This window comes from Muscardinus avellanarius (assembly GCF_963383645.1).
Source record: "Muscardinus avellanarius genome assembly, chromosome: 2".
Classification (NCBI taxonomy): domain Eukaryota; kingdom Metazoa; phylum Chordata; class Mammalia; order Rodentia; family Gliridae; genus Muscardinus; species Muscardinus avellanarius.
In genome coordinates, this window is record NC_137787.1 from 2,913,362 (window position 1) to 3,037,087 (window position 123,726).

The 123,726-nt window shown below is 56.0% G+C and overlaps 5 protein-coding genes across 6 annotated transcripts; 1 reads left to right on the forward strand and 4 right to left on the reverse strand.

The window, feature by feature from the left end:
- Positions 1 to 1,037: 1,037 nt before the first annotated feature.
- Positions 1,038 to 38,673, forward strand: ILKAP (ILK associated serine/threonine phosphatase; the record flags this gene model as incomplete). 2 transcript variants are annotated; one of them, XM_080688993.1, is made up of 12 exons in its annotated part: positions 1,038 to 1,089; positions 11,856 to 11,921; positions 12,385 to 12,441; positions 16,425 to 16,541; positions 17,456 to 17,582; positions 19,556 to 19,662; positions 20,402 to 20,495; positions 21,057 to 21,144; positions 23,011 to 23,132; positions 33,749 to 33,868; positions 38,272 to 38,353; positions 38,533 to 38,673. In XM_080688993.1, the coding sequence occupies 12 exons, from the start codon at positions 1,038 to 1,040 to the stop codon at positions 38,671 to 38,673; spliced, it is 1,173 nt and encodes a 390-aa protein (XP_080545119.1). The 2 variants fall into 2 exon arrangements, with proteins under 2 accessions (XP_080545119.1, XP_080545120.1); XM_080688994.1 differs by lacking the exon at positions 11,856 to 11,921.
- A 3,615-nt stretch (positions 38,674 to 42,288) lies between these two features.
- On the reverse strand, positions 42,289 to 48,392 carry ERFE (erythroferrone; the record flags this gene model as incomplete). Its single annotated transcript, XM_080688947.1, has 8 exons — positions 42,289 to 42,387; positions 43,011 to 43,089; positions 43,541 to 43,631; positions 43,713 to 43,821; positions 43,906 to 44,165; positions 45,864 to 45,966; positions 46,317 to 46,439; positions 48,273 to 48,392. 8 exons carry the CDS (start codon positions 48,390 to 48,392, stop codon positions 42,289 to 42,291), a joined length of 984 nt encoding a protein of 327 aa, XP_080545073.1.
- An 8,100-nt stretch (positions 48,393 to 56,492) lies between these two features.
- Positions 56,493 to 64,431, reverse strand: KLHL30 (kelch like family member 30; the record flags this gene model as incomplete). The annotated part of the gene is made up of 7 exons (XM_080690268.1): positions 56,493 to 56,744; positions 57,752 to 57,897; positions 58,511 to 58,699; positions 59,797 to 59,952; positions 60,445 to 60,531; positions 62,631 to 62,766; positions 63,658 to 64,431. The coding sequence occupies 7 exons, from the start codon at positions 64,429 to 64,431 to the stop codon at positions 56,493 to 56,495; spliced, it is 1,740 nt and encodes a 579-aa protein (XP_080546394.1).
- Positions 64,432 to 71,519: 7,088 nt separating this feature from the next.
- Positions 71,520 to 96,034, reverse strand: ESPNL (espin like; the record flags this gene model as incomplete). The annotated part of the gene is made up of 9 exons (XM_080689131.1): positions 71,520 to 73,124; positions 74,816 to 75,045; positions 75,204 to 75,296; positions 76,812 to 76,926; positions 82,505 to 82,636; positions 90,450 to 90,632; positions 91,625 to 91,811; positions 94,510 to 94,700; positions 95,741 to 96,034. The coding sequence occupies 9 exons, from the start codon at positions 96,032 to 96,034 to the stop codon at positions 71,520 to 71,522; spliced, it is 3,030 nt and encodes a 1,009-aa protein (XP_080545257.1).
- Positions 96,035 to 97,620: 1,586 nt separating this feature from the next.
- Positions 97,621 to 115,475, reverse strand: SCLY (selenocysteine lyase; the record flags this gene model as incomplete). Its single annotated transcript, XM_080688757.1, has 13 exons — positions 97,621 to 97,774; positions 98,775 to 98,850; positions 99,779 to 99,878; positions 100,718 to 100,801; positions 101,047 to 101,083; positions 103,011 to 103,117; positions 103,949 to 104,113; positions 105,545 to 105,672; positions 108,550 to 108,727; positions 109,726 to 109,826; positions 114,597 to 114,709; positions 114,859 to 114,939; positions 115,453 to 115,475. 13 exons carry the CDS (start codon positions 115,473 to 115,475, stop codon positions 97,621 to 97,623), a joined length of 1,347 nt encoding a protein of 448 aa, XP_080544883.1.
- Between the last annotated feature and the right edge of the window lie 8,251 nt (positions 115,476 to 123,726).

The following is a 123,726-nucleotide window of genomic DNA, read 5'->3' on the forward strand; positions in this document are numbered from 1 at the left end:
AGGCCCGGGCTAAACTTGTCACTGCTAAAGAGGTTGCAGTCACTATTAGCCAAGGTGGGGGATGTCTGATCCTTGATGTGACTTGGAAAATGTTTTGCCTGTGTTCACACTTACTGAGGTCGTGGTCTTGCTTTTTTTTTGCTGTGTGTGTGTGTGTGTGTGTGTGTGTGTGTGTGTGTGTGTGTAGGAATGCTAGGCATTGAACCCAGGGGCATTATCTACCTCTGAGCTACACCTCCAGCCCTGTTATTTTACAGGAGTGCACCACCACAATAGGCCTCGCTTTTTTTTTTTTTTCTTGCGATACTGTGGTGGAACCCAGGGGCATTCTACCCCCGAGTTACACCCCCAGCCCTATTTTTTATTCTTTTTGAAACAGGGTCTCACTGAGTTGCGGAGGGCCTCACTAAGTAGCCGAGGCCGGCCGCGAACTGTGACCCTCCTGTCTCAGCCTCCCGAGTGCTGGGATGACAAGCGTGCGCCCCCACGCCCGGCCTTCGCTTTTGTTTTGATCTGCACCATCGTTTGGTGTGCACTTGTATAAGCAGTTTACTTGCAACAGGTGAGCGAGGCCCAGCTGTTCGCCTTCTAGAACAGGGCCGCGTGGGCAAGCCCGGGCCTAGTGCTCTAGAATGCGGGCGGGGCGCAGTGCTGCGACGCCAGAGCTCCAAAAGGCCCGCCGGGGGTCAGCGCTCACTCGCTCCTCTCCCGACCCGCCTTCCGGCCAGAAGCAGCCGGACCGGGGCCGCCGGAACGCGTCGGGCCAGGGTCTCGCCACCTAGTCGGGCGGCAGGAAGCGAGCACCGCGCGCCGCCCGGGCCAGCCCGCCCGAGGGCTGTGCGCTTGCGCGGCGGCGCCCCGCCCCCTCCCCGCGCGGCACTCTGGGACGGCGGGCTGCGTCGCGCGCTGATTGGTGGCGCCCGGGGCCGCTGCCGGTGACTGACGGCGCCGCCGCGCCCGCCCTGCCGCCGCCGCCGCCGCCCGGGTGTGGAGCCGGCCGCCGCTCCGGCTGCGCGTCCGCCGCCGCCTGCGCCGCCATGGACCTGTTCGGGGACCTGCCCGAGCCCGAGCGCTCGCGCCCGGATGCAGGTGAGCGGCCGGGGAGGAAGGAGGGCGGCGGCGGGCTGCAGGGCCTCCCCGCCGGCCCCGCGGAGCGTCCACGGCCTCCGCCATCTTCGCCGCGCAGGAAGGACGGCGCCGCGGCCCGGGCGGGAGGTGGCGGTGGCGGCGCAGGCCGCGCCTCGGGCCGCCGGAGCGCCGCCGCTCCCGGGCCCCGTCGCTCGGCCTTCGCCCGCGCCAGCGCCGCGCGAGCCGCGCCTTTGTTAGGGCGCCGAGGACCCGGCCCCGAAGGTGCGGAGCCGCACGGCCTGCGGGCGCCGTGCTGTCGGCCTCGCTTCCAGCCTGACTCGGTGGCGGAAAGCCCGGGAACTTCAAACGCGTGTCCGCACCCCGGCCCGCCGCCGCGCCGCCGTCGAGGCCCCGGGCCATCGTGTCCGGCCAGCCCTGCGGGGCCGCCGGTCACTTAGGAACTGCAGTGGGCACGGGAGGAGGAGAGGAAGGAGACCCAGCCTTCGCCTCCCGAGCTCAGGGCCGAGGCCAGTGTGTAACTGAACTGGCCGGAGGCAATGACCGCGGGAGGTGCCGAGCGCCCCGGGGTGATGCTTCAGGCCCCGCGCGGGAGCTGGGGAGGAGGCGGGCGTCCTGCGGCTCCTGAACGCCAGGAACAGCGCTGGACACGCGGAGGCCCCGCTCTGCATTGGCGTCGCGGAGCAGGCCAGTGGGGAGTGGCGGGGTCCGGGCTTCCCCGCGCACCCGCACGCCCGGCTGAGAAGTGTCCTTGCCCTTGCTCTCAGGAACGGCGCCGTTAGTTTCCCCCAGCGACCATTCTGATGGTACCGGAGCAGCTAAATAACTGCTGCTTCAGTCCGTGAGCTTGGCTCAGCCACCAGCGCGTGGATAATTGCAGTAGTAGCTGTGGGTAAAAACCGGCTTTATATAGGCAGCCTTTTATTTGTTGGAGTATAATTTCTATCTGAATGGGTTTGGGGCAGAGTTTGGATTCACAGGTGTGCCCGTTTTAGCTGTGGGTTTCTTTTTTTGTTTCTATTCCTCTTAAATTTGAAATTAACTTGAGTCTGCTTTCAGGGGAAGACCCCCTTGACGGGACAGAAAACCTGACAGCTGGAAGTTGTAGAACTCGGCACTTAGCAGCCTCTCACCAGATGTAGTGGGAAGGCCACATTCTGCCACTGTTCTTTTTCTCCAATCCTGACTGACAGGGTGGCAGAGGGGCCGCCTGGTGTTTAGCCCCATCCCCTGACAGTCCATTAGTAAGTGCTCCCTGTCTGTTAGTCTCAGTCTCTGCTTGGCTGAGTGTATTTTTAAAAATAGCTTTGAAATGAAGAAGACATGCTTTTAGAATTTGTAGATGACGAGGGGCAGGGGAGTAAGTACTGGAGTAGCAGAATTGCGATCCAAAGTTATCTTGACAGGCAGGTAAAACCAACAGGGTAAGAGTCGACAAATTAGAAAATCTTTGGAGAAGCTGGGCGTGGTGGTGCATGCTTGTAATTCAGCATTTAGGAGGGGGGTACAGGAGGATCCGTGTTCCCAGACAACCTCAGCTACTGAGGCCATTTGGAACTCAGTGAGACCCTGCTTCAAAATAAAGAATAAAAAATAGGGCTGAGGGTGTAGCTCAGAGATAGAATGCCCCCGGGTTCCATCCCCAGTGTCACCAAAAAAGAAAAAGAAAATCTTTTGAATAATAGAACCAGATTTTACATTCTTGTGAAAATACTGTGATTTTAAAAAACATTACCATACTTTTTTGGTAAATCACATTAATTACTAAAGTGGATGGAAGGATGAGGAAATACTGCGTCATGACTTTCGTACATGATACACGAGTACCACTCCTTCCTTTTTCTTTTGTGTACTGGGGTGGCACCCAGAGGCCTTCTACCTCAGGGCTATACTCCCAGGCCTGTTTTATATTTTATTTGGAAACAGGGTCTCACTAAGTTGCTGAGAGCCTCACTAAGTAGCTGAGGCTGGCTTCGAACCCGTGCGATCCTCCTGTCTCAGCCTCCCAAGTGCGGGGATGACAAGTGTGCGCCCACCATGCCCGGCTGAGGACCCTGTTTTCTACTAAAGAATACAAAAATAGGGCTAAGGGTGTAGCTCTGAAGTAGAATGCCCCTAGGTTCCATCCCCAGTACCACACAAAAATAAAAGCTGATGTTCAGCTGGATATAGTGGTGCCTGCCTATATCCCAGTACTTGGGAGGCTGAGACAGGAGGATAGCAGGTTCGAGACCAGCTTCAGTAACTAGCCAGATCCTGTTTTGTTTTATGTGTGTACTGGAGGTTGAACATAGGCGCATTCTACCTGCAAAGTATATTCCCAGCCCTTTTTATTGTTTGGAAACAGGGCTTCTAGTTTTCTGAGAGTCTCACGATGTTGCTGAGGCTGGCTTTGAATCTGAGATCCTCCTGTCTCAGCCTCCCAAGTACTGAGATTCAGGTGTGTGCTGCCATACCTGGCTTGAGACCCTGTTTCAGAACAAAATGCTGCCAGATATGGCGTATACTTGTAATCCTAGTTAGTACTTGGGAGGCTGAGACAGAAGAATTGCAGGTTCACGGACAACCTCAGCTGCTTAGTGAGGCCCCCTGTAACTGGGGGAGTAGCTCGATGTAGAATTCCCAGTACCGAAACACAACAACAAAAAAACTTTACAAACCTCTACAAAATAGAAGAGGGGAAAAAAAAAAAAGGCTAGGGGTATAGCTCAAAGGTAGAAATGCCCCTTGGTTCTATCTTCAGTACCAAAAAGGATAAGTAATAAAACTAGTGGTTAGCTATGTGCAGTGGCACAGTCTTCCTGGAGACTCTGGAAGCTGAGGCAGGAGGATCCTGAGTTCAAGGCTATCCTGTGCAACTCACCAAGACCCTGTCTCTAAGTAAACTAAAAGGGCTACTCAGACCCTGAGTTCAGTCCCAGTACTACCCAGACAGAAAAACTGATGGGCGGGCTAGTTTCTAGCTCAGTGGTAGAGCAGGTTCTTAATGCCTGAAGTCCTGGATTTCTATCCCCAGCACCCAAAACAAACAGAACCCATGCTTAGGTGTCAGGAACTAAATAGTTCCTGAACATCTGGTGTGTTTGTGTATTGAACCCAGGGGCATTCTACCTCTTGGCTACACTCCTATCCCTTTTCGTTTGTTTGGAAACAGGGTCTTGCTAGGTTGCTATTTGCCAAGGCTGTCCTCAAATCTATGATCCTCCTGTCTTAGCCTCCCAACTACTGGAATTACACAGACATAAAATAAAGGTAAGATAGTAGAATGAAACTAATTTTAAAACATTGGGGAGAAGCAAGAAGTCAAGTTATAAAAAATTAAAATGAACATGAATGTAAAAAGTAAAATTTTTGTAGGACAAAAGAAACCATAAAGGCAAAAGACACTGAAAAAACAATTACAATATATACTTCTGAGGGTTAATATACCTAATAAGTGAAAGGCAGGATGTCCAAATTAGTAAGAAAAGGACATTAGAACACTGGTCAAGCCGGGCATGGTGGTGCACGCTTTTAAACAGGAGGATAGTGCAGGTTGGAAGCCAGCCTACCTGGCTTAAGAGACCCTGTTTCCAAATAAAATATGAAAAATAGGTCTGGGAGTATAGCCCGGAGGTAGAAGTGTTTCATCCCCGGTACCACTAAAAAAAAAAAAAAAAAAAAAAAAAAAAAAGAGCACTGGTCAAAAGCTATATCCTGTTTGTAGAAGGAGCGTGGCTTCTCTGGTGATTGAGGGAAGGAACATCAAGTCACTGGCACACATACCTTTCCTCCCATAGCTTAGTAAGAGTTGCTGACATTGGTGAAAGCCCAAAGAAGTGGACTTTTTCATGAAGTATAGTAGGGGAGAAGTTATTACAGCTTTGAGGGGGAAGACATTTTGATTTCTCTTAAATTTAAACTAATACCCTTTGACTCTCAGCTTATTAAATAAGATTATATTTGTAAGATTATTTGTTGTGGCTTCTCTTTTTTTTCTTTTGAAGTACTTGGAATTGAACCGAGGGCCTCATGCATGCTAGGCAAGCATTCTACCACTAAACCGTACCCTACTCTTTATTTTTTGCGGGTCTTGGGTTGGAACCCAGGGACATTTGATCTCTGAGCTACACCCCCTGCCCTATATTTTATTCTTTATTTTGAAACAGGGTCTCACTAAGTTGCGAAGGGCCTCACCAAGTAGCTGAGGCTGTCCGCAAACTGCGATCCTCTGGTCTCAGCCTCCCCAATGCTGGGATTACAAGCGTGCGCCACCACGCCAGGCTACTGTTTGTTTGTTTTGCGATACTGGGGGTGGAACCCAGGGACACTCTGCCTCTGAGATACACCCCCAGCCCTATTGTCCATTCTTTTTTGTGAAACAAGGTCTCATTGAGTTGTGAAGGGCCTTACTAAGGCTGAGGTCTGCAATCTTCACTAAGTTGTGAAGGGCCTCACTGAGGCGGAAGTCTGCAATCCTCCTGTCTCAGCCTCCCAAATTTTGTAATTACACATGTGGAATTACACGTCTGGCATATCCACCCTTTAAAAAATTTTTTTTTCTTGGGATTGAAAAAATTTTTGAAATTGAATTTGGGATTTGAAAAAAATTTTTTTCTTGGGATTGAACCCAGGGGTATTCTATCTCTTAAGCTCCATCTCCAGCCCTATTTATTTATTTATTATTTATGTATTTATTGCAGTGCTGAGGATGGAACCCAGAGACTTTCTGCCTCTGAGCTACACCCCCAGTCCTATTTTTTACTTGGAAACAGGGTTTTACTGAGTTGCAAAGGGCCTCACTCAGTAGCTGAGGCTGTCCATGAACCATGATCCTCCTGTCTCAGCCTCCCAAATGCTAGGATTATAAGCGTGCGCCATCACGCCCGGCTTTATTTATTTATTTATTTATTATTTATTTATTTATTTATTTATTTTTGCAGTACTGGGAATGGAAACCAGGGGCATTCTACCTACATCCCCAGTCCTTTTTTTATTCTTTATTTTGAGACAGGGTCTCACTGAGTTGCAAAGGGCCTCACTAAGTAGGTAAGGCTGTTTGCGAACTGTGATCCTCCTGTCCCAGCCTCCCAAATGCTGAGATTGCAAGTGTGCGCTACCACGCTTGGTTTATTATTTTGGAACAGGGTCTTGCTAAGTTGCTCTGAGGGTCTTATGTTGCTGAGGCTGGCCTTGAACTTGCAAATGCCCAGTTTCCTTTTTTGTGTGTGTGTGTGGTACTGGGGGTGGAACCCAGGGGCTTTTCTACCTCCAGGCTATTCTCCCAGACCTATTTTTTATACTTTATTTGGAGACAGGGTCTCACTAAGTTGCTGAGGCTGGCTTCTTACCTGTGCAATTCTCCTGTCTCAGCCTCCAAGCGTGGGGATTATAAGCGTGTGCCACCACACCTGGCCCAGTTTCCTCTTTTAAATATTTGGATATGGGGTCTTACTAAGTTATCCAGACGGGCCTCGAATTGCAGTCCTCCTGCCTCACCCTCCCAGGAGCTGGGGTGATAAGGGCGCTCCACGTGCCTTGCACTTGATGCATTGTGTCATGAGAAGCACTGGAGGCACCCTGAATGCCCATCTGGGAGAGAGCGGGTGAGCGAGTCAGGTGCTCCCCATAGAGCAGTGTGGCCGGCGGACGACTCCATCTAGGTGTGTGGACCCGGTGCCGCCCGCCCCATAGGCCGTGGGAGCCAGTGTGGAGTGCGCGTCTCCCCTGATAGTTCAAGATGTGCCTCTTACAGGCACGTGAGCATAGGAGAGTGGAAGGGAGCGCCAAGCCCTTGTTGCCATTGGGCAGGGGTGGAGGCGGAGCCAGCCCCTCGCCTACTTTTTTTTCTCCTGGTAGTGCCCCTGTGATTTTTAGGGAAAATCTGATTTGCTTTTGTAGATGGAAAGAAAATTCAGGTAAAAAAAATAATTTAAGCCTGGTGTGGTGGCACATGCCTGTAATCCCCGTACTTTTGAGGCTGAGACAGGAGGATTGCAGGTTCAAAGCCAGCCTTAGCAACCTAGTGAGGCTCTCAGCTACCTAGCAAGACCTTGTTTCCAAATAGGAAGTAAAATCGGTTGGAGGTAGAAGGCCTTTGGGTTCAATTCCCAGCACCTGCCCACACTCAAATAAATAAAAGAATTTAAGCAGAATCTTTTAGTATCTGCTGTTCTTGTACATAGCAACCTTTGTGTGTAGCATAGTATGTAATTTGCAGTAGGCTTATCTTGAGAATATAGATGACGTAGGGTGGGAACTGGGTGAGATTGAGTATACTGAAAATCATTTCCGTCTGTTTCATTCCTCATCAGGGTTATATTTAGAGTTGGTGGGCGTGCTCTTCTAAAGTTTTGGGTCAAGGTTGTACTCTGTCCAATGGTAGCAGTCTCCAATTCTGTTTCTCCAAAATAGAATATATAGTTTGGGTTAATCAGAAACTCTCTCATATATAGTATCTATGACCTACAGATTGTTTCCAAATAAAAATAAAAGCCAGGCATGATGGCACACGCTTGTAATCTCAGCATTTGGGAGGCTGAGACAAGAGGATGGCGGTTTGAGGCCAGCCTCAGGTACATAGTGAGGCCCTGTTAGTGAGACCCTCTTTCAAAATAAAGTATAGAAGCCGGGCGTGGTGGTACACGCTTGTAATCCCCACACTTGGGAGGTGGAGACAGGAGAATCTCGTAGGTTCGAAGCCAGCCTCACTGGCTTAAAAGACCCTGTTTCCAAATAAAAAATGTATATATATAAAAAAAATAGGTCTGGGAGTGTAGCCCGGAGGTAGAAAGGCTTCCAGGAACCCCAGTACCTCCAAAAAAAGTATAGAAAATAGGGCTGGACATGTAGCTTGGAAGTGGAATGCCCCTGGGTTTCATCCCCAGTACTGCAAAACAAAATAAATAAATAAATAATAAAATAAATAAATGGGGGTATGGCTCAGGTAGGATGCCCCTGGGTTCAGTCTCTAGTACCCTCCCCCAAAAGAAGAGGTACATCCATGTCGTCCTTTGCCTCCATGTAGAAATGAGCTGCTTATCAATTCAGATTTTCTCTCTTCTCCCTCTGCCTGTCTTCTCTGTCTCATTCTCTCTCGTACTTTGGATTCTACCTCCAAGCTATACCCCCGGCCCTATTTGTAAATTTTTTTTGAAACAGGGTCTCGCTAGGTAGGTGAGAGTCTCACTATTTGCCAAGGCTGTCCTTGAACCTCCAATCCTCCTTTCTCAGCCTCTTAAGTACTGGGATTATAGGCGTGTTCCACACACTCTGCTAATTATTTGTTTAATTTTATTTATTTATTTTGATTCTGTGGTAGTGGGTGTTGAACCCATAGACATTCTACCTTCAAGCTAACACCCCCAGCCCTATTATTTCTTATTTGGAAACAGTGTCTCTCTAGGCTGATGACAGTCTCACTATTTGCTGAAGCTATCCTTGAACCTGCGATCCCCCTTTCTCAGCCTCCAAAGTGCTGAGGTGACAGGCATGCACCTCTTGAAGGATATAAATTCATTAAGAGTGATTTTTCTGGGGGGATTGGATCTAGGGGCGTGTTCTGCCTCTGAACTATGCCCCAACCCTGTCTATTTTTTATTTTGAAGCAGTGTCTTGCTGGATCACTGACGGTTTCATTCATCTGCTAAGCCTGGCCGCTACCCTGCGATCCTGCTGTGCCTACCTCCTAACTGCTGGGATCACAGGCGAATGCCACTGCACCCAGCTGTGAAGTGATGGGTTTTTTTTTTTTGCACTGGGGATTGAACCCAGGGGCATTCCACCTCTGAGCTACACCCCCAGCCCTATGTTTTATTTATTTTGAAACAGGGCCTCACTAAGTAGCCGAGGCTGGCTGCAAACCCAGATTCTCCTGTCTCAGCCTCCCTAGTACTAGGATTACAAGCTTGTGCCACCATGCATGGCTGTGAATTGATTTTCAAATGGGTATATTTTACACTTTATCTCTGAAGAACATGAAGCGGGATAAAGCCTGTGTAGTGTATTGAACTTTGTAGGGAATTAATGTGCTCTGCAAGCTGGGTATGGTGGCACATGCCTGTAATACCAGTACTTGGGAGGCTGAGACAGAATCAGAGGTTTGAGGTCATCCTTAGTAATTTAGTAAGGCCCTGTTTCAAAATAATAAAATATAAAATAAAACAGGGTGAGAGTACAGCTGGAAGGTAGAATGGCCTTGAGTTCAGCGCCCAGCAATCCCAGTGTGTTACACAGTAGTTCTATATCCAGGGGATTTTTTTCCACCCCCGGTACTGGAGATGAGACCCGGGGGCATTCTACAACTACGCCTCAGCCCTGTGTTTTATTTATTTTGAAACGGGGTCTCACTGAGTTGCAGAAAAGGCCTCACTAAGTAGCCGAGGCTGTCTACAAACCTGGATCCTCCTGTCTCAGCCTCCCGAATGTTGGGGCTTGAGCCACCACGGTCAGCTTGGGAATATGTTTTAGGCACCTCTGTAGGTGCTTAAAGTCTCAGCTAGTTCTGAACCCTATGTACACCGTGTTTCCTTTACATATGTGTACCTGGGATAAATTGAATTTATAAATGAGATGTAGAGATGAACAACTAATATAGAACAATTATGACGATACACTGTCATCAAAGAGTGCTTTGGGGGCGGTTTTAAGCAATGTCCTCTGTGTGTCAAGAAGGGTTTCTTGAACCAAGCGGTGCTCTGGTGACCAAGATTACTAAGATCAAGGGGCAGGCAGCATACACGCGGCCCCGCGCTGGGGAGAGGCATGGGTGCCGGCCAGGCTGGAAGAGACAGCGTGGTAGACGATCTCCTCTGCTGCTCAGACGTGTGCAGTTGGAAGTGGGAATTGTTTAGTTCTGTAATTTTCCATTTCATCTCTTGGACAGCAGTTGACCTTCAGTAGCTGAAAGTGGAAAGTGAGACTGCGGGTGGAGTGGGCCACTCTACTTCCATCCCAAGCCCTCTGTTTCCCCCTGATTTGTATATTTAAGAGCTGAATTAGAACTCTGGGTAAGCCGAGTACTTGGGAGGTTGAGACAGCATTGTAGGTTTGAGGACAGCCTTAGCAACTTAGACTCCTCAGCAACCTAGTGAGACCCTGATTCACAACAAAACATGAGGGCTGGGGTCGAAGAGGTAGAGTGCTCCTGGGTCAATTCCCAGTATTGAAAATAAAAAATAAATAGAATTTTGGAGAAAAGCTGTAGATAGAGTAAGGAATAGTGGTTAACTTTTTTGTGGAAAGGGATAACGGGACCTAAAGGTTTAAGACTTGTGCTTCTGTTACGTAAATCTCCAGTTTAGATAGCTGGCTTCCTTCTTAGCCTGTCTTTGACTGTCTGAAACCCTCGTTTTCTCATAGATTTTGTTGAATCGGGCACTGTGCTGGCGCTGGTGATGCCAAGTTGCAGCGGGTTTTTTCCATTGCAGAATGTTACTGCAATAGGACCTATAGGTCTTTTTTTTTTTTTTTTTTTTTTTTTGGTGGTACTGGGGGTGGAACCCAGAGCCTTTCTACCTCCGGGATATACTCCCAGGCCTTTTTTGTTGTTGTTGTTTTTGGAAACAAGGTCTCACTAAGTTGCTGAGAGCCTCAGCTGAGGCTGGCTTTGACCTCGTGCGATCCTCCTGTCTCAGCCTCTGGAGCGCAGGGATTACACGCGTGCGCCACCACGCCCGGCCTGGACCTGTAGGTGTTTGAAGGCTCTGTTTCTGATGTTCTCTGTTGAAGTACAAAAATATTGTTTCTTTGGTCTAAAATCAGTTTTTTTTTTCTTTCCAAGATTCTCTTCTAGAAAAAGATTTTAAAGTATCTGATTATCTTTTTTTTTTTTTGGTGGTACTGGGGTTCCTGGAAGCCCTTCTACCTCTGGGCTACACTCCCAGACCTATTTTTACATTTTTATTTGGAAACAGGGTCTCCTAAGCCAGCGTGCGCGGTTGGCTTCGAACCTGCGCGATCCTCCTGTCTCTGCCTCCCAAGCGGGGGGATTACAAGCGTGCGCCACCACGCCCGGCTCTGATTATCTTAATACTGAAATTATCAGAAAAAAAATGTTTGTTTTCTTCAAATACTCAGTGGGCCTTAAAATGCCTGTTGGGGCATGATTCGTTGTTTTTAAGTTGACACTGACTGTTAGAAACAAAAGTCCATATTGGATACCTCTCCAGGAACTTTTTTGTGTGTTGTGGTACTTGGGATGGAACCCGGGGGCTTTTTTCTCTTGAGCTACAACCCCAGCCCATTTTATGGTTTTTATTTTGAAACAGTTTCAGTTAGTTGCTGAAGCTGGCCTCAAAGATGCAAAGATGCAGTCTTCCTGTTTCAGCCTCCCAAGTATTGTGATTTACTGGCATGTGCCACCATGCCTGGCTACTATCCAGGATTTTTTTTTTTTTTTTTTTTTCTTGTGGTGGTGTTGGAGATTGAACCTAGACGAATTCTAACCTCCAAGCTACATGCCCAGCCCTGTTTTTTTTTGTGTGTGTGTGTTGTTTTTTTTAAACAGGGTCTCACTAAATTGCGGAGGGCCTCACCAAGTAGCTGAAGCTGGCCAAGAACCTGCGATCCTCCTGTCTCAGCCTCCCAAATGCTAGGATTACAAGCGTGCACCGCCACACCCAGTTTATCCAGGAAATAGTTTTTAAAATAAGTGTTATCCAGCAGGGAGGAGGCCATTGGAATCTAATAATAAACTGATACTAAAGCCAGGGAAAGCAGTTGGCTTCCTCTTTGGAAGTCCATCCTGGAAGACCACCCTCTGCTCTCTAAGCAGGTGTTCTGTGTTTTAGGGGAAGACGCACAGAAGGGGTCCCTGCTCTTTGACGACCTCCCTCCGGCCAGCAGTACTGACTCAGGTACAGTCTCCAGGCTCTCCCAGGTGTGTGTCAACGTCTCTACTCATCCTGGGATTGTAGTTGTCTCAATCTTTTTCCCTTTCCCCCATTTTCAACACACAGATGTTTTAGGTGTTGGACTGTCTTAAGTTTTGAATCCATGGCCTCAGGTAAGGCAGAAAATCTGCTAGTTGCAGCCCTGAGAAGCACTGCGTAAATAGGTTGAGCGGTGTTCTCTGGTTCATCTGAGTGTTTATTTTACTAGTTGAAGAGAAATTTACCCTTTTAAGGCAGAAGTTTTGTTTCCTTTGAAATGATAGGACTTTAAAATAGGTTCACAATGTTACCCACTGCAGTGTGGTTGCCACTGGATTGACACAGCTCTGAGCTTATTTCAGTACCTCATAGGTGCCTGGTGGGATGGATTCTGAAGCTTAAGCCGTCGCCGTCCCGTGGGCTCACTAACTGTTCTGCTGTGTTTCAGGATCGGGGGGACCTTTGCTCTTTGATGACCTCCCACCTGCTGCCAGTGGCGACTCAGGTAAGGGAAAGGGAAGCACACTGAGGTGCCGATGGAAAAATACATGATTTTTGGTAAATTTTGTATATAGGTTTAACAGGATGCGTGTGTGTATGTTAGTTCCTGGGGGTTGAACTCGGGGGCATTCTACTCCAGTGTATAAGCTCATCCCTTTGAATTTTCCGTTTTGAAACGGAGTCTTGCTAGGTTGCTGTGCATCTCACTTAAGTTGCTGATCTTGAACCTGGGATCTGATTATCGGTGTGCACCACCATGCCTGGTACTACGTCGCTTTTTGTGTGGGTGGGTATTACTTGGGATTGAACACAGAGACATTCTCCTGAGCTACGCCCCCAGCTCTTTTTAATTTTGAAGCCAGGTCTCCGTAGGTTGCTTAGGGTCTTGTTACATTACTGAGGCTGTCCTTGAACCTGCGATCCTCCTGTCAGCCTCCCAAGTACTGGGATTATAGGCATGCGCCATTATGTCTGGCTTTTTTTCCTCTGTTTTTTGTTTTTGTGATACTGGGGGTTGCTGAGACCACCTTATTTTTAATTTTTAATTCACTTTTTTTTTTCTTTTTTCATTATTCCTGAGGTTGAGGATTGAACCCAGGGACATTCTACCTTCAAACCACACCCCTAGTCCTATTTTTTCATTCTTTATTTTGACACAGGGGTCTCATTAAGTTGCAGGGGGCCTTCCTAAGTAGCCGAGGCTGGCTGTGAACCTGTTGCCCTCTTGTCTTAGTCTCCCAAGTGCTGGGATTAGAAGCATGTGCCACCACATCAGCTTATTTTTTATTTTTAAACAGGGTCTCAGTAAGTTGCAGAGGGCTTCGCTAATTGCTGAGGCTAGCTACGAACCTGTGATCCCCTAAGTCATCCTCCCAAATTACTAGGATTACAAGCGTGCCACCATACCTGGCCTACATCACTTTTTTTGTTTTTGTTTTTGGTTTTTTTGGTGGTGCTGGGGATTGAACCCAGTGGCATTCCCTCCAATCGACATCCCCAGCCATATTTTTTTTTTTTTTGTACCGGTGGTGGAACCCAGGGGCTTTTGAACTCCGGGCTATATTCCAAGACCTATTTTTTATATTTGATTTGGAAACAGGGTCTCACTAAGTTGCTGAGAGCCTCACTCAGTAGCTGAGGCTGGCTTCTTACCGTGCGATCCTCCTGTCTCCGCCTCCCAAGTGCGGGGATTACAAGCGTGCTCACCACGCCCGGCCTTTATTTTGTATTTTGAAATGGTTTCATTAAGTTGCGAAGAGCCTCACTAAGTAGCTGAGGCTGTCCACAAACTGATCCTCCTGTCTCAGCCTCCGCCTCCGAATTCTGGGATTACAAGTGTGCGCCACCACACCCAGCTCCTACATCACTTTTTTTTTTTTTTTTTTTTTTTTTTTTTGCGGGTCTGAAGATGGAACCCAGGGGCATTTGACCTCCGAGCTACACCCCCTGCCCTATTTTTTTATTCTTTATTGTGAAACAGGGTCACACTGAGTTGCAAAGGGCCTCGCTATTTAGCTGAGGTTGTCCGCGAACCGTGTTCCTTGGGTTTTAGCCTCCCAAATGCTGGGATTACAAGCGTGCACCACCACGCCCGGCTTCCATCACTTTTTGATGATTATTTATCTTTAACTTCTTGAGATTCAACACTTGGAACTTTAAGAATTAAAACACTTCACTGGGTGTTGTGGCACATGCCTGAAATCCCAGAACCTAGGAGCCTGAGACAGGGAGAGACGTAGGTTCAAGGACAGCCTCAGCAAGTAGTGAAACTATCATCAACCTACCAAGACCCTATCAAAATAAAAATAAAATAGGATTAAGAGTGTAGCTTGGAGACAGATTGCCCCTGGGTTCAATCCCTAGTACCAAAAATAGAAAAAAAAATCAGTAATTTATTTTGAACAGTGTTATTAATATTTAAAAAAAAGTTTTATAGTCCATTATTCTGTTTTGTGACAAACCCAAATGTATCAATCCTATTAGCTTTGTCTATACTTACTCCCAACAGTGTTTATCTTTCTTTTTATGACCCTATTAAGTAGAAGGGAAGCATGGGACGGATTCCATTATGGCATCATAAGCACAGACACTGCTGCACTTCGTTGGACACTCCATCTTTGCAGCTCCTCTGGCCAGAGCTGTGAGCAGTGAGGAGCCAGTGGGCCTGCTCCATGTGTGGCCACCTCCTGGTGCAAAGCTTCTTCTAACCAGGCTCAGGCTGGGATGTAGAATGTCTCAGGTCAATCTCCAGTGCCCCCCAAATTCCCAAGTTCTCAAGAGCATAGGCTCATAAAAAATCATAGCATGCTCATGCCATTCTGCCTGAAACTTTCTCAATGAAAGCTTAGATTTACAAAAAACTCCATGGGTTTAATAAAATGAAGGAAGACTCAACTTTGCTATCTTAATTCTTTATCTGTGGTACTGGTGACTGGACCCAGGGCATTCCAAACAGGGTCTCACTGAGTTCTGCAGGTTTGCCTCAGACCTAGGATCCTCCTGTCTCAGCCTCCTAAGTTCTTGAATTACAGGCGTGTGCCACCACGCCCAGCTGTCTTAGCTCCCAGGCCAAACGACATTAGAGTAGTCGCAATTTAGACAATTTACACCCCACTATTAAGCCTGATTTTTTTTTTTTTTTGCGTGTGTGTGTGTGTGTGTGTGTGTGTGTGTGTGTGTGTTACTAGGGATGGAACCCAGTGACCTTCTACTTCAGGGCTATACTCCCAGACCTATTTTACATTTTATTTTAAAACAGGGTCTCACTAAATTGCTTGAGAGCCTAAGTAGTTGAGGCTGGCTTTGAACGTGTGTGATCCTTCTGTCTCAGTCTCCCATGTACTGGGATATTACAAGCATGTGCCACCATGCCCTGCTCAAGCCAAGCCTGATGTTTTAAAAATATATGTATAATCTTGCATCCAATATTTTAGATTCTTCAGATCATACATTTCTTCTCATGTAGACAAGAACCATTTATGAAATTGACACTTTGAGGCTGAGTCAGGAAGATAACAGGTTCAAGGCCAGCCTCAGCAACTTAGCAAGACTCTATTTTAAAATAAAAAATTATAAAATATAGGGTTGGGGATATATTTCAGAGGCAGAGTGCCCCAGGTTCAATCTCCAGTAACATGCACACATGTGTGCACACACACGCACACGGAGGAAGGGGGGAAAAAAAAGAAATTGACCAGGCCCAGCTGGGAGTGGTGGCACACACTGTAATCCCAGTGTTTGGGAGGCCAGGACAGAAGGATCACAGGTTCAAGATCAGCCTTACCAACTTAGTGAGACTCAACAATCTTACAAGACCCTGTATCGAAAAGGTGCACGTGCGCGCGCATGCGCGCGCGCGCGCACACACACACACACACACACACACACGGCTGATAAGCGGCTGCTTCCTTGCATACCTTTGTTGAGTAGTTGGAATAGCACGCACCCTGACAAACGGTTTATACACCTTGTCTCCATCAATTTTTTTACCGCCCATGGTGCCGATGGAGAAGCTGACTAGAGGTCGAGGCCTTAAGGTGCACATCGTTGACCCTAGCCTGTGCCCACCCAGCAGCGCTGAAGATGCAGCCGAGTGCTTTGGGTCCGGCCCTCTGCCTCTCAGTAAGCTCGCCTTTTACCCCACTGAGCTTTTGTTGGCGTGTTTTTTAAACTTACTTAGGGCAGTTTTTGTTTACATATCTCGGCAACATCCATATTCATCAGGAAGGGTTATAAGACGTAAAACATGTATAAGCTGCACACCAAAAGTATGCATGTATGCTTACTACTGAGAAGCCTTGCCCACACCTCCAGGTCAGCGGGAGTCAGGGCCTGGCGTTGCTCTGGGCTCTCCTGTCCCTCCAGCCCCTGCCGCGTGGCCCTGCCTCCTTGGCACCGCGCTGTCTCTAGGGAGGGAGGAGTCTGGCGAGCCGGTGACTGCCTGCAGTCTACAGTGGCGTTTCTGTCTGGCTTTGACTTTATTTCTAGGTTCTCTTGCCATGTCGGTTTCCCAGCCCGCAAAGAATGAGGGGAAAGGAGCAAAGAGGAAGACCTCCGAGGAGGAGAATGGCAGTGAAGAGCTTGTGGAAAAGAAAGTTTGTAAAGGTTTTCAGACAGTTTGGAAACAAATGTATTAGACTTCATAATTTAAAACAACCCAGAGCAAAAACAACCTCAGCTTTCTAACTAGAATACTTCCTTTTATGTCTGAATTTGAGAAGTGGGCTCTCTTTTTGTGAATTTTTTTTTCTTTGATTTTTCACGTATGTGTCAGATGGGAAACTACTTTTGTTGCCCAAGTGTTGAGAAGCGCAGGCAGTTTTGCCTTCTTTTGTAGCAGGTGATTAGTCTATTTGCCACCCAGTCTCTCTGACTTCCAGTGGGCTCACCACGTGTGACTGCATCAGGTGATGGGAAGTAGCCGGGCTTTCCATTCCCTCGCTCCTTTGTCCTTGCCGTGCTGGCCTCCGTGAGGGCCGGGGAGCACGTGGAGGTGTGTGGAACGCATCTCGGGCCTGGCCTGTCACTGCGCAAAGGACGGCTCTCCCAAAAGTGCTTCTGACTTCCCAGCTGCAGGTGTCAGAAATGACCTCAACCTAGCCTTGCCTCCCCGCAGCCAGATTCAGTGCCTACGGAAGACTGGCATTGTTGGCAAGCTCCACCAGCCCTTAGCTTTTTCAGGATCTTGGCGCTGGGTTTCTGTCCTCTCACGGACTAGCTTGCATGCCTTCCTGTGCCTTGGTGGGGTCCCAGCGGAGGCGCCCTTGACCTCCTTGGCCTGGTGTTTGCTGGGGTCTCTGAGCAGCGCTCTGTGCTCGCTGCTGCCCTCGTGTGTCGGCCCCAGACCCAGCTCTCAGAGCCCGGTCGTGACTGCAGACGTGCCGCTGGGAGATGCGCTGAGGGCTACTGTCCAGTTGCTTGTACCGTTAGGACGTAAAGCACCGCACTCTTCGTTTGCTCTGGGCGGGCCTCCGGAGGCCAGGGCACAGTTTTGTATTGGCTCTGTTCTCTTCCTTTAGCCTCGTCGGTGATCTTTGACCTGAAAGGCTACGTGGCCGAGCGGAAGGGTGAGCGGGAGGAGATGCAGGACGCCCACGTCATCCTGAACGACATCACCGAGGAGTGCAGGCCCCCGTCGTCCCTCATGTGAGTCCCAGGCTCCGTCCGCTCTTGTTCGGCTTCCTTTTGGACACTGTCCAGTTGGTCGTTACCAGAAGCTGATAGGACTCGAGCTGCTTGCTCAGGCCTCAGTGTTTCTTGGCTGTGGTGGTTTTTGTCCCCAGAGGCGCTTATCAGCATCTGAGGATGGTCTTCCTGTCGCGACTGGGGGAGGAGGTTGCTACTGGCATGGTGGGGAGAGGCCAGGCTGCCGCTGAACGTCTTATGGGCATGGCCAGCCCCGGCCTGCAGTTTCGGCAGGGCTGCCCCAGGGCTGCCCACGGGGCAGTGGCTCCCGCGGCGTGGGACCCACAGTATGCACCATAACTGAGCTGCCTCTGGCAGAGTTTTTATTCCATGTCCTGGTGTAGCGTCAGGAGCTTCTAATTAGAGTGAAGAACAGGATCAGCAGGAAGGCAGTGGATAGTCAGGGCTTGGGAAAAACAAAGACGCGTGTGGTACTTAGGAGAACGATGGCCAGCCGCGTCCCACAGGTGTGCTGGCTCAAGTGCCGCCTGCCGTCTGCTGGGCTCTGAGGACAGCAGCCCCCAGGCAGGGCCGGGCAGTGGGTGGCCACGAACACACGTTGTATCACATGCATAGTAGAGCACGTTGGATGACCACGTGACCCGTAGTTACACACTACAGTGCAGCGGTGGCCTGATGCCACAGCAGAGGCCTGGTCCTGAGGATGAGGTGGCGGCGGCTGCAAAGGGGGAGGAGCACCTCCCTCCTGCTGCAGCTGCCATCATTTGCCAGGACTGCGCTGCGCCTGCCTCGGAGCGTGCCTGGACTTGTGCAGAGCTGGCCGGGAGGTAGATCCTTGGGGAGCAGTGTGCCTGGCGACCTGTCACCCCAGAGAGTGCCCGGCTGTGCAGTGACAGTTCTGAGTTGTGTTCTCATGGCTTCTGACATCCTAGACTGAAAAGGGATTCCAAAAACTTGGGAGAACAGCTTTATAGAGTAGATGTCATTTCTCATAGGCATTTTTGTTCTTTTGAAAAAGTTTTTATTTTATTTTATTTGTTTATTTATTTTTGGTGGTACTGGGGGTGGAACCCAGAGGCTTTCTACCTCCGGGCTATACTCCCAGACCTATTTTATATTTTATTTGGAAACAAGGTCTCCCTAAGTTGCTGAGAGCCTAAGTAGCTGAGGCTGGCTTTGAACCCGTGCGATCCTCCTGTCTCAGCCTCCCAAGCGCGGGGATTACAAGCATGCGCCACCACGCCCGGCTCTTGAAAAAGTTTTTTAAATTTCTTTAATTTCATAAATGTGGGTGTTCTGGAAGAACTTGAAAAGGGAGTAGGAATAAAACTGGTTAGATAGGCTTTAAAAAAATTGGTATTAGCTGGATGTGATGGCACCTGCCTGTAATCCCTGTACTTGCAAGGCTGAGACAGGATGGCAGGTTCAGGGACAGCTGCACCAAGTAGTGAAACGCACCAACTCAGTGAGCCCTATTTCTAAAAATGAAATAGAGCTAGGGGTGTAGCTTGGAGGTAGATTGCCTCTGGATTTGATCCCTAGTATCAGTAAACAAACATAAACTTAACAATTGGTACTGAAAATTTCTGTTTGTAACAGTTGTGGAGCTTCTGCTTTTGAAGACGATTAGGCTGTCTTGGATTGTTATCTGTGTGTGTGTGTTCATGTTTAAATCTAAGTATGATTTAAGTAGTAAAATGTTCTGAATTTTAATTTCATCAATGAAAAAAATCAACATACCTTGATTTTTGAAACAAATAGAGCTTTTAATATTTAATTAAAACGCCATGAAAGTTACTTAAATGTTTGTCGCAGTGAACGTTACAAATCCTTTACCCATTTTCGGCAGCAGGACTGGGACATTGCGAGTGGGACTTCCTGCCTTGTTGTTCACTGTGAAATGAGATGTAAGTTTTAGTGAGGAGGCGTGAGCTTAGCTAAGAGAACTTCACTGATCTCAATTTATTCTTTAGTGCTCGCGTTTCCTATTTTGCCGTTTTTGATGGACATGGAGGAATTCGAGCCTCAAAATTTGCTGCACAAAATTTGCATCAGAACTTAATCAGGAAGTTTCCTAAAGGTGAGATTGAGGATTAAGGCAGTCAGTGGTCGCTTTGGTTTCGTTGTTGGGGGGCCGTGTGGGTTGTTTGTGCTGCTTTGCTCTGGCAGACAGTTATCCCTGACTCTTCCCCCTTCCCTTTTTTTGGGTCCTGCAGATTGAACCCAGGGACACTCCATCTCCAGCAAACACACCTAGACCTTTTTCCTTTATGAACAAGGTCTCACTAAGTTGTTGAGCCCAGCCTCAGACCTGTGATCCTCCTGTCTCAGCTCCCAAGTCCTGGGATTGCAGACATACGCTCTGCCATTGATGAACTCTTCAAAAGTGCACGGACTCTCAGGCTCTGGGTGGTGGGGCGCCGTCATTCCGATGGCCCTTCTCATGTAATGCCTTCCCTGACTTTACACTGGGGAGCTGGTAAAACCAAATTCATAGGCAGTGTGTTGCAGGTGAGGGAATGGAGACGTGTTTGGTTGGATTAGGAACGGGTTGATGTGTAGCTGGGCATGGCAGCACAGGTTGTGATCTCAGTACTGGGAGGCGGGAAGGAGGATCGCAGCCTCAGCAGGTAATGAGTCTCATCAACCTAGCGAGACCCTGTTGTTTTCAAATAAAAAGAAAACAGTTCTGTGGCTGCAGCCAGATGTAGAATGCTCCAGGGTTCAACCTCTAGTGCCACACACACACAAAAACCAGTTGATATTGGGAGGACATCTTCCCTCCTTGAGAGATTGTTTTCTTTGCTCTTCTGTAATAGGAGATGTGGTCAGCGTGGAGAAAACCGTGAAGAGGTGCCTTTTGGACACTTTCAAGCATACTGATGAAGAGTTCCTTAAACAGGCTTCCAGCCAGTATGTATGGTTCCGTGTCCAAGGTCTGGCCTGCCTCAGGTCTTGGGATGCAGCTTAACACTAACACTTTCTGCCTATCAAGTGCCAGTGCCAGCTAGCCATTAGCTCCCTAAAGCAGAAAAGCAGCACATGGCAGTCAGCTTTGTGGCAGTCCAGTGAGATGCTTGACAGAGGCTACGTTTGAAGTGGAGACAGCTTCATTTTGGTGCGAGGTCTTCAGGTCCAAGAAAGAGCGGGTCCGGTGGTTTGGGCCTTGGCTGGAGAGGACATTATGGTGGGAGCATATGACAGAGGTGCTCACATCTAGAGCCAGGAAGAAGAAGGGGAAGAGGCAGCTTGCCAGGGCACACGCAGTGAGCCCACAGTCCTCCCCAAAGGCCCCCACACTCCTGCGGGGCCGCCCTGGGCATCAAGCCTTAACACGTGCCCTTCAGGGATCCTTAATCAGACCATGCAGTGAGCCTGGAGAAAGGGTCCCTCAGCGAATCCTAGAGGCTGCTTCTGGAGGAAGCGTCCATCTCGCCTGTGCTGGTGACTGTGCTTCTGATTCTGTCTCCGCAGGAAGCCGGCCTGGAAAGATGGGTCCACTGCCACGTGTGTCCTGGCCGTAGACAACATCCTGTACATCGCCAATCTTGGGGATAGTCGGGTATGTGGCTCACAGCAGGCACGGGCTGTGAGGTTAAGGTGATGGTGGCAGTGACGGGAGTGGCCGCTGGGAAGGGGGGTCACAGCTGACCTAGAGGCGTTTTGTTCTCTGGGAAGATTTATGCCTGCAGCCATACTGCTTTAACACCAGATCCTTTCTTCTTTCTCTACCCCTTCCCAGCAGGGGGGGTGCGTGTGTGCGTGTGTGTGTGTGTGTGTGTGTGCGTGTGTGTGTGCACGCGCGTGTGTGTGTGCGTGTGTGCGCGCGTGTGTGTGCGTGTGCGTGTGTGTGTGCGCGCGTGCACGTGTGTGTGTGTGTGTGTGCACGCGTGTGTGTGTGTTACTCTGTGTGATGCTGTGGTGTAGAATTTAATCAGTAAGCAAATAGACCTGGATGGTTTTGAGAGAAAGGCGTCAATCAGCCAGGCATGGTGGCATATGCTTACAGTTCTAGTACTTGGGATTGAGACAGGAGGACCGCAGGAAGTAGTGAGATTCTCATCAACCTAGTGAGACCCTGTTTTAAAAAAATTCCTAGGACTGGGAGTGTAGCTTGGAGGCAGAATGCCCAGGACTTAATCCCCAGTACCACAAAAAGAAAAAAAGTATTAACCACTGCCTCTCCAAATTCTGATTTCCGAGTAACTGGGAAATTACAGCTCGAGAAGTACCTGTGAGGCTCTGTTCGGATAGCCTGCCTGGCTGAGGAGAAAGCCCAGCGCTGGTCCTCACAGTGGCCGAGTTCTGAGGGTGGCACTTAAGCTGGCTCAGGTCCTTGCCCACCTCAGGATCATGTGTTCAGGTTTCTTTCTGGGGAGATGGGGAGGGGCTGTGCCTGCTAGTCAAGGGCTCCATCCCCAGCCCTTCTTGTTTGGAGACAGGGCCTTGCCTCGTTGCTGAGCCTGGCCTTCAACTTGGGCTCCTCAGGTGCTAAGCACCAGGATTATAGGCGTGCGTAACCATGCTCCCAGCAGCCTTTGTGCTCTCGAGCGAGTTGTCCTAGGTGCTCCTCCCCCAGCCAGCGGCCTCTTGGGGACCACTGCCCATGCTTTCTGGCTGGCTTTTCTTTTCTAGGGGCAGTACTGAGCTCCACACACAGCAGCCCTGCCTAGTGATGCTCCAGCAGACTGGCTTTGTCCATAAGAGCCTGGGTCAAGTAGCTCCGAGCAGAAAGGCCAGGACATTTTTTTGTTTAGTTTTCTCGTGTCAGACTCAGTTTGAGACCTGGCTGTGTGACTTTGGACACATTATTTACTTTCTGAGCTTTGTGTCCTTTGTAAACCTGAAACAACAGGCTGGTGAGGTCACAGGAGGCCCACAGGCTCGCCCTCGTCCTTGCCTTGTCGCCTCCCGCTCCTGTCTGTGGCCTTGGCATTGGCTGGTGCCTCCCTTTCATGTCAGAGATGTGGCTGCATGGTGACATGCTGTGGTTGTACAGCAAGGCTTGCACAGGAATTGAGACCAGAACTGGGGGCCACGCAACCTGACTGGTGTTCGTGACTTTTTTTGTGTGTATAGTACTGGAGATGGAACCCAGGGGCTGTCTACCTCTGGGCTACACTCAGACCTACTTTATACTTTATTTGGAAACAGGGTGTCACTAAGTTGCCGAGAGCCTCACTAAGTAGCTGAGGCTGGCTTCGAACCTGCGCGATCCTCCTGTCTCAACCTCCCAAGCGCGAGATCACAAGCGTGCCCACCACGCACGGCTATATAGGACTTTCCTGCTTGACATTTCTTTGATACTTGATTGTCTGAACTTCAGCAGATGGAGGAATGTGAAGCTCCAGGGTTAGCCTTGCTCTGCAGCTGGCCATCTTAGCTTCTGGCCCGCGCATTTCCTCACTTGTAATCTCCACCTTCGCAGGCCATCCTGTGTCGCTATAATGAGGAGAGTCAGAAGCATGCGGCCCTGAGCCTCAGCAAGGAACACAACCCCACCCAGTATGAGGAGCGGATGCGAATACAGAAGGCCGGGGGCAACGTCAGGTGAGCGGCGGGGGCTGCCCGCGGGAGCCACCGCAGCTCTGACGCCATAAGCGCACGGGCAGCCTGCAAGAGGGTTTCATTGACGCGGAAGCCAAGTGTGCAAAGAAATGTCTTCCCAGATTGGCAAAAAGGACAAGCCTGTTCCAAATTGATGCTCACCACTTGCAACATTTTCTCTGCGCCTAAGGTTTTAAAATATTGTCATTTGAGCTGGGTGTGGTGGCGCATGCTTGTCATCCTAGTATTCGGGAGGCTGAGACAGGAGGATCACAGTTCGCGAACAGCTACTTAATAAGGCCCTTTGCAACTCAGTGAGACCCTGTTTCAAAATAAAGAATAAAAAAATAAGGCTGGGGGTGTAGCTCCGAGGTGGAATGCCCCTGGGTTCCATCCCCAGTACTGCAAAAATAAACAAACAAATAAATAAATAAATAAATAAATAAATAAATAAATAAATAAAATAGTAATTTGTTACATTGAATAAATCACAGTTTTAGGTGTTCTCCAGAGAGAAAAATCCCAAGTTGTCAAGATAGGCTGAATTCAGAGTCCAGCATGGTGGCATGTGCCTGGAGTCCCAGCTGCTTGGGAAGCTGGCGTGGTAGGGTGCCTTGAGCCCAGGAGTTTGAAACCATCACAGGCAACACGGAGACAAAACGGACAGCTGTCTTTGTAGTGCGTGTACTCTCTGAGCTCCCAAGAGACACTTCCCTGGTTCTGTCTTTGGCGTTGTTTCACCTCTCTGAGTCATTGAAGACCATATATCTGCTCTGGTTAATCATTTGCCGTCTGTCCAGGAGTCTAAAAGAGACTCTTTACTATACCTTTAAAGTATATTCGGGAGGCTGAGACAGGAGGATCACAGTTCGCGAACAGCTACTTAATAAGGCCCTTTGCAACTCAGTGAGACCCTGTTTCAAAATAAAGAATAAAAAAATAAGGCTGGGGGTGTAGCTCCGAGGTGGAATGCTCTTAAAGTACTGTATAGTACTTAAAGGATGTTGTGTCATAAATGTGACCATAGGCATTTTTCTTATTTGTGGTTTGACCACTACATTTTACTTCCTGCCGAAGAGACAGGTGTTCTGTCATTGTAGGGCTGCAGCAGTTTGTCCCTCGGGTTTCCCTATGTCATGCACGTAGGGGAGTCTTACTGCCCAGCCCCAGTTAGCAGGTGGACCAGAGGGTTCCGGAGAGGAGTCAGCTCCTGGCGTCTGTTGCAGGGCTCCAGGGCTCGGGGTTTGGTCCCTGGTTGCAGCGGGACGTAGACCCGTGTTTAGACCTTGAGCAGTGCTGTCTGCGTGGTTTGAGCTGCCGTGACTACCGTCCTGGGGATTGCCGTGGAAGTTAATGCCTGAGGATGTGACCTGACGTTAGTGTCACTGTCACATCCTCTGCCCTTTCAACTGGCTCCTTGCAGAGACTTCGACATGACAGGCCTATCACTGAAAGTGAGGTCAGCTGTGTTGCGTGGCTTCCTGCCCCAGCCCAGTTAGGACAGATGAGATGACTTGGAGGTGTCACGCAGCTGGGCTTGAGTGAGCCCTTCCTCTCAGAGGCGGGCTGAGAGGCTGGGGCGGCATGGCCTCCACCCTGAGCAGTGGCCCCGGCTGTGGGCTGCTCTCTGGCTCCCTCCCACCCCCCACCCCTCACCCCCCAGCTCTTGTACTAAACTTTCAGGCATCAGAAAAAGCTTTAAAATAGCAAAGCAAGTTTGATTATCCACCACCTGGATTCTGCAGGTAAAACTGTTAGGCTTGCTTTGTCTCTGTATGTACCAGGCCAACTATTTGAAAGTTAGCTGTAGACTGTAGACACGGTAATTTAACATTTAAATGTTTTAAGTGTGCCTCCCCTGAGAATAAGGATATTCGTACATGATCAGTGGCCATTTTTACACCTGAGATAGTAATACTTCTTTAGGTTATCCGAATCCTGTTTACATTCAGATTTCCCCATTTGTCCCCAAACTGTCTTGGTTTCAAACCAGGGTCTAATCATCAAGCATGTTTGCCTTGGACTCTCTTACTAGAGTTTGGACTGTGTTAGTCTTGGATAGCAGTTGTACACAGTCACCAGCATTCTGAAATTGCCTGTTACTTCATTTTATTTCAAAATATTTCCTGTAAATAGAAAGTTAGATATAAAGCCTTCTTAGGATTCAAATTGTTTTGAGCAGCCAGGCATGGCGGTACGTGTGTGTAATCCCAGTACTTAGGAGACTGAGACAGGAGCATCACAGGTTCAAGGCCAGCATCAGCTGCAACTTAGCAAGACCCTGTTTCAAAACAAAAATAAAAATAACTGGCAGTGCCGAATGTGGTGGCGCACACTTGTAATCCCAGTATTGGAAGGCTGAGACAGGAGGATTGCAGGTTCTCTGCCACCCTCAGCTACTTAGTGAAGCCCTCTGTAACTTACTGAGACTCTGTTTCAAAATAAAGAATGGCTGGGCTTGATGGCACACACTTGTGATCCCAGCATTTGGGAAGCTGAGATGAGGATTGTGGTTCGAGGACAGCTTTGTAGGCCCTTTTCAGTTTAGTGAGACCCTGTTTATAAATAAATAAATATAGCCGGGCGTGGTGGCGCACGCTTGTAATCCCTGCGCTTGGGAGGCTGAGACAGGAGGATCGCATAGGTTTGAAGCCAGCCTCAGCTACTTAGTGAGGCTCTCAGCAACTTAGTGAGACCCTGTTTCCAAATAAAATATAAAATAGGTCTGGGAGTGTAGCCCGGAGGTAGAAAGCCTCTGGGTTCCACCCCTAGTACCACCAAAAAAAAAAAAAATTTATTTATAAACATTATGGTATGGCTCAGAGGTAGAATGTCTCTGTTTTTCATTCCCAGTATTGAAAAAACTAAAAATAAAAAATAGGGGTGGGGGTATAGCTTGGAGGTAGAAATGCCCTTGTATTCAATCCCCAGTACGGGGGGGGGGGGTGTGTGACAAAATAGGGCTGGTGGTGTAGCTAGGGGGCAGAATGCTTCTGAGTGTAATCCACAGTACCTGCGGGGCGGGGGGGGGGGGATAGCTGGAGGTGTAACTTGAAGGTAGAACATCCCTGAGTTCCTTCCCCAGTGCTGCAAAAAACAAGTATCTTCTGGGGGATGCTGTAGACTTGAGCCCTTTGCCCAGTGGGGTGTCCTGTCCCTCATGAAGCTGAGACCAGCACTTACCCAGGTGCTTACCAGCTGAAGCTCTGTATACCATGGATCAGCAGCAGATAATCTGCAGGAGGTACCTTGTGGTTCCTAGTGAATATTTTGTATCTGTCAGCCTTCCACCTGATGATTTCAGCATCTCTTAATGACTCCTCTGAGTCTTTTTTTTTTTTTTTTTTGCGGGTCTGGGGATGGAACCCAGGGGCATTTGACCTCCGAGCTCCACCCCAGCTCTATTTTTCTTTATTTTGAAACCAGGTCTCACTGAGTTGCAGAGGGCCTCACTAAGTAGCTGAGGCTGTCCGCAAACTGTGATCCTCCAGTCTCAGCCTCCCAAATGCTGGGATTACAAGCCTGCGCCACCACGCCCGGCTGAGTCTTTATTTTATAAGGGATGACAAAGATGATGTTTCTGTCCTGTGCTTCTTCCCACTGTATTAACAGGGGCCCTCATCAGTAGAGGATGACATAGTTTCTTCTAAAAAGTAGGCTAAACGTTTAATTCTTTCCTTTCATTGCCAGTTTTCTTTTCCCTTTTTTGGGGGGTGAGGGAGGGTGGTATAGGGATGCTCTGAGCTACTCTTTTTACATTTTATTTTGAGGCAGTCTCCCTGAGTTTCCCGGGCTGTCTTGATATTGAAATCCTCGTCTTGCCTCCCGGGTACAGGGATTGCAGGCGTGTGCGTGCTTACCAGTGATGCCTGAGTGCTGGAGATGCGTGTGCTGTCTCCTTGCCCCTCCTCTCCCACCCCTGTGCCTTGTAGATTCGTCACTGTGCTACTGTGCTTCCGTCATTCATGGTGCTGGTAGGCTCTGGACACAGCTGTCAGACTCTCCGTTGCTCCTTTTAGCTAGCTCCGGTGTCTGTCTTGTGGGTATGTGGGTGTGTGTGTGTGGGTGTGTGGTACTGGGGGTGGAACCCACGGGCATTCGACTGCCAAGCTACACCCCCTGCCCTGTTTTTTATTCTTTATTTTGAAACAGGGTCTCACTATATTGTGGAGGGCCTCACTAAGTAGCTGAGGCTGTTTATGAACCACGATCCTCCTGTCTGCCTCCAAAATGCTGGGATTACAAGCATGCGCCACCACGCCCAGCTTATTCTTTATTTTGAAAGAGGGTCTCACTGAGTTCCTAAGGGCCTCACTAAACAGCTGAGACTGTCCTCAAACCGTGGTTCTCCTCTCTTGGCCTCCCAAATGCTGGGGTTACAAGTGTGTGTCAGTCACCATGCCTGGCCTCTCTCTTACTTTTTCATTTTATCATTTTTCTTGAGCCCAGGGGCATTCTACCCCTGAGCTATACCCTAGTCCTTTTTATTTTTTATCTTGAAACACAGTCTCACTAGGTTGCTGAGGTGGTCTTGAACCTGCAATTCTCTTGTCTCAGACTCCTAACTACTGGGATTACAGGCATGTGCCACCATGCTCAGCTTTTAATTTTTAAGAACCCAAGTGCATGTACTGCTAGTACCCACATCAGTGGGATATCATTAATTCTGAGTTTGTTCTAGGGTAGACAGCTAGGAAACACATGTTTGTAATTATGAGCTTAGATTGCTGTTTCTTACTCATACTTAATTCCTTTGAGTTAATGTTTGTATCTCTTTTTTTTGGTGGCACTAGGGGTGGGACCCAAGGGGCCTTCTACCTCTGGGCTATACTCCCAGACCTATTTTTATATTTTATTTAGAAACAGGGTCTCTTAAGCCAGCTGAGGCTGGCTTCAAAACTGCGCGATCCTCCTGTCTCAGCCACCCAAGTGCGGGGATTACAAGCGTGAGCCACCACACCCGGCTGTTTGTATCTCTTTTATGATAAAAATCTTGGTTTCTAATAATATCAGTATATTTTTAAGAATAGCTTTAGAATTGTAGTATATAAGTCAACATTGTTAATGAAGATGAAATGTTCCTGCTGTTCTCTTGTCCTTAGAATAAGCTTCACTAAGGAGGTACTGTTAAGAGTACTGTGTACAAAAGTAAAGTATTTTCGCTGTGGTTATGTTATCACCTTGGATCACAGGTTCATTAGTTTTAGATTGTTTTCAATTTTAGGCTTTTTTTCCCTTATAAATTACTTGAAACAATTCTAACTCCTGGGTACTGCTGGTGGGAATGTATATTTTCCTTTTTTAATTTAAAAAAAAATTTTGTGGTATTGGAGATGGAACCCAGGGACCTTATTCCTCTGAAGTATGCCCCCAGGCCTATTTTATTTCTTATTTCGAAATAGGGTCTTGCTAAATTACTGAGAGCCTCACTAAGTTGCTGAGGCTGGCTTTGAACCTGTAGTCCTCCTGAGTTAGACCTGGGTTACATTCCTTAGCACCATAAGCAAACAAATATATTCCAAGCCAAGTGTAGTGGTACAGGCTTGTAATCCTAGTACTTGAGAGGCTGAGACCGGAGGACCACAGGTTCAAGGACAGCCTCAGGGAGCAGAGAGACTTTTGTCAACTTAGTGATACCCTGTTGCCAAATAAAATGGGCCGGGTGTGGTGGTGCACACTTGTAATCCCAGTATGTGAGAGGCTGAGACAAGGAGGATCGCTGGTTTGCAGCCGGCCTCAGCTACTTAATGAGGCCCTCTGCAATTTAGACCCTGTTTCAAAAATAAAGAATAGGCCGGGAGTGGTGGCACATGCTTGTAATCCCCGCGCTTGGGAGGCAGAGGCAAGAGGATCGAGGCCAGCCGCGCTGGCTTAAGAGACCCTGTTTCAAAAATATAGAAAATAGGTCTGGGAGTGTAGCCCAGAGGAAGGGCTTCCAGGAACCCCATTACCACCAAAAAAATAAAAATAAAAAATAAAGAATAGTCAGGCATGGTGGTGCACACTTGCAATCCCAGCGCTTGGGAGGCTGAGACAGGAGGATCGCACAGGTCAAAGCCAGCCTCAGCTACTTAGGTTGTAAGCAACTTAGTGAGACCCTGTTTCCAAATAAAGTATAAAATAGGTCTGGGAGCGTAGCCCGGAGGTAGAAAAGCCCCTGGGTTCCACCCCCAGTACAAAGAAAGAAAGAAGGAAGGAAGGAAGGAAGGAAGGAAGGGATGAATTAGGACTGGGAATGTAGTTCAGAGGTAGAATGCCTCTGGGTGCAATTCCCAATACCACACACACACACACACACACACACACACACACACACACACACACACAAAATAGGCTGGAGTGTAGCTCGTCGAAAATAATAATAATACCATCATATGATCCAGCAAATCCACATCTGGATATATTCCCAAAGAATTAAAAATAGGAACCAAGCTGGGCGTGTAATTTTAGCAGTTGGGAAGCTGAGGTGGGAGTATCACACATTTGCGGACAGCCTTGGCAACTTATTAGTATTTCAAAATAATAAAATAGGCTCAGGGAGTAGCTCAGAGGTAGAATGGCTCTGGGTTCAATCTCTAGTACCATATACACAAAAATAAACCCCAGGATGCAAAACATGTTCACTGCATTCTTCACAGTGGCCAAAAGGGGAAAATAATCCATATGCACTCTACAGATGAATGGATAAGCAGCAGGTGTGTACATACATCAGTTAAGAAGGAAGTACTAACATGTACTATGACACAGGTGTACCTCGAGGACATTATACTCACAAAATAAGCCAGCCGCAGAAGACCATTGAGTCCCGTCAGTGCAGGAGAGTCGGCTCTAGGGATGGAGAAGAGTGGAGGAGCCAGTGTCGGCGCTTGGCGTCAGAGGCTCTGTGGGGAGGTGAGAGGGTTCAGGCGATGCATGGTGTGGTGGCGACAACAGCATGAATGTCGTCGCCAGAGCACCCGGGCGCTGCACGCTTGGGAGGCCACGCAGGCGGATACTAGGCTCATGTGAGGCCAGCCGGCAGGCAGCGAGATTCGCCAGCCAAGCAAGACCCTACTTCAAAGTAAAAGGTGAAGTAGGGCTGCTGTATAACCCGGTTCAATCCCCAGTTTAAAAAAAAAAAAAAAACCTCTCTCTCTCTCTCTCTCTCTCTCTCTCTCTCTCTCTCTCTCTCCCCCCCCCACCTCTTCCCCCTACCCCCCTCTGATTCCGCAGGACTGGTGGTACATGCCCATAATCATAATCACACTACTTGAGAGGCTGAGACGGGGCCCACAGGTTCAGGGCCAGCCTGAGCAGAGTAGTATAGTGAGCCTCTCAATAACCTAGTGAGACCCTATTTCAAAAAAGGGCTGGAGCCGGGCGTGGTGGGCACACTTGTAATTCCAGCATTTGGGAGGCTGAGACCAGAGGATCGCGGTTCACAGACAGCCTCAGCTACTTATGCCCTCCGCAACTCAGTGAGACCCTGTTTCAAAATAAAGAATGAAAAATTGGGCAGGGGGTGGAGATTGGAAGTCAAATGCCCCTAGGTTCCATCCCCAGACCCGCAAAAAAAGGGGGGGGGGCTGGAACCAGGCATGGTGGCAGACAGTTGTAACCCCAGCATTTGGGAGGATGAGACGGGAGGATCACAGGTTCGCGGACAGCCTCAGCAACTTAGACCTTTTTTCTAAATAAATAATAAAAAAAATTGGGGCTAGGGGTGTAGCTCAGAGGTAGAATGCCCCTGGGTTCCATACCCAGTACCCACAAAACAGGCTGGAGGTATAGCTCAGGTACCTCTGGGTTCAGTTCCCCAGTACCAAAAAAGTAAAAATCAACGTGGTTAATTTTGTTTTACCACAATAAAGTGAGAATTTGTTTATTAGATAGTTCACTCTAAATTGAGTTAAATGACCTGTTCTTGTCCCCCTATTACCTGATTTTTCCTCCCCTTGGTTTCTAGCAAAAATAAGTAGATCTGTACTTTTTTTTTCCCCCAGTACTGAAAATGTAACCCAGGGGCATTTTACCTTTTTTTTATTCTTTATTTTGGGTTGGCTTTTTTTTTTTTTTTTTTTGGTGGTGGAACCGAGACGCTTTCTACCTCCGGGCTTTACTCCCAGATCTATTTTATATTTTATTTGGAAACAGGGTCTCACTAAGTAGCTGAGGCTGGCTTCGAACCTGTGTGGTCCTCTTGTCTCAGCCTCCCAAGCGCGGGGATTACAAGCGTGAGCCACCACGCCCGGCTCTTACTCTTTATTTTGAAACAGGGTTTCTCACTGAGTTGCAAAGGGCCCCATTAAGTAGCTGAGGCTGTCCTAGAACTGTGATCCTCTTGCCTCAGCCTCCCTAATACTGGGATTACTGCACATATATTCTTATTTTTCCTTTCTTACACTGAAGGTAGGTATGCAGCAAGGAATTCCTCTGAGAAAGTGAAGACAGTTTCATTTTTATTCTGCAAGGAAGGCATTTGAAGAGGTGAGGAGAGGTTTTAGACAGCATTTACATTGCAGCATATCAGAACTGTTTGCCCAGGGCTGAGCTGTCCTGGTCTCTCTCCTTAACTAAAAGACAGTCCTGGGATGGAACTTGAGTTGTCTCTGTAGTGCACGTCATGTTAACACTCTGGCGTTGGGCATCTGCCATTCTTCAGGCCGTCCAGAGATGGAGCTGCCTCTGCTGGTGCAGCCTTGCACACACCCGCACAGCAGGCCTTGGCAAGACTGCCCGTCCAGGCATTTGCCATGCTAAAAGAGCTGAAGCCATTGCTCCTGCACCAGAGTAACCCAAGCCCCGTGAGGAGCAAGGAGTCTTAGCCTCTGTCTCTGATGACAAAGAGCTGGGGCAAAAGGTGCCAGCAAAGCAGCCAGGACCTGAGGGCCGCGCCGAGCCACCTGCCCCCAGCAGGAAGACGGGAAAGCAGCCAGAAGCAGTGGATGTGTGTGCGGGCAGGAGGCCTCCCTGCGGCAGGCAGGTGGGCCCGCTGGCTGGAGACCTGGGCCGCCCACCGAGCGTGTTCAGGGAGTGGGTCGCCAGCAGTTAGCGGGGGAGACTGCTGCGCAACCTGGACTCCTGTGTGTCCCGAGTGGCACAGTGAAAAGACGGCCCTGTCGCACAGCAGAGGCATAGAAGGGCTGTCTTTAGCTCAGCATTGGGAGAATGCACGCTGTGCGCGCAGAGAGAACAGGATGCAGCGGCGGGGAAGCAGGAGCCTGTGGGCCCTTGGGCTCCATCTCCATAAGGCTGACCAGTCGTGGGCCTTGAACTCGTAGCCAGAAATTGGCGAAGCGTAAGCCGTGTGGACTCCCTCTGCACAGCGTTCAGTCCTGGGGGTTCTGATCTGCTCTGGTCACTTGGTTCACGTCCCCTGTGGGACGTTGCAGCGGCGTCTCCAGGCCCACGGTGACCTGTTGCTTTCCCTTCACTGCAGCAGTTGAGTGAAGACGCCCAGGACTTGGCTCGGCACCAGGAGAGATGGAGAAGCATCACCTGGAGCATAGCAGGTCGCAGCCTGGGGCTGCGCCGTGGCAGCAGTTGCTGGTGGTGGTCCGTGCCTGGGACCTGCGGTGCAGGGGTGGTCATTTCACACTTGCTCCAGTTGACCCAGGATTGATGGCTGCACTTGTTGGTTCTCGTGGTTTTAAGCTTGGGCGGCTTCCTAGATGAGTGCTTGTGAGGCTGAACAGCCCGCCCCATCATTCAGTGTCCAGCTTTTGCTCACGTGTGCTGCGTTTCTCTTGCTCTGGTCCTTCGTATCCAGAGGATTGCTTAGCACTCACAGATGGCCACAGAAATCCGAGGCTTGTTGATGAATGGCTGCGCTATGGCCAGCAAGGGCTGGCCAGGCTGCGGCCCAAGCCCAGGTGGAGCTCCTGCCCTGTTCTTGCAAGCGCAACCTCTCCAGAGCCCGTCCTGCCCCACGAGCCCTGTCTGAGCTGCACACAGGCAGGCACACAGTTGCGTGGGGATCACCTGCACTGTTACGGATGAGGCCAGAATGCTGGGAAGGCCAAGCCTGCCAAGCCCCGTGGGCCAGATAGTGCCTCCTGGTGTCCGTCCCTCTGCGGGTCACCTTGCCTGTGCTCTGCCCCATCACCTAAAAGCAGGATGGGTATGAGTGTAATGCTGGGCGGGACATGCTGCTAGTGTTGACATTAAGTAGGCCTAAATTGTCCCTGACATAAAGAAAAATGGGCATCTAGATATTTCCCAAATCTGGTTGAATTGAAATGTAAACACCCAGCTTGGCTGCATGCTCTGATCACCTCAGGAGCTTAAGATGTTCTGAACAACCCCAGGCTCTTCCCCGGGCCAGTCAAGTCCAGGGTTGGGGGTTGGGAGGGAGGTTTGGAATGTGGTGTTGAGAACCTTCTGGACCCCTCAGAGGTTAGGCTGGGCAGTGCCACACAGCCACCACTGGGGGGCACTGCTCCACATGTGCTGCTGGGGAGCAGTGGGAATGTTAATGGCCTCCTTCATGGTGTCTGAGACCTGGAACCATCATCACTGGTTGATAATGTGGGTTTCATGGTCTAGATCTTTCTCGTTTTCTTCTTTTTTAGGATCCAGTTCTAAGTACTGTCAGCCATGGTCTGTCAGATAAATCTGAACATGTTCTCCCCTCGTTTTAGGGATGGGCGTGTCCTGGGTGTGCTAGAGGTCTCCCGGTCCATCGGGGATGGGCAGTACAAGCGCTGTGGGGTCACCTCTGTGCCTGATATCAGACGCTGCCAGCTGACCCCCAACGACAGGTAAGCACTTCCCAAAGATGGCAGCACCCGCACGGCTTGCTTCCCCTGTGCCTTTTCCAGTTTGCATTCAGCCCTCGCTGGGGAGGGAGCAGGGTGGCAGAAGTCCTAGGCACAGTGCTCGGCCCCGGTTGCCTAGGAGAGCTGTAGAGTGTGACTTCTGCTCTCAGGGGCCCGCAGGGGCTGGAATAGGCAGTTGCGCCAGGGTATTAGAAGACCATGGGGTTTACTGGCAGGCTTGGAAAGTGGGGGCGAGGAGCATGGCTTTCCCGACACCAAGGCACTGAGTGACAGCTGAGGGCAGAGCCAGCCTGATGCCAGGAGTGGCTGCGAGGGACCTGGAGGACGGGGAGGCTCTGCGGGACAGCCTGCGGGGTGTGGATTTTAGTTCATAGTTGGTGGAGGATCATGGGAGGTTTTTAGAGCAGAGCCAGGATGGACAGGAACCTTCTGTTTAGGAGTCTCCTACTGCCTGTGCCCCAGCTCAAGGTAGTCCTTCACCAGTGGTGGTTAGGAGCCGAAGCCACAGCCCTGAGTTAAGGCGCAGCAGGAAGGGGTGGAGGGAGGCACCGGAAAGCCAGGCCGGGGCGGAGCTGACGAGTGAGCCAAGGGAGGCCGGTGGCCACACCACACAGCTCTGTGGGGGAGAGCCCACCCCTAGCCCTGTGCTGGTCTGCTTGGCCTGTTTTCTCCCCTACCTCTCCACACTGCCTGTCTGCTGGACGAGGGAGGCCCTGTCTGCTGGACGAGGGAGGCCTTGTCTGCTGGACGAGGGAGGCCCTGTCTGCTGGGACAAGGGAGGCCCTGTCTGCTGGGACGAGGGAGGCCCTTTCTGCTGGGATGAGGGAGGCCCTATCCTCTGAACTAGGGAGGCCCTGTCTGCTGGGATGAGGGAGGCCCTGTCTGCTGGACGAGGGAGGCCCTGTCCTCTGGACTAGGGAGGCCCTGTCTGCTGGGATGAGGGAGGCCCTGTCTCCTGGACGAGGGAGGCCCTGTCCTCTGGACTAGGGAGGCCCTGTCTGCTGGACGAGGGAGGCCCTGTCCGCTGGGATGAGGGAGGTCCTGTCTGCTGGACGAGGGAGGCCCTTTCTGCTGGGATGAGGGAGGCCCTGTCTGCTGGGATGAGGGAGGCCCTGTCTGCTGGGATGAGGGAGGCCCTGTCTGCTGGACGAGGGAGGCCCTGTCTCCTGGACGAGGGAGGCCCTGTCCTCTGGACTAGGGAGGCCCTGTCTGCTGGGATGAGGGAGGCCCTGTCTGCTAGACGAGGGAGGCCCTGTCTGCTGGGATGAGGGAGGCCCTTTCTGCTGGGATGAGGGAGGCCCTGTCTGCTGGGATGAGGGAGGCCCTGTCTGCTGGACGAGGGAGGCCCTGTCTCCTGGACGAGGGAGGCCCTGTCCTCTGGACTAGGGAGGCCCTGTCTGCTGGGATGAGGGAGGCCCTGTCTGCTGGGATGAGGGAGGCCCTGTCTGCTGGGATGAGGGAGGCCCTGTCTGCTGGGATGAGGGAGGCCCTGTCTGCTGGACGAGGGAGGCCCTGTCTCCTGGACGAGGGAGGCCCTGTCCTCTGGACTAGGGAGGCCCTGTCTGCTGGGATGAGGGAGGCCCTGTCTGCTGGGATGAGGGAGGCCCTGTCTGCTGGACGAGGGAGGCCCTGTCTGCTGGGATGAGGGAGGCCCTTTCTGCTGGGATGAGGGAGGCCCTGTCCTCTGGACTAGGGAGGCCCTGTCTGCTGGGATGAGGGAGGCCCTGTCCTCTGGACTAGGGAGGCCCTGTCTGCTGGGATGAGGGAGGCCCTGTCTGCTGGACGAGGGAGGCCCTGTCTCCTGGACGAGGGAGGCCCTGTCTGTTGGACGAGGGAGGCCCTGTCTGCTGGGATGAGGGAGGCCCTGTCTGCTGGACGAGGGAGGCCCTGTCCGCTGGGACGAGGGAGGCCCTGTCTGCTGGGACGAGGGAGGCCCTGTCCTCTGGACGAGGGAGGCCCTGTCCGCTGGACGAGGGAGGCCCTGTCCTCTGGACTAGGGAGGCCCTGTCTGCTGGACGAGGGAGGCCCTGTCTGCTGGGACGAGGGAGGCCCTTTCTGCTGGGATGAGGGAGGCCCTGTCTGCTGGGATGAGGGAGGCCCTGTCTGCTGGGATGAGGGAGGCCCTGTCTGCTGGGATGAGGGAGGCCCTGTCTGCTGGGATGAGGGAGGCCCTGTCCGCTGGACGAGGGAGGCCCTGTCCTCTGGACTAGGGAGGCCCTGTCTGCTGGACGAGGGAGGCCCTGTCTGCTGGGACGAGGGAGGCCCTTTCTGCTGGGATGAGGGAGGCCCTGTCTGCTGGGATGAGGGAGGCCCTTTCTGCTGGGATGAGGGAGGCCCTGTCTGCTGGGATGAGGGAGGCCCTGTCTGCTGGGATGAGGGAGGCCCTGTCTGCTGGACGAGGGAGGCCCTGTCTCCTGGACGAGGGAGGCCCTGTCCTCTGGACTAGGGAGGCCCTGTCTGCTGGGATGAGGGAGGCCCTGTCTGCTGGGATGAGGGAGGCCCTGTCTGCTGGGATGAGGGAGGCCCTGTCTGCTGGACGAGGGAGGCCCTGTCTCCTGGACGAGGGAGGCCCTGTCCTCTGGACTAGGGAGGCCCTGTCTGCTGGGATGAGGGAGGCCCTGTCTGCTGGGATGAGGGAGGCCCTGTCTGCTAGACGAGGGAGGCCCTGTCTGCTGGGATGAGGGAGGCCCTTTCTGCTGGGATGAGGGAGGCCCTGTCTGCTGGGATGAGGGAGGCCCTGTCTGCTGGGATGAGGGAGGCCCTGTCTGCTGGACGAGGGAGGCCCTGTCTGCTGGGATGAGGGAGGCCCTTTCTGCTGGGATGAGGGAGGCCCTGTCCTCTGGACTAGGGAGGCCCTGTCTGCTGGGATGAGGGAGGCCCTGTCCTCTGGACTAGGGAGGCCCTGTCTGCTGGGATGAGGGAGGCCCTGTCTGCTGGACGAGGGAGGCCCTGTCTCCTGGACGAGGGAGGCCCTGTCTGTTGGACGAGGGAGGCCCTGTCTGCTGGGATGAGGGAGGCCCTGTCTGCTGGATGAGGGAGGCCCTGTCCGCTGGGACGAGGGAGGCCCTGTCTGCTGGGACGAGGGAGGCCCTGTCCTCTGGACGAGGGAGGCCCTGTCCTCTGGACTAGGGAGGCCCTGTCTGCTGGACGAGGGAGGCCCTGTCTGCTGGGATGAGGGAGGCCCTGTCTGCTGGACGAGGGAGGGCCTGTCTGCCTGCGAGCTCCCTCTGCTCTCAAAGCTCCCTTACCACATTGTAGCCATTGATTGATTCCTCTGGGTCTGACTCTTGGACTTGTCCCCACTGTGTCCCACGCACAGACCCACGTGCTCAGAGAATCCTGGCTTTGTGTGAATGCCCAGGCACAAGAGAAAAGTAGACATTGCATTGCAGTGAGGAGAGAAAGGCTCTGGCTGCCTTAACTGCCAGGAGGGAGCTGCCACGCTGCACCTCAGAGGCACCTGAGGCTCAGGGGACTCCTGAAAGGGAGAGCATGCTGTTTCCTTTCTTAAACAGTCTCGCTAGGCTGCTGGGGCTGTCCTCGCATCTGCAGGCTTCAGTCGCAGCCTCCCAGGAACCAGTATTAAGGTGTGCCTTAGCCCCTCTGGGTCCTGCACCCTGGGGTGAAGCGCATGCTCCGGGCTGCTCCATTCAGGCCCTAGCTCTCCCACAACCAAGTCCTCGAAAACGGCCTCGGGCCCGTGGAGGCGGGAACCGGACGCGCCCCATGCCGCCTGGTTCCCTTAGTGTTTTGTTTTTGTTTTCTGTACTGGGGATGGAACCCTGGGGCATTCTACCTTTGAGTAGTGACACCCCAGCCCTAATTTTTTATTCTTTATTTGTTGAAACAGAGTCTCACTGAGTTGCAAGGGGCCTCACTAAGTAGCTGAAGCTGTCCGCAAACCGCAATCCTCCAGTCTCCACCTCCTGAATGCTGGGATTACAAGTATACGCCACCACGCCCGGCCCCTTAGTGGAATTGGGGATTTAATCCAGGGACATTCTACCTCTGAGCTATACCTCCAGCTGTATTTTTTTGTTTTTATTCTTTATTTTGAAACAGGGTCTCACTAAGTTGTGGAGGGCCTAAGTAGCTTTGGCTGGCCTCGAACCTGCGATCCTCTTGTCTCAGCCTCCCGAGTACTGGGATTACAAGCGTGTTCCACTGAGCCTGGCTCTTTTTTAATGATTTTTCTTGAGTTTGTCTTGGTCTTATACATGTTGTTTTAAACACTGCTGCTGATGGAGCTCTGTAGCTCGGGATTAGAGCACTGGTTTCATAAAAACCGCCACAGTTAGCTGGATGAGTATTATTTCGCTCCACCCCAGGCCGTCGTGTGTGGAGTTTGCTGCTGAGCCCATTTCTGTTTCTTCCTGGTGCTGTAGGTTCATACTGCTGGCGTGCGACGGGCTTTTCAAGGTCTTTACCCCAGAAGAAGCTGTGAACTTCATCCTGTCCTGCCTGGAGGTGAGGGCCTTCGGGGCATGCTTGTCTCACCTGTACCTTCACTTCTAGAGACGCGGGCCATGCCAGGGGCAGCTCTGTGCCGCTTTCACCGGGCACTCGGTCACGTCCTGCTAGCAGGAGGGGCATCGTCCTGCTGGGCTGGACTCTCAGGAGTGACCTGCCTCCATCTTGTTTGGTAGGATGAGAAGATCCAGAGCCGGGAAGGCAAGCCTGCCATGGACGCCCGCTACGAAGCCGCGTGCAACAGGCTGGCCAACAAGGCGGTGCAGCGGGGCTCAGCGGACAACGTCACGGTGATGGTGGTGCGGATAGGGCACTGAGGGCGCGCTTCGCCATGTGCGCACATCGGGGTGTTTTGTGTGCTCCCGTGGGTTCCCACGGTTGTAAATAAAGGGTTCTTTCTTTTTTTCCAAGTCTTTTGAGTTCCCTTATTACACTTTGAGCTGCTGGCCCCGAGGTTGAGTGTCTGCTTGGGGATGAGCTCTGGGCCTTCCCTTGTGGAATTTCTTTTTTTTTTTCTTTTTTTTTTTTTTCGCCGGTCTGGGGGTGGAACCCAGGGGTATTCGACCTCCAAGCGCGCCCCCCCCCCCTATTTTTTTATATTTTATTTTGAAACAGGGCCTCACTAAGTAGCTGAGGCCACAAACCGCGATCCTCCCATCTCAGCCTCCCGAATGCTGGGATTACAAGCGTGTGCCACCACGCTGGGCTCCTTGTGGAATTCTGTCGCCTGTGGCTGCCCTGCTGTGCTTTCACCGTGGGAGGGCAGGTGCCCTGGCTAGGGCAGGGCTGGGGCTAGAGCAGGCTTCTGGAGCCTCGGGCTTCCTTTCAGCTTTCCATACAGAGTAGTGGTTTTTGCTTGTGTTGTTTTGGTACTAGGACTTGAAGTCAGGTGTTCTATTTCTAAGCTATACCCCCAGCCCTATTTTATTTTCCATTTTGAAATAGGGTCTCATCAAGTTGCTGAGGCAGGCCTTGAACCTGTGATCTTATCTCAGCTTCCCAAGTACTGGGAGTAGGGATTGAATTTAGGTGTTCTATCTCTAAGCAACACTCCCAGCCCTATTTTATTTTTCATTTTGAAACAGTCTCATTAAGTTGCTAAGGCTAGATCCCACCTGTAATCCTCCTCTTCCAGCCTCACAAGTACTGGGAAGGGAGGCATGTGTGACCATGCCTGGCAGGAACAGTGTTCCACTTCAGCAGCAGAAGACTTGGTCATGAGCTATACTTGTACACAAAGCTGTGCTGTGGAGCGTGGCCCCCCAGGCCCCGTGAACGGCACAGTGCAGCTCCTGTGGTCCCTTGGTAAAGATGTGATGTGGTTAAGGACCTGGAACACGGTCTAGCGATCCGGATCCCCTGGTGAAGTGAGCCCCATGGAGCGCAGCCTCTGGCGTCCGCCGCCACCACTCAGGATAGTGCAGGAATTGGCTGTGCTGCTGCGCAGGAACCCAAGGGACCTCCTGTGTAGGACGTATAAGGGTAAAAATGCAAGACTGGCCTACGCTAACACTTGAGTGCGTGTGTGGTACTGAGGACAGAACCCAGGAGCATTCTGCCTCCAAGCTACACCCCCAGCCTATTTTTTCTTTATTTTGAAACAGGGTCTCACGGAGCTGCAAAGGGCCTCACTAAGTAGTAGCTGAGGCTCCACACCCAGCTCTTAAGTACTTGTTAAGCACTTGTTTGTATATAAAATGTATTATTATTACTTTTTTTTTAAAGTAAATGGTTCTTGAGTCCTTTTTCTTAAATATTTGGCTCAGAATGATGTAAGGTTGTAAGTTTGCCGCTTCAGAACCTGTTTTGTCCTATCCACTGACCCCACCCAACCAACAGGCCTTATCAGCCTGTCACTGAATTGGCCCTCGAGGCCGCACGCACCTCAGCGTGAGCGTGTGTTTTCCTGGGGATGGAATCCAGGGGCATTATACCTCTGAGTTGCAAAGGGCCTCTCTTTAAGTAACCGAGGCTGTCTGCTAACCCTGATCCTCCAGTCTCAGCCTCCCAAATGCTGAGATGACAAGTGTCTGCCACCTCGCCCGACTAGTGTGAGCATCTTGTGTGAATCTCAGGTGGCTTCTGGAGGTGTGTGCAAATAAGAACCAAAGGTGTGCGTGTGCCCCCTTCCCTAGTGCCAAGAGCCAGGAGCTGACGTCTGCTGGTCCTGGGATGTTGGAGAGTGGGGCATCAGCCTTGGTGTCAGGGCAGTTTATTTAGTACAGTCCTCCACAGCCAGCAGGCGGCAGCACTAGGGGCTCCCGTTCCTTGGGAGAGGCTTGGTCACACTGGCTTCCCCGGCCTCCGCCTTGCGGTCTGGGGTGCGCCCGGGGAGCCAGCAGGACTCAGAATCCCAGGTCGGCCCCATTTCTATAGCTTTGTGTGGTCGCGAGCACGTTACATAAATATATTCTAGCTGGCAATATCCTGCAATAAATACTTGAGTACGCTGCTAACACGCTTATGTGAGATGAGATAGGTGCCTGGCTTTCTCAAGGGTAAAGATAACTTCTCTAAAGTATGTGTCCCCTGGGTGCAAAGTGAGACCCAGAGACGGGCGTGGCCACCCCACCCTTATCAAAGTGCGCGGGACCAGGGCCCAGGCCAGCCTGGGGCTTCCTGGTAGGGTGGGCACAGGCCTACCGAGAATTGGCCAGGCCTGCCCCTTGGCACAGAGCGGTCGGTTTACTGGCTCTGCACATGGGAGGAGAGGGCTGCCTTGGGGAGACGTTGGATTCTCGAGCCATGGCATGAAAACTGGGATCGTCTGGCCTAGCTGTGGGCACCTCGTCCCAAGGCCAGCTCAGGCTATACAGCTGGCCACCCTGCCCCTCCCCTCCCAGGTTCTGCAGCCAGTGCCCCTGTGTGCACATGCGTGTGCGAGTTAGCTGGGTTGACACCTCTCAGCGGGCAGCAGGGCCCACGGAGGACCTTGTCCTCTTTACACCTACTCAGGCGCAGGCCTGCGTAGAGAAGCGCTGGGAGGCTTCTCACTGCATGCCCCACCCTCGGCACCAGCGAGACTAGGACTGCCACCCGGTGAGGACCACTGCACGGCACGCAGGCAGCGGGCAGTCACCTGGGAGCCTCGCTTCCCCTGCCCAGGGGACTGCTGGCGGCCCCGCTACCTCCGTTCCACGAGGATGTCTCCATCTTGCACCCGGTACATGGGTCCAATCAGAGAGCCAGAGCCCCTGGGGATGGAGAGGGACCCTGCGGGCCAGCTGGCCTCGAGCAGGCAGAGGAGCCCGACTGGAGGGTGTGCAGGGAGGGCGCAGCTCCTGTTGCTAAGGTGCTGTGAGGGGAACTTGCCAGCCAATCTCGATACAGTAGAAGCGGGAGCCCAGGTCTTCTGCCCTACAGGTCCCCGTCCCGCATTCCTCTGGTCCCCAAGCCGCTGTGCCAAGGGCCCCAGCCAGCCTTGGGCTCAGCGGTCACCGTAGGCCGTGCAGGGTGCTGAGGGTCGCAGCAGGCACAGACATGGCTGGGGGCAGGGGTTGTGCGGGACCAGGGCCCCAGGTGGACATGCATGGCGGGCAAGGTTGCCCTGGCGGCCTGGGAGGACGCCCAGCTCACTTCCCCTCGATGCCCCTCGGCCCTGTGCAGTTTGACCCTCTTCCAGGCAGCGGTGCTGGTCAGGGCTCTGTAGTCCATGCAAATACTTAAAATGCTGGGAAGGGCAGTCTTGAGCCACAGGAAAGAGCCTGTGTGGGGCTGTGAGGGAGCCGGTCTGCAGCTGGCCACACTGACCGTTCCCAGGGCAGTGGCCCAGCAGGCTTTTCCCCTTGTCAAATACAGCACCCTGCAGTCACTGCCCTAGTGGCGGTGTTCCAGATGGGCTTTTCCTACATCCGGTCGCTGTCCCTCCGACGCCTTGGGGCCTGGACCTCTGCTCCATTCGCCTGGTGAGAGGAAGGGCCTGCGGTGGCCGCTCACACCCCCAGGAGGACCGCACTGAACTGGGAGCCGCTGCGCACCGTGAGGGAGGAGCCGCTGGCGTTGTCCAGGAAGACCGAGGCGTACTGCCCCATCTGCAGGGAAGGGCGCCTGTCAGGCCCAAGCCGGCACCCACGCTCCTGCCCACCCTGCCTTGGGCAGGAGGGCCCTGAGCAAGTGCTGGGGAGGCCTTGGACTCAGGCCAGCACCTCTGGCTCCTATTCCAGTGCTTACTCCCAGGCGGAAGGAGCCTGAGTGGACTGGGTTTGTCTGCTGAGGGGGTTGTCTCACAGGCCCAGGCCCAGCTGTCTGGCACGGCCACCAAGCACTGAGGATTCACAGGGCCATCACCCCCCACGCCTGCACATAAATCCCACCTTCACAGCAAGCTCCCCACAGTGCTAGGGCTCGGGGAGTCGTGTAGGAAATGACCATCCTGGTCTTCCCTAGCCCCAGTGTCTTGAAGCTCCAGGCCGCCTCCAACAGGCCCCAGAGGGTGGCGGGTGCTGAGCTCTCAGGCTGGAGACCGCAGGGCGCTTGGCTGCTCAACAGGCATGTCCCCAGGGACAGCGGGCATGGAGGGAGATCAGGACCTCCGCCTGGACGTGCACAGGCACGTCCCGAAGCCACCTGCAGCCCGCAGGTGCTGCACCCGGTGTGCCTCGCACCATCACCCTCCACCCGGCCCGGTGTCCCCATGCTCACCCTGGCCACGCACCTGCAGATACAGAATGCCATTCACCGCGATGGTGAAGAGCTCGCCGCTGCTCTCCAGACCCACGACAGCCTCCAGGGAGCTGTGCCGGGCAGAAGGGGGGTCAGCGCCCAGGTCCCCTCACCCACAGCCGTCCACAATCGGCCAGCAAAGTGCCGGCTCTGCCCACTCCCAGGACGGAGACGGCAAGGCCGGGCCTCAGGGCGCCGGCGGTGGGAGTGGCAGCAGGTGACAGTCTGGGCTAAGGGTTTTCAAGGTCGTTAGTTTTAGGTGTCACACCTCCAGCGAGACAGTGCTGGCCATGGCTGCCCTGCCATGCAATACAGACGGGGCCACCAGAAAGTTCACAGGAGGATGAGGAGGACCTCCAGAGCGGCCAGGAAAGGCCTCTAGGGTGAGCCACAAAGGGGGCTGGGCTGGGAAGGGCCAGGCTGCCTGGCTGCAGCGAATGCCCACGGGGGGCGGAGCAGACCTAGTCCCTCAGCACTGGCCAGGGAGGCCCGGGCTGCTGGGAGGGGCAGGGGAGGACTCACGCGTGGCCTTGGCAGCGGGACTGGATGCAGATGAGTAGGCGCAGGCGGTCCCGGGGCCGCGGGGGCAGCCGCCGCGGGGGCTCGGCGAGCGCTGTGGGGAGTGTGGGTTGAGGTCAGGGGGTGGGCGGGCAGTGCCCCAGGGCGGTGGGCGGCCCCCAGGCCCGGGCCTCACCCACGTGCAGCGTGGCGGCCAGGGTGTAGAAGCCGGCTACGGGCGCTGTGTACTGGCCGCTGGTCAGGTTCAGGCCCAGGCCCCGGCGGAAGGCACCCTCGGTGTCGGGCTGCAGGACACAAGCTGGTCACTTCTCTCGCCAGCCCGCCCACCCATGCCCACTCACCCGCCCGCCCATGCCCGCTCCACGCACCAGGTAGTAGACGCCAAGCTCCCGCAGCACGCGCCGCTCCACAGACACATCCTCGCGCAGGCGGCAGTGGAAAGCGGCCTCCACGTGTGGTGCCCTCGGGCCAGAGGCCAGGGGTGCGGCCAGCAGGGCCAGCATGCTCCCAGCCTCCGCGTCCTCCTCCCCCGCAGCATCCGGGGCGGCCGCAGGGTCTACGGCTGCCGGTTCCGCGGGACCTCGTGTGCAGGACTCGGCCTCCGCGTGCTCACGCCGCTGCATTGCGCCTGGCACAGAGGGCGCGGTTGGCACCGCAGGGGTTGAGCGCACCATACCCCAGAATCTCCCAGATACTGGGGCCTCGGGGGACTCTACTTCCTGCCCCATTTCCCCTGTCGCTTTGGCTACTGGAAAATGGAGACATGTGCACCTGGCACCAGTGCCCTGGCCCTCCTGCCCCACCTGTCATACCCATACAGGGAAAGAAGCCAGGTGTGGGTCACTACTGTGGCTGTATCGAAAGGAACACAGAGGCTGGGCGTGGTGGCGCACGCTTGTAATCCCCGCGCTTGGGAGGCAGAGACAGGAGGATCGCACAGGTTCGAAGCCAGCTGCGCGTGCTGGCTTAGGAGACCCTGTTTCCAAATAAAAATGTAAAAATAGGTGTGGGAGTGTAGCCCGGAGGTAGAAGGGCTTCCAGGAACCCCAGTAACACCAAAAAAAAAAAGAAAGAAAGAAAGAAAGAAAGAAAGAAAGAAAGAAAGAAAGAAAGGAACACAGAGGTAGTCTCATTTTTATTATTGGGGATGGAACCCAGGGGCATTCTATCTCCGAGCTACACCCCCAGCCCTATTTTTTAGTCTTTTTAATTAATTAATTAATTATTTTTGATGGTGCTGGGGATGGAACCCTTCTGCTTCCGGGCTACACTCCCAGACCTATTTTATATTCTTTATTTGGAAACAGGGTCTCTTAAACCAGGGAGGTTGGCTTCAAACCTGCATGATCCTCCTGTCTCAGCCTCCCAAGTGTGGGGATTATAAGCATGCACCACCACACCCAGCTAGTCTTTTTTATTTTTGAAACAGGGTCTCACTGAGTTGTGAAGGGCCTTGCTAAGTAGCTAACGTTGGTTGGGAACTTGCAATCTTCCTGTCTCAGACTCCCAAGTCCTGGGATAAGCCAGGCATGGTAGCACACGCTTGTAATCCCAGCATTTGGGAGGCTGACACAGGATGATCGCAGTTCACGAACAGCCTCAGCTACTACTTAGTGAGGACCTATGCAACTCAGTGAGTCCCTGTTTCAAAATAAAGAATAAAAAATGGGGCTGGGGTGTAGCTCCGAGGTAGAATGACCCTGGGTTCCATCCCCAGTACCGCAAAAAACAAAAAAAACAACAAAAAACAAGTACTGGGATTACAAGCGTGTGCCACCACGCCTGTCTTTAACACAGAGGTTCTTTAGCAGCTGAAGGCAGTGTTTAAAAATGAACCGAAGGGTTAGGCATGGTGGCCCACGCTTGTAATCCCCGTGCTTGGGAGGCTGAGACAGGAGGATGGCTCAGGTTCAAAGCCAGCCTCAGCCACTTAATGAGGCTCTCAGCAACTTAGACCCTGTTTCCAAATAAAGTATAAAATAGGTCTGGGAGCATAGCCCAGAGATAGAAAAGCCTCTGGGTTCCACCCCCAGGACCGCAAAAGAAAAAAAAAAAACAAACAAAAAACAAAACCGGAAGGGGAGGTAAACGGCTCTCAGTAGTTCTTCATAATTAATGGATGCTCCCTGGGCAGACCCCACCTCCGTGTGGGCACAGGCTGCTTCTGAGTACCTGTCCCAGGGCACTAAGTGGCCTTCCTCCCAGCCCCAACCCTCCGCAGCCTTGCTGGTGCTGCGTGGCCGAGTTGCCGAGGTCTGCCCCACCTCGGGACGCCCTGCTCAACCCTGCCCCAACCGGCGTGTGAGCCATGGTGAGGGCGCCCTACCTTTAAGCAGCAGCTGGAACTCCTTCAGCAGTGCCTCGGGCAGGATGAGGGGGCCGGGGGGACCCTGGGGGCCAGGTGGGCCCGGGGGCCCCGGGAGGCCAAGCTGCAAGGGAACCCGGGCTGTGAGGACATCTGAGGAGGCAGCCAGGAGCCACGGGCATCCCCGCTGCCAGCTCCTGCCACTGAGAGGCAGGCAGAAGAGCTTTCCCAGCAGCTTGGGTTGTGGCCACGTGGGAACAAAAGCCCAGCAGCTGCCCCTAGTGCCCTGTGTCACTCCTGCCCACCTGGAGGCCTCTCAGCATGCCCACCCGAGCTGGGCAAGGCCCCCTCTCCAGGACAGTGGGGAGAGAAGAGAAGGGGCCTGGCATTCTGGGGTGCTGGGCAGATGTCTGGAGCCAGGTCCCCACTTCCGGCTCCCTTGCTGGGCGCAGGGGCGCGGGGCCGTGCCCTCACCTTCGGCCTCCTGGCCTTGCCTCTGGCCCTCTTCTTGCCATTGGCGCCCTTGTCGCTCTGTCTGACGAAGAGCATCCAGGTGTCGCGGGGGTCCACGCCGTGCGCTCGCTCGGTGGTGGGCTCCTGGAACACAGCCAGCCCAGCGGTCGGTCCTCCCGGCCTGGGACCTGCTCAGGCGCGCCTCACAGGAGGTGACCGGTCCTGGGGAACGCGTCACACCGTGGCCTAGACTGTACTGCTGGGAGACGCTGGCTCAGGACGCCGGCGGAAGAAGATGGGGCTCAGGGTTCTGCTCCAGGTGCGAATCCCAGCACTGCTAGGCCTCTGCCTGGCCTTCCTCGAGGTGCACTGGGCCCGTCATGCTGGGCACAGTAGGATCCAAGCGCCAGCACCCACAGGCACTCAGGAAGAGGCCACTCATCACCAGCGCCTCAACTGCCAGCCAGCCCTGCAGTGCCTCCCCACAGTCAGAAGCTCCGGGGCTGCGAGCCAAGCCTCCGTGCTGACCCAAGTAGAGACAGTGAGGCTTCCAGAGAAACCGTCCCCTGCGGGCTGCGCCTGACAGGTCTCAATATGGGGCAGAGCTCTGGGAGGGACTTGTTTCCTGGGAGAGGCCTTTGGCCTGCTGGGCAGCGGGCCTCAGGCACTCCAGGCTCCAGGCAGGGCTGCCAGCTGGGGAGGAAGCAGCCCAAGAGGGCTTGGATGAGATCATGGGCCTGGACTCCCGTGGCCAATGGAAGGACCCACGATTGGAGAGCTGGCCAGGCCAGGGGCAGACCCAGCCGCCAAGTTTCAGCCTGCAGGGCACGGGCCAGGCTGCTGTGGTGGGGAGGCAGAAGCTCCGGTGCAGGAAGCTCCAGCAGGCAGGCAGGCAGGCAGGCAGAGCCAGGCCTGAGCGCCTGCGCCCCATCCTTGTCGGGGCGCCCGCTCCTTGCTGCCTGCGCTCCACGGGCCCCAGGGCCAGAGGGCGATTCTCCTCCTCAGCCTCATGGTGCCCCGGTGAGACACAAGGATTCCGCACACGGGCCGCGATGGACAGGCTGGGGTGACCTCCCAGCTGAACTAGGAGCCTGTGGACGGACTTGGACCCCATGGTGGGGAGCTGAGTTGCAGGCTCAGTTGAGGGCTGGGCAGCCACGCTCTCAGCCATGAGGGCTCAGAAAGGGAGCTTGAAGCCTGGGGGTCTCTGGCAATACTGTGATCCCCAAAGACAATGCAAGGACAAAAGTCCACGCCCTGAGCACCTCTGCTTCCTGCTGACCAAGCCTGGCGTCGCTGCGGTATCCTCCTGAGCACTTTGCCGAGTGCTAAGGCACATGCCTTCCATCCAGGGAGCTGCTGGCTTCACGGGAGGCTCTGGGAGGCCCCGGCAGAGGGACTGCCAGGGCTGGCCGCTGTCCCCAGCCCTCTTAGGGAATGTGGAGGATCTGCCGCCTGGCCTGGGGCTTCCCTGGTGGGGCCCACAAGCACCCTCAGCACGGTGGGACCCTCAGACCTCCCCTGCAGGCCCTCACTGTCCTGCTTGAAGGCCCACCACCCACAGCGGCCACTGCCCCCAGTGCCCTCCAGGCCACGCTCCCCCAACCCAGCCAAGACCCTGGGAACCAGGGGCTGGACGGACCTCCCATCACCTCACCCCCGACACAAGCCAAAGTGAAAGGCGGTCACTCTGGGCTGGGGACCCATCCTGGCCCCAGACCCGCGGCGACACCCTTCCTCCCAACAAACAATTGTCTAGGTAGATGGACTGGTGGCTGTTTGCTTCCCGTTTTGCAAACACGGTGTTTGCGATGTCCTGAGAAGCAGGACTTTCCAGCTCCCTCCCTGGCCTCGAGGTCGAGGCTGCAGGCCGGGGGACGCGGGGACGCGGGGACGCAGGGACGCCGGGACACAGGGACTCGGGGACGCAGGGATGCAGGGATGCAGGGATGCAGGCGTGGGTGCGGGCCGTCTTACCGGCGGGCGGGCGGCCGGGGGCGCGCGGGGCTCGGGGGCGCCGAGGCCGGCCAGGGCGGCCAGCAGGCCGGCGCACACGAGCAGCAGGCGCGCCCCGGCGGGGCGGCGGGCCGGGGCCATGCGGGCGGCTCGGGCGCGGGTCGGCCGCCCGCCCTTATAACGCGCTCGAATCCCGCCCCCTCCCGGCGCCCGCGCGCACTGCAGGCGAGGACCCGCCGCGCCTTCCTGAGCAAGGGCGCCCCTCTCTCCTGCGCGGACCCGGGCGCCCTGCACCCCCGCGCCCGCCAGGCCCCGGCCTCAGGACGCGGGCCCCCTCCCCGGCGGGAAGCCCCCCCTCCCGGACGCGCCCCCGCGCTCCAGGCACAGGAAGCACCTGCCGGCGGGGCTCCCTGGGCGAGTCCACAGCCTGGACGAAGGCCCAGCGCCGAGGGGGCCTGGGGGCTGGCCTCCGCTGTGCCCTGGCCAGCTGTGAAGGGCAGACTGGACCCGGGCCAGGCTGCCTGCTGCCCCCGACCAGTCACACAGCCCCCCACACAGGCGGAACGCCCCTGCAGGACTCTGGGGCTTCTCCCTGAAGACCCCAACCCCGACACTGCCAGGGGTGTTATGTTACAGGCTCACCTGGCCAGGAGATAAAGGGGTGAGGGCCACACACCTGCTCTCCTGCCCCTAGGTGTTAGCACGTGCTGGGCACCGGGTGCATTGTGTTAAGGAGCGGGAGATGGCACCGCTGGCTCCTGCCGGGAGGGATGGTGGTCGCCTCTCCCAAGGACAGCAGTCTGTGCCCAGAGAGAAGGCTCCCCTGTCCTGTGTTAGACAGCACAGCGTTAGGACAGCTTCAGAGCTAGGTGGCGCCTGCCCAGCCTCGGGGAGGGCCGCTGCTGACCCCCAGACTTGGACCCCTTTTCTGGAGATGCATGCAGTATTGCGCCTTGCTGACTGCCCTCCACAGTTTAGGGAAAGCGTGCGCCAGCCCCCCCCCCTTCCCGGCTCCCGCTTCTTCCTGTAGGCCACAGGCTGTTGGGGCTGGGGGTACTTGAAGGAAACGTGCCTGTGCTGAGGATTTGTCCCGGGACAAACAGGTTTCCTGGGTTCACTGCATGACCGTGTCGTTCCCTGGCAGGGTAGAACTGAAACCGGGAGGTTCTGTCTTTAAAAACTGACACGTGATTTCTTTAAAGATCACCAACGGAATAAAAAAGTGTTGATTCCTGTAGAAACCGCAATATCTCTAAGCACCCATCTGAGGAACGCTGGCTCTCGAGCAGAGTTCACGTGGAGACGGTCAGCGACTGGCCGCAGTGGAGGACTCTCTCGACTCCGAGCTCCCAAGGGAGGGTGCTGTAGTAAGACTCTCCAGCCCCGGAGGGCAATGCACGAGGAGCCGCCATGCCACCCTTGGGTGCCTGGGGCCTGTGTGCTGGGGTGCAGTGCTGAGTCTGTTCTGTCCCTTACTCAGGGCCAGTGCGGGGTGTCTCTCACCTCTGGAGAAGTACACCCACACCCCGCACCAGCCCCCACGGACCAGCCCTGAGAGGTGTCCGGCTCACTCAGGGTGCACAGCCCGCGGGCAGCGGCCCTGGGCAGGCGCAGCCTCACTTTCGGGTCACGGCCGGGTCTTCACAGCCATGGGATGTGAGCAATGGTCCAGGGACGGTGTAAAGGGTGTGGAGGAAGCAGGCCCTGTGTCTTCCCTGCGAGGAGTGGGCCTGTCATGGCGCAGGGTTTCCTACAGCAACCTGGAAATGGTAGCGACATGAGATTGTCATCACTTTGCCTGACCTGGGTCTAGGAAGGTAAGGTTCAGGCTGGCCCTTTGCAACACAGGGGACGTGAGGATGAGGGGACTCCGTTAGGTTGGATGATTCTTTTTTTGAGGGGGGTTATTGAAGATGGAACCCAGTCAGTGGCATCATACCTCCGAGCTACGCCTCCAGCCCTATTTTTTATTCTTTATTTTGAAAAAGGCCTCGCTAAGTAGCTGAGGCTGTCTGTGAACCGTGATCCCCCAGTCTCACCCTCCCGAATGCTGGGATTACAAGCGTGCACCACCACGCCTGGATGGTTGCATGATTCTTAAGCTGCTTTGGTGACACTACCCCCACCCACACACACACACAGCAGGCCCCGGGCCGCAGGAGGCCAGCACTGCGGATGGAGCCGTTGCCAGGAGAAAATAGCTATGTTCCCAAACAGGGATCAGTTTGGACGTCCTGGTGACATCATGGGCTCCGCCAGAGGGTCCAAATGCAATTGGTTCTGGTGCTGGTACAGGCTCCTGGAACACACTCCCAGGTGACGGGACAGCCTGGCCCGGGCAGGACGGCTAGGCAGGCTGGGCCTCCCGGGGGGGCTGCCTGGGCATTTCAGGAGTCCCATTTTAAAGCAGCTTCCACTCAGGGCAGGCAGCGCTTCCGAAGACTCCCTCAGAGATCCGCAGCCCCGTGTATTGTGGTGAGTTCTGGGGCAGGGCCCGGGAGCCCGAGGGGCTGAGTGGCGAAGGAGTGCTCAGGTTGGGGGTGGCGGGGGCCTCCCCAGGCCTGGCTGAAACCCAACCCTCATTCTTGGGCCCTGGTGTCATGGCCTCCCATGTGGCCAAGCGCTTCCCACTACCCTCTCTTCCTCCAGAGGAGGGCCCTGTGCCCATGACGTCATGGGAATTAAGAGCTCTCCCGCCCCCAAACAGTGGGAGTCTGGTCAGCTTCTTGTGTGGCCTCCACGGTCTTCCTGGGATGCCGGGCACCTCACCATCGTCTGAGTGGGGAAACTCAGGCTCACATCCCGGCAGTGGCCCAAGGTCATGGAGTCACCAACGTGACCATGACCAGGTCTGTCCCCCACAACTTGTGGCCAGCAGCTCTAAAGGACTCGTAGTTTGGGTTCAGTTCTGGAAACTCTTGCTGTCTTCCTGCCCTGGTTCTAGACACAGGGCGGGGATTCGCTGTGTGCACCTGGACAGACGAGTGGGCTGGGGCAGGCCCACCAAGGCAGAGTTCTCTCTCTACCCAACATGCCATGGGTTATTTTCTGCTAATGTCCTCTAGGTTCCTCGTAGATTAAAGAACTAGTCTAGCTGGATGTGGAGGTGCAACCCTGTAATCCAGTACCGTGGAGGCTGAGACAGGAGGGTCTCCAGTTTAAGCCCAGCCTCAGCAAATAAAAAATAAAATATGAACAGCGCATGGTAGCGCACGTTTGTAACCCAGCATTCGGGGGACTGAGACCAGAGGATCGCGGTTCGCGGCCAGCTTCAGCTACTTAGTGAGGCCCTCCGGAACTTAGTGAGACCCTGTTTTAAAATAAAGAGTAAAAATTTGGTCAGGGGGTGTAGCTCGGAGGTCAAATGCCCCTGGGTTTCATCCCCAGACCCACAAAAATAAAACAAAATAGGGACAGCACGTGGTGGTACATGCTTATAATCCCAGTACCTTGGAGGCTGAGACAGAAGGATCACAGGTTTGCAGGTTCCCTGCCAGCCTCAGATACTCAGAGAAGCTCTTGCAACTTAGGGAAACCTTGCTTTAAATTAAGAATAAAAAATATGGCTGGGAGTGTAGCTCAGAGGTTGAATGCTCCTGGGCTCAATCCCCAGTACCGAAGAAAAAAATAAAAAGAATAAAACAGTAGGGCTGGGGGTATAGCTCAGGGGTAGTACTGCAAAATAAACCCCCGGTGCTGCAAAAATAAAATAAACTAGGGATAGGAATAGAGAGAGGGGTGTAGCTCAGAGGTAGAATGCCCTTGGGTTCAATCCCTAGCATGAAAGAAAGAAAGAGGAAAAAAGAAAGAAGGAAAAAGGAAGGAAGGAAGGAAGGAAATTAAAAGTCTTTGGCTCACCTCTCAGTTCAAAGCAGGAGGCAAGAGGGTAAAGTACTGTAGATGTTGGTAGCTCTATTTGTCATTTTGGTGAGAATCCTTTTTTCCCCAGTACTGAGATTAAACACTGGGGCACTGCACTATTGAGCCATACCCCCAGTGTTTTATTTTTTAATTTTATTTTGAGACATGGTCTTACACAGGCTGGCCTCAAACTCAGAATACTCTCTTGCCTCAGTCTCCAGAGTTCTAGAAAAAAGTATATCCTTCCGCCCTTCTCTCTCTCTCTCTGTTCTGAACCCAGGGGCATTCTACCTCCAAGTTACACCCCTACTACCGTTTTATTTTTTATTTTAAAATAAGTTCTGGCTAAGTTGCTGAGGCTGGGCTCAAATCTGCGATTCTCCTCTCCATCTCCCAAGTACCGGGAAAGAATATTACTCTTGAATGGGACTGTGTTCCCAATGACTCCAGCCCCTGACGCCGCGGCTCCCTGGGCAGTCTGTTGTCGTGAGGAGGTCATGCTGACTCCACACAGGAGCCCCTCCCTCCTTCACCCCATACTGGTCGGCTTCATGCCCACCTGCCCCCCGTGCCTGGTGTGGGGATCCGTAGAAGCAGCCACACTGGGAGGTGGGTGAGCAGGCCTCGCCGTGCAGGCCTCGCCGTGCAGGCCCCACACGTTCCAGGTCGATATCCCCCTTCCACTGGGTTGGATGGTTGGTGGCAACAGGACTAAAGTCCAAGCTGCCGAGGCTGCCCAGGTGACCGGCCCACTCGACAGTCACATGAGGTGTCAACAGCCTGATGCTAGAATCCGCTGTGCCCGACCGGTAAAGGGAAGGTGCTCCGAGACCCCAGAAGGGTCTTGTCTGGGAGGTGTTGGGAAACCCAGGCCCGTGGGAATGTCTGGAGGCACCCCGAGCTGGGCTCACCTGTCCACCTGGGGCCTATGCTGGAGCCTGAGCCAGAGGTGCTGTCCTGGAGACACCACGTGCCATTGGAGGGCTGGGCCCCCTGCGACCTCCATGCCCAGCCCCATTGTGGGGAAGCAGCCTGCGTCCACCTGGCAGACCTGAGCACAGGGCGGCAGAGAGCATCCACCCCCCAAAGACCCGTGGGCTTGAGAGCCAGGGCTTTTACACAGATTCCTGGCTGTCCATTTTCCTTCCTAGAAGCCCATGTTTTATATCATATATATATATATATATATATATATATATATATATATATATTTTTTTTTTTTTTTTTTTTTTTTTTTTGCAGTACTGGGGATGAACCCCAGGGGAATTCTACCTTCAAGCTACACCCCCAGCCCTGGTCTCATTGAGCCCGGTGTGGTGGCGCACGCTTGTAATCCCAGCATCTGGGAGGCTGAGACAGGAGGATCGCTGTTCAAGGACAGCCTCAGGTACTTAGTGAGGCCCTCTGCAAGTTGGTGAGAACCTTGGTTTCAAAATAAAAAATGAAAAACCGGGCTTGGTTTTGGGGTATACCTCGGATGCAGAATGCCCCTGAGTTCCATCCCTAGTACCAAAAAAAACCAAACCAAAACCCCAAAAATCAAACGACAACAAAAAAAAACAGGGTCTCACTGAGTTGCAAAGAACCTCACCAAGTAGCTGAGGCCGTCCACGTACCGTGATCCTTCTGTCCCAGCCTCCCACATGCTGGGGTTACACGTGTGCGCCATCATGCCCAGCCCTAGAAGCCCACATTATCCTATCTGCGCGAGTCTCTGTTTTCCTGTGGACTCTGGCCACGGAAGAGGCCGCCCTGCAGCCGTTCCCTGGCTGGAGGAGGATGTGAGGGTCTCGTCTATACAAGGTTCTCCAGGGTTTGACTTGGGGGCCGAGAGCCGCCATGTGCCATCCTGAGGCCCGCCCCTGTCACCTGCTCTGTGCTGCCCCATGTCCCCACCCCACACAGCCCTGTTCCCACCCACACAGTGCGCAGAGCAGAGAGCAGGCCTCGCCCTTGCACAGCTGGTTGGCTGGAGTTATTATTTTTTTTTTTTCTGGGGATTGGACCTGCATTCTACTTCTGAGCTATACCCCAACCCTATTTTTTATTCTTTATTTTGAAATGGCCTCACTCCGAGGGCCTCATTACGTAGCTGGCCGTGAACCTGCGATCCTCCTGTCTCAGCCTCCCAGGTACTGGGATGACAAGCGTGCGCCGCCACGCCCGGCTCCCAGCCCTCTTTACTTCTTTTGAAGCAGGGTTTTGCTAAGTTGCCAAGTACTGAGATCACAGACTCATGCCTCCACGTCGGGCTAGGAGTCGTTTTAGAAAGCTCCTTGGTTGACTTCCACACTGCCTAGGAAGCGTTTCTGGCAGCTCTAATGCATCCCAGAAACCCTTGACCCGCTGTCCATCTGTCCACCTGTCCACCAGTCACGCGGGCCTCAGGTGCCAGCCCTCCTCCCTGGGAGCAGGCCTCAGAGGCCTTGTTCTCCCCGGTGCAGGGTCAGCCCAATTCTCCCACCAGGAACTGGAGGAAGAAGTCAGGACCGGGAGCGAAGCAGCTCCTGACTGTCCTGGGAGCCAGGGGTGGAGAGCCGCTGGCCCGGGCTGGCCCTGGAGAGCAAGCCCTGGGGCCTGGGAGAGGCAGTGCCAGGGAGGGCCGGCGCCGCAGCACCTGACTCCAACTGCAGCGCCCGTCCTCTGACAGAGCCTGCGACAGACGGGAAGCGCCACCCGGCCTGGCGAGAGCCCTTCATGGTGTCTTTGGTTTCAAACACAGTGCCTCCTTCATGACCAGAGGGCGAGGGAGGAAGCCGAGAGCCCCAGGAGGCTGAGCCAGCCCTGCACTGCCCGAGGAGCCTGCAGTGCCCTGGGGCAGGCTGCTGCCCCATGAGCCCACCTCCTGTCAGAGAGGCTGCCAGGAGTAAGGCCCCTGTATGCCCAGTCACCCCAAGGCCCCCAGGGGCCTCACCCTGTGGGGGCTCCATTCTGGTGAAGAGTTTATTTGTTTGCACTGGGGATTGAACCCAGAGGCATTCTACCACTGAGCGGCTACACCCCCAATCCTTTCCATTTTTATTTTATATTTATTTATTTATTTATTTATTTATTCTGGTACTGGGGATTGAACCCAGAGGCATTCAGGTTGCCGAAAGCCTCCCTAAGTTGCCGAGCTGACTTTGAGCCTGTGATCCTCCTGCCTCAGCCTCCCAAGTACTAGGGTTACAAGTGGGCACTACTTGAAATAATATACTTTTATTGCAATAATATACTTTTATTAATTTTATTTTATTAATCTCCCACCATAATGTAAATCATGTTGATAGTGACATACATGTACACAGTACTGGGTGGGCCCTGGCTTCAATTTTTTATTATTTATTTATTATTTTTCTTTATTTTTTGCAGCACTGGAGCTGGAACTTGGGCATTCTATCTCTGAGCTGCACCCCCAGCTGTATTTTTTATTCTTTATTTTGAAACAGGGTCTCGCTGAGTTGCAGAGGGCCTCACTAAGTAGCTGAGGCTGTCCACAAACCGCAATCCTCCTGTCTCACCCTCCCAAAGGCTGGTACTACAAGTGTGTGCCACCATGCCCGTCCAATTTTTTATTTTAAATAGGGTCTTGCTAAATGTCTGAGGCTGGCCTTGAACTTGCGACCCTCCTGTCTCAGCCTTCCAAGTACTGGAATGACAGGTGCTTGCCACTGCGCTCTGTTAAGAGCCTGTGTTTTGATGCAAATCGCCCAAGCCGCAGGAGGAATGCTGTCCCTCCCCTCCTGCTGGCTGCCTGGGACCCATTCCTTCCCTCGTCCCTCCCCTTCCTTCCTGGTGCCTCCTGGGGGCTGCTTTCTCAGCGCAGGGGCCGCAGCAGGGGTTGGCAGGGCCTCCTCTGTCCCCAGAAGCAGGTTGGGGGGCCTGGTGCCGACATACAGGAGCAAGGGAAGGGCCTGAGGCCCACTGAGTCAGCCTGGGCAGTGTGGACTTACAGCCTGCGGCCCGGGAAGGGGAGCTGCCAGGCCTGTTACGAGGCAGGGGTCAGGAAGAAGGAGTTGGCCCCATCCCGGGGCCTGCCTCTGCCTCCTGCACACCCTGCTCACACGCCCCATCCATGCTGCTCCCTAGGAGCCAGGGATTGGGCCTGAGCTATGAGGGCCCCCTGGAGCCCTGGCTTCTTTCTCTGAGGTCCCTGTGCCCCTCCTCCTACACTATAGTGTCTGGGGTCCAGGCTCTTGCCACTGGGCAGCGCAGTGTGGTGTGGTGGCTCCGGAGACCAAGGCTGCACCCTCTGAGCTTAGCCTTCCGACATCTCTGGGCACCTGAACCCAGCTCAAGTCCTGGCGAGGACAGCGGCTCCAGGCCAACACCAGCAACGGCCAAAGGGGTCGTTCCCCAGGAAAGGAGAGAAGCCCCAGGACCTGGCCCGGGGCCTCCCACCTAGTGCTCCTGGGCAGGGCCGAAGGGCTGCGTCCACCTGGCCACGTCCAGGAAGATGGTGGAGGCCCCGTGATAGAGCCAGAGGCGGGGCAGGGCACCGTGGCGCGTCCAGGCGTCCCGCATGGTGTCGTAGGCCTCCATCTCCACGCGGTAGTCGCCGTCCAGGCCCTGCCAGCGGCCGCCGGTCACGTACAGTGCGTCCCCCAGAGGCACCAGCGCGCCATTCTCGTGTAGGCTGTGCTGGGACTGGACCTGTGGGTGGCCTGTCGTTAGCATCCGCAGCCAGACGTGGGAAGCGAGCAGGGCCAGGTTCCGAGGATGGCTGGGTGCTGGTGCACAGCCCCCTGAAGCCGCCTCCAGCGATCTGGGTTGAGCGACTTTCTTGGAGGGGACCTGGGGACAGATACCCGGATGGCCCAGCCCACCAGGGATGGCTTTGCCACCCCTCCTCCTGCCGGGCCTAAGCCTCAGGGGTCCTTGGGGGGCAGGCAAGGCAGTGGCTTTCTGAAGGCCAAGGGGAGTACGGGCATCAGGTCAGTGGGATGGGGCCTGCCTGTGGCCTCCTCATAATGATGGTCAAGGGCACAACCCTGTCCCCAAGCCCAAAGAGGCCAGAGGAGCACCGTGCTGCTAGCCCCAGCCCAGAGTGGCGGTGCGGGTGGGTGGGGAGAGGCCAGGCTACAGCCCAGCAGGAGGCCGGGAGAGGCGCATCCTGGCAGGGCCTGTCCTGCACCTGTTTGAGCACTGTAATGGGGGCTTCAGGTCAGCGGAACGCTGACGCCAGGGGACAGCTGTGGGCAGCGGGGCGGGCTGGCACAGCCTCCCAGGGCTGCAGGAAGGAGAGCCACCGCCTCGGCCTCCTGGACTGAGACTCTGGAGGCAGCTGGGTGGGCCCTGGGCATTGGGCTCAGTGCTGAGAGCCATCATGGCCTCCCAGGGGAGACAGGCCAGCAGCAGGAAAGGCCGCTCGCTCCCCTGTAGCCAGCGGTTGACCTGCGGCACCACCGTGGAGCCTGGGCTTCTCCCCAGAAGGAGGGCAGGTCAGCCTACCACAGGAAGAGGCAGGAGGGGACAGAGCACCGGGGCACCGCTCCCCGAGGCCTCCGTCACACTCCACCAGCTCTCACCTCCAGGGGCTATGGCCTGGGTCTGGTGACTCCAGGACCAGCTTGTCAGGCACCCCCCCGCTGCCTAAGCCCACTGCCTGCCCACCTAGAGTCCCGTGGGCCCACCAGGAGGGGTGGGCAAGGGTGACCCACCTTCTGCCACAGGTTGGCCCCCGGGTCATACACGTACACCTTCTTGGTGTTGTCGCCAATGAGGTAGAGCGCGCCGTGCAGCGCGGCACAGCGCGGCGAGGACAGGTACTTGGGCAGGAAGGGCGAGGCGATGACGCTCCACACGTCTGCGGGCACAGGACGCCATCAGGGTGGTCCTGAGGACCCGCAGGTGCCGCCCGGGGCCACGGAGTGAGTCGAGTCCTCCAAGAAACCCGGGGAAGCAGCGCAGGACCCGTCCTCAGGAGGGACTTCAGCCTGGCCACCACCCACACCCCATCCTCGACCTTGGCGCCAGCCTGCTCCACAGTCCCGTACCGCCCGGACGGCCAGGCTGGAAGCCACATGGTCTCACGGGTCCCTCCTGAGTCCTGACACTCAGCTATGAAATGGGCCCTGTTGTCATTTGCACCGTCCGCAGGACAAGACTACAGACCAGAGCTAGGAAGGCCGCTGAGCCTGGAGGGCAAGCTACAACTCAGCCGCCAGGGAGTCCTGAGCCCCGGCCTGGGCCCCTGGGCCTTAGGGGTCAGAAGCCACTGCCCATGGGGCCACTCCAGGTGGATGAAGCAGCCAGGCAGCCTTTGGGGCCTGGTGTGGGCTGCACCACGGCTGGGCACGGCACAGGAGCCCTGAGGCTGGGAAGGGCCCCTCCCTGCTGGCCTCCCATCAGCCCTCACGGGGACATCTGCCTGTGCCCCCTCCAGCCCCACTGCCTTGGGGCCCGCGGCCCCTGCCCACCTGTGATGGGGTTGTAGCACTGCAGGGCCAGCGCGTTGTACTTGCAAGCACTGGACCCCACCAGGTAGAGCCGGCCTCGGCAGCCGGCCACCGAGAAGTTGCTGACATACTTGAGGGCCGGGCTGACGGGCGCCCAGCTGTCCGTGTAGGGGTCGTAGCTCTCCACCTCCACCACGTCCTGGGTGGTGCCTGTGGGGAGGAGGGCTCAGCTGGGCGGGGGTCCCAGCTGCAGGGATCAGGGAGGAAGAGGGGCTCAGGCAAACTCAGGGCCTTGGGCCTTCAAAGGTAATGTGGAAAGCTGGGCGAGGTGACGCACGCTTGTAATCCAGCCTTTGGGAGGCTGAGACAGGAGGATCGTGGTTCACCGACAGCCGCAGCTACTTAGTGAGGCCCTCTGCAACTCAGTGAGACCCTGTTTCAAAATAAAGAATAAAAAATAGGGCTGGGGGTGTAGCTCGGAGGTAGAATGCCCCTGGGTTCCATCCCTAGTGCCGCAAAAAAAAAAAAAAAAAAGGTAATGGTGCCCACCCTGGGCGTCCTCAGGAGGGGCCAGGGAAGGAGGGTGTGCCCTCCAGGGGCAGCGAACCACGCCCATCTCATGGCTCGGCGTGCCAACCCAGTAGTGGGTGTGTGTGTGTGCTGGGCCTGGCAGAGTGGGCTCTAAGGTCTAACCTGCAGCCATGGGCAGCTCCCAGGCAGGCTGGTGTGCCAGTGTGGTGAACCATGGACAGGGAGGGCACCTTGCCCGACCCTCAGCTCCCTGAACCTGGGCTGGGGACACAGCCACTGAGAAGGAAGAGACGGCTGGGACGGGAGCGGCGTTAGGAGCGGCCGAGGGCCAGGCCGACACCTCCAGGGCTTTGGGGTCACAGGCGGCTTGCTTTTCAGTTGTCATCTCCTGGGTAAGTTCCCTGAGAAACTCCTAACTATAGTGCCAGGTCTCGGGGTGGTGAGGCGACCCCTGTGTCAGGCTGGGCCTGATGCCGGCAACAGCAGAGGCCACGTGGGTCCCTGGCCCGGAGGACTCCCAGTGACACCGAGCTGAGCCCCAGGTCCTGGGATGTCATGGTCGCCCCGTGGCAGCCACAGGCCCTACCTCCTGCGTTCCTCAGACCGTTCCTGTCACGGAGGGCTGACTGCCAAAGACACGCAGACCACAGGTTTTGAGAGCCACCCGCTGGGAGCCCTGGTGCGGGGTTTGCTGACCCCACCAGACAGCGAGGCCAGCGTCCCTGGTGAGGGCGTGGGTGGGGCTGGTGGCCGCGGGAAGGGGAGGGAGGCCTCACCGCCAATGGCGTAGATCTCTCCGTTGAGTGCAGCACTGGCATGGTTGGTGCGGGCCTTCAGCATGGGTGCCACGGGCTTCCAGGCCGCCTCCTTCAGTGGGAAGCACCAGGCCTGGGTGGTTGACCAGGTGTCCGTCTTTGTGCCCCGGGAGCCACCTGGCAGGAGAGGTCCCATCCACACAGGTGCCACCAGGCCGGGGTTTGCAGGCCCCTGGGGTCTGGGCACCAGTGTCCGCCTCTACCCTGTGCCAGGCCATGATCACAAATGTGTTGGGCCTCAGCACTGGCAGAACCGAGGCTGAGGGCCAGACTGTGACACCAACCTCATCCTGTGAACACGGGGACTTGGCCCTGGCTTCCTCGCCTCTCCCCTCCAGGGAACCCCAACTTCTGTGACACGGAAGGGCAGAGCCCCCCGCACAGGGCCCCGGGCCGTGGGAGCAGGCCCAGCCGGCAGTGCACAGGGCCCGGCTCCAGCGCTAGGAGTGCGGAGCCCTGGATGCCAACGGCCTCGCGCTCACAGGCACAGCAAGGCCTGGCGGGGTCTCCAGCGGCCCCAGGGGTCCCACCCAGCAGGGGAGCCAGTCTCGATGCCCGCCCTCTGCGGCCCCTGACGCCGGGCATCAAGAAGGAGCTGAGGCTGCCCACCTGTGACGTAGACGTTGTTGTTGAGTGCGGCCAGGGAGAAGCCCCACTTGTGGTAGTCTGGGAAGTCGGGGAGCGCCATCCAGCACCCTGGAGGGAAGAGCGTGGCAGGGTCAGGGTGGCCATTCCCAGGGCCTCCACCAGCACTGGTCGCAGAGAGGACCCTTTGCTAATGCAGAAGGGCCAGCTGAGGGCCAGGCCTGGGCCTGGGCACTCTATCCCCTGGCCAGCCTCCCCACAGTGCCCAAGCCGCCCGGGCCCTGACTCAGGATGGCACCCAGGATGCAACAGGTGCTTTGCAGGATGGGCATTTTTTTTTTTTTTCAGTGCTGGGGATGGAACCCAGGGGAATTCTACCTCTGAGCTACACCCCCAGCCTGATTTTCTATTCTTTATTTTGAAACAGGGTCTTATGGAGTTGCAAAGGGCCTCACTAGGTAGCTGAGTAGCTGAGGCTGTCCATGAACTGTGATCCTGCTGTCTCAGCCTCCCAAATGCTGGGATGACAAGTGTGCCCTACCACGGCTGCAGGCTGGGCTTTCAGCCTGGACCGAGATGGACCACTCGGTCCCAGGTCCAGCTCCCCTCAGGGGGCGGGCTAGGGGCTAATGGCATCACTAGTGGGTTATAAACCAAACGTCACACCGTCTCCATTCCTCCCAAGCCCCTCTCTGCTGTGTGGCAGCCAGGAGTGTGTGGGCCAGATACCAGCCTGCAGCAGGCAGAGTGGGGCCCACGTCCCACCATGGTCCTGCCCATGTTCCAGCTGTGTGGCATCGGAAAAACCCGGCCTCAATTTCCCTATCTGTTGAATGGGGTCAACCCCAGCCTCTCAGGGCAGCGTGGGGCGTAGGGGGAGTGTGTGTCACCGGGGATTGCACAGCCAGGCTTGCATGAGGGGCGGGATGAGGCCAGACCTTCTTTCGGGAGCTGCAGGGGTACTGAGACAGAGGACGAGGGAACGCTCTGAGACTATCCACTGAGGCAGGAAGCGTGGGAATGTTGAGGCCCCCCAGGCAGGCCTTGGGAGGCCCCAGGAAGGCCATTTCCTGTGTGTCACGGTGTGCTGGGCATGGGGAGCTGGGGCCCGCGGGGAGGTGCAGAGCCTGCACCGCGGCAGGGACTGCGTGTCCCCTGACTCATGGCCCTGTTGCCCCGGGGGGGACTGCCCGGCAGGCTGCAGGCTGTGCTGCCAGGTCTCAGGACAGCTGCTCCCCCTGACGTCAGCCCCAAATCCCCTCTCGTCAGCCCCTGACCTGGACAGCCAGCCTCAGGCTTCTCCCGCCTGCCAGCCGCTGACGCCATGGGGTGGCTGGCCACCCGCCTCGGCCCCAGGACCCCGGCCAGCTGCACCAGCACTTTCCCAAGGAAGCGGGAGGCGCTGAGCCTCTCACTAGCCACACGCAGGTCAGGCCTCCTGACAGCTGTGAGGGAGGGCGCCAGGCGCCCACTTCGCAGACATAGAAACTGAGGCCCAACCCTCGAAGTAAAGGGACCTGCTCAGGTGGGCCTGGAGCCCGTGTGGGCTGACGCAGAGCCTGAGCTCCCAGTGCCGGGCTGCCTGCACCCCTTTCTCTGTCATGTTGGATGTAGAGAGCCCTGAAGGGTTCAGGATTGAGCTCAGGGCTGACCTGTAATGGATTTGTCTGGGTGGTGGCCAGGGCTCCTAGGGTGTGATTGGAGGGCGCCCCTGGGGCTGCGCCTCGCCTCGGGGCCCCTCCTCTCCTCCACTCTCTCTTGCCACCGACCTCCATGATGTGAGAACAAAGCGCTGCTCTCTCCTTTCTCTACCCTCACGGCCGCCATGCCCCGAGACCCACCGTCCCAGGCCTCACAAGGACCGGACCCCTAAGTCCCCAAGGAAAACCGTGAGCAAATAAATCTTCCTTGCTCTAAGACTTGGCCAAGTCTTTAAGTCTTTGCATCATACATTGAGAAAGCTGGCCGAGGCAGTCCCTGCGGGTGTGCAGGCCAGGGGCGCTGGGAGGAGCAGTCTGCCCGGGTGATGGAACCCTTTAACCGACCCCCAGGACCTGGCAAAGGCCAGAGTTGGGGGCTCTGGCAGGTGGGAAAGGGGCCCAAAGTGCCCCCACTTGGGTTCTGCGCTCCCAGGACGGCCCGGCCGGTCCTCTGTGTGCCTCGCTGGCTCCACCTGCAGCCTGGCAGGGCGGGCGCGGGGAGGTACTCACTGGCCTTGGTGTTGTAGAAAGCAAAGTTCCCCGGGTGGGGAGCGGGCTCCTCTCCGCCCTCCTCGTCCTCCTCCAGCGCCCGCCCGCCCACCACGACCAGCACCTCCTCCAGCTTCTGCGGGGGGCCTGGCGGCATCTGCAGACAGGAGCAGGGGCAGGGTGGCCGCGTCATCCCAGGGCCCAGGGTCTCGCAGCTATCACTGTCAGGGCCGGGTGGGCCCCAGCATGCATGTGTATCCACTAGTACATGCATGTGAATCTATGTGCGCACGTGTGTATCCGTGTGTATACTGCTGTGGCCCCCAAAGGGCTGGAGGTGGCCCCACAGCCTGCCCTGGCTCCCCACAAACGTGCCCACCTCCCAGGAGGCCCACAGTGGCTGCCAGGACCCCTCCCCAGAAGGCCCGACCTCCCACCCACCTGCAGCCAGGATAGTGGCAGAGCCGGGCAAGCCGAGCCTGGCCAGCACGGGGCCAGGCCCACAGCAGCTGTAGGGGTCGTGGTTCTGCCCACTGCGCTCTCCACCCTCAGCTGGGACCCTCAGCCAGAGCTGCATCACCCTCCTGCAGGCCGTGACCTGCACGGGGCCTGCGCTTCCTCAGGGGTCGCCCTGCTTGCAGCTCGCTGCCAGCACAGATGGGAATGGCGCCTCAGGTGGGTGGCCGCTGTGCCGCCTGTGGCCCTGCCTGGGCACCAGGTGTGCTGCCTTCCTGGATGGTTCTCCCTCCTCTTCCTCCTCCTCTGGGCCCAGCTCTGCTGCCGCTTCCTCCAGGGAGCCCTCCCTGACCTCCAGTACCCTGCAGGATGCTCCCAGCATCTGACCATGTGTTCTTCCCAGCTCTGGCCTTTCCACTCTGCCTCAGGCCTGATGCTCCCAGGTCCCCTCTCCCGGTGCCCAGGGTATGCCACGCTCAGGCAGAGGGCACAGTCGGGGTGAGCAGTGATCCCCTACAGGTGGGGCGCTTGGCGATGCTCCTCCCTCCCCGTGCCCCTCCGTGCAGCCCTCCTGTTCCTCCTGCCCACTCACCCCCACGTGGCCTTGGGACAGGGCCTCCTGGCACGCCTCTGAATCCTGGATGAGCGGCTCCGTGTCCAGCAGCTGCTGCACATGGGGCCTGGGCACGGCGTCCAGGTGCACGAGGCTGAGGAGCTGGGGCAGGTGGGCAGCCCGGGGCTGGGGGTCGTGGCGCACCCAGCGCAGCAAGGCTTCCAGCCGGCTTTGCTCCGGCTGCACCTGCAGCAGGTCGCTGGCCAGGCAGGCGGCCAGCCGGTCTCGGGGCAGCTGCAGGAACTCGTCCTCCCGTACCACGGCCTCAAAGTTCTCCCGCAGGAAGGCCCAGGCCTTGGCAGCCACCCCCAGCAGCCCCTGCTGCTCCCCGAACTCCCAGATGCCCAGGCAATTGGTGGCATCCAGCTGCTGCTGGAGGTAGCGGCCGCAGACCTTCTGCACGGAGGGGAAGTGGAGGCGCGAGGCCGCGCGCGTGAGCGTCTCCACGTTGCTCTGCGTGATGGTCAGCCGGCCCGTGTACACGAAGTCCACCAGCTGGCCCACCGCCGCCGGCTCCACGTCCCGCAGCTCCACGCGGGCGGAGAAGCTCTCCGTAAAGTCACCCGTGAACATGGCGTGGAAGTAGGGGCTGCTGAGCGCCAGGAGGCCGCGGTGGCAGGGCAGCTCCTGACCGCCCACCAGCAGCGTGACGTCGGTCAGCCTGGGCAGGGCGCGTAGCCGCTGCAGCCCGTCCAGCATGTCCTGGGCGTGCGAGGGCAGCTGGAAGTCCAGGTCGTCCACGTTGCGCACCATACTGCCTGCCCCACCAAGGCCGCAGCGCCTGGAGACGTGCCGGGACCCAGCCCAGCCCTAGGAAGGGAGGATGGCAGGGTCAGCCATGAACGGCTGATGGTCTTGTGCACCTGGGGAGCTGTTTGTCCGCCGACTGCACTCAGCTCTTGTCGGCACCGGCTGAGTGTCGCTAACCTGCAAGCCACCTTGCGCACCCGTCGACCCAGGTCGTGCGAGGAGGCCAAGGGCTGCCCTTTCTAACAGGAAGGATGCTGAGGCTTGGGGGCAGGAGAGGGAAGGGGGCATTCCTGTGATTGGGCAAACAGGACAGGAGGAACTGGAAAGAGAGCCCCAGCCTTGGGCCTCCTCCACACATCTGGGCCGCGCAGCACAGACCCCAGCGCACAGGGACCCCGTGCCAAACACTCCAGCCAGGCTCCCTCTGTCCCACGCTGCCGGGGCGTTTTGAGGTTTTCTGCCTGGCTGATTCCCATTGCCTGCCTGCTGTGACCTTGCCGGGTGACCTTGAGTGAGCCGTGCCCCTCTCTGGTCCTGTTTCCTCATCTGCCCATGGAGAGCCTGGTATCATGCCCTTAGGAGGCAGTGGCCGGCACCAGCCACTCAGCCCCGGGGGCTGTCAGCTGAGCGCTATCGGCTCACAGCCGAGCAGGCGGCAGCACAGAGAGCTGGCCTCGTTTGCCCAAGACCACACAGCCAGGAGCCGGAGGAGCCGGGCAGAGTCAGAGCCAGGCGGTCAAGTTGCTACAGACAGCCCCAGGCAGCCTCGTTGGGCAACTTCTGCACCTCCGTGTGCCCGTCTCAGTCAGCAAATCCACTCTGGCCTTGTTTAAGTATGTGCGTGTTTATTTATGTGATTCTGTTATTTCACCCTAAGAAGACCACTCCAAAGACAGTGTACAAAGGGGTTGGCCCCGCTGGGCGTGGTGGTATGCGCTTATAATCCCAGCATTCGGGAGGCTGAGAGGCCTGTTGCAACTCAGTGAGACCATGCTTCAAAATAAAGAATAAAAAATAGAGCTGGGGGTGGAGCTCGGACGTAGAATGTCACTAGGTTCCATCCCCAATACTGCAAAAAATATATAAAAGGTGTTGGCCCCAGTGGCCAAAAGCTGTGCCCCGCCCAGCAGGGGGCGTGGAATGCTCCAGAAGTGAGTAGGATCAGAAAGAAAAAGACCCATCTGGAGGGCAGGTGAGCCATGAGGCCTGTGGCAAGGGGCTCTGCCCCGTCGGTAGGAAGGAGAGCAGGGACGTGCCCTGGAGCCCACCGGGGCCTTCCAGGCCAGGGCCCAGGCTCGTGCCCGACCAGGACCGCTCAGGAGGCCGGCAGGTCCACACCGGCCCAGCACAGGAGACTGGCTGGCCATGTAGGGAGGGGCTGTGTGGCCGCCACCCGGCCTTGCATTCCTGTCATTACTGTGCCTCTTGGGCTGCTGCTCCTGGGCGGTGGCCAAGCCAGGGCGACCAGCACCTCCCGGGGGCCACTGCGGAGGCCCCAGTGTGGGTGGGGTTTCCTGGGCTCCCAGCCTCCCCAGGGCCTGCCTAGGAGCAAGGGTGACAGGTAGGATGGCCTAGGGCCTGGGGGATTGCCCGGTGTGGCCCTGGCTGCAACCTCAGGGGTCCAGCCTCCCTGGCCCACCTCTCCGGCAAGGGAGAAAGGCATAAGGAAACTTGTCTGCGGAGCCTGCCCGGGAGCGGGCTCTGCCCCATGCACTCCACTCTGCCACCCTGGGCTGGGGGCTGCTCCAGCACGCCCCCCACCTCCCCGCCGCTCTGGGCCCCAGGCCCCTCCCATCACAGCCCCTCTCAGAGCCCTGGACCCTACCTCAGTCAGCTCTGGGGCCCCGTTGCTGAGATCACAAGGACAGGCCTGCCGGGCAGCATGGGGCAAGGCCTGCGGGGCTGGGCGGGGCTGTGGCCACGTGGGGACAAGGGGTATTTTTAGCCTCTGTCTGCATGAGAGGGAGGGCAGCGAGGGATGGTGGGTGGGGAGAAAGGCGGTGACAGCTCTCTGCAGACTGTCCACTCTGAAAGCCCACCCTGAGCACGGGCATCGGCAGCCCAAGGGCCGGCAGGGCTTCCAGGCCCAGCAGGAACTCTCACCCCTCTGGGGACAGCCGGGTGGCGTGGGTGGGGAAGGCAACACCTTCATTTCCTCACTGCATGGTGGGGCCCTGGGAGGCCTGCTGGGGCTAGGGCACACAGAGAGCCCAGCCAGAGCTGGGTGCCCATGCCTGCTCTAAGGCGGGTCTCTAGAGTAGGCCTCGCCTGTTTGCGTCAAGTGGGAAAGTCACATCGTGATAAACGCAGGTTGGTGAGCCGAGCCTGCCAAAGCTCAGGGTCCACGGTGGAACAGGAGGCTTTGGGGGCAATGAGGGTGCACGAGGCATCGAGGAGGCCCCCCAGACCTCGCCAAGCGGTGCAGGGATGGGAGATACCGAGGCGCCTTCCCGCTCCACTGTGGCCTTGCCTCTGGGCTGCCTATGACGCCCTGTGTCTTGGGTGCCAAAGAGAGCTAAGAAATGGGGTCATGGAGCTGCGCGTGGTGGCACACGCTTGTGATCCCAGCCTTTGGGAGGCTGAGACAGGAGGATCGCAGATTCTTAGCCAGCCTCAGCTACTTAGTGAGGACCTCTGCAACTTACTGAGACCCTGTTTCAAAATAAAGCATAAAAATAGGGCTGGGCGTGTAGCTTGGAGTAGAATGTACCTGGGTTCCATCCCCAGCACTGCAACAACAAAAAAAGAAATGGGGTCATCAAACATACAGCAGCATGTGGTCCACAGGCTCACGGGTCTCAACGGAGCTCGGGCTCCCAGCTCGAGAGGCTGAGCAGGGGCTGGGAGTCGAAGGAGGGCTCTGGCCTTTTTTTTTTTTTTCTTTTTCTTTTTTTTTTTTTTTTTTTTTTTTTTTTTGCGGGTCTGGGGATGGAACCCAGGGGCATTCGACCTCCAAGCTACACCCCCTGCCCTATTTTTTATTCTTTATTTTGAAACCGGGTCTCACTGAGTTGCAGAGGGCCTCACTAAGTAGCTGAGGCTGTCCGCGAACCGCGATCCTCCGGTCTCAGCCTCCCAAGTACCCGGATTACAAGTATGCACCACCAGGCCCCGCTTGTGTTTCAGTTTGTAAAAACACCTCGCTAGCAGGCGTAGTGGCACACGCTTATAATCCCGGTACTTGGGAGGCTGAGACAGGAAAATCGCAGGTTTGAAGCCAGCAACTTCATGAGGCCCTGTTTCAAAATAAGGAATAAAAATAGGGCTGGGGGTGTAGCTTAGAGTCAGAAAGCCCCCGGGTTCAAACCCCAGTACCCCCAAAACAAAAACAAAACTAAACAAACAAAACATGCTCCTACTGGGTCTCTCTCTCTTCCCTCTCTTTTTCTTTTTGTTACTAGGGATTAAACCAGTAGAGTCTATCTCTAAGCTACATCCCCAGCCCTTTTATTATTCCTTATTTAGAAACAGTCTTGATAAGTTGCTAAGGCTGACCTCTAACCTGTGATCCTCCTACCTCAGCCTCCCAAGTCCTGGGACTAAAGGCATGTACCCCCACACCCATTTTTTGCACGTGTGTGTGTGTGTGTGTGTGTGTCACCGGGGATTGAACCTAGGGGCTTTCTACCTGTGAGTTATGCCCCCAGCCCTGCTTTATTTTTTATTTTGGAACAGGGTCTCAGTAAGTTTCAGAGGGCTTTACTAAGTTGGCGAGGCTGGCGGTGAACCTGCGATACTCCTGTCTCAGCCTCCCAGGTACTGGGATCACAAGCGTGCGCCACCACACCCGGCTTATTTTTATTTTGTTTTTGCTTTTAATGGTGATAGAAATAGCACCTTCATTTTGGGAAACAGAAAAACAAAAAGTGGGAAAGCCGAGTGTAGAAGCCCACGGGCTTCGGTAAGGTCCCCGCCCGGCTTCGGCCAGGCGTGTCCTGCTTAGCCTTCCGTGCTGTGTCATCAGCATTCCTGACGAGGCCTGTGTGTGAAAACACGGTCTTAAATTTCGTCTTGACCAGGAGATGCCTCACCGTAACATCCAGTCACCCTCCTACCCATGGGCCTTCGGGTTGCTGACCATCTTGGACTGCTTCAGTGACACGTCAGCGAGGCTGTTTCCCTAGATTGGAGAGTGTGCCGTCTTGTCCTGGCTTGGCCGAGCAGGCCCATGTGCTCCCTCCGGTGTGGCTGCCTCTGACACCCAGGACCCCACAGGCGGGCTGGCCTCCTACCCGGGGGTTTCATGGCTTATCTGGGTAACAGCGTCTCTTCTTCCAGGAGCAATGTACTCTATGTGGGTGCCACCCTGTCATCTTTTTTTTCTTTCTAAAATAGTTGAGCTCTGTTACTGACACTCCTTCCCCATGGACTTGCCGTGGCATTTGTTTTTTTTTTTTTTAATATTGACGGAGACAGGAGGATCCCAGGTTTGAAGTCAGCATCAAATACTTAATGAAGCCTGCTGCAACTTTGTGAGACCTTGTTTCAAAATAAAGAATAAAAATAGGCTGGGGGTGTGGCCATGTTTTCCTTATGTGAAGAGTCAGGCTCCTGTGTTCTGGTCTGTGACCCACACGACTCTGTTTGGGGGTCAAGGCCTCCTCGTCTGATGGACTACTGTCCTATAAACATGATACCTTCCAGTCAGGCCTCTCCGCATTACTCTCCTGTTGCACGAGTCAGCTACCGCTGCATAACAAATTTCCCCAAGACCTGGTGTCTCAGGACAACACTCTGTGATGGGTTTTATTCTGGACAAACCGCAGTCATCTGAAGCTTCCCTGGGATGGGGCCTGGGCTCCAGAGGCTGCTCCTCCTCATGACTGCGGCTTCCTAGAGGTAGAGAGGGCACCGGAGCCAGGGCTGCAGCGTCTCCTGTGGCCTGTCCAGAAGTGGCTGTGACTACCAGGAGGCAGGTATCTCTGGGGCCTTCTTGGAGGCTGGCCTCAGAGCTTCCTTTGTTTTTTTTTCTTTCAAACACCAGGGTTTAAGAAAAAGCTTGACTTTGTGTTAAACCCACACGCTGTATGAGCACTGTCCTCCTCACCGTGTTCAACCCAGGGGGAGGGGCCACTCTGGCCGCCCCTTTGAGCGCTGGTGGGCTGGGGAGGCCATTCCCAGGGCTTCTGGCCTGGCCCCCGGACGATCCCGCTGAGTCCCCGGCTCCCGCTGCATTTGAGGCCCCTCCAGGTCTTCACTGAGTTTCTGCCGGCTGACGGACATGTTTATAGACGCCAAACGGGCTTTGCAGCATGAGTGAGGCCTTGCGGGGCTGACCCTGCCCACTCCAGGACACCTGCTCCCCACAGATGGGTGGCTCAGTGGGCCAGGGTTTCGCAGGCTACTGGGCACCAGAACCATCTAGAATGTCTTTAAAGGCCAGCATTCCGCCACACCCAGGCTGAGGAGAGCAGGGAGCCGGCAGAAGGCATCTGAGGGTCACCTTTCTTCTGAGTCACAGGCCTGGACCCTTTGCCTGGCAGCCAGGAGTCCAGCTCTCAGGTCCCCTGAGGCCTTGGGGTGCCCCCGATGGCCTTGATATGACCCCTGAGCTGGGGGTACCAACTTCCTGCCAGGAGCGACTCGGGCCAGGCTGTGTCCACGGCTCACCCCCAGACCCCTGAACAATATCACTTGGTAAGTGGCCATGAGGGACCACAGGAGATGTCAGACTGCCCAAACTTCTGACACCCCTACCCAGAGCTCCCCAGACCCTCCGGCCCTTGACCTCTGCCAGCCCGGGCAGAGGGCACACACCAAGGTCAAGCGCTAGGGCCTCCCTGGCTGAGAAAGTGTTCTGGGGAGCCCTGTGCACAGCGCCGTGGTGCCCTGCCCGTCAGTCTGTTCTTTGTAGCGTGGCCCCGGCTGCTGAGGTCTGAGGTGACCCGGGACAGAGCCCCTGCCCCCTGCTCCCCACGAGGGGCAGGTCAGCGCCTGTCCCCATCCTATCCCCTCCATGTGGTGAGCAGCCAGGTCCCTGAGGGGCTGGGGACCCCGCCTGGTGCTGCCCTGAGCTGAGGGAGGCCCGGGTGGCCGTGTCCACCCTGTCGGGTGGTCATGGGCAGGCAGCTGTCAGGGGCCCCGGAGGAGCACTAGTGGGTCAGCAGGAACAGCAGCTTTATTTAGCAAATTCAGGTCCAGCTGAGGGGCTTCGCAGGATGGGGGGGTCCCCGCCCGGCCCTCCCAGGCCCGGGCAGCCACTGCTGGGGGCTGAAGCCAGGCCAGTGCCACATCCCTTTCCAGCTCCCCTAGCACCCCGACTTTATGTCTTCCCAAAGCTCCTGCCCCTCAGGACTCCAAGCGTGGCTGTGCAGGCGCTCGGCTCCACCCAGCAGCCCGCCTCTGCCCGCCCAGCTCCCCACAGCAGACACCCGGGCCCCTTCCCGGGCCTAGCTCGCACCGTTCTTGGCAGCGCCTGAGACCCTGGACCCCTTGCCCACGTGGAGAAAGGGTGATAGAGCAGCCGCAGCCCTGGGGTGTCCCCGGCTCTGCCCTCCTCCAGGCCCGGCAGCTCGTCTTGGGAGGGGACCCGGGCTGCACTGCTCCTGAGGCTGCAGCTACCCTGTGCATGTCCCTCCTCTGGCCCAGGCCAGGTCCTGCTGCTGCCTCGGGCCTCAGCCAGCTTGGGGAGAGGGGCCTCACAGAGAGCTTTCCCTGGAGCGTCGGCTGGGCACTAGCATGGAGTGGGCGGCTGTGAGTGACCGCCTCCCGGGCGGTGGGCAGGGTGCGCTCAGGACGCTGTCTTCACCTGGGGAAGGCCCTCTCGCCTTGCCCTGCTCTGTCCCATCTCTGGCCTCTCCCCTGTTCTATGGATGGGCGGTTGCCAGGGAACAGAGGAACCCCCGTGGGAGGTGGACAGCAGCTGTGGCCCACCGGCAACGGAGAACCCGAGGGGCAGGCAGGCAACTCTGGGTGCCAGTGGAAGGAGCTGGGAGCCGGCTGTGTCCCAGGCACCCCATGACCAGCGGAGGCCCCAGGGTGAGCCGCGGGACCGCAGGGCCGTCTGGCCACCAGGTGGCGTGGGAAAGGAAGAGAAACGAGGAAACTGGACCCTCTCCAAACCCCCACCCCGGGAAGGCCGCTCGCAGCCCTCAGTCTCCAAAGTTAAACATCTCGGCCTCTTTCTCTTTCCAGAAGGCGAAGCTCCGGTCTATGTAGCCGCAGATGTCCTCACTGTTGAAGCTGCCTCGCTGGGAGCCGGACCCCAGCCGCTGTGCGGGGGGCTCCAGGCCGCTGCTGGGCGCTGCGGCGTGCGGCAGGGGCCCCAGCGGGGTCAGGCCCGACTTCCGGCCAGGCTCCGTGTCCCAGGCAGGACTCTGGCTGGAGCCGAAGAAGCGGGCTTTGATGTCCTCGAAGCCGTCGGTCCAGGCCCGGCGGCCCGAGGCCACCTCGTCAGTGACGGCCTTGTGGAAGGCGCGCACGGCCTCCCAGCCGTGGGCGCCCAGGTGCTCGAACACCTCGAAGCAGAGCAGGTGGCGCATCCTGCGCTCCTCGGCCGGCAGGTCGCACTCCAGGAGCTGGAAGTAGCCCAGCATGAAGAGGTCCAGCGAGAGGCTGCCGTAGGGCACGGGCGCCCCGTCCACGTGGGGCAGGAACTGCTCGGGGGACAGCGGGCCGCGGGGCCGCCGGCTCAGCCGCCGCAGCTGCCGGGCTGGCACGTGCGCCATGATGGCCTTCCAGTTGCCCAGCAAGTGGCCAATGATGCTTCGCTGCTGCCACAGGTGGCTGAGCCGGGGACCCCCACCTGGCGGCGGGCAGGGCACCTCCGCGCTCCGCGCCGCCTCTGGCTCCCGCGGCTCAGCGCGGCGGGCCTCCAGGCTCCGGCAGGCGGCCGTCTTGAGGGCGGGCGCGTAGGCCGACTTCTTCCAGTGGCCGAGGAAGAGCATGACGATGCGTTCCTTGCGCAGGGTGGCCAGGTCCCGGCTGGGCCCCGCGCCGGCCTCCGACGGGGCCTCCTCGCAGCTGATGCCGGAGTCGCTGGCGTCCTCTGTGTCCCCTGGCCCGGGCCCCCTTCCCACTGGGAGGTCTCGGGGCTGCAGGGCAGCTGGCCAGCAGCCTCGCAGGCACTGTCCCGGCCGGGCCCCCGGCTCGCAGGCACCTGCGTTGGAGACACAGAGCAGGCCAGGGGCCGACTCGAAATTGCCACGCAGCGTCCGCACGGACACGCCCCACTCCTGGATCTCACGCTGGGCCTCGCTGCGAGGGAGCCTGGCCGGGGCCTCCCTGTGGGGGTCCTGCAGGGCCGGGGTGTCTGACCTCTCCTCGCCCTGCACCAGCCCGTTCACGCCCTTGAGCAGCAGTGACATGCTGCGTACCAGGCGGCCGATGTGGCTGCACCAGAAGGGCAGGGGCTGCCCTCCCGGCACGGGCTCCCCTGTTTCCGCAGAGGCCTCGGGCTCGGCCGCCGGCGCTGAGGTCTCGTCGTCCTCCAGCCCTGGTGCGCGGGGCAGGAAGTGGCTGTTGACGGTGATGCTGACCAGGGGCTCGGGCAGCAGGGCCTGCAGCTCGGCGGCCAGCTGGCCCAGCTGCTTCTCGTACTCCAGGCAGCGGCGCCGGAGCTGCAGGCCTGTGATCTGCTTCTCCAGGTACACCAGGTCATCCTCTGTCAGCAGCTCTCCGAAGGGGCCCAGGATGGCCTGGTGGGCCTGTGAGTACCGCCAGGCCTGGCCCGTGGGGTCCAGGCCCCCACCATCATCCTGGGCACAGGAAAGGCAGGGTCAATGGGGCTGCGTGTGTCATGGGGGGCACGTTCCTGCCTGACACAGCCGCCTGAGGTTGCAGGATCCCCTGGGGGTCCCAGCCCAGCCCCTGCCTATCAGCTGGCCCCTACCTCTCCTTAGAAAGTAAACCAGGTGGGCAACCAGCCCAGCCCAATGTTTGAAGCTGGTGGGGGTCATGGGTTGCCCGGGAGGAGGTGGAGATGCCTCTGCCCTGCCCCTCCCTGAGTCTTCCTAACCCCAGCACCTCTGCAAAACTTCTGCGGTCGCCCGGCCCCTGTAACAAGCCCTGGGCCCCCAGCACCCTGCTCTGCCTGTTACTCTGCCACGGTAGGCATCCACGGTGGGCCTTGCCCAGCCCACAGGAGCCCCGCACAGGCACACTTAGCCTTTCACCAGGCTGGGGTTAAGCCAGGAGCCCCAAGCCCCTTCAGCCTGCCCATCCTCATTTGCCTGAGTTCTTGGCATCTCTGCAGACCCCTGGGGCCGGGGTCTCCTGGCTATGGCAGGACGCCCCCTCCCCACTGCCTTGACCCACCTTCGCCCCCTCCGTGTGGCCGGGCACTAGACCAGCGCTGCCTGGCAGTTCCGTGATGAAGGAACTTGCCACAGCCCGCAGAGTGGCCGGAGATGGAGCGTGTGTGGTGCGCGGAGCGGCAGTTCTACTTTGGGGGAATTCTGACAATGTAGCTGCTTAGGAAAGGCTTTGTCCATGGACTGAGCAGCTCTAGTCGAGGACACACACTGTTCAGACAAAACCGTGAACCTCTAGCGTGAGAGTCTAGAGTCCTGTCCACACAGCAGCCAGAGAGGTCCGCAGTGGCTCCCCAGGGGCCCCCAACAGCGGTGCCCCTCACATCTCGCCTCCGCCACCAGCTCTCATCCCCCGCACACCGCGCTGGCCTTCGTGCCTCAGGGACTCTGCACTGGCCCCTCTGCCTAGAAGGCGTCCGCCCAATTCCCCCCAGCTCCTCAAGGTCTCCCACAGAGGGCGCTCCTGAGCACTGGCAGATGTTCCCGCTTTGGAACCAGCAGGCACCGCCCAAGTGCACCAACACCCCCCCACCCCTCCCAGGAAACTAAGCAAACTAAAACCAGGACGCTGGACTCGCTACAAGAGAGGCGACCCTCACCTCTAAACCGGGAGGGGCCCGGGGACCCTCACTCTAAACCAAGGGGTCTGAAGACCCTCACCTCTAAACCAGGAGGGCCTGAAGACCCTCACTCTAGACCAGGAGGGCCTGAAGACCCTCACCTCTAAACCAGGAAGGGCCTGGGGACCCTCACTCTAGACCAAGGAGAGCCAGCCGGGCGTGGTGGCGCATGCTTGAAATCCCTGCCCTTGAGAGGCTGAGACAGGAGGATGGCACAGGTTCGAAGCCAGCCTCAGCTACTGAGTGAGGCTTTCAGCAACTTAGTGAGACCCTGTTTTCAAATAAAATATAAAAAAGGTCTGGGAGTATAGCCAGGAGGTAGAAAGCCTCAGGGTTCCACCCCCAGTACCAAAAAAAAAAAAAAAATATATATATATATATATATATAATAAACTAGGAGGGCCTGAAGACCCTCACCTCTAAACCAGCAGGGGTCTGGGGACCCTCACCTCTAAACCAGGTGTGGACTGGGATACCCTCCGACCCTCGCCCCTGTGCCCGGGCCGCCCACAGCACCTGGGCGTCCAGAGCTCGGTCTTCACCCAGGCGTGCCTGCAGCTTCCGCACCATCACCTGCCGCTTCCACTCGGGGATGGGCCGGCCCTGCTCGTCCCGCGTGGGCACCAGCCCATCCAGGTCGCCTGAGGGCAGCCCGTCCAGCTGCAGCACGGCCAGGCTATCCTGGGCGTCGCCCACGGCCGACTCCATCACCTGTACGGACAGGGTGGGTGTCAGGCAGGCGGAGGCTGGGGACCCAGACCTGGGCAAGGGCAGTGTGCCTGGCCGCACTGGAGGGACTTAGCCCAAGAGGACGCAGTGAGGGCCCAGCCGGGCTTGGGGCTGATGGAGGGCCTTGGGAGGCAGGAGGGAGGTGATGGACGTACCTTGGGGGTGGCCAGGGTACTGGTGGTGACTTGTGGGAGAGTAGTGCAGGCTGTTTGCCCCGTCGGGACAGGCTGGTTGGGCTGGGCAGGCCAGATAGGGCTGAGAGTTGCTGCTGCAAGAGAGGGACTAGAGTCAGGGGCTTCCAGGGGGCAGGGGGCAGGGGCCAGGGACTGAAATGCGGGCCTTGGAGCCCCAGACCTGGAGCAAGCCTGGAGCCAAAGACACACTAGCCCGCCACAAAACCCGCACTGCTGGGTTGCTCAGCAGAGTGCCAGCCGCCTACTGCCCCAAGCCTGCCCAACTGGACAGCCCCTGTGTCAGCCAGCTCCCTCTCCCTCCCGCCCCACCCCACTGCACCGCCCACCACCCTCCTGAAGACTGGGGGGGGGGGGGCTCCAGGGAGCCCACAACCCAGAGCGCCTTACTGTCCCTACTTACTACCCCTCCCTCCACCAGGGCCCATTCGCAGGGAGCAACACACCTGTGTCCTGGCCTGGGCACACACACACAGGTATATGCACAGACAGGTACACAATACACACACCCTCACAGGCACAGACACACATGTACACACACAGATACACACATACAAATATACAGACACACACATGAAGACAAAGCTGCAGAAACAGACATACTCATACAGACACTGACGTACACACACCAGACACACACACAGACACAGACACATGCAAACACATGTAGACAGTCACACAGAGACACACATACACACAGACACAGACACATGCAGAGCCACGGTTAGGGCAGAGATGCACACACGCACACATGCACCTGCTCCCACCTGAGCTCACAGGGCCACCACGGGCTGGGGGCTGCTGCCAAAACCACACTATCCCCTTTCATTTGATTAGCGCTGCTCACAGCCACCAGCAGAGAGCCGCGGTTTGGGGACCCTCTCCCATTTCCGACAGCTCGTGAACTCAGCTGTCTGGGGTCTCGGGGGTCTTGGAGCAGCACGGCCCTCCCTCTCGCCTGGAGACAGCTCTGTACAGGCCCTGTGATTGCCCATGCCCCTGCAGGAAATGTTAGCCCTCACTTTTTTTTTTTGGTGGTACTGGGGTTCCTGGTAGCCCTTCTACCTCCAGCTACACTCCCAGACCTATTATATATATATATTTTAATTTTGTTTTATTTGGAAACAGGGTCTCTTAAGCCAGCGAGACTGGCTCCAAACCAGCGCAATCCTCCTGTCTCCGCCTCCCAAGCCCGGGGATTACAAGCGTGCGCCACCACGCCCGGCGACCCTCACTTTTAAGAAGCCACAGAGAGCCAGGTGTGGTGGCACACGCCTGTAATCCCAGTACTTGGGAGGCCGAGACAGGAGGATCGTGGGTTCGCAGCCAGCCTCGTCTACTTAGTGAAGCCCTCCGAAAGCTTCTTTCCAAATAAGAAATAAAGTTGGGCTGGGGGTGTAGCTGGAAGGTAGAATGCCTCTGGGTTCAATTCTCAGTACACACACACACACACACACACACACACACCCCTCCACAAAGACCATCAAAGAAAGCTGGAAGAGGCAGGGGTGACAGGCAGGAGGGGTGGCCCGTGTGCCCACACCCTGGAAGGTCCTCACAGGTGGCCAGCCCTGCTGGGGCTGCGTACTCACGAGAGGGGCTCCTCAGCCCTGGGCCCGCTCTTCCCGCGTCCTCCAGGGAGAGCTTTGCGGCGGACAGCGGAGGAGGTGGGAACGGTGGGGGCGGGGGCGTCATCAGGACTGGCACCTGGGGGTGGACAGCCTGGTCAGGGAGGTCTGGGGTCCCTACTCTGCCAGGAGTGAATGTGGCTTCCTAGGGCCTCCTGGGGCCCATGCGTCTCAGAAGGACTTGGAGAGAGAGCAGTAGGGAGGGGCAGGACTGAATTCCTAGTGCCCCAGCCCCCCATGTACCCCAAGATCTTGTCTGGGGCACTACCTCCATGGATGACCCCGGCTCAAGGCCCGGTTCACGGGCTCCACTTGAAGCAGCAGCTGACCTCCGGGGTCCGGGAGCTGGCTTGGGCCTGGGTCTGGCTCGCGTACCTTTCTCTGGCCTGAGAAGGCATGGGTACACACGCACACATGCACACACGCACGCACACACCCCATCCTGGGCTCCTGCTGAGGCTCGCCGGGCCCCCTGCCTGCTGGTGTCTTGGGGTAAGAGGCTCTGCCAGGGTTGCTGAGGGATGGCCGAGCAGTGAGTGGTCCCCTGGGTGCGCTTCAGGCCCGTTTTTTGGTTCCAGGGCTTGGAGGACCTGCCGCATGGCCCTGGTGAACCCTGGCTCCGCCCTGGCTCCTGGCCTGAGTCCAGCTGTCTTCCCAGGGAGGCTGGCTTGGGTCAAACTGTCCCTGGCTTCCCCGAACTGCCTAGATGCTAATGGGCCTGCCCAGCCCTCTAAGAGGGGAGCCTCAGTGAGCTCAGCCCCTAAACCAGGGCCAGCGGGCTGGACCAGACCCCGGGGCAGAGACGCCATGCCAGGGCCTGTCACGGAGTGTCTGGGCCCAGAAGGACCAGGACTGAAACCAGGAATCCCAGAAACAGGGCCAGCAGGATTAGCCGCAGGTCCTGGGCTGCAGGACTCCGCTGTACTAGGGACAGGGCATGGCTGGCTCCCTCCCCTGCACTCAGACACTGATTGCCGGGCAGCCAGAAAGAGTCCTTGAGCTGGGCATGGTGGCGCACGCTTGTAATCCCAGCATTCGGGAGGCTGAGACAGGAGGATCTGGGTTCGAGGACATCCTCAGCTACTTAGTGAGGCCCTCGGCAACTCAGTGAAACCCTGTTTCAAAGTAAAGAATAAAAACTAAGGCTGGGGGTATAGCTTGGATATAGAATGCCCCTGGATTTCAACCCCAGTACCGGAAAAAGAAAAAGAAAAGAAAAGAAAAGAAAAGAGACCTTGATTAGAAAGTGCCGCCCCAGCTCAGCCCGGCTCTGCCTCAGCTTTGGCATCTGACCAAGGGGAGCCGAGACTTCTGTCCCAGCCGATTTGGGCCACAAAGGGTAGACCTGAGGCCAGCTCGCCCCCCACCTCCCCGTGTCCCTCCCAGGGTGTCCTCCTGGGGCCTCGGGCCAGGCTTTCTGCCCTCTGGTTTAAAGCTGAGCGTGGAGACTGGCTTGACGCTGTCTTTCTAATGGTGGAGACCTGGGCTCCACCCTGACGTGGGTCTGGCTGCCTCTAGCAAGCATTCCCTCTGAGCAGCCGCCCTGCCCGGCAGTCCAAGCTCCTGCCGCCCCTCCCGCCCAGGGCACAAAGGTTCCCAGGTTGGCGCTGGCAGGTGCCCTGAGCTGGGCAGAGGACCTGGCTCAGATCGGCCCTGATTCAGGATGTGTGGCCTGGGGCCAGAGCCACGTCACAGCCTGTGACCCACACTGTGGCTTGGATTAATGCTCTGTACCCTCTCTGCCTTCAGATTCCCAATCTTTTCTGCACAAGCAGCCTTCTCGGGCACGGGCCTGTGCTGCCCAAGCCCGATCTCTTTGGACCTCCCCTTGTTCATGGCTAAGGTGCCCAGTTCTGCCATCCAGGACCCTTACTCCCTGGGGAAGGGTGGCAGCTGAAGCCCCACCCACTTGGCCCTCACGCACCTTGCTCCTCTGGGAATTTGTGCAGAAAGCCCAGGAGGCCCGCCACCCGAGGCTGGAACGTCTGCCCGGCGTGGGCTGTAGCTCTGTAGCCTGGCGCTGTGGCTTCCAGGCCGCCGGGGGCCCTTGCAGCAGCCGCCCCCAGGAGCATGAGGCGTCACATTAATATTTGAAGGCTGGGGTATCAGATGGCTGGGCAGCTGGGGCGGGCTGCAGGATCCCTTACCACAGGGCCTTAACCCTCTATGGTGCAGGGACCTGGGAGGGACCCTCTGGGGAGATGGGGGCCTGAAACTCCTGAGCCCAGGAGAAGAGAGACCCGTGGTAGGAATCTTCCTCTGCACACTGCAGCGTCTGGTGGGGTAACTGAGGCTCAGCTAGGGCACGAAATTCCCGAGGTCGCACAGCGGGGTCAGAAGAGCGGAGCCATCACACTGGAGGGCCCTAGACGTACTTCCCTGACCCGGGGCTCTGGTGGTGGAGGACAGGGTGCTAGCCTCTGGGAGGGATGGCAGCCCAGCAGCGGGGCACAGTGGGCTGCTCTCCATTGGTCTGAGCACAGGGAACGAGCCCAAGGGATGGAGCAGGCCAGCTTGCCACTCACTCTACAGCGGGGTCCTCAGTCGAGACGCTGGCCCACTGTGGGCAGACGCATCGTTGGGGCCTACAGGGGAAGGAGCCCCCTGGCAGCCCTCTCCCCTCCCCACGATGTCTACAGGCAGTGGAGAGGCCAGAGCCCCTGCCCGTCTTGCCACAGAAGGGCGGAAGGGCAAGGGGTAGGGGCTGCAGCCCTGCGTGCTGGGAGGCCAGGAGGGGCAGGGCATCGACCCGGGCCGGGGAGCAGCTCAGCACAGCCCCTGCAGCCTGGGACCTCAGGCCGACCCCAGGTCCCCGGGGACCCGTTCCTCTCCTCACCACCAAGAAGCCCCAGGAGGCCACTGATGGGCTTCCGTGTCCTCGCCTGGTTGTTGGAAGGTGAGGAATTTTAGGGAGCCCGGCATACCCCACCAGCATCCAGCAGTCCCTCTGGGGTGAGCTTGGCACCCAGGAAGTCACTCTGGTGTGTCCCAGATGACAGGGGCCTCCACACACTGGCCCTCTCTGAGGGCTGGGTGCTGAGCACTCCGAGGACAGGGGTGGGGGCAGAGCTCAGGACCCCGGCCTTCGGAGCCCTCACAGCTGGCACCTGCTGCCCTGAGCCCGGCATCGGCGGCTGCCCAAGGTGGGCAGGCATGCTGCCGTTTCTTCCTGGGTTTTGGTGAGATTTGAGCATCACCGAGACCGGCATGCATTATACATGCAGGCATCTGTGGCAAGCTGTAATGTCACCCGGGCCGAGGAAATCATGACCTGCAGGTGGGTGCTGGACACTGGTCGTCACAGCTGAGATTCAATTACTGGCCGGGTGGCTGGACCCCCCTCCCTGGGGCAGGAACGCTGCCAGGGAGTCCCTGGGCCTTCCCCGGGCCGCAGTCTCCCGATCTGTAAGATGAAGGGCTCCTGGGACCCTCTGGACCCGGGGCATCATGTGCCAAGGGGAAGAGGTGGCGGAGAAGAGGAGCATGTCGTCTTCCCTCTAGTGAGCTCACTGGGCCTGTCGGCAGACGAGGCTCAAAAGCACTCAGAACACAGGACAGTACCTGCCCAGGAGAAGCCGGCGCTGGCCCTGGTGAGAGTGCGTGCAGGGGGAGCAGAGGCCAGGCCAGTCCCTCGGCGTGCTGAGGCTCCGCTCCCTGCACCGGGAGGGCCACACTTGGCTGCCCCCAATGACAGCACCCGGACAGAAAGGTCCTCTAACTCCCACAGCTGGGAGCCAGGGGGGGAGCAGGGGGCAGCGAGCCAAGCCCTCATCCTGCAGAGAGGACCCAGGAGGCCCAGAGCGGGCCGCCTGGGGTGCCTACAGGCCCCAGTACCATGTCGTCTCCCATGGGCAGGTCTCAGCAAGACCCCCAAGGCCGCCTGGTCCCACACCGCCTCTCTCAGCCTGCAGTTCCCTGGGGTGGAGATGGGGCGGCCATGGAGGGGGCAGGATGCCCTTCACTCCTTCTGTGGTTGACGCGGGAGGACACACGGGCGACCTGGGCATATCGTGTTCCCATTTTCATCAATATTGCACAAGGTGGGGCTGTCCCCCACCCCCGCCCGGCCAGCAGCTGTGCCTGCCCTCTGCTGAGCAGAGATGCCACCTGCCAATGGAGGCGGAGGTGGGGGCTTGGCGTTCCCAGCAGTCACTGGACACACCCCGAGGACAAGACACGGGGTGGAGGCTCCAGTCCTGACCCCAAGTCCAAGACAACTCCTGGATTACACAGCAACCAGCCTCCAAGGCCCCCAGTCTGGATGTGGGAGCCAGGTGGGCATGGGAGGGAGGGAGGCCCAGGGTGTGCAGGTGGGCCCAGGGGCTCCATGGCCCCAGGGAGGTGGGGAGATGCCACCTCGAGTCCCAAGTGTGCGCTGAGGAGCAGGGGGACCCGGAAAGCCTGCGGGGCCAGCTTGCAGGACCTCCCCTGGAGAGTGGGGGCTGGCCAGTGCCCCGGGGTCAGGAGGGAAGGCCCAGACCCTCCTCAGACAGAGAACCCAGCCACAGGCCCCACAGCACGGTGGGGTGGGCCAGGAACAGGGGCCCTGGAGGCCAGGCAGCCGCTGGCCCCTGCAGCAGGTGCTTTGAGGGGCATCAGCAGAGTGGCCACTGTCCACTAATCTCAGCTGCTGCCCAGGGTGTGGGGAGGACCCCAAGGCTGAGCAGACCCCGGCTGCCCATCCGGAACTCAGAGACCAGCTGAGGCCCCCTTCCCACCTCAGCGGGGAAGAGGCCCTTTCTCTAAACAACAACCAGTTGAACGTGGAGCCCCTAAGTTATTTCAACAACCACTGAATTCCGGGTTCTGAACCTTCGGCTTCGACACAGCCAGGGCATGCGCGTCGCCGAGGTCCCACTGCGCTGCTCAGGGCAGGCCACACGAGGACTGACAGGGGGGACCCCGCCTCAGTCGGTCCTGCACACTCTGAGCAGAGGCCCAGGGACGAGGAGGCACATAGGCGAGACCGGGTGGGCCATCACTTCCTGGGCCGCGTCCACCCCTAAACACAGTGCTCAGGCCAGACAAGGCACCTTCCTGAGGGGGCGCCACTACAGAAAACCATGGCAACAAGAATTCATCATGGTGGCTGCCTAGGGCCTGGGCAGGGAGGGAGGATGGCAGGACGACCTGGGGTCCTGGCCCCACTGGCCGGCCCCGCTGCCTGCTCCCCTCCCTGGGGGCCCTCACGTCCATTCATTTCTCACTGTTAGTTCAACAGACCCTTGTTGGCCCTGTTGTATGTGAGCATGGTGACCAGGGGGCCAGCCGGGGTCCCTGGCCTTGAGGCGGTCAAGCTGGCTCCAAGAGAAGAGACTGTGACCTGCCACCCTCCGGCTAGGGCAGGGCCAGCCCGGGTCCCTGCCAGGACTCAGCCCGCTCCGACCCCAGTACCCTCAGTCTAACACAACTTTGCTCAAGAGGAACCCGAGTGATGGCCCCGCGGGACGGGCCCGGCTCCAGCGGCCCCCGACCCCGGCCCGCCGGCCCGCCTGCCCCAGCTGCTGACGGTGCTGTGGGCTCAGTCCTGCCCCAGGTCCTCGCTCCTGAAAACACCGCGCGCCCAGGCGTCTGTCTGCAGTGTGTGCTCCAACTAGCTGGGTGGCAGGGGCTAGACCCACCCCCAGGCACTCAGTACAGACGGCCCCAGGCCTTACCGGCCGGGCCATCCCCCGCAGATACTGGGCGCAGTCCTGGTGTCCGTGGTACTCTGCCAGGTCAGCCGCTGTGTAGCCGTCCTCGTCCCGCAGGGCGGGGTCCACGTGGTGGGAGAGCAGGGTCTGGCAGCACTGTGGGAGGGGGCATTGTGACCACGCAGCCGGGGAGCGGGGGCGCACATAGGTAGCACACAGGCTGCCGGGCCTCTCACACAGGGTGAGGACGCGGATCTGGGCTCCAGAGATCCGTCTGGGAGCCCGAGCTTCACCCCGCAGCTGCCCTGTCCTGTGACCCCCTGGGACCATGTGGCGGCCCTGCCTGGAAGGACAGGGAATCTGTGCTCTGGCTGGAGAGGTGTGTGGCTGACGCCTGTGTCATTGACACGAGGCTTAGGAGTGCAGCAGCCTCAGGGTCCTCTTCCCAGGGTGAGGCTGTGCTCTCCACAGGGCCTCACCCAGCCCCAGGCCCAGCCGGCTCCTCGAGGAGCCCCTGAGCCCAGCTCAGGGCTGGACGGAAGTTGCTCAGGGGCCCAGGCCTCCCCAGTGGGAACCAGAGGAAGTGGGGCGCTGCCAGAGAGGAAGGCCAGAACATGTTTGGGTTTATGAAGGACTTGGGAGTAGGAAGAGAGCTTCAGGAGATAGTTTGGCCCCTTTCTTTCTTTCTTTCTTTCTTTCTTTCTTTCTTTCTTTCTCTCTCTCTCTCTCTCTCTCTCTCTCTCTCTCTTTCTTTCTTTCTTTCTTTCTTTCTTGTACTGGGATGGAACCCTAGGGCACTCGACCTCTCACCAAACCTCCTACCCTATTTTATTTATTTATTTATCTTTTTTACCCAGGGGCATTCTACCTCCGAGCTACACCTCCAGCCCTATTTTTATTCTTTATTTTGAAACAGGGTCTCACTGAGTTACAAAGGGCCTCACTAAGTAGCTGAGGCTGGCCGTGAACTGTGATCCTCCTGTCTCAGCCTCCCGAATGCTGAGATTACAAGCGTGTGCCACCACGCCTGGCCCTATTTTATTTTTGAAACAGAGTCTTGCTAGGTTGTTGAGGGTCCTGCTAAGTTGCTGAGGCTGGTCTTGAACCTGCGATCTTCCTATCTCAGTCTCCAAGTATGGGGAATACAGGTACACACCACCACCCAGCTAACACCGAGATGTCAGCTTCATACGGTTCCCACGGGTCCTGGACTATTGTCTGATTTTCCCCAGCCTTTTACAGATGTGGGGACTTCTGTCAGCTCGTGGGGCCACAGGAAGCCAGGGTTGGCCAGCACACGGCTGCCCAGCCTAGAGGATTGCTGGGGGAGGGAGCAAGAGCATGCCTGGGGCTCCGGGGCTTGATGTGGCCACCGAGCGGGCCCTGCTTGCCAGATGTGCAAGGAAGCCAGCAGAGGTGGACAGGGCAGGTGCTGGAACCACCCCTTGGAGGAGGTCCACCTAGACTCTGCACTGGAGGAGCCGCACGGCCTCCTGGGACAGGTGGGGGCTTGGGGAGCCCTGGGGGAGCCTGTCACTGGGGAGAGGAGGATGGGGCAGGCAGGAGCAGCATGGAGGAAGGGGACAGAGTGTCAGGCCCCAGATGGCACTGGACGGAGAGGGCACGGCTGTGCCCAAGGGGAGGCGGGAGGGGAGAAGGGAGGTGGAGAGGGATGACTGGAGGAGGAGCAGGAGGAGGGTGAGGACTTAGCAGAGATCACCAAGCCTGTGGCTGCCGGGACCTGCAAGCGGATAGTGGGTGGCAACAGACGGCCAAGATGCAAGTCTGGGACCCGAGAGGGGCGCACCCGAGGAGCGCAGGTGTGCAGATGAAGCCACTCCATGGTGGCGCGTGCCTGTAATCCTAGTACTTGGGAAGCTGAGATGCGAGGACCACACATTCGAGGCCAGCCTCAGCTACTTATCAAGGCCCTTCGCAACTCAGTGAGACCCTGTTTCAAAAATAAGCCGGGCGTGGAGGCACACGCTTGTAATCCCCGTGCTTGGGAGGCAGAGGCAGGAGGATCGTGCAGGTTCGAAGCCAGCCACGCACGCTGGCTTAGGAGACCCTGTTTCCAAATTTAAAAAATGTAAAAATAAGTCTGGGAGTGTAGCCCAGAGGTAGAAGGGCTTTCAGCAACCCCAGTACCACCAAAAATAAAAATAAAAATAAAAAATAAAAAGACTGCTGGGAGCATGATGGAGCACACTTTTAACCCCCGCGCTTGGGAGGCGGAGACAGGAGGATCGTGCAGCTTCGAAGCCAGCCTCTCTGGCTTAAGAGACCCTGTTTCCAAATTTTAAAAAGTATAAAATAGGTCTGGGAGTGTAGCCCGGAGGTAGAAGGGCTTCCAGGAACCCCAGTGCCACCAAAAAAAAAAAAAAAAAAAAAAAAAAAATTCACTTAAGCTATTAGTTCTTCAATTTCCCGATTCAGCGTATCTATTTGATTGGAGGAAAAGAGCCCACGGCACCATTAAAACTGTAACGCTGAATTGTTGTGCAGAGAACACCCACACGGCTGAAGCGGAGACAGCCACACTTCCACCGTCTCCTCGCACTTCCTTTTTAAACCTTGTCCATGAAGCCCAGGCTAGTGCTATAACCTACCAGCTTCTGGTTTGGGGCACGCCCTCCTCCAAACAGCAGGACAATGGCTGTCCTGCTTCTCATGGGCTTACGGCTGCTGCCCGTTGACATTTACACCATTTTCTGGCTTCCCTGGGGTCTCTCCTCACTGAGAGCCAGCCGGGCTCTGTTCCTGAGGCCTCAGCCTCGGCCAGCCCCCGCTGCAGCGAGTCTGCACCTCCTACCCACCCCCGCTGCCAGGGCCCACACCGTCTGCGCCCAGCCCCTGGCTGACAGCCCATGTCTTCCACGCCCAAGGTCTTTTATACCCAACTCCCGTGGCGAGTGCCCACGCCTTCCGTAGCCAGCTCTGCTCCCCAGTGGGTCTTTGACACTTTCTTCTAGAAAGTGAGCTGGTAGAATTTACATGCGGTTCTCTAAGGACCTTTGGTGAAAGGCTCCCGGGGATCTGCCGAACTTTTCCTCTTGGGCTTCTCTAGGGACCAAGTAAACCAGGACCTCTACTCTGTCAGAGGGTGTTAGAGTTGGCATATTTTTGTTGGGTACCGGGGATTGAACCCAGGGACATTCTACCTCTGAGCTTTACCTCCAGCCCTGTTTTATTTCCTTTTGAAACAGGGTCTCGCAGGGTTGATTAAAGTCTCACTACTTGCTGAGGCTGACCTTTTCATCTTTTAGTTTGAGACAGGGTCTTGCTAATTTACCCAGTCTGACCTCAAACTGGTGATCCTCCTGCCTCTGCCTCCCAAGTTCTGGGATTATAGGTGTGCACCACCATGCCCAACTGTTTCTCAGTTTTAAAAAACGAAGCTTCAAACTCATGAGTTAGAGTCCCCACAGCTGCCATGGGGGATGATTATTTTATCATATTTTATATTCAACTATATCACCATCCTTTTTTTTAATAGTGAGTTGTACCAATTCCTTTTATTTATTTATTTACTTATTTATTTTAGTACTGGGGATTAAACCCAGGGACATTCTACCACTGAGCTACAGCCCAAGTCCTGGTTTTTTTTCCTTTCTTTCTTTCTTTCTTTCTTTCTTTCTTTCTTTCTTTTTTTTTTTTGTGGTACTGGGGATGGAAACCAGGGGCCTTCTACCTCGGCTACACTCCCAGACCTATTTTATTTGGAAACACCGTCTCTTAAGCCAGTTGAGGCTGGCTTCAAACCTGCACGATCCTCCGTCTCAGCCTCCCAAGCACGGGGATTACAAGCGTGCGTCACCACGCCCGGCTTCAAATCCTATATTTTTGAAACAGCATCTCACTAAATAGCTGATACTGGCCTCTAACTTGCAATCCTCCTGTCTCAGCCTCCCAAGTACTGGGGTTATAGCCATGTGCCACCACGCCCCGCTGCATCCCTCTTTTTAGGAAAGCGCTAATTGTAATTTAAAAGCACTCAACATTTACATCTATTTTAAGTGTGCAGTCCAGCAGTGTTAAGCACATCTCAAGCGGTGTGAGCGGATCTCCAGGACTTTGTCACCCTGCAAAACTGCAGCTCTGACCCCCTTAAACTCGAGCTCTTCATTCCACTGCCCTCTCCCTGGCAAGCCCCTCTGAATGTGACTCCTCGGGGGTCCTCATGGAGGCCAAATCACACAGGGTTTGTCTTTTTCATCTGCCTGGTTTCCCTGAGCGTAACCGTCCTCAAGGTTCATCCATGTAGAAGCCTGGGTCAGGATTCCCTTTTGAAAGCTGAGCAACACTCCACTGTACAAGATTGCATTTCTCTTCTTTTTTTGAGGTACTGGGGATGGAACCCAGGGGCATTCTACCTGCGAGCTACACCCCCTGCCCTATTTTTCATTTTTAAAACAGGGTCTCACTGAGTTGCGAGGGCCTCGCTAGGTAGCTGAGGCTGTCCTTGAACCGCGATCCTCCTGTCTCTGCCTGGCAAATGCTGGGATGACAGCGTGCCCACCGCGCCCGGCAGCGTCTCTCTTCTGTAGCCATCCACCTGCCAGGGGACGTCCTGCGTCTGCAGCTCTTGGCTCTTGTGGGTAATGCTGCTATGAGCGGGGTGTGCGCGCTCTCTCTGAGATCCTACTTTCAATTCCTTGGGACACACACTAGGAGTAGAATTGCTGCGCCTACGGGGATTGCCTTCAGTGTTAACCACGCTGCACCGCGGAAGAGACTCAGCACGGTGACGGGAATTTCTCTCATACATAGCTGATTTTAACTTGCCAATGTTTTCTTTAGGATTTCAGCCTCAATGTTCTAGAATAAAGTTGGCGTCTGGCCGTCCTGCCCGCTCTCTCCTGGCTGGCTTTAGGTACACGCTGCTCCATGAATTAAGGAGCGGCTCCTTTCCCCTAGACTCTGGGAAAGTGTGGCCACATTAGATTTACTTCTTTTTTTTTTTTTTGTGGTACTGGGGTTCCTGGAAGCCCTTCTACCTCCGGGATACACTCCCAGACCTATTTTTACATTTTTATTTGGAAACAGGGTCTCCTAAGCCAGCGCGCGCGGCTGGCTTCGAACCTGCGCGATCCTCCTGTCTCTGCCTCCCAAGCGCGGGGATTACAAGCATGCGCCACCACGCCCGGCTGATTTACTTCTTTAACTGTTTGGTAGAATTCACTACTGAAGCGACTTGGATTTGGTGTCCGTCCGTCCTTCCTTCCTTCCTTCCTTCCTTCCTTCCTTCCTTCCTTTCTTCTTTCGGACCTAGGGGTGGAACCCAGAGGCATTCTGCCTCTTAGCTACACCCCCAGCCCTATTTTATATTCTTTATTTTGAAACAGAGTCTCACTGAGTTGCAAAGGGCCTCACCAAGTAGCTGAGGCTGTCTGCAGACCGCGATCCTCCTGCCTCAGCCTCTGGAATGCTGCGATTACAAGTATGCACTAGCACGCCAGATTTGGTATTTTCTTTTAAAGAAGTGTTGCATTACTAATTCAATCTATTAAATTGTAAGGCCATTAGGGTCAGGAGGATCACGTTTTAAGGACAGCCTTATCACTTAGTGAGGCCCTTTGCAACTCAGCTGATCAATATTTCCCTGTACAAGATAGCATTCCTCTTCTTCTTCTTCTTCTTCTTCTTCTTCTTCTTCTTCTTCTCCTTCTCCTTCTCCTTCTCCTTCTCCTTCTCCTCCTCCTTCTTCTTCTTCTTTTTGTGTGTGGGTCTGGGGATGGAACCCAGGGGCTTTTTACCTCCAAGCTACACCCCCAGCCCTATTTTTTTTTCTTTTTTCTTTTTAAATTTGGAAATAGGATCTCTTAAGCCAGCATGGCTGGCTTCGAACCTGCGCAATCTTCCTATCTCCGCCTCCAAAGCACGGGGATTACAAGCGTGTGCCACCACGCCCAGCCCTATTTTTCATTTTGGAAACAGAGTCTCACTGAGTTGCAAGGGTACCACAATAATAATAATAATAATAATAAAAATAAATACCTGGCTCTTCCAGGAGAGGTTTAAAATATGCCAACTCAGCTGGGCGTGGTGGTACACTCTTGTAACCTCAGTACTTGGGAGGCTGAGACAGGAGAATTGCAGGTTCACTGCCAACCTCGCAATTTAGCCAGGCCCCCTGCAACTTAGTGAGATCCTGTTTCAAAATAAAATAGTAAAAGGGCTGGGGTGTAGCTCAGAGGTAGAACACCACTGGGTTAAATCCCCAGTACCCAAGTAAAGCAAATAAATAAACAAAAATAAAAACAAAACAATAAAAACAGAGAGAAAGCTCTCAGAGCCGAGCACCTATGGAGATTGACTCGCTCCCGTGTCCTGGGTGGGGTTCTAGGACAGCGGGAAAACCAAGGACGTTCTGGGTTTTGTCACTGGCTCAGTTCTGGCTGCTCGTGGAGATGGACTCCTCGTCACCCGCTCGCGGGGACGGGAGGGAGGCGCGGTGTGTGGGCACTCCGTAACATCATCTCAGTCTTTACAGAAATCGGAAACTATTCCAAACGTTTCCAGAGTGGGACCGCGTCTGGAGTGGTGGCGGGTGGGGAGCGTGAGCCCTCCTGTTCCCCGGCGGGGCATCCTTGGAACGGCTGGGGCTGACGAGTCAGATGAAGCCACGCAGCGCGGGACTGTCCAGATCCCGCTGCCCGCGCGGTCAGGAGCCGGGCGGGGCCATGTTGGATCTCACGTTAGTGACGTGTTGTTAGGTGTGATAATGGTGCAGGGTTGTGCCGAGTGTGTGCACGTGTGTGTGTTCCGGGGATGTCCCACCTCTGAGCTACACCCCCAGCCCTATTTTATTTTGAAATAGGGTCTTACAAGGCTGCTGAGGCTGTCCTCGAACCTGTGATTCCTGTGTCTCATCTTGCTAAGACTGGGATTACAGGTGTGTGCCGCCGTGCCTGGCGGAGGTTGTGATCTGAGCAACAGCCCACCGGTCCTTGGAGAGTTCTGCGGCCAAGCCTCCGATGCTGCCGGGGGTGGGGGAGCTGGGCTTGGAATTGACACCACCCGCTTTCATGCGAGGAACGCCACAGTAAGAGGATTTGGGAGGCTCCCGCTGCCTGGAGAACCCACTCGCGCAACTTCAGGCCGGGGCGATGGGGGCTCTTGGCGTAAGCTCCTTGGGCTCCTAGAGACTCTATTATTATTATTATTATTATTATTATTATTATTATTATTATTTTGTGGTGCTGGGAATGGAACCAGGGGCATTCTACCTCTGAGCTACACTCTCAGCCCTATCTTTTTATCCTTTATTTTGAAACAGGGTCTCACTGAGTTGGGAAGGGCCTAAGTAGCTGAGGCTGTCTGTGAACCACAATGCTCCTGTCTCGGCCTCCCAAATGCTGGGATTACAAGCGTGTGCCACCGCACCCAGTCATTTTGATTTTGAAGGGGGTCTCTCTTTTTTTTTATTTTTTTGTCTTTTTGGACTTGCGCTTTGCCACTGAGCTATATCATTTTGAAAAGGATGGGCTGCCGGAGAGACAGCTTGGATTCTAGTTTCTTCTCCTTGTGAACAGCCGGGTCTGCAGAGAACCCACACCAGAGCACATGCTGCCCACAGGCCGGGCTGTGGGGACTTTGTAGTGATGGCCAGCGGGGCTCTGGCTGCTGGGCAGGGAGGGGCCTGCGTGGCCTGAGGCGCGGCAGCCTTTCATGAACACAGGTGGGCGCTGATGCCAGGCGAGCTGTGTGCAGCTGCGCCCCTCTCATCGAGGCAGATGACGTCTTGCCCAGCTGCTCTCAGCGGGGGCTGGTGGCCAGGGGGTGACCTGGGAGACTGCCACCAAGCCGAGTCCTGTGCAGGGACAGGGGACGTGGAGCCTGGTTGTGCCTCATGGTGACCTGTGGCACGCGAGCTTTTCCCCGCAGTGCCTCGGTTTACCCATCTGAGAGAGCAACAGCTCTCCTGCGGTTGCTGCGTGGGCAGATGCGCTCTCCCGCCACGGCTTACCTCCATCTGCCCGTTCTCCGCAGCGTCATGGAGCGGAGTCCCACCCCAGGAGTCTCTCGTAATGGGGGCGCCCATCAGCAGGAGCCGGTCAAGAATGGGCGTGTGGCCACCGCGGGCGGCAAAGTGCAGGGCAGAGGCCCCCTCGCTGTCCCGCGCCGTCAGCCCGATGTCCGTGAACGTGACCTGGGTGGGGGGACGGTCAGCTGGGGATCTAGTCCCAGGGAGGAGGGGAGCCCTGGGGCCCAGCCGGCTCCTCCCGCAGCCCTGGGCAGCAGGACACCTGGGTCAGGCGGGGACGTGGGCTGCCAGGGTTTAGTCCCAGGTCTTAAACCAAACAGCATGTCAGATGAGAAGGTTAGCACTCCTGGCTCCGGACGCGCAGGCTGATGGTGCAGGAGGGGAGGGAGGTGTGCCCAGGACCCAGGACACAGGCCGGGCGTGGTTTGGGCCGTGCCCTGCTGGCCAGCGGGAGTGGCTGGAGGCCAGCCCCTCTACCCCTGCCGGAGTGCCGGGTGTTCCGGTCCCCAGCCCGGGGCCTCTCAGGCTGGTCCAGCCGAGAGCCATGTCCACCCCTTTTCCTGTAAGCGCTACACAGAGGACCACCCTGCGGGAAGTGGGGTCTTCAGGGGCGCCCCGCCTCCTGGCAGAAGCGCTGGTGGTCACGATTCTCCCCTTCGCCTCCCTCCCTCCCACCTTGGCAATGGCCAGCTTTCCCTGGGGGAGGCCCAGGGCACGGCAGAGCAGCCCCGCCCCTGCCGTGGAAGAGCTGCAGCCCAAGGCACTCTGGATGAACCTCACACCCCAGCGTGTGGTAGGACACGGAGTGAGGAGGCACCCAAGGGAGAGGCTCCAGGCCAGGCCCTGCCCTGCAGGGCTGCCAGGGACTCCCATTGGCTTCCTCCCAGGACAGGCTGCCTGCCTCAGCATGGTCCACAGGCCCCAGGACGCCTGCACCTGCCCTCCCACACCCCAGCTTCTGAACTGGCATCAGAGCGTCTGGAGTGCCCCACCCCTGACAGTGCCCAGGAGAGTCCCAGAAGGAACGGGGAGCCCCAAGAGGCCGTCTCTCACCCCACAGGCCCGCAGGCTCTGTGCTAGCCCCGAGCCCGGAGGCCCCGAGGCCCACATGCCGGCTCCCCCACCCTGGAGCCCTCCTCTCTACCCGCACCCCTTACCAGCCAGACAACCAGCGAGTAGTGGCCGCGGGCAGCAGCAGCGTGCAGCGGGCTCATGCCGTCCAGGGCGCGCAGGTGCACGTCGGCGCCACAGTCCTTCACCAGGAACTGGGCCAGGTGCAGGTGGCCCTCTTGGCAGGCCAGGTAGAGCGGGGAGGCGCCGCTGCGTGTCCGCCGGTTCACGCCACTGCGGGGAAGCGGGGCTCAGAGGGTGCATGGGGGGTTGTGGGGTGGGGGCTGCTCTAGCCAGGAGCCCCGTTCAAGATGGGGACACTTAGACCGCCGCAAGGTTGTGCATGGTACAGGAACACCAGTGGGGCATGGGAAGGGCCCGGGCCCTGGAGCCAGCTCAGCCCACTCCCCACCAAGCTGGCTCCTGAGGGCTTGGGCGCTGGGGCTGGCTACAAAGAGCTCTGGTGATAGGACAGGAGCCTGTGGGCACCCAGGACTGGCACCCGCACCCTCCCACAGGGTGGGCTGGGGCAGTGTTCTGGGACTTGCCAAAATCCACTCTGCCCTCAGGCTGCTCCTGGGCCAGGCCAGTCCTTGGGCCCCTGTGACCCCAACCTCACCCCTGACTTCTGACCCCTGACCATAGGGGCTGCGTTGCCCCACTCCTGCCGGCCCCACGTGACTTTGTGTGCCTGTCCCTTTTCTCCTCTTCTGCCCTGGGTCCAGGTTACAAACACCAATCATGGTGGACAGGAGAGGGTCACAATCTCGGATTAATTCCAAGTTCTTAGTCATCCCCACAGAGACCCAGAATTGACCCCCACTCCCAAAGGGTCCCCCAGCCTCTGAGCCCTCCCGCAGCTCTGCTGTGAGGCGGCCTGTGCTGCGCTGGGGCAGGGCCCGCGCGTCGCCCCAGTACTGTGCTTGCTGTGCTGGGTTGCAGGGGATGCAGGCTGGCCACACTGTCCCAGACCCTCGAGGCCCCAGCTGGGGCGCCCCAGGCCAGGAAGGCAGGGAGCACTGAGCCCTCAGGAGCAGCTCAAGTCACTCCCACTCCTAAGGATGAGCGACTTGGGGTGCACCCAGAGGAAGAGGCGTCTCTAAGCCGCGGGTGTCCTCCAGGCTTCCTCATTGAAGAATTTGCTGAAGAGCCCAGGGAGTCGCGCTCCCTCCCCCAACAGTCTCTGCCGGGTTGGGCCCGCCTGCTCTGTGCCTAGCAAGTGGACTCAGGGCCCCGGGGCCTGGCCTTGGGCTACCACGCGAGGCTGTGAGGGTGCTCTCAGGACTGTGCCCCAGACGTGTGCCCTGGTGCCCTCGGGAGGACACACTCTCACCAGACTCAGCGGGTGTTCCAGGCCCCAGCTGGGCTGAACAGGAGATGTCTGGCACAGCGGCCCAGAGCAGGCAGGTGATGCCGCTGGAAGAGGGCAGGCTCGGCCAGGACGACCACCTGCCATCAGTGCCAGGGGGAAACGTGGGCCAGGGCACCAGAGTCCCCCAGCTGTGCGTGTGTGTGTGTGCCTGTGTGTGCACATGCATATATGTGTATTCATGCGAAGCCTCCCAGTTTCAGTGTCAGAACCCACTTTAAAGCTATGCAGGAGCCGGGCGTGGTGGCGCACACTTGTAATCCCCGCGCTTGGGAGGCTGAGACAGGAGGATCGCACAGGTTCAAAGCCAGCCTCAGCTACTTACTGAGGCTCTCAGCAACTTAGCAAGACCCTGTTTCCAAATAAAATATAAAAAGGTCTGGGAGTATAGCCCGGAGGTAGAAAGCCTCTGGGTTCCACCCCTAGTACCACCAAAAAAAAGCTATGCAGGGCCAGGCATGGTGGCACTTGGGAGGCTGAGACAGGAGGATGGCGCAGGTTTGAAGCCAGCCTCATAATGAGGCTCTCAGCAACTTAGTGAGACCCTGTTTCCAAATAAAATATAAAAAAAATAGGTCTGAGAGTACAGTCTGGAGGTAGAAAAGCCCCTGGGTTCTACCTCCAGTAACACACACACACACACACACACACACACACACACACACACACACCAACAACAACAACCAAAAAACCCCAAAGCTATGCAGGAGCCAGGGGTGGCCTGTAATCTCTGTACTTGGGAGGCTGAAACAGAAGGACTGCAGGTTCAAGACCAGCCTTGGCAACCGAGCCAAGCTCTCAGCAACTTAGCAAGCTGGGTGTGTCGCGCAGAGGCAGAACGCCCTGGTGCTGGTCTAAGAGACTCTGCAGCCAGGGGCTGGGGTGCCCTGGCCCTCTGCCGTGCGGTCAGCGCGTAAGGGCCAGAAATGGGAACCTGGCTCCTGAATGGAGTTGGCTTGTCGGGGGGCAAGCCAGGGGTGGTGGGGATGACAGCCCCAAGAACACGTCCCAAGAGGCCGGGTCAGAGGAAGGCGGGCTCCTGAGCAGAGGTGGCTGTAGCCTGGGTGCAGGACCAGGAGGGCTGCAGCACCTGCCTCAGCGGGCCTGTCCCTGTCCCTCCCTGCCTCACCATCCATGAGTCGTGGTGGGTGGGTGGGAACAGGGCTTGAGATGATGAGGTCCCAGCTGGAGAGGGACAGTACGGCAGGCGAGTCCAGGCCAGCCGTCTGGGGGCCTCTCCCAGGAGCCTACTGGTTAAGCTGTCCCTGCTGCCTTCAGGGAACCTGGGAGCCCACAAACATCACCGCATGCCTACTGCCTCCAGCTGCCTTAGGCAGCGATGCCCCAGCTTGGGGAGGTGTCTCTCTGCTCTGTCCAACCCCAGGGCCAGGACGCGTGGCTGGCCATGGGGCCAAAGCCCTTCTTAGGCCCCAGGCTGGACCCCCAGGCTCTGCTCTGACTCGGCCCTGGTTCCAGCTGGCAGGGTCTCCTGCAAGGCCACTGTGCGGTCCCAGCGGCCACGCTCCCCCACCAGGCAGCCCCGCAGCGGGCCCTGGCTCTCACCTGCTGTGGGCGGCCGCCAGGAGCTTCAGGCAGGTCAGGTCCCCGCCAACAGCAGCGTGGTGCAGCGGCAAGGCGCCCTCCAGAGTTTCCAGCGTGGCCGCGTGGCCCGCCTGCAGCAGCCATTGTACGAGTGCCGGGTGTCCGAAGCGGGCGGCCAGGTGCAGTGGGGAGACGCCTGAGGCATCTTGGTCCTGGCGGGGCCCAGGCAGGAACTGAGCCAGGCCGAGTGGAACCAACATCCAGAGCCAGCTGCCGAGGCTGGGGTGGACGAGGGCCCCCACGAGATCCCACTCCGTTCCTTGGCTCCCTACACCATGGGAGGCTCCCTGCCAGGACGGAAGGCAGCTGCCCCAGCTGAGGCGAGGCTAGGACTCCACATCCTGGGACCCCGCCTGGATCTGGCCCTGCCCACTCAGCCAGGTCTGAAAGGCTTCTACCCATCCCGTGGTGCCTGAGACACTTGCCCCCGGCCGCTGCGTCCTCCTCCCCCGACTTCCTTGCCACAGGCCCCCACGACCAGAGAGCCCTCCCACCACTGGCCGGAGCATCCACAGACCTGGGCACCTCCCGAGGGCCACAGCTGGAAGTGAATCTGGAAAGGGGCACCTCCTGCCGCTGCCCTGGGCTATCAGGAGAGTGACGGGGACAGGGCGCTGAGTCTGGAGCACGCAGCTGCTCGCTGATGAGCCCTGAGCCCAACCTCCTCCTCTCCCAGGTCCCTGACGCACTCAACTCTAGCCTCCAGGCCTGCTCCCAAGAGCCCCAACAGGGATGCCCAATACTGCTGAGGCCCTGGGCAGGTGGGAGAGGGAGTAGGAGGGAGCCCTGGACCAAATGCTTGGGCAGGACAGTCCCTGAGATGGGATGGCCTTCCCACGAGAGCTCTCACCTGTCCCTACTGCCCAATCCCACCCACCACACTGATCTGATCAGACAGGGTCCTGGCACCCGAGAGCCCTCCGCTGGGGGCCACGCGCTCCAGGCAGGGGACAGTTTCTCTGGGCTGGCACTGGAGGTTTGGGGGATATTTGGGAGGTGGCCTGGGGTTTCTAGGGCTTTGTGCTGTTTCAGGGGACAGGGAAGGGCACAGGCCAGAGACAGACACCACTGATTGAGAGAAACAGCCAGGGCTGCAGAGCCAGGGACCTAGACCCCTTGGCCTGTCCCCTCCCTCGCTTCCCGCCTGAGCCCGGCTCAGGAGACGGCTGCTGGGCTGCCCCGACCTGCTCACCTGCAGCCCGCAGCCCCCTTCTTGGACCAGCCAGCGCAGCTCGGCCAGGCTGCCCGTGGCGGCCGCGTCGTGTGCTGGCGTGGCCCCGTTGTGGGCCCGCTGGTTGCTGGGCAGCTTGGCCTGCTGCACCAGAAACTTGACGCAGTCCAGGTGGCCGGCCCTGGTGGCGTGGTGCACCAGGCCAGCCCCCAGAGTATCAGTGATGCCGGGGCCCAGGGCTCCCGCCTCCAGCAGCCGCTCCAGAGCGGCCAAATCCCCATCCTTGGCTGCCGCTAGCGCTTGCTGCTCCTCCATCCTCTGTCCCCAGGTCTCGGCGGCTCCCTCCGTACAGGCCTGCTGGGCTTCCTGTTTCAGGCGTGGACGCAGTGGCCGGCTCTGGTTACCAGATAAGCTGCACACGGGGCAGATGGGAGGCGGCGACAGGGCGGGGACGGGGCAGGCACAACCTGCCCAAGCCACTCCTGTGGCACGCCAGGCCCCGTGCCCGAAGCTGCGGAGCGTGGAGGCCGCACCAAGCTTCTAGGCCCGGGACGGGTTTCCAGCACCTAGGGTGTTTCCTGTTACAGACGACACCAGCTCGAGTGCCTCATTGCCGCCCCCTCCCAATTGGGCACAGACCCAAGCAGCTGTGCAAGGGACCAGGAAGACCCAGAGTGCCCCGTCCACCCTGCTCCCCACTGCCCTGGGCCCGGACGTTTGTCCAGAGGAGAAAGTGGGTCTCAGCCCCCCCGGGCGGCCCGCCCTCTAGCCAGGGAGTGGTCTGGAGATGCAGTCCCAAGCAAGGGAATCTTTCTGTTCTCTCAAGGGTCTGGACGCTCCTGGGGTCTTTGCTGGGGGAGTTCAGGCCGCAGGGTCTCTTCCTGGTGGCTGCAGGAGGCTGCTCAGGGACCTAAGTTATAGGTATGGTTCCTAGCTGTTTCTCAGGCCCACACCTAGTTCTAAGGGCCACCAGAGAGGTGCACCAGGCGCAGAAAGTAGCGCAGAGGACCTGCAGGCATGGGAAAACCAGACATCCAGACGACACTGACATTTTATTAGCTCATTTAATTTCTGATAATTGTTTCCTCGACAACAGCAAGTGGCTCTTTGGACTTAAAATCACATATTAAAATATGTGAAAATCATTCCTGAAAATCATTCCTATGTAAATATCGGCATTTCACACATGTGCCACATATTTTGTGGGGATAAAAGACACCTTTTGACCTGGTGTCCACCCCAGGACTACCCACACCAGTGATGCTGGAGTCGGATGCCTGAGTGGATGGGAGGGAGAAGCGGGTGGCCGGGTGGCGGGCTTGGGGCCATGAATAGTGGCCTACAGGAATGAGGGGGCAGAAGGTGCCCGTCTGCCAGCGGCGTCCTGATGCACCTGGGGCCTCAGTGGAAGATGGTGAGCCTAGGGAGGGAAGAGGGGACCGTGCAGGCCGAGGTCAGAGGAGGAGGGCAGGCTGACAGGGGCCATGTTGAGAAAGGGTTAAGGCCCAGGGACCCTTCTGAAGACATGTGCTCAGGCGTCTCCAGAGGCAGCAGAAGCTAAGTGTCCTATGTTCTCAAGAGCAGCTAACCTGCATGGGTTATAAGCACCTGGACTCCACCTTCTGGGTAAAACCATCTTTCAGGAGGGGTGCTCCTGAAAGCTCCTGTACTGCCCGGGGAGCATGGCAGAACCGTGTCCGTTTGCAGTGGCCTTGGCAGCTGTCCCGGGTCCTATGGGGGGCAGTCCTATGTGGGTTCTGGTGTCCTGGCCTGGGCGCCTGGCAGATCCATGTTCAGGGGAAGAAGTGCGCATGGAAAGCCCGATGCCCAGACGCCCGGCCAGAGCGAAGGCTTCCTATGACAGAGCGGCCGGCTCGTCCTGGCCACCCGGGGCCCCGGGACTAGGCCTGGCCCTCCAGCTGGGCCACGGCCTGCTTCAGGTCCTGCACGATGAGGTCCACCTCGGCCCTGGTGGTGCCGCGGCCCACGCTGAGCCGGAGGGCGTTCCTGGCCACATCGAAGGGGATGCCACAGCTCAGCAGCACTGGGGACGGCCTGGGGAGGACAGCAGTCAGCCATTACCAGGGAAAGGCTCTGCTCTGTGCTCCAAGCGGGGCCTTGTCCACGCCGAGCCCACCTGCCTGGCCTGGCTGTGTCCCCACCACCTGCCCTCTCGGCATCTTCCTGCTGGGACCCCTCAGACCAAACACACCTCCAACCCCCACAGCTAAGCCCTCCCTCAATGGCCTCTCTTCTCCCCGCACCAGGCCCTGTCATGCCCGGCCCTGGGCACACTGCCCCTGCCCTGGGAGGACTGCCTGGTGCGGAGCCAGGCTGTCGTGTCCTGAGCCGTCCGAGGGTGTGGAGGCGCTCTTCTGACAGTTAACGCTGAGAGCCTGACCCTCAGGCCCTGCACACGGAGGGAAGGCCGAGCACGTGAGCTGCAGCCCACCAAGGCCTACCCCCAGCTGCTCCCGGGAGCTCCAGCAACGCCAGCAGTGCCCAAATGTGCGTCCCACACACGGAGCCCTGGGTGCTCACACCTGCTCACGGCCTGGCCTCTGGCCCCCACAGCGGCCGCTTCCCTGGGCTGGGAGCCCACTCCTGTGCCCGGAAGAGACCGAAGCCACAGGGCTGACCCCGCATTCTGCCAAGTGTTGAGGTCACCTCCCTTCCCCTCTGCCCTTGCAGGACCCACTGGCCCCGAGCTCTGCTGCTGCCCTCCCCAGCTCCACCTCAACGTCCTCAGCTGAGAAAGGGCCTTGCAGGTCCCCCTCGCACACCCAGGTCCCCACTGTAGCCCCCGCTGTGAGGTACTCCCCTGGGGCCTCTCCCCCCGCCAGGCCGGGCTGCTCTCTAGAACAGGCCCTCAGCCCCGCTCATGTCCCCCAGCCCTGGACCCAGGGCCACCCGTGTCCCCAGAGCCCCAGCCCGCCATGGCGGGCCAGGAGTGAGCGGGGCCTCTCCCGTGGCGGGTCTGCTGTCCCAGCGCCGGTGCCCTCAGTCCCCACCGCCTCCCTCCACCTGAGCCCTGGGCACGGCCAAGGGCACTCACCGGTCCCCCTGGTCCGAGTGGCAGGCGGCCCCCACACTGGCCAGCAGCGTCCGGCACTGTGCGAGCATCGCAGCACCTGTAGAGACAGGGGGCACGCGCCTGAGACCTGGGCGTGGCTGCCTCGCCACCTGCCAGGCCTCTGCAGAGGACGGCACTGGCCGGCCGGCTGCTGGCTTTGCTGTGGGTTATGCAGAGTGTGCGGCTGCCGCTGCCCTGTGACTACAGGGTGATTGCAGGACCCCGGCTGTGCCAGGAGGACCTCACCAAGGAGAGCACGCCAGCCACGGTGCTCAGCCAGATGCCACAGCTGGTGCTCAGGTACGCCACCACCCCACAGGACAGCCAGGCACCTCTGAGGGACCCGATGCCACCACACCCCTGGTGATATTAGGGATTGAACCCCGGGGAATTCTACCTCCAAGTTATACCCCAGCCCTTTAAAAAATGTTTTAGGTAGAAACAGGGTCTAGGTTGAGGAGGCTAGCCTTGAATTTGTAATCCTCCTGTCTCAACCTCCCCAGGCACACAGCAGCACACCAAGCTATCAACTCCCTCTCCTGTGAAGTCCCAGCTGCTGATGGGAGCTCGCTGGGCCGCCGTAAGCCCTGCAGCGAGGCCGGGCGGGCGGGCTCTGGACCGGGCTCTCGGGAAGTGGGGGCAATCTCTCCATGCCTAGGAGAGCAGGGACCCCGGCTCCCCTCGGGCCGGGGATGTCGCAAACTCACTGCCTCTGTCTTTCCTCCCTCTCAAAACACTGTAAAATCGTTAATGAGAGCAGACAAGCTAGTCTACACAGTGAGTTGGCTCCTTTCTGAGAGCTAGGGATGAGAGAGAAGGGTTTGTAGGCTGGGCAAGCTCAACAGAGGCGCGGCCAGGGCCAGAGCCACAGCAGACGCGGACCGGCCTGCCCGGCCCAGGTGGGGGCCGGCAGCGGGGCGCTGGTCAGGACCCAACTCCAGGCCCTGGGAGCAGCGCGCAGCAGAGACCAGCGCAAGGCCAGTCACCTCGAAGGTGGTGTCCTCGGATGGAAAAGTTACAGGTGTTGGGAAGGCGCTCAGTCCCGGGAAACCGGCTGTTCAAATGGAGTCTCTTGCCAAATTCAGCCTGAAAAAAAGGGAAACATTTGATGACAGCTTCAAAGCCCCCACCATCCTAGCAGCTGCTTGAACTTCAGGCTTTTCTGGGAAAGAAAACCCCAACACATAAATATTTATCTTATCGTAAGCATCTACCTAGAAGAGTTAAGGTGGGCTCAGTGGCAGAGTGCCCAGCAAGCCCTGGGCCCAATCCCCGCACCGCCAAAAAAAAAAAAAAAAAAAAAAAAGGAAACATTATAAGGACCTTCTACCTTCTACAACTATTAAGTATCTATTTTTCTTTTCTTCTTCTTCTTTTTTTTTTGTGGTACTGGGGTTCCTGGAAGCCCTTCTGCCCTTCTACCTCCGGGCTACACTCCCAGACCTATTTTATATATTTTTTAAAATTTGGTTTCTTTTTTTTTTTTTTTTTTGGTACTAGGGGTGGAACCCAGAGGCTTTCTACCTCCGGGCTATACTCCCAGACCTATTTTATATTTTATTTGGAAACAGGGTCTCACTAAGTTGCTGAGAGCCTAAGTAGCTGAGGCTGGCTTTGAACCTGCGTGATCCTCCTGTCTCAGCCTCCCAAGCGCAGGGATTACAAGTGTGCGCCACCACGCCCGGCTGGAAACAGGGTTTCTTAAGCCAGAGCCTGGTGCCTAATTTTCATGTATCTATGAAAAAGACGACGTTCCTGGTCAGGGTCCCTCTTGGGCTCTGAGTCCAACCCCTGCATTTCCACTTCTCTCCTCTGGCCTTGCTACCGTCCGGGCGCTCCCCTGTCCCCACCTCCGCCAGGGCCGTGTCCAGCTCCTCCCTTCGCACACTGCCCCAGGGCAGAGGACGGAGGGCCAGCCCCCTCACCTCCAGCCGCTCCTCCAGGTAGTCGCGGACGTCTCTCATGTGGGCCTCGTACGCCTCGCAGTTCTGGGTCACCAGCTCAGCGGCCTGGGGCAGAAATGCGACACGGTCGGGGAGGCTCTTCCTCCATGGTACCCTCATCACAGTGATACAGGCGAAGGCCCCATCCCCAACAATGTGCAACCCAGAGAGGGCAAAGAGGGAGGACGTGGGGGCCGGGACAGCCAGTACCCCCTGGGGAGGGGGCGAGCGAGGCAGAGGATCCAAGGACAGGCCCCACAGGCCCGTCAACGTGCATCCGTTAGTACCTCGGGCCGGGGTGCTGGGCTTACCTTTCCAAGGCCTGCAATCATTGGGGTGTTCTCTGTCCTACAGGAGACAAGGGGTTACACGGGGTAAACAAATGTCCTGAGAAGAAACCCTGTCTCCATGAAAGTCATCGTGCTTAAGTAACAACAGAATCACAGCATCTTTCCTAAACACGAGCCTCCTGCGATCGCTGCAGTGCAGACCCACCACCCTCCATGCGGAGTTTCTCCTCGGGCCACACACTGGGTGTCCGCAAGGACAATTCGTACCTGGACCCTCTTCCCTCCAGAGCAAAGGCCCCAGTGGGCCCCGCGCACGCCCTCTGGTCTCCATGCCAGACCAGGGAGGAGTTTGGGGAACTCGTTCTCTACACGGTGCCTTGGTCACGAGCAACACGGGATGGAGGCTGGAGAGCGTGGGCAGCAGCAGGAGAAAGGGGTGTGTGCGCACACATGTGCGCTCAAGGGCATGCGTGCACACATGTGCGCTCAAGGGCATGCGTGCACACATGTGCGCTCAAGGGCATGGTGGGGGTCTCATTAGGTTCCTGAGTCTCCTTAAGTTGTGAAGCTGGCCTTGAACCTGTGATCCTCCTGTCTCAGTCTCCTGAGTACTGGGATTCCAGGCGTGCGCCACCACACCCAGCTCTCAAGTGACTTTTCTAGCTTTGCTCTACTTTTCTGGCCTTCCTCCTTCCCTCAGGATTCGATGGAATGCTTTATCAGTTTTTCTTCCTGTTTCCTCTGTTTGGATTTCTACTGTTCTTTCAGTTAACGGACTCTCTCCTTCTCTGCTTTGAATCCATCCACTTTGGGTTTTTTTGGTGGCACTGGGGTTCCTGGAAACCCTTCTACCTCCGGGCTACACTCCCAGACCTATTTTATACTTTTTTTAAAATTTGGAAACAGGGTCTCTTAAGCCCGCGCGGCTGGCTTCGAGCCTGCGCGATCCTCCGGTCTCGCCTCCCAGGCGCGAGGATCACAGCGTGCCCACCGGCCCGCCTCCACTGTGGTCTTACTTGTCACTGTAGTTCTGGGCTCTACCCTCCCAGGTGGTCCTTCTGTACATGTCTTTCTCTCTTATTCTATTCATTTGTTTCAAGTGTGCCCACAATTTCTCACTGAGGCATTTTTACTGCGTTTGCTCTAAAATATCCATCAGGCAATTCTAACATTCTTGTCATCTGTCCGCATTGATTTCTTTTTCATTTGAGACTGTTTTAGCTCTTGGTATGATGAAGAATTTTCAGCTGAAATCTGAACAGTTTTGTGTTATGGAAACGTGTGGATTTCACCTGGCCTTCCTGTTTCCCTCCGGGGAGGTGTGCATGGAAGCCCAGGGCCTGCCGCCTCGTTGCTGTGCGTGCCGTCCCACACCGTGTGACTTCCGGGTGTGCTCCCCTGGTTGGCAGGGCTGAGGCCCTGGCTGCCTGCCTGGCCTTCTCTGACACACCTGCGGGCGGAGGGGCGCCTTGTGGCCCGTGGGGCAGGCGCCGGGGTCCCGCCTGGCCTTGCAGGCTTTAGATGTGGCACCCCCCCACACTGCTATTTCTAGACTGCTGGATTCTTCACCATTAAGTGTGGGACAGAGGCAAAAAGAAAACCCAGGGATCTTAAAACCATGTTTTTCTTGTTTCTTCCTCTTTTTATAAAGTTTCTGACAAAGTGACGCTGAGACCGACCACCTTCCTGGTTAAAACACTACTGTACACAATGGGGCACGGGCACATGAGAAAGGGCACCAGGCACCTGTGGCCACCGCAGCCACCCAGGCTCCGCCCTGCCTTCAGGGGCAGCCAGAGCAGCGGGGGCACTGGGTGCTCTGGCGCAGTGAGGGCAGAGATTTCCTTCATCTGCTCTGACTCATCCCCGAGAGGCTGCAGATGTGTGATTCATGAGTGCAGAAACCATCAGTACTGTGAGGGGGGGCACTGCTCTACGGACAGAATGGCCAGTAGGTTGGATGGAGACTGTTAGCTCTGCCTTACCCTGGCCTGAAATTCCGCTCTTGTCCACCTCCAAACAGCATGGGGTACAGGGGGGTGAGTTTACCGAGCCCGCGTACGTAAAGCGCACCAATCCTGGGGCCATAGAACTGGAAGGAAAGCCCGTGTTTACTCGGGGAGCCCGTCCGAGGCCCGCTGTGTGCCGGGTGCGGAGGCAGCTGCCCATGCGGCCCGGTGCTGCCTCGGGACCCTTGGCTGTGCTGCCCGCTCTGACTCCCGGGAGTCACCAAAGCCTCTGGGGCGGGCAGCGTGGTGGGCGGAGCTTGCCCACACCCTCCCCAAGGAATAGTGACAGGAGGGGCTGGAATAGACAGCAAGGCACGAATCCACGTTTCCAAGTGTGTGATGCAGAACTTCGCGGTGCCAGTGTCCAGCCACCACGTACACTTTTGGAGATTAGCTGAAGACCGTGCTTCCCAACAGGGCACAGACGGATTCCAGGCTCTCGTGAGTGCTGGACAGATAAGGGAAAGCAGCCAGTGTCTCCACGCTGAGCTCTTCCCCGGGCTCCCCGGAGCCCAGAGTTGCTGCAACGGAACCTCTGTGCAGAGGAGCCAGTCTGGCCAAGCCGGGGAAGCAACGATACCTGGTGGCATGTCCTCCGCGCCCACGCCTGGGCTGAGGAGGGTCCTGCTCCTTCTCCCCCGCAGAGAACACTCACTAGCAGCCACCCGCCGGCCCCGGGGCCTCCCCAGTCCTCGGCGCCTGCCCTGCTCGCAAGGCCCGGGCACCGATTGCTCCTGCCACGCCACGTGCCAGAGCTTCCGGGCGGGTCACGAGCTGTGAATTGCCTGGCTCCGCAGCCCGGGTCCTTGCAGCCCGGGTCCGGGGCATTCGGGGCTCAGTGGATCAACAAACCAATAAGCCATGCGGCTCTGTGTGGTGCCTTTACAATGAGTAAGGCTCCTGGGCTGCCATACCTTGTGCCCCACGAGCGTGAGGAAGTCCACGCCCAGCTCCTCCACGTCCACGCGCCTCTTCCCCAAGGCCTGAGCGGCGTCCGTGTGCAGGAGGACCCGAGGCAGGCCCGCCGCCGCCCGCGTCTGGTTCAGGGCTTTAATGCACTGGCTGATTTCAGGAACAGGCTGAAGTGAGACGACAGAGAGCTGAGTGCGTCACTTTTTTTTTTTTTGCGGTCCTGGGGATAAAACGCAGGGGCATTCTACCTCCAAGCTACACCCCAGCCCTCTTATTTAGTCTTTTTATTTTATTTTATTTATTTTTTGCGGTACTGGGGATGCAACCCAGGGACATTCTACCTTCAAGATATACACCCAGCCCTATATTTTATTCTTTATTTTGAAACAGGGTCTCACTAAGTTGCAGAGGGCCTCAGAAAGCATGAGGTTGTAAGCTCATGCTGGGGTTACAAGTGTGTACCACCATGCCCAGCTTTAGTCTTTTTATTTTTGAAACAGAGTCTCACTGAGTTGCAAAGGGCCTTGCTAAGTAGCTGAGGCTGTCCGAACTGCAATCCTCCAGTCTCAGCCTCCTGAATGCTAGGATTACAAGCGTGCACCACCACGCCCAGCCCAGCGTGAGTATGTTACTTTGATTTGATTAACACTGAATTTGAAAGTGAGTTAATGATGACAGGCAAAAAGTTGCAAAACTGAAACATAAAGAATGGTTGCTTAAAGAATAAAGAATGAGCTGGTACAGTGGGACGCACCTGTAATCCCAGCACTCAGGAAGCTGAGACAGGAGGAGCACAGGTTTGAAACGAGAGCCTCAGCACCTTAGTGAGGCCCTGTTTTATTTTTTGCAGTACTGGGGATTGAACCCAAGACATTCTACCGCTGAGCTACACTCTCAGCCCTATTTTTTATTCTTTATTTCGAAAGAGGATCTCACTAAGTAGCTGAGGCTGTCTGTGAACCTGCAATCTGCCTATCTCAGTCTCCCAAGTATTGGGATTACAAGCACGAACCATCATGCCCAGCTAAGACTCTGCTGTCAAATAAATAAATAAAATAGGGCTGAGGGTACAGCTTGGTCATAGGATGTCACAGCCCCTCCCCTCAAAAAAGGGCTGAGAAACACTGAAATATCACCAGCCCCAAATTCCCAGAGGAATTTTCTTTCTTTCTTTCTTTCTTTCTCTCTCTCTCTCTCTCTCTCTCTCTCTCTCTCTCTCTCTCTCTCTCTCTCTTTCTTTCTTTTTTTTTTCAGCACTGGGGATTGAACCCAGGGGCATTCTACCTTAGAGCTATACCCCCAGCCCTATTTTTTATTCTTTATTTTGAAACAAGGTCTCATTGAGTTGCAAAGGGCCTCACTGAGTAGTAGCTGAGGTTGTCCCCAAAGCACGATCCTCCTGTCTCAGCTCCCAAATGCTGGGATTACAAGCATGTACCACCAGGCCTGGCTTTTTCTTTATTTTGAAACAGGTCTCACTAAGTAACTGAGGCTGGACATGAACCTGGGTCCTCCTTCTCAGCCTGCCAAGTGCCGGGGTTCCAGCGTGCGCCACCACGCCTGGCTAGGGATTTTCTTACAGGAGGAGGTCGGCTCACCATGATGACGCCGGTCTCGTTGTTGGCCAGCATGATGGTCACGAGGCACGTGGCCGGGCGGACTGCGGCAAGTACGTCCTCAGCCTCTGCCCGCCCGCTCACCTTGGACACCGGGACAAAGGTGACCGCTGAGGGCAGAACACACATACCCGGGTTAGCTATGCAAGGAAATTCACAGTTACGTACTTTCCACAGTTAAAAAGGTCGTATATTATCAAAGTTCAGAAATTATAAAAAAGGAATGCGAATCACGGTCTGCTCGAGCCTAAAGGTGCTCTCAAAGCAACAGAGATTTGCAGTACTGGGGATGGAGCCCAGGGGCATCTACCTCTGAGCTACATCTCAGCCCTAGTTTTTTATTCTTTTTTGAAACAGGGTCTCACTGAGTTGCAGAGGGCCTCACTAAGTAGCTGAGGCTGGCAGCGAACCAGCATCCTCCTGTCTCAGCCTCCCAAGTACTGGGATGACAAGTGTGGGCCCCCACAGCCTCCCAAGTACTGGGATGACAAGTGTGGGCCCCCACGCCCGGCCTAGCAACAGAGACTTGGGTGACACGAAGCTGTGAGGACAGCTACACGAGGTGGCACATGCCTCCAATCCTCATACTTGGGAGGCTGAAACAGGAGGGTCACAGGTTCGCGGCCAGCCTCAGCTACTTACTGGGACCCTGTTTCAAAATAAAACATAAATCAGGGCTATGGGTATAGTTCAGAGATAGAGTGTCCTTGGGGGGAAAAAGGGAAAAAAAGAAAGAAAACAAACTGCAGGAACAGGTTAAACCTCAGGCCACTGAACTGTCAGACAGGCCCAGGGAGAGAGTCAGGGCCAGACCCTCAGCGTCAGAAAAATGTCAAAGACCATTCAAAAACCAAGACAAAAGACTGCAAAGAGGCCCACGCTTAACTGGATTAGATCCTGGAACAAGTTATGCCTCATGGCGCCCTCGAAAGCAACCTAGCCATCGGCCCGCAGCTGTGAAGCCTCGCGGGTGGCCGGACGCCATCCCTGCAGGCAGGCTGCCTCACAGGGAAGCCGGGATGGGCGGGCCCAGGCCCAGGGCTGGCCCAGCAGCAGCATCACAACCTCCCAATGCTGGGGAAGCAGACCTCGCCAGGGAGCTCAGCCCAGCCACGAACAAGACGAGCCGGTGACACGAAGGCCAGCGCCAGCGGGACCAGCGGAACCAGCCCCCCAGCCTGCTCTGACTGCCTCTGTGGGCGCAGAGACGCGCGGCGGGGAGGCAGAGGCCGGGGAGAAGCAGCCACCTGTGACCGCGTCCAGACGCAGAGGAAGCGTGCGGACACCGCCGCACCAGAGAGCGGGCACCATGAGGGCACCAGCGCTGTGCAATGGGCCGGAAGGTGCAAGGGCTAGCCTGGGGGGCGCCCAGGCCGGGCCCACGGGATGGTAACTGGTAGAGGAAATAAACAGGACCTGGAAGACAGACTGCTAGAGACCAGCAATCCAGACAGCAGAGAGAAAAGAGAAAGCAAAGGTAAAGGGAGCCAGAGAGAAACGTGCGGCACAGGAAGCGCCCCAAATGCGCACTGGAGGGAGGGCCGGCAGAGCGAAGGGACTGAAGAAATACAGCTGGAGGCTCCCAGGCCCGATAGGACATTGTAATCCACATGCCCACGAAGCGCGCGGACCCCGGTAAGCAAACACAAGCGCGTCTTGTTCTAGACGCACCATAGCAAGAATGGTGAAAGACAAAGAGAATACTCTGAAAGCAACAAGACTTTCAGCATCGCCACAAGTGAGCCCGAATACAATTACCGGCTAGTTCCTCATCAGAAATGTGCCGCTCAAGTCAGTCAGAGCGGCCACACCAGCAACCCCTCCTCTTGGGAGGCCGAGACAGGCCAGTCCCAGGGCAGTCCCAGCAACTTAGCAAGGCCCTCCATAGCTTAGCGAGACACTGTTTCCAAATAAATAAAATAGGAGCCGGGCGTGGTAGCGGACGCTTGTAATCCGTGCACTTGGGAGGCTGAGACAAGAGGATCCTGCATGTTCAACGCCAGTCTCAGCTATTTAGTGAGGCCCTCTGCAACTTAGCGAGACCCGTAGCTCAGAGGTAAAATGCTCCTGAGTTCAATCCTCAGTACAGGAAAAAAAAATCACTTTCTGATTTCAAAACTTACGACAAAGCCATAGTAATCAAAATGGCTTGGCTCCAATGTAAGAATAGAAATGTAGATGACTGGACCAGAGCTGAGCGTCTATCTGCACATGCTTGGTAAGTGCTTTTTGACATGACATCAAGATTATTCATGGAGGAAGAAGAGTCTGCCAACAAATGTGCTAGCTGTCCACACCAAAGAATGAATCTGGACTCCTCCCTCACACTAAACACAACTCAGAATGTCCGAGACAGTCCTAAGAGCTAAAACAAACAGACAAAAAAACCTCAGAGAAGAAAGTTTCTTCACAACCTTAGGTAGGACAAAGCCTTCCTAGATATGACACAAGTAACTCACATCTCCACAGAAGACGGCTGCCAGCCGGGCGTGGTGGGCATGCCTGTAATCCCCGCGCTTGGAGGCTGAGATAGAGGATCGCGTAGGTTCCAAGCCAGCCTCAGCTACTGAGTGAGGAGGCTCTCGGCAACTTAGTGAGACCCAGTCTCCAAAATAAAATATAAAATAGGGCTGAGGGTGCAGCCTGGGGATAGAAAGCCTCTAGGTTCCATCCCAGTACTGCAAAAAAAAAAAAAAAAAAAAAAAAAAAAAAACAGCCTCAGCTGCTTAGCGAGGCCCTCTGAAACTCAGTGAGACCCTGTTCCCAAATAAAGAATAAAAAATAAGGCTGGGGATGTGGCTCAGAGGTAGAACGCCCCTGGGTTCCAGCCTCAGTACCTTGAGAGAAAGAAAGAAAAGGCCCAAACTATGAAGCAACCTGAATGTTCAACTGCTGAAGGACAACCACACGCGGGCCACACACAGGGGAGGTCATTGAGGCATCAGAAGGAGTCCGCTGCGGCTGTGCGGGCCTCCGCCCGGGCCCACCTGCCACGCGCTCCTCCGCCAGGCGCTCCAGGGGCAGGCGGATGGAGTCGTGCTCCACGGTGCAGGTGACCAGGTGGGGGCGGGCCCCCTCCGCACCCTGCTGCTCCACCGCGAGGCCATTCGAGGTCTGGCTTTTGTAGAAATGTTTCACGGCAGAATGGATCACCAAGTTATTTGACTGCAGAGATAAAACAGAAGCAGCGTTTCTATAATTTGTCCTAAGGGAAGAGTTAGAGTAACGTTCTCCCTCATTTGTTACTTTTTCTTCAATCTAACATTAAAAAAAAAAAGCCTAGCTGGGCTTGTAATCCCAGCATTCAGGGGACTGAGACTGGAGGATCACAGTTCAAGGACAGCCTCAGCTACTTGAGACCCTGTTTTAAAAAAAAAAATCAAAAGTCAAAAAGCAGCCTCTGGCTGATAGGGTGGGCGGGACTTCACTTTCACTAAATAATGCCCACACATTCCCCAGCTCCTGCCGGCTGTGTCCGCAGTCCATACTGTCACCGCTGGCCAGGACGCCGGCCACCCTGGTCCCTCAGGCTGGCTCGGGCGCTGCATACGCAGCGCTGGCTGCTCGCCCTTCCCCGCTGCTGACAGTGTGTTCACAGTGCTCTCTGACGAGACTAAGCTATATTGTTTCTGTGACAGAATGCATCATCGATTCCCTTTTAGGTTAATACTTTCTGTATTTCATTGGAGAAATAAGTCAATCACACACATTACAAAGACACTAGATTATCACCTAAAAGCCTTTATTTTACTTATTTTTTTCAGTAACACTGGGGATTAAACTAAGCGGAATTCTTCCTCTGAGCTATACCTCTAGCCCTATTTTATTTTTATTACAGGCATGCACCACCACACCGGACTTTAATTTTCCTTAAAAAAAAAAAAAAGCCAGGTGTGGTGGCGCATGCTTGTAATTCCAGTGCTTGGGAGGCTGCAACAGGAAGATTGCAGGTTCGTGGTCCATCTCAGCTACTTAGTGAGACCCTCCACAACTTAAGAAGAAACAAAAGAAAGAATAAAAAATAGGGCTGGACGCGTAGCTCACAGGTAGAATGCCCCTGGGTTCTATCTCCAGTGGCACTTAAAAAAAAATTAGGAGAGCAAGCCACTTTCTATATTTTATTGCAACTTATAGTTAAAGCAAGCAGGTGGCTAGAACCTCACCTCCGTGCCCCCTGAAGTGAAGATGATGTCCTGGGGCTCCCCGCCGACCACCCTCGCCAGGGCGTCCCGAGCTGCACTGATGACGTCCTTGGCCTTCCTGCCTGCAGGACAAAAGGGAGGGCATCAGCACTGCTGCCCTCGGCTGGCCGCACGGTGCCAGAAGGACCCCACGCGCTCACACGCGCACGCGCACACACACACACACACACGGGGCGACAGAGCTGAGCCTAGGAGGGACACTGGGACTACTGTGACCACGCGGCACGCCATGCCGAGCCGTGACCTGGCCAAGGGCCGGCAGGACACGTTAGCAGGTCAGTGACACAAGGAACTCACTGAGAGCCAGGCCCGGCTACGGGGTGCTGCGAGTCTGCCTCCAGCACGGCTGCCTTCCTCCCAATGCCAGAGGAGCAGGGAAGCTCTGGCCATGCCCAGCTCCCCACGCATCCCGACAGGAGAATGAAAGGGTGGGATTCCTAAGGTCGTGCTGCAAGACAACAGAAATAAGCAAAAAACACAACTCGGGGCTCCACGCAGAGCCCAGCGCCATCCCCCACACTGCAGGTGCCGGCTTAGATCTGGGGTCTCCCCCAGAGAGGCTCGGGGGTCAGCAGTGCAGCAGAGGGGAGGTGACTGGATCCTGAGGCCTCGGCCGGCAGTGGGTCCGAGGGCACCTTGCCGCAGGGGGTGGTATGAGGAACCTGACATCTGCTCCAGTCATCAAAGGTGCGGGCTGAGGCTGGAGGAGGCAGATCGCTAGGGGCATGGGCATGGGGCTCTGATGCCTGCTCTGTTACCCCAGCTCTGGCTTCTGGGCTGCTATGGGCTACACTCCCAGACCTATTTTATATTTCATTTTGAAAGAGGGTCTCTTAAGCTTGCTGGCTTCGAACCTGCGCGATCTTCCTGTCTCCGCCTCCCAAGTGTGGGGATTACAAGCGTGCACCACCACGCCCGGCTCAACGGGTACTTCTAAAAACCAAACGTTGGGCCGGGCGTGGTGGTGCACGCTTGTAATCCCCGCACTTGGGAGGCTGAGACCGGAGGATCACGGTTCGCAGACAGCCTCAGCTACTTAGTGAAGCCCTCTGCAACTTGGTGAGACCCTGTTTCAAAGTAAAGAATAAAAAATAGAAATAGAGCAGGGTGTGTAACTCGGAGGTCAAATGCTCCTGGGTTCCATCCCCAGACCCACAAAATAATAAAATAAAAATAAAAACCATTGTAAAACATCATAAAAAGATAAAAGTAAATACACAAATACCCCCCCTTAACACTGCTGCACAGACCTTCATGCTAAGCAGAGGGGTGATGTGCAGGGAGACCTGGCCGCTTGGTGACAGATGCTGCCTGGCCTTGCACTCGGCCCCAGCTGCAGGCCCTGCTGGCAAGTGCGTTCCCGCCCCCCCCCCCCACCCAGAGCACGCAAGGCGTGCCCGGCTACTTCCCAAGTGGGAGCCTCTCCAGCTCCTTGCCCAGCCCTCCCAGGATGTGCAGTGCCATCAGCAGGTGTGCCAGCCCCTAAGTTCCCCCAGCATCAGAAGGGGTGACTTGGGAATTCTGACCGCAGCCAGTGAAGCCCAGAACACACATTTACAAGCGCTGGGTCCACTGGGACCAGCCAGCGCCCTGCGCCTCACCAGCCTGCTCTGCGTGGGCACCTCAATTATGAACCCAGACTGGCAACAGCACTGCCTGCCCACCTCCCAGGTCCTCACCCACGAGTGCATGCTAGTGCCCAAATCCAGCCCACTCTGCAGACTTAAGGACGGCCTCCCAGTCATCCTTCACAGCCTACAGCGTGGCCTGGCGAAGCCTCTGCAGGTGGCTGACCCGCACAAGCCAGAACACGCCGCGTTCAGGCGTGTGCTGGTTACCATTTCGGTGCAAGGAGGAAGGCTAAGGTGAATCCAGTTTTGGCAAGTAGCACTGGTAAAATTTGCCACCAGAGGCTTACAGATGTCTCCCTGTGCGCTGGCCTTGGTAAGCTTTCCATTACATTATGAATGTCGACTGTAGATAATATCTAAACCTCCCACACCGCCCTGCGCAACAACCACCGGTCTGGTGTGCACCCATCTGTGCGGGCTCCCGCTGTCAACATGACCCAGGCCCGGTCCACCAGGGGCAAGACCCTCGTTTGCATAAGACTATGGCTCCCAACTTACATTGCAATTGTATGTGGCCATGGGACCGACCTTCAGGCACAGTGGCCACATGTGACTCCCAGAAGTGTCCTTGAAGGACTCAGGGATACCTTTCTCCTCCTCATTTTCTCCTTGTGAGGGGCAGGAATGCTGACATGTTTTGAGCTGAAGCAGCCATCTTGGCCACAAGAGTCAAGGTATACGCTGATGTCTAATATGCAGGAGGCCCTGGGTTTGATCCGCAGTACCATGTTTACAATAAGGTGGACACTGAGGATGGACAAGAATGAGAAAGGAGGGCCAGTCCCTGACAGCAGGGAGCACCGCACGGGCCCTGGCCGCAAGCTGTACCAGTCCCTGTTGTTTTGGGTTTTCTGTTTTTCAGAGCAAAACTGTATCATTTTTTTTTTGTTAGGGGAGGGAAACAATGAAATCGTCCTGCACATCTTGTCTTACAACCCGAAACATGGCCCGAAGCAGGTGTGGCCGCGGTCTTTCTAGGTCATCTGTGTAGCCCACACCATCTCTCTGGGGCAGCGCTGCGTTGATAAGCAGCCCTCAGCTCAGGGTCAGTGGGGTCGCCCAGTCTCGTTCTATGATGAGTGAGGAAGACAGCACGAGTACCAACACATCCTAGGTATCGAGCGTGCCCCATCCTCAATGTCGCCCTTGAAGATTACAGACCAGAATAGCCTGGAAATACGTGAGCCGTCTTTGATAGAGTGACTTTCTCCTTTTTGCGTATCTACCTGAGTATCAAGAGTGGACTGTGATTTGTCTCCATTAATGTGGGAACCAAGGCTGCCTTGCTGATGGGCCCTACTCAGGTCAAGAACAGTAATAGCTCTCCCTGTGAGCTCCCAGCTTCCTCTTACCAGCATCCAGCTATTCTACATATTCTCAAGTTTAATACAACATAAATTCAATTTTTTAAGCCGGGCGTGGTGGCGCACGCTTGCGATCCCCGCACTTGGGAGGCGGAAACAGGAGGATTCCACAGGTTTGAAGCCAGCCTCACTGGCTTAAGAGACCCTGTTTCCAAATAAAAATATGAAATAGGTCTGGGAGTGTAGCCCGGAGGTAGAAGGGTTCCATCCCCAGTACCACAATAAATAAATAAATAAATAAATAAATAAATAAATAAATAAATAAACAAAATTCAATTTTTATCAGAGGAGAGATGAGACTCAAAGCAATGTCCAGAGCCGGGCGTGGCAGCGCACACTTGTGATCCCCGCGCTTGGTAGGCTGAGACAGGAGGATCGCGCAGGTTCGAAGCCAGCCTCAGCTACTGAGTGAGGCTCTCAGCAACTTAGTGAGACCCTGTTTCCAAATAAAGTATAAAATAGGTCTGGGAATATAGCCCGGAGGTAGAAAAGCCCCTGGGTTCCACCCCAGTACCACAAATAAATAAATAAATAAATAAATAAATAAATAAATAAATAAAGCAATGTCCAGAAGATTAGCCAACAAATAAGACTAGACCTAAGTTAAAAAAAACTCTGAGTTATCATGTTGTTGTGAAACGTTTAATAAGTAAACAGATATAAAAACACACTAAACCCTGCCTGTAAAGTCATACACAAGTATTACTAAATCCTAGGGTTGAGCAATATTCTATTTAAAAAATTATTTTAGCTCATCACATCACACAGCTAAAGCGGTTTACCGCAATTATTCCTAATAAACTAAGAAAGATCTGAAAACTACAGTGTGATGCTGCCATGTAACTACCGTAACTACCGACTTGATACCGATTACTTCCTCACATCTCCAACCTAAGGCTCTGTAAGAATAATGTAGAAGGAAATAATATTTATAATTTTTTTTCTTTTTTTGGTGGTACTGGGGTTCCTGGAAGCCCTTCTACCTCCGGGCTACACTCCCAGACCTATTTTTACATTCTTATTTGGAAACAGGGTCTCCTAAGCCAGCGCGCGTAGCTGGCTTCGAACCTGCGCCATCCTCCTGTCTCTGCCTCCCAAGCGCGGGGATTACAAGCGTGCGCCACCATGCCTGGCCTTAATATTTATAATTTTAAAGCAACAAATTTAAAGTAAATTTCACTTTTTAAAAAGGCCAAGATTATGTATGATCCTTTGATTTATTTATTTATTTTATTTATTTTTTGGTGGTATTGGGGGTGGAACCCAGAGGCTTTCTACCTCCGGGCTATACTCCCAGACCTGTTTTTTTTTTTAATATATTTGATTTGGAAACAGGGTCTCACTAAGTTGCTGAGCGCCTAAGTAGCTGAGGCTGGCTTCAAACCCATGTGATCCTCCTGTCTCAGCCTCCCAAGCGCGGGATTACAAGCGTGCCCACCACGCCTGGCTGTGATCCTTTGATTTAAAAGACAAATTCTGAGACATTTGTAGGGATAGATTTTGCTAGACACGGGAAAGACTTAACTAGACACTGGCCTTCCAAATGAGTCTTAGTATCTTTTTCATCTGGGAAAGGGTTACAGGAGAGTAAGTTAAAGATTAAACATTAAAGGTCAAAGAGTGTGTTACCAACAAGGCTCAACTTGCAAATGTGGACTTCTTAGGAAAAAAAAACTACCAAGAATTACAGCTAGAGGCGCGTGGTTAACAGAAAATCCATTCCAAACCAAGCCACCACAGGTGGACGGGCACTCCCCAGGCCTCCATCTCGAGCTGCAATGCCCAGGAGCCCAGGGCATCCTGCGATGCCCAGGAACCATGTGTCTTCTGGACTCACCTGCTGTGTAGGAGCTGCTGGGATTCCCCCAGGCTCCCCGCATGGCCTGAGTCACGGCCTCGATGACTTCGGGCTCCAGGGGAGTCGTGGCGTTGTAGTCCATGTAGACTTTCCTGAAAGAAAACACCCGCCTGTTTTAAGTGAAAGGAAACTGAACTGGGAGTCGGTGGCTGTGTGGATCCTCCGCACAACTCCCTGCGCCAGGACGGAACAGGTCAGCGCCATTCCTAACTTCCAATGGCCGGCCAGGTTTGCTAAATACCAGAGACGTCCATTCCTGCGCTCACAATTTCCTTCCACCTGCTGGCAAGGTGGGAGGTCTGTGGGCTGGCTGCCCACCTGACTGCGGGACAGGGCAGCAGGCTCCCCCAGCAGCACACTCCCTGGGAAGTTTTCTGTCCTCTCTCTCCTATCTATTTATTTATTTATTTATTTATTTATTTATTTATTTATTTATTTATTTTTTATAGTACTGGGGATGGAACCCAGGGGAATTCTACCTCTGAGCTACACCAGCAGCCCTATTTTGTATTTTATTCTTTATTTTGATACAGGGTCTCACTGAGTTGCAAAGGGCCTAAGTAGCTGAAGCTGGCTGCGAACTGTGACCCTCCTGTCCCACTCCCAAATGCTGGGATTGCAAGCATGCCACCACGCCCGGCTGCGGCTCCTTTAACTTCAGCAGCAGTTGACCTTTACTCTGGAGGGCTGTGGCCCAGGTGACCTGCATGCTTACTTCCTATCCCGCTCTCCCTCCCTCTTGGCCTCTGCCTGCTGCAGGCCTCACTTTTGGCTTTCTTTGCCTAGAATGACCCTGGCTCCATTCCATCTTAATTTTCTAGGTCTTTTCTCCAACCTGTCCTCTGGCTGAAGTTCCATGGTTCTATTCTACACCACACCCCGCCTTCCCTCCTGGCAGCAGAGCTGGTCATCTGATGAGCACATGACATGTGTTCCGTGTTTCTCTTGACAGGCATGGAAGTGTGGCTCCCATGTCACCAACGCCAGAGTCAATGGCTGCTGCACACCAGGGGCTTGATTTACAAGTACACGTTGCTGAAAGAGCCCTCATTAAGTTCATCGATGTACCTTTCTACCAGCATCGGAAAACTTCAAAAATAAACACAGTAGATAATCTTGCCCAATACTAGTAATGTTTTTAAATTTTTAGCTAAATAACAGTACTTAAACCAAAACATTTTAAAACTCAAATACAATTATCATTTTTAAAAATTTCTTTCTTTTTTTTTTTTGCGGGTCTGGGGATGGAACCCAGGGGCATTTGACCTCCGAGTTACATCCCCTGCCCTACTTTTTTATTCTTTATTTCGAAACAGGGTCTCACTAAGTTGCAGAGGGCCTTACTAAGTAGCTAGGGCTGTCCGCGAACCGTGATCCTCCAGTCTCAGCCTCCTGAATGCTGGGATTACAAGTGTGGGCCACCACGCCCAGCTAATTATCATTTTTTTTATTCATTGGTGTTAGGGACTGAATTCAGGGGCATTCAACTTGCAAGCTGCACCTTCAGCCCTTTTTCTTTCTTATTTGGAGTCAGGGTCTCACTAAGTTGCCAAGGCCGGCCTTGAACCTGCAATCCTCTCATCTCAGTCTCTCAAATACTGGGATTATACCATGTACCACCAGGCCCAGCTGTTGAGCCTCAGAATGTAGACAGGAAGTATATTAGCTTTTGTTTGTTTGTCTTATGGTACTGAGGGTGCTTTACCACTGAGCTACATTCTCAGCCCTTTTTATTTTGAAACAGGGTCATGCTAAGTTGCTGATGCTGGCCTTCACCCAGAGACCCTACTGTCTCAGCTTCCCAAGTCCAGGGCTTCCAGTCCTGCGCCACCCTGTTCAGCTCACTGAGGCTAGTTTTAATGCAGCACTTCCTTTTCTATAAGCTGTACAAAAATCACCCAACAGGTACCAGGCGTTGGGAAGTCTGACCAGACTCCGAGCCCCAGGAGTTCCCTGCCTGGCGGACTGGCTGGACGGGGCGCCTGCCCTCTCTCTCCTGTGGGGAGCCTCAGGTTAACTGGTGTGCTGAGTGCCTTCAGGTTTTCAATCTGCTGCTTGGCTGAACTAATTTATACCTTGTATTTAGGACAAAGAGCTTACAGATTATTTGTTCCATTCCTGCTACTTTAACCTGCTCTCAGTATTAGACGGGAAAGCCAAAGCGCCCACCAAAGGGGGAGGCCCAATGGCAGGGGTGGTGATTTAGGTCTCAATCCCCATTCTCTTTTCTTTTCTGAGGCCGACTCAAGTAATCCTCCGGCCTCCGCCTCTTCTGGGGGGCTCCCAGCGCGCACTGCCGCACTCTACAGACAGGCAGACGCAGATCCACACGCGAACTCGCCGCTCCGATCCTACTCTAGGAATGCGGAGAGGATTGCCAAAAGGAAAAGAGAAAACCCCAAAGAGCCCCACACAGGCGCCCCGACTCTTCCTCCCGAAGTGGCAGCCAGACTGGACACCACGGCGGCCGGGGCGATTTCTCAGGCACGCCCTCCCAGCGACGCCGAGGCTCCCTCCAGGCACACCACGCACCTCTGGGTGCGGCGCGGGCCTCGCACAGCGCCCCGCCCGAGGGCGGCCAGCGGCGGGCCTCCCTCCTCCTGGCCGGCCGCCCCGGCACCCGACCGCGACCCGGCACCGCGACCCGGCGAGAGCCCGCCCGCCGCCCCTCGCGTCCCCGGCCCGCGCCCGAGGGTGCCGCCCGCCCGCCCGCCCGGCCCCGATCCGGGGCGACCCCGCCGGCAGCTCGCTCCTGCCCCGGCCCAGGCGCCCGACTGGCCGCCCTCCCTCCGTCCTCGCCCCGGCCCCGACCGCGCGACCGCAGCGACCCGGCCCGCGGCCCTGCGGCCTCCCCGGGCGGACCGTCCTCCCCGGGCGCGGACCTCTCGGGCGGGCCGTCCTCCCCGGGCGCGGACCTCCCGGGCGCGCCGTCCTCCCCGGCGGCCGCCGCCATCCCGCCGCGCAGATGCCGGCCGCGGGTCCGCCGAGCGCGGGGCGGGGCGGGGCCGACGTCGGGCTGGCCAATCCGCGCCCTCCCCGGGCCCGGCGCGGCGCGATTGGCTGCGCGAGGCCCGCTTCCGGCCGCCGCGCGGGACCCGCCGGGGGCCGCCCTGGGGGGGCCGCGCGGGCCGCCGACCTCGGGCCCGGGCCCGCGGTGCCCGGCCGCGGAGGTGGTCGGCTTGCGCGCACCGTGTCGCCGCCGGTTCCTCTCGCAGTACCCGAGTGGGCCCGGGGCGGTCTGGCTCCGGGCGACGCACGCCGGCTCTCAGGTCACTTTGCTTGAGTGGGTCCCTCCAGCCGGGGACGCATCCGGGGCTCCGCGGCAGAGACGCCGTAGCCGAGCCGGGCTCGCAGAAGCGCAGGGGCCGGGCGCGGCGGGCACGCGGTGAGCCCCGCACTCGGGAGGCTGAGACGAGGACCGCGGTTCGCGGACAGCCTCGGCCACTTAGCGAGGCCCTCTGCAACTTACCGAGACCCAGCTTCAGAATAAAGAATAAAAAATAGGGCAGGGGTATGGCTCGGAGCTAAGTGGGTGGGGACGAGGGACCACGGGACGCGGACCGAGGAAGAGAGGGAACAGGAGGCACTAGGGAGGGAGCAGGTTCTCCAGGAGCCATTAAACAGGCGAGTCGTTGAAGACCCAGAACCTGAACTTGGAGGAAGACACCGCCACCGCTGGCCCCCGGAGTAACTACCTTAAGCGAGGCTGGGCCGTGCGGCGCCGCGCTGGGCCAGCCCGCTTCACCCTTTACCCTTCCAGCTGTCCCAGCACGGACTCCGTCGTCCCGGCCCATGGACGGTTTTCTTTGCTCCGAAGACAAAGGATCAATTCGCATGAGATTCCTTTTTCCTTCCTTTCAATCTGCTCGTGGTTTTGCGTTTGATGGAAGTTTCCTCTGCGTAGCATATAAGAGCTGTCATTTAGCCCATTCTGCCAACCTGTCTTTTAGTGCATTTAGACGATTTACATGTCACAAAATTACTTTTTTTCCAATGACAAAATTCTTGGTGTTCTCTTTAAGCCTACACTTACTATTCATCTCTTCATCTGCTTCTCAACCCTGTCTCCCTGCTTGCCTTCCTGTGGGTTATTTGAACTTTTTTTTTTTCATTCTTTTTTTTGGGCGGGTGTACTGGGAATTGAACCCGGAGCATTGTAGCTCTGAGCGACACCTCTAGCCCTATTTTTTAAGTCTTTTTATTCTGTGTGTGTGTGTGTGTGTGTGTGTGTGTGTGTGTGTGTGTGGTGCTGGGGTTCCTGGAAGCCCTTCTACCTCCGGGCTACACTCCCAGATCTATTTTTACATTTTTATTTGGAAACAGGGTCTCCTAAACCAGCGCTCGTGGCTGGCTTCCAACCTGCGCGATCCTCCCAAGCGCGGGGATTACAAGCGTGCGCCACCACGCCCGGCTAGTCTTTTTATTCTTGAAACAGGGTCTCACTGAATTCCGAAGGGTCTAAGCAGCTGAGGCTGTCCGCGAACCGATCCTCTGGTCTCCGCTCCCCAAACGCTGGGATTACAGGCATGAGCCACCATGCTTGGCTTGCATTCTATCTTCCCTTAAATATATATTGCTTTAAAAAACTGAGGTAACTGACATGCCATAAAATTCATCCTCTTTAATATATTGACAAGTTCGTGCATTTATCACCAAGAATTCCAGATTTTCATCTCTCCAAAATGAAATATTGTACCTAGCACCATTCCGTCCCCACTGGCTCCCCGCACTCCCCACACCACTGACCTGCTTTCTATCCCTGCAGATTTAAGTGCTCTGGACATTTGAAATCAACGGACCCGCACAGTACATGCCTTTTGTCTCAGCTTCTTTCACTTAGGATAACATCTTCAAGGTTTATCCCAGCTGTTGAGCAGTATCTAATTCCTTTCTGTGCAAGAATGCTGCTCTTTTGCATGGCTGTACCACATTGTACTTGAGAAACACTCTTGACCATTATGAGGAGTGCTGCCCAGGACGTTCGTGTACAAGGTTTCCGGACATGTCTTCACTTCTGTTGAGTACATACCTATCATATGCAAAGCCATGTCACTCTCACTTGTTGAAAAACATCCATGTTTTCAAAAGTGGCTGTAGCATTTTATACTCTCAACACCAATGTGTAAAGATCCCAATTTCTCAACAACTGGCAATGTTGGTCACTGTCTTGCGTAGCCGTCCCGGCAGGTGTGAAGTGGCCTTGGTTTACATTTCCCTGATAATAATCTTTTCACGAGCTTGTTGGCCATTTGTGTATCTTTGGAGAAATGTGTACTCAGAGCCTTTGACTGGAGCTGAGCACCTGTAGTCCCAGCACTTGAGAGGCTAAGGCAGGAAGACAGTGTGAGCCGAGGAGCTTGAGGCCAGCCTGCGGAATGTAATGAAACCCTATCTCAAAACAAAACAAAAACCCCTTGTCCATTTAAAAAATTAGGTTGTCATTTAATTGCTAATTTTAATCATTTTTATATGCTCTAAATACTAAATCCTCAAATCTTTTTTTTTTTTTTTGGTGGTACTGGGGTTCCTGGAAACCCTTCTACCTCCGGGCTACACTCCCAGACCAATTTTTATACGTTTTTATTTGGAAACAGGGTCTCTCAAGCCAGCACGGCTGGCTTCGAACCTGTGCGATCCTCCTGTCTCTGCCTCCCAAGTGTGGGGATTACAATTGCGTGCTGCACGCCACCACGCCCGGCCCTAAGTCCTCAAATCTTATTTGCAAATAGCCAACCCCATTCAGTGGGTTGGCACTCACTTTCTTGATGGTTTCCTTCATGAACATTAAATATTGATCAAGTCCAACTTACCTATTTCTTCTGTTGTTATTTTGATGTCATACCTAAGAATGTTTTGCCTAACTCAAGGTCAAAGATTTGTTCCTATATTTTCCTCTAAAAGTTTCATATTTTTTATCATACATGGTTTTATTTATTTCTTGTGGTACTAGGATGGAACCCAGGGGCATTGCACCTCTGAGATACACTTCCAGCCCTATTTTTTATTCTTTATTTTGAAACAGGTCTCACTGAGTTGTAAAGGGCCTAAGTAGCTGAGGCTGTCCTCAAACTGCGATCCTCCTGTCTCAACCTCCCAAATGCTCAGATTACAAGCGTGCGCCACCACGCCAGGCCGTACATATGTTTCTAATACATTTAATTTTTGCATATAGCATAAGGCAGGACTTCAGGATCAAGTTGTCCTAGCAAAATTTATTAAGAAAGTTCTTTTCCTTATTTAACTGTCTTGATACTCATTTAAAAATGATCATAGATATACAGGTTTATTGCTAGACTCTCCATTTTATCCCACTGATCTCTGTCTCACTTTATACCAGTCCCAGTCTTGACTGCCATGGCTTGGCAGTTTTAAAATCAGGAAGTATGAGCCCTCCACACTTGTATATCACAATGTACATGTGTGGAATATTAAGTCTCCTACTATTAACATTTTACCACTTCCAATGGAGGAAATCTTATTTATTGCGGTACTGGGGATTGAACCCAAGGGCATTCTACCTCTGAGCTATACTCCCAGCCCTATCTTTTATTCTTTATTTAGAGACAGGGCCTCATTAAGTTGTGGAGGGGCTAAGTAGCTGACTTGAACCTGCGATCCCATCGTCTCAGCCTCCCAAGTACTGGGATTACAAGTGTGCACCAGCTTGTAATCCGTCCGGCTTCCTTTCAGCACTTTAATAATAGGCCATTTTCCTCATGTCTTCATGGTTTCTGAGGAGAAACCTGCTGTCATCCAGATTGGAGTCCTTGTGTAAGACACCATGAACAATTTCTGCTTGTTTCCAGAAAGCTGGCTTGCTTCCTGGCATGGACTTGAGCTCATCACCTTTATGAACCTGTGTCTCTCACCAACTATGGGAGCTGCCTTCTTCAACTACTTGTTCAGCCCCATTCATTTTGGGACTCAGGCGATGGAATATTTGATCTTATTTCACAGGTCCCTGAAACTTTGTATTTTTCTTTTTTTTGGGGGGGTGGTCTGGTTTTTTGCTCAAATTAAGTAAATCCTATTGATGAGTCCTCAAAGCTATGGATTCTGTCTTTTTAGTTAGGAGACGGTAGAGGCCTTTACCCCACACAACAGGCAGACGAACGGACGCCGTGACACAGCCTGGCCCGTCTTGAACCGCCTGATGTCGGATTATTCCACATGTGCGGCCAGGTTCTCACTCAGCTCAGGCGCGGGAAAAGCCACTTGTTGGTCCAGCTGCGCGCACGAGCGCTCCATCCTCTGAAACTGTCCCTCTCCCGGCCTGTCTGCTTTCTCTGCATTCTGGGAGAATCCCTCAAATCTGTCTGGATCCCAATGACCTATGTTCTCAGCATCAACCTGCCCTTAAGGCTGTGGGCTTCCTTATGAAGGCTGGTTCCCTCTTCGGCTCCTCTCCAGCATTTCACTGTAGCCTATTATTTACTTAGGATTGTAACTTACTCAAAGGCACAGCTTATTGCTTCCTTAAACGTGAGTTTTTTCTCCCTACATTGTTTCAGTCCTACCCTTAATTTTGTCATCTCTACTGAGTCTTCTGGATAATTTTTTTTTTTTTGCAGTGTTTTTGCACGGGCTCTTTACTCAAACCCTGCAAGTTCTGCCCAATCCTGGCCCCTATCAGCTGGAAGGGCAAAGAGAAGCGTAACCACAGTGCGCGGGATGTGCTAGACACAGTGGGGTTGCTCTGGAGGCAAGGCCAGGCCGAGATGCTGGTGTTCTAGAAACCTCTCCTGCAGGAAGGCGGAGGTTGCCCTCAGTGCTATGGCCTCTCCTGGGCACTGGCCAGGTCTTCCTCTACTGACCAGCTTCGCCACACCACACACCACTCTTGTCGGCCTGGCGAGGCCCGCAGCGGGGGCTTTGGGATCCATGGAGATAGAACACAGGTTCCATCTTTTCAGCCTCAGCCTCACCATGGTTAGGGAAGAAAGGTCACACAGGTGAGGCCAGAGGATGGAATAACTTTTTTTTTCCAATATCATGCACTGCACAGGATTCATGAGTTTCCAGAAAAAATCCACGAGGTCAGACATTGAAGGGAAGAAAATCCAACATGGAAAAACTTAGTAAACATGGATACAGTAGGCCAGGAGGCCTGCCAGATGGCCAACTGTTTTTTGTTTTTTTGCAGGTCTGGGATGGAACCTGGGGCATTCTACGTTTGAGCTACTCCTCCAGCCCAATATTTTATTCTTTATTTTCTTGGGTGGTACTCGGGGTGGAACCCAGAGGCTTTCTACGTCCAGGCTGTACTCCCAGACCTTATACTTCATTTGAAAACAGGGTCTAAGTTGCTGAGAGCCTCACTCAGTAGCTGAGGCTGGCTTCAAACCTGTGCAATCCTCCTGTCTCAGCCTCCCAAGCGCTGGGATTACAAGTGTACACCACCACACCCAGATTTTCATTTTTTATTTTGAAACAGGGTCTCATTGAGTTGCAAAGGGCCTAAGTAGCTGAGGCTGTCCACAGACCCTGATCCTCCTGTCTCACTGTTTATTAGAGCAGGGAATAAACACACCCAGATGTGAACTGTGGGCTGAAGCTGGTTGGAGACTGGACTCCGTGACAAGCTGCCAAGCGCTCGTGTCTGCTAGCTGTGGCTCGCGGCTTTCCACGGGCAGCCGGCCTCCCTCAGCACTGGGGATTCTGGGGCAGGCAGTCAGGCACGGCCATTCCCACCTGGCCCTCACATAGCTAAAACAACAACAAAAAAACCTTGGAGTTTTTGAGTACACAAGTCAGCTCTTTAAAACCTCAACAGGAAGCTGGGCACGCTTGTAATCTCAGCATCCGGGAGGCTGAGACAAGAGGATCGCGGTTTGTGGACAGCTTCAGCTACTTAGGCCCTCTGCAACTCAGTGTGACCCTGTTCCAAAATAAAGAATAAAAAATAGGGCTGGGGGTGTAGCTCAGAGGTAGAATGCCCCTGGGTTCCATCCTCAGCACTGCAATAAAATAAATAAATAAATAAATAAATAAAATCTCAACAGGAACAGACATTATGCAAGGTCCCAAATGACCTGACATCATTTTTTTTTTTGTAGGTCTGTGTATGGAACACAGGGGCATTTGACCTCCAAGCTACACCCCCATCCCT